General features: G+C 41.9%; 6 protein-coding genes across 8 annotated transcripts; 4 read left to right on the forward strand and 2 right to left on the reverse strand.

The window, feature by feature from the left end:
- Window positions 1-11,710: 11,710 nt before the first annotated feature.
- zic2a (zic family member 2 (odd-paired homolog, Drosophila), a) lies at window positions 11,711-15,714 on the reverse strand (the record flags this gene model as incomplete). The annotated part of the gene is given in 5 exon segments (XM_080498595.1): window positions 11,711-12,641; window positions 12,829-12,992; window positions 14,167-15,146; window positions 15,543-15,610; window positions 15,613-15,714. Coding segments are annotated over 5 exon segments (1,509 nt in total). The 3' UTR covers window positions 11,711-12,446.
- A 4,339-nt stretch (window positions 15,715-20,053) lies between these two features.
- Window positions 20,054-23,034, forward strand: zic5 (zic family member 5 (odd-paired homolog, Drosophila); the record flags this gene model as incomplete). The annotated part of the gene is made up of 2 exons (XM_080498627.1): window positions 20,054-21,101; window positions 22,595-23,034. The coding sequence occupies 2 exons, from the start codon at window positions 20,054-20,056 to the stop codon at window positions 23,032-23,034; spliced, it is 1,488 nt and encodes a 495-aa protein (XP_080354753.1).
- Window positions 23,035-36,829: 13,795 nt separating this feature from the next.
- On the reverse strand, window positions 36,830-103,526 carry clybl (citrate lyase beta like). 3 transcript variants are annotated; one of them, XM_080498646.1, is made up of 9 exons: window positions 103,481-103,519; window positions 101,023-101,109; window positions 63,871-64,078; window positions 51,807-51,995; window positions 46,265-46,366; window positions 44,328-44,421; window positions 43,578-43,745; window positions 39,672-39,796; window positions 36,830-38,619 (listed from the first exon to the last, which is right to left on the reverse strand). In XM_080498646.1, exons 1-9 carry the CDS (start codon window positions 103,510-103,512, stop codon window positions 38,524-38,526), a joined length of 1,101 nt encoding a protein of 366 aa, XP_080354772.1. In that variant the 5' UTR covers window positions 103,513-103,519; the 3' UTR covers window positions 36,830-38,523. The 3 variants fall into 3 exon arrangements, 2 of the variants coding, with proteins under 2 accessions (XP_080354772.1, XP_080354773.1); XR_013936666.1 differs by having other exon boundaries at window positions 38,597-38,619; window positions 39,672-41,284; XM_080498647.1 differs by lacking the exon at window positions 101,023-101,109 and having other exon boundaries at window positions 103,481-103,526.
- Window positions 103,527-118,448: 14,922 nt separating this feature from the next.
- On the forward strand, window positions 118,449-120,186 carry LOC308131721 (G-protein coupled receptor 183; the record flags this gene model as incomplete). Its single annotated transcript, XM_080498551.1, has 3 exons — window positions 118,449-118,797; window positions 119,415-119,929; window positions 120,022-120,186. The coding sequence occupies 3 exons, from the start codon at window positions 118,449-118,451 to the stop codon at window positions 120,184-120,186; spliced, it is 1,029 nt and encodes a 342-aa protein (XP_080354677.1).
- Window positions 120,187-128,046: 7,860 nt separating this feature from the next.
- Window positions 128,047-131,605, forward strand: gpr183a (G protein-coupled receptor 183a). The gene is made up of 2 exons (XM_080498022.1): window positions 128,047-128,174; window positions 129,874-131,605. Exon 2 carries the CDS (start codon window positions 129,897-129,899, stop codon window positions 131,019-131,021), a length of 1,125 nt encoding a protein of 374 aa, XP_080354148.1. The 5' UTR covers window positions 128,047-128,174; window positions 129,874-129,896; the 3' UTR covers window positions 131,022-131,605.
- Window positions 131,606-135,530: 3,925 nt separating this feature from the next.
- On the forward strand, window positions 135,531-137,986 carry gpr18 (G protein-coupled receptor 18). Its single transcript, XM_080498722.1, has 2 exons — window positions 135,531-135,555; window positions 136,864-137,986. The coding sequence occupies exon 2, from the start codon at window positions 136,868-136,870 to the stop codon at window positions 137,882-137,884; it is 1,017 nt and encodes a 338-aa protein (XP_080354848.1). The 5' UTR covers window positions 135,531-135,555; window positions 136,864-136,867; the 3' UTR covers window positions 137,885-137,986.
- The last annotated feature ends 6,193 nt before the right edge of the window (window positions 137,987-144,179 follow it).

Raw genomic sequence — 144,179 nt, forward strand, 5'->3', positions numbered from 1 at the left:
GGGGGGGGGCGTTCCCGCACGGCGCTCCTGCCCCAGAGCAGGAGGGGCAGGTGTGAAGGGTGGGGGTCCAGAGGGGGCAAGCAGAGCCTCAGTTCCCCCGGCTCTGGAGACTCTCGGTGGGAAGTAAACTTGGCCAACACTCCTGAAGCGGGGCGCTGCGCACCCATCAACGCCTCCTTTGCAGGTGAGCGGAGAAAGGCGGGAGGCGGGAGGGATTGTCAGTCTGCAACCGCCGTCTTTAAAAAGAGGAGCGTGTGAGGCGCGTTTTTTGGAGTCATGTTTATATTCATGTTTGGCAAGACAAATATGGATCTTTCAAAACTATATGCGTCAACCTGACACTGAGGAATGTAAAAGAGCCCTGGAAAACGCGTGCTACCCTGACACTTTGTTTCACTGCTGTACAAACATGCAGGCAAACAACAATACTCTCCATCAGTGGGATGCCACTCACAGTCACTGTTTAGTTTCTGGAAAAGATGAGATGACCCAGCAGTTCAAACTTGAATGAATCACAACTCATTTTGCTGGCAGGGAAAGGGAAATATTTGAAAATAAAGCCTGAAATTATTATTATTTTAAATCTATATCGCCTTCCATATACACTAAAAAGTTACTAAACTTAAAGTATGACCAGGAAGTCAGACATGAAAAGACTGAATGATTTGAAAGACTCCATTTGGGGCTGCTCTGGCTCAACTGATGAAGCAGGTTCTCGTCCGATCCCAAGGTTGGTGGTCCGACTCAACATCTCCACCTGTGAATATGCTAAAGTGTCCTTGAGAAAGACACTGAACCCAAAATGTCTCCTGCTGGAGGTCGAGCACCTTGCATGGCAGCTGTCACTGTTGGTGTGAGTGAATGAGCGAACGTGACCTCCAATGTAAATGTAAAAGTCCATTTATCATCGAACAGCAAAACAATAGCAATTAAGAATAAGACTGTAAACCAGGAGACTGACTGAATGGAGGCACATCAAATCTAAAAACAAAATGCTGCTTCGACAGTTTACAATTTCATCTTTGGCGTAGCCCAGTGAGGAACTATTCAGATGAACATTCCAACAGGTATGAAGGTTCGAGGCCGTGTACCAGACCTTTAAATCCATCACAATGGTTTTAACGTCAATCCAAAAAGCTGCAGGCAGCCAGTGAAGATATACAAAAGCTTGAGTGAAAACATTTCTCTTTGTTTTAATTCGCAAAGGCTCCAGTTGAATCCTTTTGCTGTACTTTTGGAGAAGTTCAGCATAAAGTGCAAATGAAGCACAGCAGCACTTCACTGAGGGGGCACAAGTGATCTGATTGGCCAATGATACCGAAACAAAGAAAAACTTTAAAGTCTATACTCAGAGGTTATATTAGCTCTATTTTACCAGTCCAGCCCACTCAAGATGAAATTGAGCTGTATGTGGCCCCTGAAGTAAAACGTGATTGACACCCCAGAATGAAAAGAATAAGAGGCCAGAGAAATATGAGTCATTCCTTTCAAACTACTAACTATAAAAATACTGATTTCCAAGAATGCAAAGAGTTTCGCCCAAAGGACTGCTCAATCTGATCGGCCGCTGCAGGATAAATGAGTTCTGTCAATGGGAAATATACATTAACACTCAGGATCTAATAAGACTTGACTGGACTGGACATTGACATGTCAAGTGCTAACTGACTGCTTGTCAATACACCCACTGACCAGAAAAGTCTCTAACTGTCAGGGGACTCCGAGGTACGACGGAGCGCGTAGGAAGAGGAGGTTGGAGTCAATCAAATTAGCTCCTTCCGGCTCACTAAACTCAAGGAGAAAAGGTAAGCAGGCGCAGCCTCTTTGGAGGAAACTGACAATGTCTACGGGGTGCAATCAGGGCGGCACCCTGCTGTGAACAGGTAGCACTGATGAACCTGGAAGAACCAGTTCCTCAAACCCCCCTCCCCACCACCACCACCACCAAAAAACAAACAAGCAAACATTTTGGCATATGTCAACAAATGCAATCACTATAGAAACCAAATGGGTTTTGTTTTCTTTCATTAATTGAAATGATAAGGGGGGAAAAAAATAGTAGAGGACAGCTGATTTGCATGTGACAAAACCTGCACCGGTGTGTTATTTGTTTGTCTTCTCTGGTGAATGGAACCCTCTGGAGAGACGCAGACAGTGAAAATGTTGTTAAGATCAGAGTGATAATGACTTACTGAATCAGAGTCTGCATCATGGGGACTGCGACTGGTTTGATCCCTGTCCTCTTTCATTTCTGTCTCATTAGATAAACCTGTGGAAGTCAGACAGCCTTTTACCACCGATGTGTTTTAAAACATTAAACATTCAACACAGTCATGTCACAACATATCACAAATTAAATAATCTCAAAGTGAAAGGAAATTTGCTGGGAACAAAAAAATAACAACTCTCCTTGCAGCTCCCCTTTAGATTAGGCTTCATGTCAAGAGCTGTCTTGCAAGATTTGAGGAGGGGGGGGTAAAAAAAAAATCAATAAACAAAATGTGAAGAGATGAGAAAACATACCAGGCAACAGAGGGTGTGTGTGTGTGTGTGTGTGTGTGTGTGTGTGTGTGTGCGTGTGTGTGTGTGTGTGTGTGTGTAGCAGTAGTAGTAGTAGAAGTAGGGGGCATATCCCATTCATTCATGTGTCATGTCATATAAATCTATTTGAATATGAGCAGTGACTTTTGTTTTCTGATCGCTCTTGAATTGGATGTGAGTGACGGCAGTGGGGGGAGGGGGGGGGCTTCAACACCAAGCTCGTCGCGCCTTGTATCATATGAAAAAAAAACTGAAACTTTTCTAATGTGTCAGTGAGTGTTGAAATGGAGAGATCAACCAGGAGAGCTGATTTGCAGCGACTGAGAGATTACATTTTTTCACTGAAGACCTTTGGGTTCCTCGCTGTCACTGTCAGAGGGAACAAATCAAATGCTGGCTTTCACTACGAGCAACTTGAAAAACAAAACTTGTGATTTTGCTCATTTAAGAACTATCATTGCTGTCTGTTTAAATAAAGCTTCCAGGTAACAGTTCAATAATGATCCAGTTTGGCTTCTTGCAATGATCATGTTTTTTTGTTTCGTTTTTTTTTTAATAAAAGAAAGGAAATCTGATGTCACGGTGAAGTATTCATTCTCACCCTCTGTCTCTCAGGTCTTCTTTTACTCCGTTTTATTTTAAGAAATGTGAGTGTGGTTTGTAGGGCTGCCAACGTGGCTAAATGAGCTACGTAAAGCTCAACCGTTGTTCATAACCAGGGGTTTCGAAATCCCTTTAGTTCAGGGGCCGCACAACCAAAATGATCAAATTGGAGCATAATAATCAGAAATAAACAACTTCAAATATTGTTCTTTGTTTTAGTGCAAAGTTGTTCGAGTAAGGGGGGGGGCCACACGGCAGTTTAGTCGTTAGTGGTTGGAGTCCAGTCGGAGGCCTTTCTGTGCAGTTTGGATGATCTCCCAGTGTGTGTGTGGGTTTCTCCCACAGTCCAGAAACGGGCCTTTGAGGTTAACTGGTGTCTTTAAATGGCTGCCTGTGTTTGAAATAAAGACGAACCCTGCATTCACCCAAAGTGAGCTGGGATCCGTTCCAGGTCCGAATTAGATTAAACCGAGTAAAGAAGACGGAGGAGTGAATATGCATGCATTATCAAAAAGTTCAGCAATTTCAACATAAATTATGTTTTATTATAGAACTGACATGTTCTCGCTTCCATTGGCACTTCTAATTACAGTCTATGTCCAAGCAGAACTGGGCGAGACCCAATTGATTGAGATATATATATATATATATATATATTTTTTTTTTTTTTTAAGTGCGAATTGAAAACCCAAGAGGATGTCCACAATTTTGCGTTACGCACCTCCTCCTAGACGAAAATCCCAGAGAGCTGAAATTTGGACAGTATATACATATACACATATTCCTCATGAAAACGTATCAGAATGTTTCTCAAAACTGAAAGCGCGTAGCCATGGCCCGCCAATGAATATATGATGGTTTTCCATGAAACAGGAAGTGATGTGTAACGACCACAACTACAGTACTTGTTCTGCCAGAAGCTTGTCATCAGAATGCGATTCCGAACTTGTCCTACGCTATACAGTCACGGTCATACCGCCACCTTGTGGTGGCAGGACTTTCAACTTTTTTGACACTTTGACGTATTAAGGCCAGTTCATACTTTATAAGAACACGAAAGTTCAGCAGGGACGTATGCTGCCGAACAAAATGACGTCACTTCCACCAGTGGGCTCCTTCTGGAATTCTTGAATTCCGGAAACTTCGGCACTGACGTGTGTTGTGCATGCATGTTCCAGCCCGGTAATCACTATCAGTCATATTTTAATCATATTTAGCTTCTAACAGCTCCGCAGCTCGTTAAAATGCCGTGACAAAATGCCGACAGCTCCTGCAGTTAAAACCGGACAAACATCGTGCTCGTACAAAAACTCTCTCTTTTAAAACTGAAACAGTTCACAGAAATGCATTTCTGAGAGCACAGGAGACGAGAAATAAACTGTGCAGTTGAAAAGTGAAAACGCCGCTTCACAGACATGTGGCTGCTGTGAGGGGGCGTGGCGAGGCGTGGCGTGGCGTGGCGAGGCGTGGCGAGTTCGGCAGTGTCTTGCAGTGTCCTTTTCCTCATTTCCTCCGCGAGAGCGTATCTCGACAACAATTCTTCTTCCTCCTCAGCTTTGAACGTCTGTCTTTCTTCATCCTCTTCCCCTTTCATCAACTCAAAAACTACTCTCTCTGCCATTGCCGCACCCTGTCGCTGTCTCATCCATATGTTTGACTCGTCAAGATGGGCACATGTCGCAAGGGGCGTGGCCTGAGAGTTCGGCAGCGTCTTGTGGGGTATGAACAGTCCTGCAGAACAAACGTTTTTTTTCGACAGCTTGTTGACGTCACTGCCGAACTTTCGTCTTGTTCTTATGGCTTTAAAAAGGGAGGGATGCAGGGACTTTTATTGTCCACCCGTTAGCCCATATTAGAACCAAATGAATGAAGACCTATTGGTAAGAGGATGTTTAAGGAATTATATTTTCACATGCCATGGCCAGCCCCAAGCTGTGTGATATCATCCTTAAGATTAGAAGGGATATGAAGCACATCAGGACACACATAAATGTCATAAACAACCGTACAACAGGAAGTCTGCCATTTGGGTAACAGTGAATTTCTCGTGTTCAACTCCTCCTACAGGGTACAGCCTTGGCTCGATAAAAAGGGTATCAAGATTCTTCTGCAAAAGTCAAAGGTCATGGCCATGGCAGCCTGCCTAAAATCTGATGGTGTGCCATGAAACAGGAAGTGATCAGGAAGTGACTCTCTATGCTGCAATGGGCCTAACAAAAAAAAAAAAAGAAAAAAGGAGTTACTTATATTAAATATTTAAAATGGATGATTTCTTTACAGTTTACACACTTTACAAGACCAACTATGGACTAGATTGGACTCTGTAGCCGGCCACCTTCAGGCCACAGGCCATAGGTTTGATACCCCTGTACTTAACATGTGCCTTTCAAAACTTGCTTTTTAAATTTCAAAAACAAATTATAGCAAGCAGGGATTCAATTGTCTGTCTCTCGTTTTATATAATATCAGTAAGATGGTGGAACACAAAACAACTTATACTAATCCTGTGATTTTTAACCTTAAAATATCTAAATAAGTTACAAATTTGACCGGATTTCTTTTAGGTTTAAAAATATTACCAAAGGCTATTGTTGAGCAGTCGCAAATAATATGGCAAAGTGAATTTAACACTGTCACTACATGGGTGTGCACTAAACAAATGATCAAATATGAAGTCACAATTTTATTATACCAACCAAAATACTGTGGACGGAATGTTAGTTGCCATATGTGCTCACTTACCTGACAAACGGTTACCTGACAAATTCCCATGGCAGACTTTCCCAGCACAAAGTATGAAATGTGTTTAAAAGGAGCCATGAGGTCAGATGTGACGCATGCCAGCATCATTCCTCCACACCGGAGAGCGCATACCACCCAGTCACCCTTTCTGCACGGAGCCCCCCTCAGGGCGCAGGTCTGCCGTGTTTGAAGATCAAAGCAGCCGAGGTAAAACAGCATGTTTACAGGTGTGGGGAAATTGAAAATTTCCGTGGTCGAGTGTGGTTTCAATAGAAGAGGAAGTCTAATGTCGTGTGTGCGTGCGCGTGCGCATTGTTTTGTGCATTGTTAGCAGATACTACACCTGTTCCTGTCCTGGCTGCAAAATAAAGAAGTTGCCTGAAAATCCCTCATATTACCTGCACATTATGGCGGCGAATAAAGAGAAGTTGGCAAAGTGCTGTATAGGAGCCACATTAAGCACCTGGTTGCCCAAGCAAGCGGCAAGGCAGGACGCTGAGTTTGTGAGGGATTAGTAGAATTCTTACACTTTTTTTTTTTTTTAAGGGTTGGTAGACCACAACAATAAGCACACCTCGGTGTAGCTGGAGTATGTCATTTACTCTGCACCTCTCCACTTTGTGCACGCGAGGACCAGCCACGACAAGCTTTCCAGCATGAAAGGGTAGTGTTTAGCTTTTCTTTTTCTTTTCTTTTTTTTTTTTAGGCTATTTGTGCTTCTGACTCTGTAGTGTTTGTGTCCGATGGGAGGCGCCTGCGCCAGCTTCCTTAAAGGAGCAGAGGGAGGGGAGGTGGAGGTGGAAAGAGGGGGGTGGGGTGGGGGGGGGGGGGGGGGGGTAGGGGGTTTGTTTGTTTCTCCGCTGTGCCAGGAGAAGTGACAGCCATTCCGGCTCTTTTCACAGAAACACATTCATCTGTGTGAGAAAAGGCGGCCGCTGAACTCACATGAAAGGCCGCGGGAGCCGCGCTTTGCGCAGGAAGGCAGACTGTACATCGACTTCAGTACAAACACAACACAAGCCATGTCACAGACAGACAGAGGGAGACAGAGGGAGACAGGGCCAGCAATCCACCCGACCAAAGGAAGAAAGGAGAATGGACGGAGAGAGAGAGAGAGAGAGAGAAAAAAAATGTGCTCTTAATTCTCACAAGAATTTTTTTTTTTATCGCAAATATATGGTGAGATTCCACTTTTGTGTGGGAGAGCAGATAACTAAAGCTCTGACACCCTCATTATAAGTGAAACTACAAAAAAAAAAAAAAAACTTGAATGCATGTGGTTATTTCTTACTTCTGGTGTCAAAATGCGGCCTGTGGTACCAAGACTGGCCCACGAGAGAGTTTGATCCGGTGTGCGAGATGACATCACAAAGGGTTAATTTACAAACAAGACATTCAGTGTAATTTTGTTCTATCAAATAAATGTTGTCAATCATTTATTTAGGGAAGATTACATTGTTTTTGTGAGACAATTCAAAGAGCTGATACATCATTGCAGCAGTGAGTCGCACAAGCACCATAAGAGCAAAATGCACATGCATGAAAAATGCTGCAAAAGTTGTTAAAGCATCTATAATATTGATATTGTTCTTATAGTTCAGGCTTTTTTGATTAACTCATTTAGAAAAAAAAGAGTTGAATCAAGTGTCCATCTTTGTACTGAATTAAAGGACAACATTTAAAAATAGTGGCATTAAAAGATGATTTGCTCACTCAAGGTCAAAATGTTGTGGATGTGACCCCAGGACTAAACCCCTACTTTCTGTGGCCCCATCGTTCATTTCTGTACAGCCTTTAAAAAAAAAGTTTTTTATGCCATGAACAAATTTAGATGCATCCATAACTTTTTTCCTCCTTTCCTTACTTACCTCTGAATTATACTGTGTGTTTTATTGAAAGGCGATAGGAAGTTTACTTTCCGTGTTGAGCGTCTGTCAGAGCAGCAACGCCTCCAGTCTTTAGTGGCTCTTGTGTGACTATAAATAACAGCTTTTCATTAGAGCGCACAAAATTCTATTAAAGGATATGACATTTGTTTGAAAAGTTTTCTTTCAAAACACACTCATCGACGAACTCCTATTAGTTCTTCCTTAGTTTTTAAGGAGATAGCATATTTTAAGGAGAAGGCCCATTTCGGGACGTATCACATTGTGAAATGAATTTGTTTTAAAATGAAAGGATTTAAAGAGTGCAACAAACGTTGTTTGTTGAAATATTAAAATCTCAGTTTTTCATAATGAAGCAGGAATTGAGAAAAACGGGCCTGTGAAGAGAAAGACGCACTTTTATTCATTGTATGTAACTTTAATATGAGCAGTAATTTAACACGTTTAAAGTGAATGCAACGTTATAAGTCAAGAAACAAATAAAAACTTATTGTGCAACGTTCATTTTCTGATTGTCCCTTTTTTTATTTGTGACTTCCGCCTTTACTAGACGACACATTTCCTTAAAATAAGAGAAGAAGAGAAAAATAATTAGGCTATTACAATAATTTCAGCGCCTCCTTGTTGTAGTCAAGGTCGTTTAATATTTATTTATTCATTTGTTTATTTATTTATTGCAATTTCCAGCGCTTTGTATAATTACACCCACACAGCACTTTTTATTATTAAGATGTTTAGTCGTTTAAAAGGCCACCATAAGCAGCCTGTTGTTGTTGTTGTTGTTGTTATTCAGCACTGAGCGTTTTGCACTCATCATTATGTTTCATTGTGATGTTTCGCACCCCAAAGTGAAACCAGGTCAATTTTATTTAGCTCCAAACGCACGTCTAATCAGAAAACAGTCAAACAGGCAGGGCTCCATCTGCAGGCTTCATTAAATATTTAAAACCAACAAAAACTTTGACATTGATGCTATTAACAAACATATTAAAATACAAAACAAACAAACAAATGCTGCTTTGGATTCTGGGGAGCAACGAATGACGCCGCGCTGCACCAAGAGGCCCACTGCTGCTTCACTCCAATTCTCCCATTGACCGTTACAAAGCAGGATATTCATGGGAAAACGCAAGTCTTACACAAAAAAAGGCACGATTATACTTTTTTTGTGGCACATCTGCGCAAAAAAATGCATTAATTCACATTTATATATTTGGGATGTTGTTTGTGTGCGTCTTAGCAAGAGAGAGAGAGAGAGAGAGAGAGAGAGAGAGAGAGAGAGCGTGATGAGGGGGGTGTGGCGGGGGGGGGGGGGGGGGGGGGGGGGTGCAAAGAGCATACAAGTTCCCCTGAAATGAGAGATGACTGAATTTCCTAATATGTTACCGCAATCTCAAGGAAAACCGCTTGAAAAGACGCGAACAGGCAGTGGGTCGCGTCACTTGCGTGCGCTGACTTGATTTCATTCCCAGGAGGCCCGCGGTCCAATCCGCGCAGGCTTCACCCTCTCACTCCAAGTTCAACCGTCCCACAATTAACACGCGGAACTACGGAGGATCACACCGTGCAGCAAAGCTTGATTTCGACTAGAATGTCCAAAATATCAAAACTCTCGTGGTTATAAATAAAAGTCCCCCGCAGGCTCTTTATTTCGCTCACAGACAGGATGAAAAAGCCATGATTATTGATGTAGAAAAAAAAAATAGTTGTTGGCAATGAAATGCCTTGAAGGTTATTAGTTAATAGTTAAACATTATATATATATATATATATATATATATATATATATATATATATATATATATATATATATATATATATATATATATTCTATTCGACGAAAACGGTTGAAGATTTTGAGCGCCTCGTGCGTCCGCGTGAAAACCTGTTGTTTCCTTATTGAGCTGCTCTTAATGAATCAAGCGGCCTTACAGGCTGTGATGAGATAAAGAACGCAAACCATCTGGCTTCTCAGGTGCTGCTTGCATCTCCATAGTACAATGATAGTTTTTAAAAAAAAAATGCGTAATTTAAAATCGTGTGCATCAAATGCAAAAATTAAACTGAAATGAGGTTTTAAGGACAAATCCGACTTTAATTATTGTTTTATTGAAGGTGAAAGTTGGTTAGTAATACCTCCCTGCATATTAAATTGAGTAATGCAAATAGTCAATGTTCCCATAAGTAAAAAAAGGAAGACTAAAAAAAAAAAAAAAAAAACTTCAAAGAAGTTAACTTTGACCCGAGTCCAGATAAAAGTAAATCCTACAGGCTGCAGGGTAGTGTTGCAGGCTGGGTTCCTACAGTATATTATCCTTACAGTACAGACACAGCGATGTACAAAGAGCAGTGAGGAGAAAGAAATCCTCCTTCTTCTCTGCGGATCAATATCAGCTCAGCAGGAGCCGAACAGGAACCGACATCGACACACTGTGTGCAGCTGACCTTTCCCACTCCCCACAGGTCAGACCTTCCTCAGCCGAGGAGGTCACCGGGCCGGCCACTGAACAGGCCATTGGGAGGTGACTTCAAGTGCTAAATACTCTGCATAATAAAACTGCATTTTGCATCATCCAAGTCAGGGATAGAGATTCTTTACACCTCTTTTTGTTTAGCCAAAAACAGTTTATCCTCACTGGATTATTTAAACGTGTGAGATCTAAAAAAAAAAAAAAAAGAGAAAACACCTCCAAAACTACATCTTATATGTTGAAAGAAAGACGTTTTTATTAGGTTCTAATAGATTTAACTTGAAATCATCACCTGGTTGTAATCAGCTTGATCCCACCAACCTTTCTTGTTTACATCATCTTTGAGCCAAGCAGTTATAAGGAGGAAAGGTTGCCTGCAGCCTGGCATGTCCACCAGTTGCCAATGGTGGCAACAGCAAACGATCGGCCTGCGATTGACAACAAGTCCCAGCCCATGTCAACCACAACATCCACTGATCACGACTCCTGCAAGCAACACCAACTGCAACTCGTCCACATTGAAGCAATCAGTCCTGCAAAACAAGCTACAAACTGACAAAGTCTTTAAATCTCAGCCCCCCGGCACACAGCCTTGGTTTTGGCCTGCTCCAACTGTAGGAAGTTAAGTCTCACGCAAACATATACAACTTTCCTGCAATAGTCATTGGCCAGTATCTTTAATCACAACACCATTAATGCAGCCAGGGGTGAAGCATTTTTGAAAGCCATCTAATTTAACTGCAACAACACAGAAACACGCCTCTTCTGGCCGATGGAAGATTCTCTCCTCCAGACAAGTGGACTGAGTCAAGTTCAAGTTCACGTCTGCTTCTGGACCAACTCCTGGGCTGTGGAGTGTCCAGCATGCAGGGGGAGGGGCACTCAGCGGATGTATGTCCAGAGATACTCAGTAAGTGACAGGAAGGGAATAAAAAGTGATAAAAATGTGTTATATGGAGGAGAAATGACAGCATAGTATTGATCACACTGAGGGAGCCTTTCTGTTTTAGGTTCTTGAGGTTTAATGTATCGTCAAACACCCACAAGTTCATTTAGTTAGTATTTAGTTTTTTTCTTTATGTGTTTGTCTCATATGGATTCTCAAACTTTGGGCTCATTTTAGCATCACAACAGCCATATTGTTTGGGGCCTTGCAGCATGTTTTTAACACCGACATATTATTTAGCTGTAGGGTAAAAAAAAAAAACGCATGAAGATTTTTTTAGAGTGAGGAGCTGCAGACTTGGTTAAACATTTGAGACATATTAAACTTCTCAGAGAATCTCTGATTAACTCCAAAAGATTAGATGCCAGCCAAGATGCAACTCGTTAAAACTGCACCGGCACAGAACGGGATGAGAAAGGATGAAAAAGCAAAAGATATTTAGCACTTGCAACACCTTTTTATTATATTTGTATGCAGTAAATTTTTTTTTTATCACAATAAGGAAGAAAACACCTCTTAAAACTTCAAACAAAAGCACATAACGAAACAACTGCCCATGTTTAGCTCGTCATTGTACATATTTATAGTAAAGAAACATTCTTTATAAATACTGTTTCATCTGTAGCAAGTAAATACCATAATTTAATTACAAATGGATAAATATGGCAGTTGATATTTACAAAAGGAAGGGCGTAGTTACAGAAAATCGAACGGCACAACGTTTATTTTCCTCACAATCTTCCAGATAGTATTTCACAATTCAAACTTGCAAAGCACAAAACATCACAAGTTAAGCCCAGCAAACTAAAATATACATTCACAAGCATAATATTGTGGTCTGTTTGAGTTAAATGTTAACTTTGGCACTCTTTCCAGTTTATAGATGTTTAGTATAGTACAATCAATTTGCCTTAGGATCACAATATTCAACATTATTGTACAATTTTATTGTAATATGTGCACTAAAAGTCCAGTTAGAGAAATAGCTACCATTGAAGGAACACCTATACACCAAAAGACTGACAAACTATCACAACCAATGGGAAAGTGGGCTTTTTAGTCATTATTTACAATATGAAATACACCTCAAATATTATACATATTTTCCTCTGTTGGTATTCATCGTCTTCCCTGGTGCATCAAAAATAACAAAATAAACAAGTGTTTGTGTGCCTCTTGTGTGCACGTGTCCCATTCTCCTGCTGGAATGGCCCAGTGCTGTGAAACGAGTGTGTGTTGCTTCATTTCAGCTCAGTCCTACACATACCATTCACTGAAATTGGAGGACAGGCCACTGTGGCTGGTGGTGTTGTGCACTGCTGAGGCTGGGGACATGGTTGTGTTGCTTTGGGTCTCGGTGGTGGGAGACACCAGGCCTGGAGGTGTGGAGGATTCATAACCGGAACTGGCTGCTGGTGATGAGTCTGATGCTGGTGGGGAGGATTCGTGGACCTGGGAAATTAAATAAATAAAAAAAGGCGAGTGAGTGTCTCCAATCTGCATGACACCTCATTTGAAGTTGCAAAAATCGAAAAGTAAAATCCGATTTTAAAACACACACACACACACACACACACACACACACACACACACACACACACACACACACACACACACATCTTTGCAGTTGTGTATTTACCTTCATGTGTTTTCGTAGGGAGCTGGGATGTGTGTAGGACTTGTCACACATTTTACACAGATATGGCTTGTCGGACGTGTGGACGTGCATGTGTTTCTTTCGGTCGCTGCTGTTTGCAAACCTTCTGTCGCAGCCCTCAAACTCGCACTGGAATGGTTTCTCTCCTGCAGGGAGAAAAAAAATAAGAAATAGAAATAAACAAGAACAAAATGGTCAGATTTGTTTGGGTTTTTTTTCCCACGAGGAAAACAACGAGCTGTGTGCGTAACAACCAGGAGCTGTGCAAATAGTTCGAGCGTCTCTTCAAATGCAAAAGTTGAGAACAGGAAAGTAGGCATTTGCCTGCTTGAAAAAATCCCAGCCAGGCCTCCATGCATATTCAAAGTTTAAAGTTAAAATGAGTGGGGGGATGCTACGTGTTATCTAGCCTGAATAATGCAAATAGTGGTGTGGAGGAGGGGGGTGGTGGGAGAAGGCGACAAGGCCGTCCTCAGTGGGCCTACAGAAGGCATACCATTTGCTGGGAGACAATAAAAATCTAATTAGCACCTGGCCAATTTCATGGCACGGCACCATAATGTATTTCCCAAGAAAATAAGTCCAAATGTGTAAGCCTGGTAATGGCCCTGTCTAGCACCTCAGCACAAATCAAAAGGGGCGCATGAGAAAACAAAAGGACTCGCTCGTAGCGCGGCAGTGGACCGGCTCGCATTTTGTTTTTAAACATAAGACATAAGAATCCCTTTCCCCCCGTAAGTTAATTCAATAATAAAAGCGGCCGAACTGTGTGGGGGGGGGGGAATCGATAGATATAAAGTGCGTTAAGAAGATGAGTAAAATCTGGAGCTGTAAAAGCGCAGCATCGTATATGATTTTTACTACGAGCTGCTCCACAACACACGCAGCGCGCTCCCACGTCCCCTTTGACCCATTTTTAAAGTTTACCCCGAACAATAAAACACAAAACACACTCGGTCAAATTCTTCTCTAAACGCTGGAATAATCATTTCAACCACTCGAATTGTGTAAAAGTGCTGCAGTGCAATGTGGAAATTAATTATCGCTTTATTCTAAACACGTTTCCTTTCTCTCTCTCTCTCTCTCTCTCTCTTTCTCTCTCTCCTGGACTTGATCCTAAATCTACTTGAACTGCTTCTACAAATACTATCTACTTTAGCAGCCGAAAATACCCGCGACTAATTAGATCCTAATGTGTGTTTGTCTTGGCAAGACACATGTTTACAGCAACGAAATAGGCCTAAAAGCTCACATACGCTTCGGCGACAACAATTACGCGCGGCTTAATAATTTCTAAGTCGAGGAGGACGTTGAAATTACCTGTATGCGTTCTCTTGTGTATCTTCAAGTTTTCCGACCGCGCGAAGACTTTCCCGCAGCCGGGGAAAGGGCAGGGGAAAGGCTTCTCCCCCGTGTGCACCCGAATGTGGTTGACCAGTTTGTATTTCGCCTTGAACGGCTTGCTCTCTCGGGCGCAGTCCTCCCAGAAGCAGATGTGGTTGGTCTGCTCCGGCCCGCCGACGTGCTCCACCGAGACGTGCGTGACCAACTCGTGCATGGTGCTGAAAGTTTTGTTGCAGCACTTCTTGGGGTTGCTCAGCTGCTCGGGGTCGATCCACTTGCAGATGAGCTCCTGCTTGATGCACTGCTGCCTCATGTAGCGGAAAAAGGCACCGGGGTGGTGGTGGGCTGCCATGTTCATCCCCATGTTCATATTCATGGAGCCGTACTGGTTGTGGAGCTGCGCCGCCGAGTACGGGTCTGTCCTCGGGCTGGAGACCTGGTGGTACTGGTCTGAGCGTCCGAAAACTTCTCCCGGTAGTCCGAGTCGCATCTGGCCGTTGAGAACATTGGGGGATCCGTGGGAGCCGTGCTGGTCGTGGATGCCGGGGAACAGAATGTGGCCTTGAGTGTCTGTGTGGGAGTGATGGAGGGATCCCGCCGTGGGGCCAAAAATAGTGTGTTGGCTGCTGGCCGGAGAGGATTCTCCGAACCCGCGACTGCGAAAGAGAAAGTCCCTGGTGGAGTTGAACGGAGAGCTCGCGTACGACGTGACATGGGCTGCGTGCGCCCCTAAAGCCGCCGCGGGGTAACCGGGCGCCTGGGTGCTGAAGGCTGAGCTCTGTCCCGGGGAGAGATCGTGGTTCAGCTTGAACGCACCCATGTGTGCGGAGTCTACAAAGCTATTCTGTGCCAAACTCAAGTCTCTCTCCTGCATATCGCTCGCCGAGTGATGCCTGGCGAACGAGCCCACTCCCAGTCCGGGGAACTGGTGACCAGCATCCAGTAACATTATCTCGGAGAGAGGCGTAATTATCTAAACCAGCGCAGGACCGCACAGCGACAGAATAACTTAAATAAAAAGGGAGAGAGATAAGGGGGGGGGGGGAGAAAAATCAAATGTTGATGCTGGCACGTAAAGAAAAAACTTCCAGCCGTGGAAACACCATATCAGGCGTGATTCAAAGCGCTGATCCGTTCATGAATAATAGCAACCAAAAAAAAAAGAAAGAAAGAAAGAAAAAAGAGAAAAGAAAAATTCAGCTTCTCAAACAGAATTTACTTCTAATTTACTTGCAGCTAAAAAAAAAAATCCAAATGCAACGAAGTGAAGAGTTTCCTCGTGTCCTTTTCCTCTTGACTAGGAACAGTTGGACGCGTTAAAATGCACGCAAAGAATTAAATAATTGTCTTACTGGGTGTCTTCTGCGCGCACCGACCGCGAGTGGGAGCATCTCAAAGCGCGCCGCTCCAAATGGGCATGTATTTATTTCTCTGCCTCGCCTTGTGTTTATCGCGGAGGGTCCCTGTTTCTCCGTGGACTGGCTCTACCTCCTCTTCCGCCCCCTTTAACTGGAGCCTGTTCATTCGTTCCTCGCAGCCTCATTGGCCAGTGCGCCTCATCAATCCCAGGTGTCTGTCCAATGGCAGGTAGCGCTCCGCCGACTTAATAGCGCAACGCCATTTTCCACTAATAATTACCGCCTACTTTTAGGAGAAGATTTGGAGGAGTGAGCAGGCGAAAAGATCACGACAAGAGAACGACGAGAGCGGTTTTGGCTGTTTGTGATCCGCGGGCGCTATGTTACAATATATAGAGATATTTTTTTATTTTTTATTTAAAGAATAGGAGTATATCTTCAATTATATCGTAACTAATAATTATAAATAATAAGAATATGGTGAACATGTAGATTATGCAACAGCCATCCTGTTTTTCTTTTTTTTCTCTCATTTTCAAATCAATAAATATTTCATATTGATTGACTGTACTGCATTAGAAATTATGTAATCATTACTGAGCAAGGATTCCTCTCTTTCATATATATATATATATATATATATATATATATATATATATATATACACACACACACACACATGTGCACACACACAACATTTTAATGCCACTAAAAAAGAAAAAAGAAAAAAGAACATGATCTGCTTTGTTAATTTTTCACAGCTGAAAAAGCATGTGTGCCTCCATATGGAGTCCAGTGGTTTTTCATTGCTTGTACAACCACAACTGGGCCTTTTAGTGGTGCTCCAGTTCTCACACTGGAAACCGCCAGCGGTTCTTTAATGGTTCTGTACGTCGCAGGCTCCGCTTCCTCGGTGGTTCTCACATTCACCACACCAATTAAGTTACATGCTATGGCGGTGAAGTGCGCTAAGATCCATGTTAACCCTTTGTGACCTGTGAGGTCGAAGCTGCAGCAAGTGGGTTCCAATCCTAAAGCTGGATGTGAGAATGGTTTCCTCTCCATTTGTGAGCACTGGTCTGCGCAATGGTTGCGCGGGTGCGATAAATGCTTGTTTTTACCCCCAAAGTAAAGACCTAACCTTTTATTCTGCCTTAAACGATACCAGCATATGGGTATCCCATAAGGACATTAACATAAAGTTGGTCATATGAGTGTAATTTTTTTATAAATGTGATTTCATTTCATCAATATTTCATTGTGCGTTCATATTCCTCCACAAACAGAACTCGGATCGGCACAAACAGGCCACACAACACAAATGCTCATTCACGTGCAAGTCAAAAGAAGTTTACTTACATTTGTCACCATATCACAATCCCACAACCTCAGTCCGTCCGTCACACAACTTATTTCTCAGTCTGCCCAAACTCTCCGGTGCACTCCAGCCGACAAACGGTGCTGACGGTGAAGGAAACGTTTTAAAAAAACTTTTTTTTTTTGGTGTGTGTGTGGAAATTGTGTGTCTCCCAGCTCAGAGTGGGACAGGCTGCGCGTTGTGTGCCATTCTTCCAAGTCTATTTCAACCCGCACCACAGGAAACGCAGGAGCTGATCCAAGTTCAAAGTCACGTCTGCCGACCCCTATAAGAAGTTCTTTATTTCTCTGAGAAAAACCACAAAAACCTTCCCCAGATAGGGGGGGGGGGGGGGGGAAGCAATGGAAAATTAAAAAGAAGAAGAAAAAGAAAAAGAAAAAGAAAGAAATCAATCGGCGAGAGGCGCATGGCTGTGGGTTTCCCTTCTGCCTGGGAAAGAAAGGGGGTCTGGTTTATTGAAAACCCTACAAAGCCCAGCATTTCAACAGGTTCTCGGAGCACCAATACGCACTGAAATATGGCTCACACTTGTGACAAATAAGTCACTTGAAATGCTTCAAAAAATGAGATTTGAAGTAAGAAATGACAAAATTGGGAGCTTCGTCTTTACAGAAGAAGTCTTTGCATAAAACTCTACAAGCCAGCTCGTAAAGGAGCTCTGTCTGTGGATTATAATTTATGCCAAAGGCATATTTCTCCTCTCTGTTATCTGACAGTATCAATATGTTGACACACTGGAAGGTTACTTGTGTGGCTTGTGTGACCTTGTGTTTCATGGATGTTTGACCTCTGACACGTTAAGACCACATATGCTGCCCTCTTGACTCCTTTTGGTAAAATAACCCTGTTTATGACAAAGCGTCTTTGTTTTAGAAAGAGAGAGAGAGAGAGAGCGAGGAAGGGGCGAAGACGCCCCCCTCTTCTGTCGGAGGCATCGACAGCTTTCGGTAATTTGGAAGCAATAAGTCAATAAAACATGCATTCATTCTCTGTTTGCGTCAGGAGGTCCCAATGAAAAATTATCTTATTATATTATTTAATATATTAAAATGATCAGGGTGGAGTGTTTCAACTCAATGATCATGATCCATTTTCATGATATTTTTTATTTTATTTTGTCATGACAATCACACATTGACAATAGGTCCTTATGTTATTATGTCGGTTTATTATCATGTTGCTTTAAATCACGTGTTTTAATGACATGGCCCCTCAAACAAATCATAAACATTGCCCCCACTGACTTTCTCTGCTTTATGGGCTTCCAGGAGCTTTCTTCAAGAGAGCTGTGGATCATTTTATTATTTAGCAACATCCTAAAAAAAAACAAAAAACAAAGGTGCATGTTTTGGTGGCTATTGGTCATTTTTTTAAAGACGATTTTAAATCTGTAATAGAAAAGCGATGATGGCAGGGATTCACTTTGCATGTGCATTTAGTCAGTTGCTGATGATAAACTTAATTACCAATTAATACCATGGCATTTCGTAGATGTTCTGTAATGCTACACCACCCTGCATCTCATTGTCTAAAATATATGGTCGAGGTGATCTTTAAAATTGCAGGGCGCCAAGTTCATATATCAGTTTCAACTGGGGAACAAGTGCAACAGGCCCATCATGTGTGGAGCTCTGCTCCCTTAACGACGAGAATCAATCACAAAACGTGCAGGTTTATGTGCCGGAGAGTGCTGCGCTGCAGGTTCAATATTTCAAATGCAATATATTTTACAGGGATATGCTTCTTTTTTTTTTCAATATTTTTTTTTAATGCTACAATTACTTTGCATAACTCACTGACGTGCTGATTTGCAGTTCGAGGCGAGTTGTAATAATTCGACTGGGAAGGGGAATTAAGACATGTCATCCATAGATAAACGCACTGCTGTCAACAGAGGCGAGACTGTCAGGTCGTAATCTGTCATCTGAAATTAACCTGAATAGAGTTGAACAGTCTGCCAACCGCAGCCAGAGGGGGGGGGGGGGGGGGGGGGGGGGGCGAAATACCATGTTAATATTAATTACATTTTACAATGAGTACGTTTCAAATTCACGAAACTCTAATGAAAAGCATGTTTTAAAATAAAAGTACTAAAATGAAGCTTCAGTGCTGTTGTCTAAGTTAACTGCTGAACGTTTATAACTCATGTACACGTCTACTATCAATAAACTATCGGACATGAATGTACGACTTAGTTTAATCAAACATTTTTTTTAAGCTTGGACTAAAATATCTTTTAAACTTTAATTTTAAAGTGGCAATTCAGGAAAAGCAAAAATCAGTTGAAAGCTTACTGACGTGCAGCAATTCATGCTAATCAATGCACAAAGAAAATCTTAATGTTCATTAATGAAGGGTTAAAGTACCTCATGTTTTTTTAATATTTGATTTATAAATAGAATGCATTTCCATAAGTGCGTTTTCTCATCTTTTATTTTAAAATAAACGTAAGAATACATTTCCAAAAATACTTTATTTGAAACTATCATAAAAATAAATAAATCACCCCTCACACAGCTGTTTTTTTTATTTCACACATATAAACAGTGATGAATTCATTCCACTGACTTGAATCAGCGTTCCTGCTTTTGAGTCATCAGTTGTTGTTTTGTTTTTGTTTTGTTTGTTTGTTTGTTTTTTCCACAGAGAAACATGTGGACAAAGGCAAACCAGGCATAAACGGGGCGACACTTGTCGCATAAACTGATATTTCGGTCATCCACATGCACCCGCACCAGTAAACAGAAAGCTGCACAAAACAGATCTGCTGGTAACTTTGTGAGTACAACTTTTTGGAGTCAGCGGCGATAAAGAGAGTGAGGGGGCGGAACCCTGCTGAGCCCCTGCGCTGAACGACAGCCAATCGCTTCGTTCTCCTAACTGCCAGTCACCGAAATCCGTCCAATACCCGCAGTGCCATTTCTAAACTGTATTCCCCACTGTGTCCTCCAACTGTTGTATGTTCTGCCAATCGCTTGAGGACAGAGTGGGAATAGGAGCAAGCAGAGTTAGAAGCCGGACAAAAGAACTTATAGAACCCTTATATACATATTTTCCTAATGTTTTAGAGAGCGTGGTGAGGTGAAAAGCAGTTGCGGTGAGTGCGGATGGACTTGTCAGTGTAGTTATGGAACCCCCTTTAAGCAAGAGGAATCCGGCGATGAGATTAGCGGATTTGGCAGCGACTCAACCCCTTCCTCATCAGAATATGACAGGCTTCCCGGGGCTAGGGGGGCATCACCCTCTCTCCCACCATGCCCATCTCCACCCTGGGGAGCTGGGCAACGACCCCGGAGTGGCACTCACTCCATTTGGACCAGAGCACATGGCACAGACAAATGCTCTCAAACTTAGCCCATCTCAGCACATTCAGAGCCATCCCGAAGCCCAGACCGCGGCATCTTTCACTTCTGCTCAGACCACAGTTGGTTTCCCCGTGGCTCACCCCCACTCAGGCTACTCAAGCAGCAGGGACTTCATCCTCAGGAGAGAACTCTCAGCCTCTGCTATGCATGCACTTGGCGACCAGCATAGTTCCGCCTCCTCCCCTCATCACCATGGCATGTTCATCTCCCCAACAGGTGCTTATGGGCACGCGGAAAGTGGGGCCCATTCACTTTTTACTGGACTTCACGACCAGGCGTCCCCAGGTGCCCACCACCACCACCATGCCCTCAACGGGCAGATGCGCCTGGGTATACCGGGGGACATCTACGGCAGGCCAGAGCACTTCGGGCACAGGCCGGAGCACTATGGACCGTCTTCTCTCCACAGCTACAACTCCATGAACCTCAATGTGAACATCGCTTCTGCTCCTCACGGAGCCGCGGGGGCGTTTTTAAGATACATGCGGCAGCCCATAAAGCAAGAGTTAATCTGCAAGTGGATTGACCAGGAGCAGAATCAGAAGAAGCCCTGCTCGAAAACTTACAGCACCATGCACGAACTGGTCAACCACGTCACGGTGGAGCACGTCGGGGGACCGGAGCAAAGCTCGCACGTCTGTTTTTGGGAGGAATGTCCACGGGAAGGAAAGGCTTTCAAAGCGAAGTACAAACTGATCAATCACATCCGAGTTCACACGGGAGAGAAGCCCTTTCCGTGTCCTTTCCCCGGTTGTGGAAAAGTGTTCGCGCGATCGGAAAATCTAAAGATTCACAAGAGAACTCACACAGGTCAGTAATTCACATTGTCGGGAGGGGAAAACCCGTGCATATCGCTTCAGAATCGCTACATGGCAGATCGTTATCAATCACCCGAGGCGACCTTGTTTTAGTATTCGCGTCTTAAAAGTAAAAAAAAAAAAAAAACCGGCTGTGCGTAATTACGCGCAGAAGCGAGGGACACGAGTTTTATTCACAATCGCATTCGCACAGCGAGTAGAAGCGTTTCATTTCCTTTCATAAATGTTAACTCTTTTTTTTTTTACGTATTCGCCGAGACGCCTGCAGTGGGCGTCAAAGGATTTAAGGCTTATGATTTGTAAAACGTGCTTACGTACGTACAGAACACGCGCAAAAGTAATTGTCTTCAGGCGTGAGACGTTTACGCAAAAGCACAGTTTATACGATGATGAATCCAAGCAGATGATGGAGCAAAAAAGCAAAAAGAACGTAACACAGGGCGATTCATCAGGTTCAGACGTTGATTTCCGGTCAGTCATTTGAATGAGCCATTTATCTGAAACTCTGCGTAACTATTGAGCTTAATCTTTCAAAAGTGTAACAGATTTTCACTTTGTCAACTGCATTATGAAAACATGTCTGTTAGAAACGCTTGTGGCACAGTTCAAAAGTTCAAAACAACAAGTCACATCAGAGTAACTTATCAGAACGCAAAATAGTCATAATGGTTCTTTCTTGAAGGTGAATTTAGTCTCTTAATTCGACAAACAAAAAGTATGGCTTTGACGTTTTGCCACCTTTTTTTTTTAAAGATAGGCCTCTACATTTTAAGCAATCCTCTAAAATCTCCAGGGAATTAAGTAATGGACCAAATATGAACGCTCACAAAATTCACATTACATCCTCTATTTAGTTAAGAACCTATCATTTGCAGCCCATATTTCTTTTATGCCTCTCTGGAGGACACTTTTGGGGGAGAATTAAAAAAAAAAAAGAAAAGTATTTTCACATGAACGTGTGGGCGTGTGTGTGTACAAACAACTGCCAGCAGATTCGACTATGGCACATAAATGCCTCGTGGTGGTCTCCAGAGTGTCCCCTCTCCAGCCACATGTAAACCAGAAGGCCTCGAGGCATGTTTCACGGGTGCGCACAGAAATATGCTGTGGGCAAGTGGGTGTGGAGCTGTGGACCAATGCTGAGTGAATGAGCTGCGGTGGAGAGGGCGCCCCTGTGGAAAAGTGCAGGCTGTGTCGCTCAGCAGTCAGAAGATCGGTGTGTGTGTGTGTGTGTGTGTGTGTGTGTGTGTGTGTGTGTGTGTGTGTGTGTGTGTGTGTGTGTGTGTGTGTGTGTGTGTGTGTGTGTGTGTGTGTGTGTGTGTGTGTGTGTGTGTGTGTGTGTGTGTGTGTCCTAAAAAGCTGTAGTTTCAGTGTTATAGTGAGCCTTCATGTGCAGCTTTAGTTCTTGTTTGAGAATGCACGTGGTTCTTGTGTACAACTCTGCAACGCATGACTCTGACCGTGTCTGTTTCTCATTTACTGAAGGGGAGAAGCCTTTCAAGTGCGAGTTTGACGGCTGTGATCGAAAATTCGCCAACAGCAGCGACCGGAAGAAGCATTCTCACGTCCACACCAGTGACAAGCCTTACTACTGCAAAGTGCGCGGCTGTGACAAATCCTACACGCACCCGAGCTCGCTGCGGAAACACATGAAAGTGCACTGCAAGTCCCCGCCGCCCCCTTCCACCAACGTCAACTACATTTCTTCCACCAACCCCCTCGGGGATCCTCTCTCCCCGAATCCCGAACCGCACAGGAACCGCTCGGCGAACCTGTCCCCTCAGGTCACCAACCTCAACGAGTGGTACGTGTGCCAGGGGAGCGGGGGGCCCAACCACCTCCACACCCCCTCCAGCGATGTGCCAACGTCAGACTCTGACGACGAGGACTCTTTCAGAAATTCAGACCCAAGGACAATGCTCTGATGCCCCTGTTTACAACCACGTGACTGTCAAAGTTGTCATGGAGTTGACCCATTAAAGGGTGCAGACCCATCAGTGCGCAGGGGATCGGGTTTTTTTTTTTTTTTTTTTTACTGTAGTCATACTAAACGACTGTGCTTAAAAAATAATTTACATTCATCGTGGTTGCAGTGTAAGGATAACTACATCAAGATTAGAAATACTTTGACGTGACCCTGAACTTTTTAACTAAATTATAAGCTGGCAGACTTTAATATGGTCAAAAGCCCCCCCCCCCCCCCCTCCTTATTTGAAACAACCAAGAATCCAAATTTGATCCATATTCAGCCACAACTTTGCAAAAATAAAAAAAAATAAAAAATGAATGTATTTGCAATAACATGCAGGTTTAATTAACTGCATGAGTTGATACTCAACTGGTGTACTGAAATGACACCTTTCATATGACCTCTCATCCTCCAGCAGTTAATAACTGGACTGCAATCAATCACTGTCATATTAGAAGCATTTTATGGGAATAGGGTTACAGCCTGGAACACTACAAGTGGCAACATATAGTTAAAGGACAGAATATATGGGCTAGAGATTAGGCTTTTTTTTTTTATTTCACAATATTTCACAAGATGTGGTACACACTTTGAAATACCAATAAGGAAGAAGAAGACAAAACACGAAGAAACACATATCGGAGTGTCCTAAGGGTTCTCATTTACTTTTCAGATTTATACAATACTTGTGTTTGGATGGAATTTTGTAATATTTAAGATTTATTTAAGACTATATTTTATGCAAAAATACGCAAGTGTATTACTTGTTTAAAAGTCCAGTAAGTCCCATGAGACCCTAAATGTCTACACTGACAGGCTTTGACCCTGTAGGATTTGTATATATGTAATTGTACTGATGCTTGTGAATGTTGTGTAGTTTTAATTACAAAAAAAATGTTGTTTTGTACATTGTAATTTATTTGTTGGTATCAATGTTGTACTGGAATTACAGAAACACCAAAGAATAATAATATCAGTTTTGGTGATGTGTAGTACCCTGCTGATGTTTGTTTTCTCGTTTCTTTCTTTTTTTTTCTTTTTTTTTTTACAATTTACATTTTAACATATTTTGGTTAATTTTTTTATACTGTGCTCTGTAAACGAAGAAAACATTTACTTGAATAGGCTGTGTAATGTGAAAAGTCCCTTTCTCGCATGCCTTTTTGTAGTGATCTGTCTTTCATATTGAGGTGCATGGTGCCATTGGACATAAAGGACGAAAAAAAAAGAGAGAGAGAGCGAGATGAATCAGCTATGACTGTGCAGATCTTTGATGTTCGAGATTTAATTTGCAATATAAAACTCTTCCTAAAATGAATTTAAAAAAAAACCATTCAAGGCTTATACATTAAATAATCCACATGTCATTTTTATGATTTATGAGTGAACTCGAATTATTGAGGTTATGTGGACATGTTTCAAGGTATGAATTGACTGTTTGGCTGCTCTCTGGTGACTGTGAGATATTTCCTTTTTGTTCAAGACTTTTAGAAAGACGCACGTTGGTGGGTCAGAGTCAAGAAAACATCAGTGTCAGCCTCACCTTGAATGGATAAGGTTGCAGCAGCTCTTCACTTTGCTGACATTTCTATAAACTATCCACTGTTCTCGGAAACGGGGCCCATCGGGCCAAGGAGGCTGGTAGAAACTAATCACTGAGCTAATGGGAAAACTTATAGCCCCCTGATGGCGCTACCTCTGAAAGGCGCGACGACACAAAGCGCTCGGTGCATGAATCATTCATGGGAAAAATAAAAGATAAAAAGATATCTGACAATGCGCAAAGCCGTGTATAGAGTGTATAAAACAAGTCCCCCCCCCCCTCCCTCTTATTTCCTCCATTAAAACGCACAATCTCACTTTCAAAGAGTTGCCTGTCCAGTCTATAGAATTAAAATTGACCAACGCCGGTCGTGCACCACTTCAAAGCCTCGCAGCTTCACAGAGGAAGGCTGGCTGCTTTGACAGTCTTCATGGTGCGTTAGGATTTCTATGGCGATTGGGTGGTGAGACGCTCACATTTGAATATGTCCGGTGGAGAAAAGAGAAAAGAAGAAGAAGAAGAAGAAACAGAAACTTGCGCAAAAATAGGTGAAATCAAAGCAGAGGATGCACTCGCTCCAAACAACAACACATAAAGTGCCTCATTGGCAGGTATGATGACGCACGCGCTCCAGGCAGACGCACGTGTACCTTCTGCACAGGGTCAAAACAAATACAAACTTCCCAACCGCTGACAAGTTGTGTTAGAAAAAAGGACAAACTTGGGAATAATTATGGGGCTGCCAACGCTGCGTCAATTCACGCGCACTTGACTTAAGGTCGAGCTGTAGGAGTTTTGGCAATAAAATAATAAAATACATAAATAAATAAAAACCCCACCTAAACAACACTATAGCATAAAATAGCTCAAATATGAACGTTTGTTTTTGTAACAGCCCAAAAGGAGAATTGTTGCAGCTGCACAATGAGCACCTGCAAGTTCCTCTCTCTCTCTCTTTTTTTTTGGTTTTTTACAATTTCTCCAAAAACACTCCATCCACTGCTTCATTCAAACACTTGCAGGCCTCCTCTTGTTATTATTTTTTTTTCCCCCGAGCGTGGACTTTTATGGGGCAAAGGGCCAAAGGAGTCTTACACCCCTCTTGTAGGTTCTGTTTGGAAACAAATGCTCAATGAATGTTACAAAATAAACAGGATGAAAAATAACCTGAGACAGTCCTTTTGGGCATTACAAGGAGGGAGACTTAATAAAAGGAGTGAAGCAGTCACCCTTCAGTGAGAAACGCTTTGAAGTAGAACTTATTATCTGAGAAATACTTTTTGGTTGTCCTAACGACGCCGCTGAATGGGAAAGGCGCTCCTTTGTCAACGATTTGTTCTCCTTTAGTGGGATGTCCGTGGAAATCACTTACATGGGCCACCTTAACATACTGCCTGCAAATCAGTAACCGGCGGAGTCAGACATGCAGACGCCACTTTGGAGAGGACAAAGCGAAAAGTCGCAGCGAGAAACGCCGCTGCTTCTCAATTGCGCCCTTTAAAGGGGTTGAACGATAATTTCTCAGACGAGCGTAGAACCAAAACAAACGCTGTCGTGTCAGACTTTACAAGCATTATCCATCTCCTGAATGCTGCAGGGCACAATGCTCAGGGAAAAAAATAAATAAAAAAAATTGCTCGTGAAGTGATCGTCCTGGGCACAAAAGTTAAGAGTCTCTCTCTGTCAAGAAAACGCGCAGGTCATTTGATCCGAGCACCTGCAGCCCCACAAAGTGCCCGGATTCTTGGCTCACCTTGAACGCAACATCTCACTTAATATAAATAAACACAGAAATAAACATTGCCATGGAGAATAAAAGCGTAATTGGAAAAAACAAGAAGAAAGCAAATGCACTCCTCCAAGTTAACTTGGTTTTTAATTTGGGGTGAAGAAAAAAAAGAAAGCAGGTGTCGACAGACACACACACACACACACACACACACACACACACACACACACACACACACACACACACACACACACACACACACACACACACACACACACACACACACACACACACACACACTTACTTCACCTCCACCCAGAAGTCTCATACAGCAGAACAGCAGCACCTTGTGACAGCTTTGGCCCCTTTTTTTTGCCCAGAAAGAAAGAAAGAAAGAAAGAAAGAAAGAAAGAAAGAAAGAAAGAAAGAAAGAAAGAAAGAAAGAAAGAAAGAAAGAAAGAAATCACACGTCTCTGCTTCATAGATGGGACGAGTGAAAACTAAAAATAGGTGATAAACGGAAGTCAGGACCCCTGCAAACAAGAAACAGGGGTGTTGATAAATCGATTTTACTCGAAAAATTGCTACTTTATTTATGAGAGTATATTTATACTCATTCGATAAAGTTCAAACAATATTTGGGCATTCAACTTAAACAAATGGCCTCAGTCTGCAGGGATTTTAATTTCATAGTGTAATTGATGAAGAAATTAATTAACAGCTTCATTTTGTACTGCGATTTTTTTTCTCATCTTAAGTGGAAGTCACCAAAAAAAAAAAAAAACAGACAATTGAGTGATTGTTTTGTATTGAATTTTGAATAGTGTCTATCTAAACAAGGCTTTACCACAAAACGACAGCTGTTTGTTCAACTTTTTACTGACTCTCTGTGTCATATTTCCATTTGTACAGTACAAGAACAAAAAAAAAATAATTATATTGTCATCGTTCCAGATCTTATAACTTATTGTCTAATATAATAGTTTCCCCGGTGGCTCTTTAGCCTCGCGGTTAAATCCAACTGTGGAGGTTTATTCATTTATTATTATCATAATTTTTATTTTTTACAGTAGATCAAGATGCGCTCCAGCCTGCAGGGGGAAACTTCACACCGAAGTGACTGGAAACTTGTGCGTTGTTTTTTTTTTTTTTTAGGAAAGAGATCTTCCCCCTGATTCACGCCGGGGAGAGTAAAAGAAAATCTTTGTCCGGTTGTGCACCGGGCTTTGCCGGACGTCTGCAGGGGGAAGCGTCGCTCCTCTCCAGCCCAACTTCAGCAGCTGCGGTTTCACCTATTAGCCCCGATGTTATTCTCCAAGGAGTGTGGGAGTTAAACATCTGACAATGCTCACTCCAGGGGGTTGTTCAACTGACCTGTACTTGGTTTTAGTTTAACAGGAACTTCATTAAATCAATTACCCAGTGAGCACATCATAAATTTCTATTCCCCCCCTCTTTTAATAGTAATTTGAAAAGAAACAAACAGTCTTTGCCCTTGAGTGTTGCAGAGCTACCTACACAGACATGATGGCATCTCGCAGGTTTGAAAGCTTTTCTATTAAATATAATCAGCAGCTGAATACTACTCTGTGTGCTGTGAGGAAAATTGTTTTATTCTAGTTCTGACATTTAGACCGTGTCCTTTACCGAAGCTCTGGATAAACTGGCGAAGATTTCCTGCTGCAGATAAAAACAGCTCCTCGTTTAGAGAGTTATAATATTCCCTCATCCAAGCTCAAAGAGAAAGATTACATTTTTTTTCTCCAAAAACACTCAAACAGTAATAATTGATCTATTATGTTTTAGTGTCAAACAAGTGAAGGGCCTCACCATAATGTCAATATATGGAATGTTGTCTTCTCAACATAGAAATATGAAGGCATATTTACAGTCAACATCACATTACATTGATTTATGTCTTTTTGTGTGTATTTGAATAAATGAAAAACAATAAAATGTATAATTTGATGTCAATGTCTATACATGTTGTTTAAAATAATATAATCTTTTTTTAAAAAGAACCATTTATGTGTTTTACGGGTTTCCAATGTGAGTTTTTTTTTTTTTTTATCCATCTGACCAGCACATGAATGCTTTTATTATCGTCATTACTTTCACCGAAACCTTTTTATAAACTCAGTAATTTCACACATTTTCCATGTTGTCACAAGCATCCTGGCTACTTCATGGTTTTTTTTCTTCTTTCCAAATAGCGTGATGCATCACTCAGAAGCTGACATAATATCTAGTGGCTCAGTAACATCTGTGGGGGTAGAGACTTGGTGCTGGTCCAAAGCCCCATCCCAGGACTGGGAGCCACTCCAAGGCAGTAGGTGAGGAGAGCAAGGTCGTCCACGGACAACCGCATGAGCCGGGCTCTGCTACCTGGCCCTCGCATCGCCCACCGGCCAGAAAGTAGAAGCTAAAGTGCAGATAAGCGTGAGCATGCTGCCCCAGTAGTGTCTTATTGAATGACAGGGCTTTCCTAAAAGCCTCTAAATGCAGGATGTAGGCTTCAGCGTACTTGGAAACTGGGGCTGAGAGGGTGGAGGGGAATAGTGAACTCTATACTCCATCAGAGAGAGAACCAGATGGACTTCCACGTGGAAGACACTTTGATTTGTGCCGGGGGACGACAAACTGTTTCATCCCTGGCACGCCAAGAGTGTCATGTATGACTTTTAATTTGTTATGTTTAATTACTTACAAGTGCATTTTATTGTTTATATATGGTCATTTTAAAGGGAAGAAAAACCAGATGAATATTGGCACCAAAACAAACAAGCGGATTTGTCGCCTATAAACAACGAAACTCACATGTGATTGCCTATTGTGTTCGTATACACTCACCAGGGGGCGAATATACATTGAGGCTTTTTATGAGGATTTATTTCATGACCACAATCTCTGTTAATCTAATATAAATCTTTGGATTCTGCTTCATTTCTGACTTAACACATGTTGAAAGTTATCTATGATTGATCATGATGGTTTTCACAAAGCACGCTGCCAAACCAGCCCCTTATACTTCACCTCCATATGTTGGCTTCCTCTTTCGGACCATCACCCTCGCCGTTGTGGGCAAAAGATTGGTATCAGAACCAGATTTGTGCAGAACTATCGTGCCCGCAACATCAGTCCAGTCCTGAACACGTCTGGTTTTAGTGCAGAAAAGGTCAGCATTTAGAGAGGGGGGGGGGGGGGGGGGGGTGACTGGGTCGCAGCTGGGGAGGAGGGAGAAGGAGCATCATTGGAGGCAAGTGTGGAGAAAAGGGAATGGGTTCTGTCCAGATAAGGAGAAGGTGGGACACGAGGAAAGTCAACTCAAAAACACAGTCCAGTTAATAAAAGAAAGACAAGGGGGTGTCTGTGACAACAACAGATAAGGGCACGACTCCTTCTTCCCCCACAAACATCTGACCGTCTCCAGTAGTTGATGTTGATGTGTTCATCATAGGCAAACTGGTGAAGTTGGTTACCAATCATCCCCGGCTTCCAGGCTCACCGTCGGAGCTGTAATCCAACGTGATAAGCCAGTGCAGTAGCAATAAAGTGTCCAATGTGGACGCACCACTGCTACTCAACCATGCAGTGCCAAGACCTCCCTCTGACTTCATGGAGACGTCTGCATGAATCCCACACATCACAAGCTCCGCACTCATTCTCTTTAACAGGCCTGGGTTTGGCAGCGACAGATATGGCTCTGAATGGGCAGAAGAAAATGTGGTGTCTTGATGTTTCCAACTGACCAGGGATAAGCCAGAAAGGAAATATGGCTGGATAGGCAATGAGATTGAGATATGGGGTCTCCATCTGACCCAGGGCTTCAAACGGCTGTGGTTTGGGTCTGCTGAGGCCCCAGATGAGGCTTAAGACATAAAAGATGGAATACCGAGATGACCTATCGTATTAATGGTGTCCAGCAAACAGACTTGACGGCTCCTCGTCTTCTCCAACCAAGTCCTGACGTTGCTTTGTACTGAAGAGTAGATGTTCGTGAAACACAAACAAAATGGGATAAAATATAAAGAAAGTATATGAACACATAAACAGCTCTCTTGGTGGAGTAAGCGCTTTTGCTTGCTGTGGAGATACTGATGACAGCCATAATGTGTCTGCTTGTCCCACAGGACACTGGGCTCTGGACTGTCCCAATCACAAGACTAATTGTATAATTAGGCCAGCTCCATTGGGGACTCGGACCTTTTGGCCCTTCACAGACACTTGCCATGGTAAATGACATTATATCTCACAAACTATCAAAGCTTATCCATCTTAGTGACATATACCTTGAGAGATGGAGATATTTTAATAACATGACTGATTGTTCACTGCACATTTTAAAAACATCACCTGTAATTTGCAAAGGTGGCGTATTCATCACATGTACAAGTCCTATTTTTTTTTCTTTCTACTCGACTTGCATATATGTGGCAGATGTTTGGACGGCAGTGGATCGTAAGAAGACCAGCCACAAGATTATGCATGCGCCGCATGCTGCAGTGGGAGGCTGCAGAGTGATGCTTCGCAATCAGAAGTGAGTCGGTGCTGAGGAGGAATGCATAACCCGCTCATCCCCGAAAAGGCAAGAGTATAGAGCTGATTTCCCTACGACAGCCCCTCCTCCTGATTTTCAGCACCACCGTGCACATCATTATCGTTGTCAAAAAGTTGCACAAAGCAACGTGAACTCTGATGTGGGTCTGCGGCTGGCACTGCCCGGGGGGAGCCGGGAGGGGGGTGGGGGTGGAGGAGGAGGAGAGGGGGGTGACGCGCAGGTGTCTGCGCTTCAATTCTGACCGGGCCACTGCGAGGTTAGGGTACTTCTCCATCCAGGAGGGCCCCATAGGTGCCCTCATTAAGCGGGGCCCCTGTAGCACGGAGCTGCGCGCTCATGAGGAGGAGAGCCGCGACTCTTCGCGCTCAAAGTCCGCCTCTCTCACCTGGCCTCTGTCTGTCTGTCACAGCTCCTATTGAGCCATCTCTCCCTATGAATCATAATAAGCATAATAACGACCCCGCGGTTGAGGGTGGAAACCGAAAGGCTATTGTAAAGGGGCATTATTGCAGTCAGTTAGGCGAGCATCAATTTGACTATACACCTCCGATGTGTCACAAAAACAAGCGTAATAAACTGAGTCATCACTTAGAAAGTAAGCGCTGATCCATGTCGCAGTTTTTTTTCTTCTTCCTGTAAATACAACAGCATCCTTCCATTAAGTATTTAAAAAAAAAAGGTGTGGGGGGGGGGACTTGCATGCACATTAGCGCAATCATTCACCGATCACCTCATTATATTTGATGACGCATGCCTGGAAAGTGTGTTAAACGGATGGAGTTTCTTCAAACTTCCCGGCTGCACACTGTGACCGAGATTCAAAGGGCAAGTGGGGCTTCATTAACCGTATCCACATTTACTTTAGATCCCCCCTGAGTCTCAGAGAGAGCGGATTAATGTCAATTACCTGTCATTTTGCAACACCTACAATATGTTATTCCTGCTCGGGCTTATTAAAACCATGTCACTTTTTTTTCCACCCTCTCCTCTGAAATGCATGCAAGTGCTGCATTGGCAACGACTTGGAAAAAATAAAAACTAATAGGGTCGTGTGTTTAATTTACCTTCAAAAAGTTACTTTTGGGTGTTATTACTCCAAAAGAGCCACACTTGAACTGTTTATCCAAAAAGTTGAGATCCCTTTTGACGCGTAAAAGACTCACACAACAAGCACAGGCCTAATCTACTCAAAGAAACTACAATTCAATTTGTAGAATTGTTTCCCTTATTAGCTGGCATTCTGATTACAATATTAACTCAGCATCTGAATCTATTGGTTTTGTTTCAGTAAAGTACTCCCATGTCGTACAAGCTGCCACCGGCTCAAGTCGGAGTGCTTTCCCTCCAAAGACCTAAATTGAGGAGCTGCTATGCATGATGACCGCACCGAACAAAAAGCAACAATACTCCACAAAGAAAACACCATCCAGCTCGAGGACCAATGAGGGCTTTCTTTCACTTTTCAATCACTTCTAGTCGTGCCCGGGATTAAGAGAGGGCTCTTGACTCTCTCTTTCAACACAAAACCAAGAGTGCTTGTCAGCAACTCGAAGGAAAAAAAGGAAGAGAATAATACGTGAGTCCAGGGTTATCGTGTTTAATTGGATTAAATGGTGTCATGTTGAAGTCGGGAGCATGACAAACAAGAGATACTCGGCAACACGACTGGGATAAATACGGCATTGCGCAACTACAATTCGTTTGGGAATGAAAACCATCAGCAATAAACTGGACTTTAAACTTCTTTATTTTAATTTAGATAGAAAGCGCGTCAATAGGAAGACATCATCTCGTTTTCCTTTTTTTTTTTTAAGTGCGTGTTTTTGTGTCTCTGCATAAGCACGGGAGATGTTTGTGTTGTCGGGATTGTGTTGTCGGCTGCGCTCATCTGTGCGTCAAGCAGCGGAGGCAATAACAAGGTGCGCGCAGCTGTGCGTGCAGGTGCGCGGCCTCCACCTGCTCGACAGCGCAGGGAGGAGGGAGGGAGGGAGGGGTGTGTGGTGGTGGTAGTGGAGGAGGAGGAGGAGGCCTCTGCACACCAGAAAAGCTTGGTTTCTGGTTGCTCAGAAAGAAAAGTGGGAAATTTGCCCCGGATCACCGTGCACGCTTTATTCCGTCCATCAAGTTGAAAATCTAAATAAAATCAGTTGGTAATGGTGAAAAAAGTAAAATTTTGAAACATTAGTGCAGTTTTTACATTTTGAAACTGAATAAAAACTCAATGGATTTATCCACAAGTGTCCTCCCAGGATATTTTGGGAGTTTCAACAATGATTTGGTATTTTGCGCCAAATCGTCATTTGCGATTTATTTTAAAGATTTAATTTTCAGATACTGAATCACCAGAACCAGGTAGAAGCACCAGAACACGCTTCCTCTACACGTAAACCTCTGATATTCATCGGAAAAGTTCTAAATGGTTTCGAAAAATATTCCCGTTTGGGACTTTTGTCCTTAAATTCGATTAACAGCAATTTAAACAAGTTAGAAACAGGTGGACGTTGTGTCGTTTAGCCTCGGATTAGCAGCCTAATTGGCAGCCAGGGGCAGGTGTGAGATCTGATCCGTGTTCTTCGTGTGCAATGGTCACCAACCTCCGCAGACCTGCTCCTTTTATGAGGTGCTGTTGCCTTTTCCTCCCTTAAAACTGTCTGAGTCGGGCCGCGTAAACTTTCTATTGGTCTGCTGCGTCTGGTGCGTTCAGGGACAACAAAGAAAAACAAACAACAATCAGGACCTTTCTCGCTCTCAGCAGTTTCAGCTCCACGATTTACGAGGTTTCCCCCACAAATAATTTCGGTAATATTACACGTGTTTAAAGTTATCCACGGCCAGAATGTGTACACGTAATAAAGCGTGCATGACATGTAAGGATTTTTTTTTCTCCAGTAACTCCAAAAATGCAAAAAAAAAATATTAAACTGCAAAAGAATTAAAATGAGGAGAAATTAATCATTTAAGCGTTCTGATTTCACGAAGTCAACAGCGATGCAGCAAAAAGGGGGGGGACAGTGAAGGTGGTGGAAAATAAGACAGAAAAAGTTGCAGAGACTTTCTGTGCTTCTGTAACGAGTCTCATTACCATGCCACCCTTCCTCCACGTCCTGCTCCTCCTCCTCCTCCTCCTCCCACGACACCCTTCCTCACTCCTGGCAACAGCAGACAAAGCGGGCGGGTTTTAGTGGTCTCCGTTGGGGCGTTCAGCCTTTGATGTGGGCCTGTTAAGACGAGGTGAACCTAAGGGGGGAGTCAGGCCAGGAGCATGGCTGTGCAACAAGGTAAAGTCACCTAGAAATTATTTTACGCACTAATAATAATAATAATAATAAAAAAAAGGTCAGATTTAAATATTGGGTTGAAGTTAATTTAAAATTTAACAACCAATGAGTGCAATGTGTTACCATCATCTAATATCACTGTTAATAAACTATATTATTCTCTGTTGTGCAGTTGGTTTTAACGTGACAAGTAAAAAAACACAGCGGAGGATGAGGAGCTGCAGGACCAGGGTGGGCCCTCAGAGGCCTTCATGCGCAACTCTCATTTAAATAAATATAGACCCTGCATCTCCCCGTCCATCACCTTTAGGAGAAGTTTGGACAAAATCAGGTGCATTGCGGCCTCTGCACACGTATCCCACCTGTGTGTTGACAATTAAACATCCTTCAACATGAAGTGAGGGAGAGGGAGGGGGAGGGAGGGGGGGGGGGGGGGGGGGGGCGACGACGAAAATCAGAGCTACATTTCCTGGAAAAATTTTTTTTAAAATAAATGTTGCAGCGTTGATATAAGGTTTATATGTGGTTTCCAGAGTGTCTGTAACACCAGAATAGGATTTCCATCACGAAATTAAAGTGAAGTGGAAAGTTGTAATTCCTCTCGAAATCTCATTTACTTTTGCGACGCTCAAACAAAAGGTTTTTTGGGGGGGATTTTATTATTTTTTTAAAGAGAAGAGAAGCCTCAAATTAAGTTAGTAATGGTCCAAATGTGCCAGATGACTGGAAAAGTGGTGGATTTTTATGCAAACACGCAGGAAAAAGGAGGCTGAAATAAAACAATCAGGAAAAAAACCCAAACGTCTCCTGTAAACTCACATTAATTAAAGCGCAGAATAAAGTGGTTAGCTGTGTTTTATAATACAACATTTTGTCCAGACTCGTGACATTTATTCATAGCACGATCTAAAAAAGAAAAGAAAAAATCTTAATCAATAGACCTCAATCAGAACTACTATGGCCTGTTTATAAAAGAAATGAAATTGTACTCTGAAATTACAATTTAAGAAAATGTATTTTCTTAAAACAAATTTTTTATTAAATTTCCAAATTCTAAAATGCTTATATGGGTAAAATACAAAATTATAATAATAAAAAATAAACAGCTTATTTCGTTTTGAATCGACACATTTTATTGTGCCATTTATTCAATGACTATTAATCAAAGAAAACAAACAAAATAAACACACACAAAAACCCCCAAACCATTAGTTGTGTGAGGGTATTAATATGTTGGATATTAGGGAGGATAAAAGTTGTGTTTCTCTGAAGAACCGGTTAAAGTCACTCTGAGCACGCTGTAATTTATTTGAGCATTATTCCTAAATATTGAAACAGAGTTAATTATCTTCAACTAAACGTGTTCTGCTGATCAGCTGTGTACATGTTGTATTTTAAGCCCCCTTTTTTGGGGGGGAGATAATAGCTTTACACTTCTCTAACTGTGCAGCAGCCACAATAACGAGATGTTTTATTGCTTTAGAATAATCTTTTGCCGCAATTAGTTTGTCATATATTGTCATTAGAAGTCTATTAAAACATCAAGTCATTATTTGGGCATCCCCGGGCGGGGAATTAGAAGAAAACTATCTTTGCCACACGGGTCCCATTTAGATTAATGGAAAAATATGTAAAACATTTCGTTTTAATTTTCCTCTGACAGTGTTTTGCATACATGCATTTTCCCCGCCTGTGCTGTCCCTCATTATTTATGAAAGCAATCTCGACCAACACATTACCGGGCTATGAAATACTGCTCGCAGCCTAATTGATTCCCGTCACAATTTTGTGAGGTTATAATCGTGTTAATTGTAATTTAATCTCTCAGGGAATACCGGCGAGATGTATTTAAATAAAAGTGCCGTGCGAAGTGAGAGGATTTTATCAGTTCCACACATAATAGAAATGTCATGTAGAATTACACAGCCGAGGCAGACAGGGATGCATTCCTCTAATCTACAGAGATGTCACTGAAACCGGGTCTTTTTTTCTTCTTCTCTCTTTTACCCTCCAGTTGCAAATGTTAGAGAGTTGCTAAGCCGTTGAGGTGCAAAGAAAGCTGGGGGGAAAAAAAGGGAGCTCCACGCAGGATCAGACATAGTTTCCTTCACCTTTCATCAAAAGAAAGAGGGAGGGGGGTGAAAACGTGTGGCAGTAGGTGGAAATACCTCATAAGAACAGGATTACTGGGTGGAATGAAAACGCGTGTGTATAAGTGGTGTAGAGACCCTGGCAGGATGTTGTGCTCTGCTATAACGTAAACTGTCCAAATAATATCCCCGATGCTCCTTAGAAGAGCTGCTTTTTTTTCTGGCTTCCGCTCTGCAGGATGCAGAGAGCGGCTTCCTCTGCTCTGAGATCTTCCTTCCTGTGTGTGGGGACACCTGTTGGTGCAGAGAAGAGCCAAGACGTCCCATCACACTCACCTCTCCTTCGCCACTAAAGTCCCTTCCTCTTCCTCTCATCAAGGCTTTGTGCTGTCGAGTGTCTGCCTTCGCCCCAAAGTTATTTTATTATTGAAAATTCTTTACAGTGAAGCAACCCCCCCCCCCCCCCCAAAAAAAAAAACCCAAACCCAAATTCATCCATGTGCAGCTTCCATGAATAAATGTGCAGCTTGTTCAACATTAAATGAAATTGCAGTGCGAATTCGAAACAATTTTATTCCTGAAACCTTTCATCTCTTGTAACAAATGAATACAAGTTAAAAAGTCACAGTTCAATAGAAAAGATCCTCATAATTAACACATCTTGCAAGTTTAACATTAAACATTTCAAATAGAATCCCATTGTTTCTACTTCAAGCACACAATAGTGTTGATCTGCAAAGCTTTTCTTTTCTTTATTTTAAACCTGTAGCCGGATGATAATTTAGAATTTATTTAATGGATGTCTCACATAATAGCAGTTTTGTCCACCAACCTCGGCGTATAATAGCAGAACGGGTGAAAACAAACAAACAAGCCGAATGTGTATTCAGGACAGAAAAAAAAAAAAAAAAGTGAACCAGGGGTGGGAGAAATATGTGGCCAAATGCCAGAGAGACGGCTTACTGTTGGGGTCTGTGGCTGGACGCAGGAGTGGTTTCGATCTTTTTGTCTGGCCTGGCCCTGGCACAGACACCAGCCCTGCCCCAGACACAATGGATCATACAGTATGAGAGAGAGAGAGAGAGAGGAAGAGGGAGAGATGAGTGGATGAGGTGGGGTAGAGGAGGTATGGCGCCTTTCATTACCATGGTCACCAATGGCACTATTAACCATTCAACACCCCCCCAATTATCCTCCCGACCACAGTCACAGAGACAAAGCCTCAGTCCTGGTCTGCTGGAGCAACATGGCCACTAATCTGTCTCATTCTAACATCACACCCACTTCACTGTCTCTGCAAGTCAGACATGGACAAGTGCTCCACAAAGCCCCTTTGTGCCTCCATTTGTGACAAGACAACAAACTTCTTTACTGGACTCATTAAGGAGTTCATTTTTAAGTTTTATCGCCGGGCAGATTAATTAGTTTCTGATGAGGTTGATGTAAAAGCAGCTCACTTTGAACCGGTGTTAAACGAGTTAAAGAGCACCGCCGCCGCTCGTGTATGTATGCAGGTTTTGTTTTGTTTTGTTTTTTTTTCTTTCCAGCGCAGGTCGTGGCGGTTTGTGATGCCACGTGCCTCCTCCATCAACGCGCCGCCGACCGCAGGTCAGCTGCATGCCTTTACTAAAGAGAATGACACAAAACAGCTAAATTGTGCATTTACGCATTTCCATCTGTGAGCTTTTTCTTCTTCTTCTCTCTGTTTTTTTTTTTTTTTCTCCTTCCCCTTCTTTATAAGCGAGCAGGACTTTGATGTGTAGGAGTCAGGACCCGGGCAGGGGGCTGAGGCCTGACTGCAAGACTGGGGCCTGCTGAATGGATCCTCAACAGTGGCTTGTTGTGTTTGTTTACCCTTTCCCTCAGCTGCCTGGACCGTGGAGATTGGGGAGCATTCATCATGACCCAGGAGAGACCGGCGACATACTGCAGGGCATGCCAAGAAAAAAAGGCCGACAGGGCCGTAATGTACACAAGAGGCAAATGCACTCGGCGTATACAGCGTTCGCAGCAGCACAAATCGTCTCAAATGAAATCGAATCATTATTATATTGTCAAGCAACATGAAAATAAAAACCATCGCATTTGTACACCAGGCAAAGTGACGTTGACTGAAAAGTTTCTGAAGTGATATTTTTGTCACGAGACCTGCAAAACATTGGCAGTTTTTGTTTTTTTTCCCTTTGGCCTCTGCTGTCAGGGTGCAGTGGCGGGTGATTCCTCCGATGTGTCTCCTGAGCAGCCGTGTCACTTCTCTGGCACGGCGGCAGCGAGCGTTATGATGTTTTGAGCCTGCTTCAGCGAGGGCATGTCAATCATGCTGCCGCGGAAGGTGAACGCACCCTGAGCAGGTTTGCAACACAAGCGAGAGCAGAAGGAGAAACATGAGATAAACAACAGAAGAAAAAAAATGTATACATATATATATGTCATTCAATTCACATTATATGAATCGAATCTTCCTGGTAACCTGGTCTCTTATAGTGTCAACAGCTTGTGTATTTGTATAAAAAAAAAAAAAAAAATGGACAGGAACCACTATCTAAAATGCTGCCAATGATTTGAGGCAAGAATTATGAAAAGCAAGCACCTGGTACGCTGTAAGACAAAGGGACTAACCCTGCTCACCATTCAAGCCATCACACACACACACACACACACGCGCACACACATACACACATACAGATGCACTCGTCGGCAAAGAGATGGGCAGAATATGAATCCCTCGGGCGATGCTTAGTAGGAACAGGCCTGGCAGGGAGAGAGGTGTGGGCAGATTGTGTATTACCTCAGCAGATAGCCCACAGAGCTCAACACACAGGATCCAACCATGCACTAAATTAGGAACAATAATATTGTACACTTAATTGGCCCTGCCCCCCCCCCCCTCCTTGTTCTCCTATGTTGTCTCTGAGAGTCACCCAGGGGTGTACAGTATGTATTCTCTGGAACTACGGAGGTGTGTGAGAAGATACACAAAGGATCAGTCTGAGCGTCAGAGCAGAGCGGGACCCCTGACACACACACACACACACACACACACACACACACACACACACACACACACACACACACACACACACACACACACACACACACACACACACACACACACACACACACACACACACACACACACACACACACACACACACACACACACACACACACACACACACTTTGAAATTATTGTACTAATGAAGCTAAATTGTGGAGAAACTTTTTTTTTTGTGTGTGGAAATTTTGGGAACATCTTAAATTAATTGTACTTTTCTGATGGAAAAGACAATCTTGAAATTTCGGAATGAGACAACAGCGAGCCGTTTTAGACCAAAACACCCTCATGATGAAGTAATTTAGATCGTGTTCAAAGCTTTGAAATAACGCGCTTTTACCTTTCCCTCCTTTTGATGTTGTTCAAAGGCGGCAATGAGCTCTCCGGCCCACTGGACCCTCTCCGGACTGGGGGAGAACTCCTCCTGCACAGCCTGGATCTGGCCTGGGTGGATAACCTGCTTACCTGTCAAACACACATACAATTCACAGTGTGGATCACTAAAGCCGTGACTGCAAAATAAAAAAAAAAACACACAAAAAACCCCCAACTTAAACATATATGTGTTTGAAAAAAATTGCATTCAATGCCTACAATACAAAGAGTATAGAAGGGGTGAAATAATATTGGCAGGCATTGCAGTTGGCACTGAAGAGGCAATAAGAGAGGAGGAAGAGGAAATTCAGACAACTGAATTGCGTATGCATCAGTGTGTCCTTTGGCATCGAGGTGAGTCAGAAGGTCAGCGGAGGACCAGAGGATGCTGTGCATCATGACAGAAATGAAGTGCCTGCTGATATGCAAAACCTAAACGCATGAGTAGACTTATCACGCCACTGAAGTCGACCCGAAGAGCGCTGAACGATTTATGAGACCTCGACAGAGCCTCAGCAGACAAACACGGTTCGGTAAATTGTTTAAAATTGACAATTTACCCCCGCATAATAAGACAACAGGACTTTATATTTACAACTCGCATTAAAGCAGAGAAATCCTCTTTTCTGAACTATATTCCGGGGTTCAGACTCCCATCTGCCACACTCCCAAATAAACCTTCCTTCTCGCGCTCCCTCCCACTTAAATGTGGGCGAATGCCACAGACATAATCCCGTGTACATTTGCAGATCAAACTTGTAGTGATAAGTTAAGGTTATGAATCGTCTGGTAGGAACGGACGGCTCAGCTGCAGCCAGCAGGACCTCGACACTTTAGGGCTTAGCTCTGTCGCCAACAACAAATCCTTCAAGGTGGCCGAGCAGGCGGGCTGCACGGGCAGAATTTCTTTCTTTCTTTTTTTTTTTTTTTTAGCCCAGGAGAGGAGAAGAGGAGACACAAGGAGGGAAATGGGGGAGAAGTTGAGGGCAAGAGAGGAAAACGGCCAAAAACCCCGGCGAAGACAAACAATCAACTAATAAAACTATTCAAACATTGGTTGTGAGACTCAGTCTGTAAGAAACGAATACCTCCGGGGGAAAGTACTCTCTCCAGGAAGAAACATGTGCGAGCTACCATTAAACTGCTGATGTGCGTGTATGAACGAGTGATCGCATGAACTTATAGTCCTGTTTATTTGGTTAACACATATCCCGAACTGTCCAAACTGTAAAAGGTTCTGAACACCAAGTGAATATGATTTAAAGTGAGCGGTGTGTTTCCCCTCCATCAGCAGTACAGTTATCTGTTCACTGTTTCCACACCGGGTTTCATACACTGTGTGAGGGTGTGTATACGTGTTCAGGACGACAGAAGAATGACAGGGCGAAGAAACAGACTGGGTGACTCAGGTGCCCTCAGTTACAACCCATTGGTTGTCCTAAAATACATCATTCATGCCCTGCAGCCAATCCCGGCCTGCCATGTGGTGCTGGCATCTCATTGGAGGATTGCTATTTAGCAAAGTGCTCTCAGGCGAATGATGGGCAGGGTCCTGGGGATGGAAGTGACACGTGGTCCCTGAAGAAAAAAAAAAAAAAAAAAGGGGTGGGTGGGGGTATTTGTGGAAACGTTTTCTACCTCTGGGAGTCATACTTTTATTTCTGTATTCTAACAGCGACATCCAGTTTATAGCACAAGAATTCAAGAGCATATGGAGTAAAACATTTAAAAAAAAATTAAAATCAAATCCCAAATTGCTTATTTTCCCCAACGTATCTCGTATTTGTCAAAGTGTAGGTTTTCTTTCCCCCAAACTATTCGGTTTAGCAGTGAAGTGCACAGGCCGTCTGTGCTCTGTGCTAATGGGTGTTGTACACGGCTTAGATAGTGCCAAGGTCAATTACTGCACAGGTAGAGGCTTTTGGCTGCACCCTATTATTGCTTAAGCACTCGGGCCAGTAATAGCTACTAACCAAGATTATACAGAGTGCCCACGGCCTGTGAGCCACTAATCCAGTGCTTTGAATTGTTCTGTTCCATATCAAATCAAACCATTTATTTCATCAACCAGCTGTTTCTCTTCATTAACTTTTATACCTTTTACTGCGTGTAAATCACAGTTTGAGCTACCTTGATGGATTTCTATTTTCGAAGAGAGATAAGTTCCAAATCGGTCTGATTCAAACAAGTACAAACAATTAAAAACGCCATATTATGTTCACGATATTTGCATAAATCTGAGGAACCCTTGTGTGACACATAATGTTTAATCTGGGGGTGACGGGGAGTAATTCTGATCCAAACACAAAGGCGGGCACATACAAATATTCGCGCTCACACAAGCCTGCAGCAGCACACCGTAGAGGTGGCAAATGAGGTCAGCTGGAAGGGTTTCTGTACCAGACAGGAAAAAAGCTCAGCCTGCAAATTGAATTGATGATGTGAAGTGTAGGTAACATGTGAAGCCAATGCAGCAGGATCACTTTTTTTTGGAACACAGTATTACTGGTAGTATCATGCGCATTTGCACATTGACAAGAGATAAAGTACAACAACAAACATCACAGTTATCTATATTTTTGATTCCGATTTGGAAGAGTGTGTCCTATCCACTGTGGTCTGTTGCTTGCACTCTGCAGGGCACACGTGCACAAAGCTAATCAGAAAGTGTACAGACACACAAAGTGAATGAACATTTTTCTCAAATCCGCCCTTGGACACTCATGGACATTTGCATATGAGCAAGTATGCTTCCATCCATGGTGGCACCGGAGTGCAAACAGAGGCTGCAGTGTCGCTCGCTGACTTCATTGGTATCGACGGCACTCAAAAAGAGTAACAGGCCTTCTGAAAACACACACAGTGATCAATTACCAGGTGAGATCTTCATTACAAAAGATTAATGTGAATATCAACTACAAACCAGGAGGATTTCCATCATCTCCCACAGGCTGTTAAGACACATTTTTAGGTATTTATCAGTGAGCTCCTTCTCCATTCATCTTTGAAATATGACTGAAGCAAAAAGTTGAAGTAAGTAAATAAATGTAGTGCTGATTTAACCTTCTATTAACAACATTTGGTAACTTTGACAACACTTCGCTTCCCTCTGAACTAATGGAAACTTGGAATAGTTTCCATTAGCTTAGCATCTTAAATTATCAGTGCACCCAATTGATGCTTTTATTTTATAAAAATGTGGAAAAATGGTGAAAAACTGTGGTTCAACATGAGCAAATCCACAGAAACCTACCGCAAAGGACAGTATTAAAGTATTACAGTATAAAGACCTATTTTTAACATAAACCCAATACGTATTGTAAATAACAGATTTATTGTAGCATAACTAAAAATGATGATTATGTGTCAGCTTCGGTAGCAGATTTGATTTTATAATCGGATCGTAATGGGGTGTATTCTCATAGCTTTAAAGTCTTCGTGTTCAAATGACACCCTAGGATTAAACTGTTTAATAGTACATATTTTAGTGAGTGCCATTGAAACTGTAAAAGAGATGATTGTTACTAAAACCCATGAGCTATAACAACACTGCAGAAAAAAGTGGCGTTTCTGATCAACCTATTGTGTCACATTTAAAATATGACGTAATGAAATTAAAAGAAAATACTTGTAATATGTGTTAAAAACACGCAGATAGACCAAGAGAGGCTCATAACGGGAAACAAAGTTAATATTTCTCAATGAACATGATCTGTAGACCTGCGATGAGATATTTTACAAGGAAATGTATAAACAACACTGATTAAGTAATACACAAAGCAAGAGGTTCTTCATAAGGAAAGACATGTTGTCTCAAGTCAGGATGTGGAAAGACAATGTGGAATTTGAGATGTAGGAACACAAAGTTTACCTGTGAAGCCCATGAGAGCTCCTTCTCTGGCCTGCTGCCTCAGTCCCTCCACATCTTTGTAGTCGATGTAGACCAGGTCGATAGCCTGCAGGCCAAAAGCTTTGGTGGTCACAACTACCTTCTGTCTTGCGTAAAGCAGCTCCCTGGCATCCTTAGTCCTTGTGGCACCTAAAAAAGGAATATGGGAACACACACACACAGTGCGTACAGCAGGCCAGATGTCAGTCAAGACCTCAAAGCGAGGCAAGCTGATGTGCCAAGGAACAGAAAAAAAAAACAAAAAAAACAAAACAACCACCAAAAAAAAAAAGGTACGGAGCTGTGAACTGCAGGTACCCTGAGGTCAATTGCTTTCATTTCTTTGTTGGTCGAATGTTCAAAACCCCACAACTGCCACATAATGTGGTATTTAAATAAAAGTGTGTGCATCAAACACAGAGCTAAATACCAGTTTAACCTCTCTTTAATGTGTGTTGTGAGCAAAATCTGTGTTCTACTTTCACCAAGTGCACAGAAACTAAAGTAGCCATCCAGTCTGATGGAGGAAATTTGAAGCTTGAAGGTATGAATAGATCTCATCTTTATCGATCAGGACTCTTCATCTTCAGTAGATTATACTATATTTGCATGCGTGTTCCTTGAACTTGTCTGAACTCTTGTATATTTTCATACTTAGTCACAGATCTTTAGCTTAAAAATAGAAAATAGAGCATTTCTTGGAGAATTAAGCAGAAAGTTCAACATAGCTACCGATGCTGGCACAGAAGTCGTCAGAGCCAAACACGACGCCGTCATGGTGAAGACCCGCCTTGGGTGCAAGGCTACGGATTTCCTCACACACTGCCTGTAGAAAATAAATAAAGTAAAGACAATCACATACAAGCAAGGCCGGAAATGTGGAGTACAGCTTTTAAAACAATATCCCCATAAAGAGAAATAAACACTTCCGTGACTACATATTTGCTTTTTTTAATAATTTTTTTTTTTTGAAGGGAAATTGACTTTTACACGTGTAGTGCATTTTAAGATCACATTTACATGAAATAACGACACTTCTTTGACTTCTGGCAGATACATAAAACTAATCCAAAAGCAGGTCACTAACAATACATCACCACAGCAACATGAGGATATACAAAAGCATTGCTAAAAGGCCATGGTGATCAGAGGAAGTGTATGTGCAACAATTTCAGGAGGTCACTGGATGGTCACTGCAGAGGGAACAAGTTCTTTCCTACCACTTCAGCCTCAACGCCATTTCACACCATCAGTTACACACAGGCTCCAATGTGAAGTGCTGAACTTCTAACATCTGGTTACATCCGCTCATAAAAAAAAAAAAAAAAAAAAAGTTCAATGATAACAATGGAGAAAAAGAAAACCCAACCCAAAAACAACTGCTATTTATTTATACACCGGCCTACATTTAGATTAAAAAAACCAACACAAGCCACCACTGAGGTAGTGAAACATATTTTCACTGTCAAAAACTTTTTGGAAGCAGTTTTTCTGATGAAGCGAAGAGGTTCAGACTTGTGAAACACTAAAAAAAGTGCAAATGACCTTGTTTTGTTGAGCCTCAATTATTTCTGACACAATAGGCTCCTATTTGGATATTTTTTTATTTGCTTTAGGAAAATCTGCCCACATGCATTTCCTTCCATCCAGATGTCCATTTAGCAACCCATCTGATTCAAGTAGTTTTGTTTTTAATATATTCTGGTCAATTGTGGTCCCCAAACTGCATTTTGAGAAAATCTGACAATAATTAATGATGCTTGGTGAAATTTGTTAATTTTGTCAAATGCAGGAAAAAAAAAAGTATTTGAAGGCAATCCAGTTGATATTTCTCAAATGCTGGCACTGGAGTATAAACAAGGAATTGCACTCCTGCCAAAAAGTGTCAAAGAAGACGACTGGTGGCAATTATAACAAAGGCAAGTATAACAGTTAAAAAAAAAACGAGTGTGGTGAAGAGCGTAAAAACAATGAGACTGTGTTTGGCGCGTTTGTTGGCCTCGAAATTAATTTCACCACTAGCTGTGTCGCAGCAAGTTTTTTTTTTTTCCATGCTTGTAACCTGGGGTTCAGTCTGGGCAAAAAAAAAAAAAAAAGAAATACAGGGTGTTCTCAAGAAAGCACACAGAAGCACCCCCTGCCATCCGAACACACAGGCACACACTCACAGTCGCAGAGTTAAGAGCGAGGAACTAAAAGAAAAATCAAAAGGAGGAATGACAGCTGGTTTCTCCCCAAATGCCCCAAACCATGCCCTTTTCCCCGTGTAGCTGAAGGTCATGCTGTAATATAACTGAAGGCGCTTTGATTCTCGCCAAAATATCATTAAGAACTTCTCCACTGTGATGATATTAGAACACTTCTAATTAAAAAATGTCAGCGTGTCTGAAGAGGGATGGAGAAAGAAGCATGCAGACAGAGAAAAAAAGAAAAAGAAACAAAACAAAACCACAAAAAAAAAAAAAAAAAAGCCTCAAAAGGCTCATTTTCAGAGACAGTCCGAGAGCTTTGAATCCCTTTTATTTTGGACATGTGGAGTTCTCTGTTCGCTGATGCAGTCTTTAATCTAAAGTGAACAATGGACCAACAGCAAAATGTCTTACGCGTGCAGTTTTTTTGGGGGGAGGCATTTATGTATGTGTGTGTGTGTGTGTGTGTTTGTAATTTACCTTAAAACTGAGCAGGCCCACAGCGGTTTCCACAAAGGTGACCAGGCGAATGGGCTCTGTCAGTGCCCGTCCTTTCAAGTTGTGCTGAAACCTGTCAACAAACTAAGCACACAGGGACCATCTCATGCACAACTCATTAATAAAACCCACGGTTTCTGGGAAGAGACAGCAAAGGAAGAAAACCAAAAAAACCAAAACAAATAAAGAGCTCTCACTACTTTGTAAATCCTTGTCACACGATCACGTTCATCACGTTTTTTGCAGTCGTTGTTTAAGTGATAAAATCTCTTGTATTTGATCACTTTGAACCAGCAGCGATCGTGTGTAAAGCTTATAAAAGATCCAGAGGAAGGTATCGTGTTTTGCTTTAAATGGATTTCACCTGAACTTCCTGTTCTTCTGAACAATGCGTGACAAATTGCTGCCCCCACCCCGACTCAACTTATCAATTATGACTCCAACGAATGTACAAAAAAGAAAGAAAGGAAAAGAAGAAGCATACAACTTCAGAGAAAGAAGACCAAGATGCTGAGTTACTGTGTGAGATTGAATATAAAACTAAATATATATTCAGCACTAACAATTGTAAATGACTTGACACATCCTTCAAAAAGCCACTGTGGGGTGGGACAGGCAGAGAGGAGGAAAATAGGAAACCCTAATGTGTAAAAACTCACTTTTGATACAAGACTTGACACCTTTATTACCTGCACGGTTCCCATTTCAGCTCTTATTCAGAGACACATCTGTGAGGGTTCAAATAGTGCGGGGAGCAAGCGCGGGAGAGCGGCAACAAAAGCGAGAGAAATGAAGTATTTTACATTATCTCCAGGGTTCCCCCTTCGTCTGAAGTCTTCTGCTCTACCTTCTTTCAGAGGCTCCGCACCACTACAGCGTGCGCTCCCACGAGAGTGTGTGCACACACATGTAAATGCACACACACACAGTGAGAGGAAGAAGAAGAAGAAGAAAAAACAAAATATCCCCCCCCAAAAAAGGGGCAGGGGGGGGGGGAGAAGAAACAAGATTTGGGATGTCTTTGAGTGTGTTTTACCGCTACATTATTCTGTTTTGCGTGCCTCCTCCATGGCAGGGAACTGGGAGACTGGAGCAACAATCAGAGTGTGATGTGACACTTTGCTGAGGCCTTTATTCTGCACGACTCCTGCTAATATGCAAGCTCACCTAAGTAGGGCTTTAAAACCAAGTTTAATTCTTTGAAGACCAAAGCATTCCAATTTTTTCCAACAGACCAGTTCACAGCTAGCCCTGGACTGCCAGTGGGGTAGCCCAAATTCCTAAATCTATCATCTGGAAACACACAAAAGCCCCCTCCGTCAGATATTTCCTTTCAAAGCTTGACAAAAAAAAAAAAAAGAAAAAGAAAAAGAAGAAGCGAGGGAAAGGGTGCAGAAGCTCGGAGTAGAAATGTCTACCTCCATGCCCCCCCTCCCCTTCCACCTCTCTTTCCTCCGTTTTTTTGACACACCAAGGAAAAAAAAACAAAAAAACGATGGTTATAAATAACCTCAGGTACGGTGCTACTATTTCTCTAAATGAAGAGCAAAAAAACCCCCGTGCTCACACTCACCACTCTTGTCCTCAAAACTGAAAGAGAGGGCCTCCATTGAAGGATTTCAAAAATAGGGGCAATTTTAATCATCTCTCCATTCAATCTCAGTTGGATAAATCATATCTGAGAGATTTGCATAAATACAAACCATCAAAGACTTTTCATCTTCAAAGAGGTTTTCAAGACCCAATAGGCTTTGTACTGTAATCATCTGAGGTCACAACCCTGTGGGAGCAAGGCTGCTATGGCAACATAAAAACTAACGCTGGGGGCTTAGCATAATATCCCCCCCCCCCCCTTTGCAAACACAGGAAGGGGCGGGGGGGTGGTGTCCGAGAGGGAGTGTGAAAAGAGGGTGTAGATAAACCTATTTCTGTGACAGAGCAGACTAGATAGATATGGCCTGTTGTGGGGAAACCTAGCTGATATTACAAGCAGAGATTACCAGCCATACACGGCGCCACGCAAAACCCTGACAAGGCTGCGGTGAGCCCGGCGGGCTGTTTAGATTCCAAGCAAAAGAAAACAAATGAGAGCTCCTGTAGCACCGCTGGCAAAAAAAAAAAGAAAAAAAAGAAGAGAAAAAAAAGCCTCCAAACCTCTCCGATTATATGTTTCTGTCCCTGCGCTGTATTCTCCTCTTCAGCTATTATACACTTTGAGGGTCTGATTTACACGGCATAAGAGGCACTGTAGTGCTTGCTCATTGTTCCTCCGACGCATGCAGCAGCCATTAGTCGTCAATGGCTCTCAAAACTGGGACCCTTTAGGATGTTATTCACTACCAAATTGTAAAAAATAAAAGAAATGTATGAAGGAGAAATAACACCTCTTCTTGCCATTCAGAGCCACGCAACAAACAAGCCCTCTGACAATTTCACCTCCCAATCATGAAAAGAGAAGGAGGGAGAGACGGAGCTGCAGAAAGGAGGCTATAGTGGGACAAGTTTCAATTAATTTTCTTCAAAAGGGGGCCAGATTAAATGTTTCCGGCCTGCTGAAGTGTTCATTTCACAGAGGGGAAGCGGAGAAAGGGACGAAGGGGAGGGGACAGGAGGAGGAGTAGAGGAGGAGGAGCGGGACAGGGTGCGATTCTTTCGCTCCCAGTGCACGCCAAATAGTGTGGTGGGCAAAGAATGCACACGGCTCCGAATCTGTGTGAGAATTGTCCTCAAACAAAGGAGGGAGTTACGCCTGTTATAGCCCAATAAGGCCTGTCAGTCACACAAGGGCTGGAGGAGAGTGGAGAGACAGAGCAAAAGATTTCCACACAAAGAGAAACAAGCAAGCCCATCTTTTAGCGACAAATCAGTCTGGAGGTTCCTGTGTTAATATCAATTAAAAAAAAAAAAGAAAAGAAAAAAAAAAGTGAGGAAAATAAACAAGTGAGGGATTTACTGCGCTGCTTTAAAAGACTGGGCGAAATCAAACATGCTTACAACGCCGATGAATGAGTACGCACAAACACACGCACACAAGCAGGAAATCCTCTATCAAATATAAAAAGCTTCAAAAGTTGGGGTGAGGTGGTGGCAAATATCAGCTTAGGCCAGCATGCATGGCTGAATCCTCCAACTTGACCTCGTCTCAGGCACACTACTTGCACCTGCTGACGCAATACGTACGGGACAAATAAATCCAATGTGAAAACAGTTTTACAGTGCACTTATAAGCATTTCTCCAGAAAACCAACTATACCGGTGTGAAAGCTGACATAAATAGACTGCAAGTGCTTTTTACTACAACGCACTGGCATTACAAAATGAAAAACAGGCGGCAGTAACCTGCATTTTACAGCTTTCAATGTGATGCCTGTGATTTTCAGCATAATAGGAATAATAGCAGTGGATGGGTAAAAAAGAAAATGCGGAACAAAAATGACTTCTATTTTTTTTTTAAGTGAGGAATAGTAGGAGCAGGGGGAGAAAAGAGCTGAGAAAAAGAATTAGTGAACACCTGTCAGCAATTATGCTTGGAAGAAAGAAAAGGGCAGCAGGAAATAGACGTGTTCTAATTAAAACCACTAGTTAAAAACTTCCTGCTTCTGCCCCAAGACCACATATGAGTATAACTGTGTGTGTGTGTGTGTGTGTGTGTGTGTGTGTGTGTGTGTGTGTGTGTGTGTGTAATCCTGACGTTGAAAGCCAGACCGGACACTTTTCACTACATCATTCATTCCCTCCCAATGTTCGGGTTCAATGTTCCGCATGTGCCTCAGTTCAGAACATTTCTGTATAGTTTTTGACAGACTACCAGAATCAAGCCATTTTAACAGAGGAAAAACTCAAAGGATATGGAGTTGCAAGTACTTTTAAACTCCATGAATGACCTTTGAAGAACAAGGTGGACTGACAGTAGTCAGAAGTCAATCATACAGAGGTGATCAGAAAGGCTGACATTAATGATGTTACCGTCTTCTGAACGTTTGGGACTTGACAGGACCCTTTTATGGAAAACCAGACAGATCTCCACGGCCTGACATCACCAAATTATCGCCTCAGTTCCCTTACGGGCAATACTTTTATACCAACTACAGAAAATGATTGGAAACAGTGAACTTTTCTCTCATTTATTTCTATATTAAACAGGAAGTGTTGATTCATGAACTGAGACAAACTGTAAATGAGCCATGAGCTATGTTGCTACATAAAACAAAACCTTTGGGCAAATGAAAATATGTGGTAACTTCCAACAATTCATACAAATCAATATCTTGTAAGAGACAACAATCACATAAAAATGAGCGAATAGATTTGCTGAACATCAAGATGGGTGCTGCTATAATGTTTTGGCCCATTGCCTTTGGTAGAGCATGACTTCCTCCCGGTCAGTGCATCTGATTCACAAATAAAAATAATAAATGCATGCTTTAGATGCATATAAAAACTCACAGTGAGGATTACTTTCTCAAGTAGTGGCAGGAGAGTGGTGTACAATTCTCTACAGCCAGTCTTTTACAGAAACCCAGTCCAAAATGGAGATGGTATTTAAGGAAATTATATGCAAAGAACAGTGAATTCTATGTCATTTTGGCCAGTTTGTGGTATTTCCAACACATGTTATCCATATAAATGGGACAAAAGGCCATTTATGTCAACTTTAATAGTACTATGGAATTCAAATGTTCCTTTTCCAAGTATTTTGATAAGTGCTCATTCATATCTTGCATTAGATTCTGATGTTTTATGACCATAAAGTTTGAAAGAATTTCTTTGTATATTTATTCAAAATGATGGGAACTGTTCAATGCCAGTGTACCTTAAATTCAATAAAGAATACCAGAGGGGCTATTAAAAGGCACATAGGGCAGACGGGGCAGCTGCACAACAAAACAAATAGGATTAAGAAGAATAAAGATTTGGCTACGAGACAAGGCAGATGCATGTTTTGAATGACGAGTTTTAGTCTATAAGACAATTTTATGGCAATTTAAGTCAAAAGATATGTATGAGAAAGAGTGTTTAATAGTGGAGAAGTATGAGGAAGCGAGTTTGCAGCCACGACCTGACTCCATTCATTCAGCCTCTGGTGACTTCAGCAGTGGCAGAAGGCACCATTGTGTTGTTACAGAAAGCTATCGGGCTTCTGAGGCTAATCCGAAGAAATGTCATCTGCTTCTTGAGCAGCGGCCAAGAACAACACTCCGTCTGTCCGTGACAGTCTTGACACCGGGATCGATTCCCCTTTTCCTCCCCCCCCCCCTTCTTTTTTTTTTTTGAACTGGGAAATGAAAAAAAAGTTTGCTATGACTGCTTTGAAGTTTCCAGAGGTTTCTTCTTACTTCATGAGTTTATGCAAGAGCACCACTGTGTTATTTCAAAAAGAAACCCAGAGGTCAAAGATAGTAGCACCAACGGTATTTTTTTTTTTTTCTTGAGCTTTTTGTTTGTTTGCTTTGATTTCCACATTGGACTCTGAATCCCACAAGAAGCTCATTTTTATCTAAAACGACGGCGATCCATTACTCACCCACTGCACTTCTTGGACGTCTTCAACTTTTGGTAGCATGACGGCGGGAGGAAGAACTTTAGCCTGCAAAATGACCTGCAGGTCAGCGTCAGCTAAACCACTGGACACCGAGTTCACCCGCACGCATTTCTCTGTGCGGCCCAGGTCCAGTTCCTCCAACATCCTGGGAATCGTCTCTCTGGCTTCTGTCTGCAACATAAAAAGTATGTCGAACCCTGAGCATACAGACACATTAAAGAAGTCACTTTACAGTTTGGCACAACCAATAACACGAAAACAAATGAATACGGTGAATGCAATATAGATCCTGTCAGATCAGGTTACCAAAAAGGTCTGTTCAAGTCGGAGACAAAGCAAGCAGTTGGAGACTGGATGACTCACACTGGATTTAATCAGCAAGGACAAAGATAGTGCAGGGTTGCAAAGAACTTCAATTCCTCAAATTATATTTGAAAAATTGGAAGAGAATCTAATGAAAGTGCAATTTCCTTTGAGCCCCCCCCCCCACCACCACCATAATTGACATCAGCCATTACATACGCACATAAAAATAAACCTTACAATCTCAAAACTCTATGAGCTCAAACTGAGCAACGGACAAACAGCATTCAAACCTAGAATAAATAAAGAAACACTAACATGTTCGGGGGTGAAAATACAAAATGAAACACCACTCATGTGCCTCGCCTGTTGTGCAGGTATAGACAGTGGCACAAATCAGCCAAACAGAGGCTGCACACTCAACTTTGTTCTTGCAATGCAGACGTTGTGCGAGTTGAGCAGGAAGAAAAATGAGGAGGATGGAAAAAAAAAAAAAAGAAAAAAAAAAAAATCAAAGAGTGGCCTAAGCTTCCAACTTCTATCAGTAACACAGTAGCACACGCCGCTATATTCAAACCAGATGCTGGGCTGCAGGAATGGAGCGAAATGAGGACGGAATGGGGAAAGAAGTCAGGGTAGGAGAGAGGAGAGAGGCTCTGTGGGAGAAATGTGGTCCGAGTTAAGCAGCATGAGGAAACGGTGGCTTACGAGTTGTCAGCTCAGATCAGAGGCCAGAGTCTTTGAGTGCTTGAGTGCATGTGTAGTAGGCTCGTGATGCACACATTTCTCTATTTTGTTGTTCAGGCTGACATTTCTGCAAATCAAAAAGTGCCCCGGAGATGAACATTTTGAAAGTGGTGCAAATTGTGCGGATACTTTTTATGCCAATTCTAACATACATGAATTAGTGATTAAACCTCAGCTTGATGGCACATTGAAGGTAGAATGCCTGAAATCAGTTACTATTTCTTTTCTACTCAATGCATTGTAATGCAAGTGTGAGCATGAAAGAGAACATGGACAGATACAAGGTGAAGAGCCCATATATCACCGTCTCTTGTAAAAACGTAAGTAGTCCAGAGTCAACGTCGGTTCAGTCGTACGAGGGTTTCGGGGGAGCCTCAAGGGTCACAGGACTAAACAGCCCTCGCTCTGAACTCCTGGAATGCAGAACTGTATTTGATATTGTGAAGGCCCTTCCAGTATCAATAAAAGACGGTATCAAAGTACATATCAAAGATTTGCTCAAATTTAATAGGGGTCATGAGCAGGCTGGACTGCTGTGTGTCATCTGTGTCTCCCTTTTGCCTCACTGAATGAGGCAAGAGGGATTGTTACACCATTTGATGAGTGCACTGTGATCTTTGACTCGTGCTCAAGTTTTGCTCTCGCTCTCCTCCTCACCGCCGCTCTCATAAGCCCAGGCAGACCTGTAACAGTATCGTGGTAACTTAAAACGGATGGAGCGATTTACGCAGCCATAACTCAGTCTTCATAAACCTGCTACTTGGTGGATAAAATTCTGTCTGTCCCTCCGATGAGCAGGGCAACCGGGGGAAAATGGATCTGTGAGAACTTGGTGGTTGTTTCATGTGGCTGGAGTCACATTGATCCCTGACCAAACTAAATAAACAGACATCCAGAAATGATCAAAAAGTGTGGTTTAGAACATATACAGGTCAAACAGACAGGAAAAGTCCAACCTTTCACTCCAGACTTGGCCTGGTATACGGCCAACCCGCTGTACAGAATCATTTTAATGTAACACTCGCTACATCATTGCAAGGATTGTTTCCTGCAATTTTCTCCTTTTGCAACAGTATTTCTGAATCCATGCTACCGAGAATGGTTAAGGAGATAGCCAGGTCACTATGCACAAGGCTTTCTTTTATCTCTCTTTCTACCTAAAGTGAGCGAGAGATTATTCTGTTAGACACCTTGACCCCTATGGGCTCCGCTACTCTGAGCTTGAATAAAGCCCTTTGAAAAGGAGATATTTTACATTAATGGACAGCCATCCAACAAGTTGCTTCAAAGCTCCCTCCCCAATCACCTGGTATCCCACGGAGAGCTTGCCCCGACGTCAGCTCCATCTTTTCTTTGATTCCCTCCATCATCCTCATCATTAGAGGCTGACACACAGGCAGGCAAGCTTGCGAGCAGTCAGCTGGGCAAGCAGGGCCGTCCAACGCACAGATGCACACGAGAAGCTTTTCAAGTGCAGAGACGCTGACCTTCCAGGAGAGCGAGGGCAGCTTCTTAACACACAGCCTGAGCCTTGACGCTCAGGATCCTACAGAGTGGTGTGTGTATGCGACACAGCATGGCAGCTGCCTTGTAGACACCACATCAGACTGAAGCGTCCAAACTGATGTGTATACAGTCCACAGCGGGGCCGACTTCCTCTCCAGCATCAGATCACGCATGTCCAGCGCCTCCGTCATGCCGCTTGGAACAAGCAACGTCAAACATCACCTCTGGACACACTCTCGTGTAAACATACCCTGTCCCTTCATTCAAAACATAGTATGCACTGACAAATAAGAGGAGAATATATATATATATATATATATACACAGACATACATATATATATATACATACACACATATATATATATATACACACACACATATACATATATACATACACACACACATAATATCATGAGTATACAGCAATAAAAGGTCATAAACTGTATAATTTACAAAATTAATAGCTGCCAACAGTTGTGTTTCTGCATTTCAAAATAATATTGTGTGTACATTGTACCGCTTGCTACTAGCATGGTGCATTCAAACAGCAGAGAGCTGTACCTTTATTCTCAGAGTGTGTATATATATATATATGGTTGTATGTAAAAAGAGCAGGAGATATGAGTCACAATGAATGTGGTTGTTTTTTCCTTCTTCTTCTTCTTTTTTTTTTTTTACCTTTTAAGAGCTGGCGTTTTGCACCCCACTGTGAATCTCGCAATGCCATTTAAGATGAGCAGTACACTCGTGCAGGTGAAGGCTGCCTGCCTGAAGTGTGAGTGCACATGCATTTGTTCGTCTGTCTTTGCCAGTGAGCGTGTGTGTGTGTGTGTGTGTGTGTGCGTGTGTGTGTGTGTTAGTAGGCTTCAAGTCATTGTGGATGAGTTTTGACAAGTGACATGCTGCACTCTACAAAGCTGGAGTGAGATGACTGACTAATTCAGGCTATGCTGATAACTGAGACGTAGCAGAAGGAGATTCGGGCCTTCACTCTGTCAGATGGAGGCACACTGTGTTATCTGTTATCCTGTCAGGGCAGACAACAAGACGTTACTTGGAGCCCGGAGAAGGAGAAAATTTGTAAATCATGAAACCTGCTTGTCATAGTTGGTCAGAACTGACAGCCTGAGGTGGAAAACAGCTAGTTATTACACACTTTTTGTTCACTTTAATTAGCCATGAAAGGATCTCATTACGGCTCTTTGGTTACAGTTCATTAAAAGCTGCATTTGTTTTGGGGAAATGAGGAGCTGCGCATCAAGAGTGGCTGAAGCTTTTACATTATGTAAATTACCTATATTCTATTCTTTGTATAAATACAATTGACATTTTGTTTATCAAAGATGTTTTTCCTGATAATTTTCCATCTCATTTGCGGCTTCGTACTCATCTGTCCGCTTGAAACACTGCAGAAAGTCGACATGTTCACAATGATGATGACATGAAACCTGCTTGTCTTGACATTTCTGGAGTGAACTCCTGTTAATTAACCCAAAACCTTCATCCTGTCTGTCACTGCATGAAGGCTTTCATTCATCCACCTTTCAAACTAGCTTCATCCAACAGAGCTTGGTGAGGAAACGCAGGCAATGGACAAGTTGCAAGTTATCATGAATAAACACGTGTATAGAACATGCAAACTCCACACAAAAGCGCCTTGAACCCAGATTCTTATTATTGTTGTCACCTCACTGTGAGGTGATAACAATGCTACTGTGCAACCCTGCAGCAACCAATAACATAAAAACTGCCAGTAACATCATTATTTTGGCCATTTTAAATATAATAAGACCAATAACATAATAATTTGCCAGTAATGCAATAAAAACAGGCTTTTTTTAATGCTACATCCTCAAGAATTGGTATGTTTACTATGTAAACACCAAGCCTATATTTGATAAGAAAAAACAGGGAAAAAAATCTTTAATTTCCAAGAAATGCAGTGGCATTTATGCAATATCAAAACAGTCGAAATAATATACATTTTGAAAAGTTTTTTGTTTTTCTTAACGCACTTCTCCTTAATATAACAACGTATTAGATTATTGGCTAAATGTTATTACGACAATGGCTTCAATATACTATTACACTATTGGCAAGTTATTATGTTATGGTCTTCATTAAATTAAAAACGTCCAAATTTATGGCTGTAACAAGCCCTCCCAGCAAAATGTAAAATATTATACTTTACGTCATACTTGGTAATAAAATGTTCTGCTTGACGGCTCAGTCTCCCTCCTCCTCTCCTATACAAAGTGAGGATTGAGATCTTGGAGGAGACCAACCATCTATAACTTGAATAAGCATTAAGTACAGCAGCATAACCACATTGCCAGCAACTACTCAGAACTAACCTTTCCACAGCCGCTTTTAGCACTTGATTTGATCCCACTTGCTATTTGATGCACACTTGTGTTCTCGTCATGTGCAAAGTGCCTCTGAGTACCTGAGGTTTTCATTTCATAGTTATTTGAATTAACGACAGTAAATGCACCACAATTGGAAACCTAATTCTAACTCCTGCACGTCATAAAGATTTGGTCATAATTTTATTAGAAAACGGTCAGTATTATGTTGTCAAATGTACATCAGGCAAAACACTATCAAGGCCTAAAACAAAGCAAAACAAAGAACACTGGATTACTCAAGGTTAAAAAAAAGAAACATTTTAACTACAATAATTCAGGTTTCGCTTTTAATACATCTCATCTTATCTGCTTTGCAACTTAGACACGTCTTCAACGTGAATTTACACATGTTCCTTATAAATATAGACTTTTAAAGAGGCTTTTCAATAGCTGGTGGAATTGTGGATTTCTTTTTTTTTTAACATGAATGTGCCCTTCAATTTGGGAAGAAAAAAAGAAAAAAGTTGACTGAATTTCTTACAAAACAAAATATAGAGGCCTGCACAGTTTTGCTTATCATGAGCTCACATCTGCTTCATTCTTCCCCTGCTCCCATTCTTTGATGTTTTCCTCTCCATCATCACTCCTCCTACTGGGGTTACTCTCCAAGTGTTGGGTGGGTTGCTCAGCCCACGTAGCACCGAGCGGTGCAGGCCGCTGCCGCTGCCAGAGAAAACACGAGGGTGTAACAGGATAATGAGGGAGAGGAGGGAGAGAGGACCTCTCTGTTCTCTGCCTCAGCATTTTTCGGAGGCCTTGCGTGGCCTCAATCATCCTCCTCAAGCTGTGCTATTTGCAGTCACGACACATACTGTACGCCAGGGCGGTTCTACAGGCGATCAATAGGTGGGGGAAAAACCTCAAAAAGTAATACTTGAAATCGAACATTTAATTTGACATTCACATATTGTTCACAACTTCTTCAAGTCTCTTCACATTCCAAAGCAATGGATGCACTGTCATCACTCTCCTTTGCACCCTGACCTCTTCTTCTCCCATGGCACCCTCCCACAGGACTCCAATCAATACAGTACCTGACACATGACACTGAAAACACACACTATGACAGACGGTACGGTTTGGACTAAGGTCTTTCTGATGTGGCCTGGACGGGCTCTATTTTCTGGCTGAGCGGCTCACATCCCACTTGTGAGTCTTGGCAGCCTGACTGAGCTTCTCTCAAGTCTCTGGGGTCCCCTGAGGTGTTGAGCACACAAGCAGACACCCAAGCACATGTAGATACAGTGATGTAAATACACGCACATGCACACTAAACATTCAACATTCATAATTCAGCCGGCTATTTCCCAGGTGCACTTGCTGTCAAGAGTTTATTCATTTGAATCCACTTAAAACGAGAGCAGATCTTTCGGTGTCCTCTGGACGAACACAGTGAGCATTGAACTGAGGTCATGTATCAGTTGACAGTTGGCTGCATAATTTATGTTAAGTTGAAAATCTCTGGTGTCTGACACAGTTCATGCATAGACCAGAGCTCATATATAATGACTGACAAAGACAGACTAAGGTAATAGACTGTAATAATGTCATCCACTCCACAATGTGTCATTTCCCCCCTCAGCTCCCACTGAAAGGTCTGTGTTCAGACCACTGGTTCATAGTGTTACCAGTGAGGTGGAAGGAATGAAGGAAATGGACCCTATTTTTAACTGGGCACATTCAAATAGCATTCATACATCAGCCAAAATATTATGACCACCTGCTTCATACATCTAATTATTGCTGTCAAAACAGTCCAGACCTGTTGAGGCATAGACTCCTCTCGATAAGACCTGTGCTGTCTGGTACCAACCCTGGGCCCTCCAAGAGATCATGCACCATTGAGTTTTGGCTCGCCAGGATCCTGGTCCGTGGTTTTCTATTGACTACTGAAAACTGGTAACACCATTCATGAGCTGCACTGTGGAGACATTCTGATGCAGCTGCCAAGCAGTCAAAATTTGTCAATTTCTGTGCTTGCAAACACACGTGTGGATCCCTGAGCAAGGCCTTTGACCCCCACCAGTTTTCTGGGCATCCTACTCCGGCAGCACACCGCTCCTTGCATGTGTCCTTAAGGTTAACTATGAATGAGATGAGGTAAATACAGAGACGCAATTTCCCCAAGAAGGATCAATTAAAGGTACTCCCCAGCCAGTAGCATGATCCATGACAAACATATGATCAGTGGAATTTGCTCCACCTGATAGTAGTGATCATGTTATGGCTGATCAGTGTATTATATGTTGACAGTGATAAAGTCAGTAGGACACTCTACACAATCACCAGCACCAGTGTTCAACTGCAAGTGAACCAAGAACCACATTATCAAGCAAAGCAGAGTTCACTTGTTTGGTCCGTATCAGATTCCAGATGAGCTTTAACTGCTTCCACAACCAAAGTAGACTACCTGTGGTGTGCTTGAACACTGGTTTGACCAGTCTGAACTCAGTTTGCATGATCCTTCAAATTCATCCATTCACACACTCGCACATCAATGGCAACTGGGATTTTGTGGTCAACCCAAAGATATTTTAACATATCGTCAGGGAAAGGAGGAAAGATTGTGCCCCAATATTGTAATGGACCATACCATATCATATCATACCATATTTCTTTATAAAGTGCTTTCGCACAACCATGGTTGAAATAAAGTGCTGTAAAATTGTGTTTCTGCACCTATTTTTTCTGTACACAATGGAGCAGCTCGATTAAGAAAGTTATGTGGAATTACATGTCACAATAGGCAAAATAGTTAACACTTTAATAACCACGTAGGAAATAAAATATCCTAAAGTACTGTACGCAAATTGCATTATTTGAATTGAAAAACTGCAACAAGACACAAACTCCAAACTTTGTCGTGTGTAATCACATTCAGGTCCCCACTGGACCCTTTAAAGCGGCAATGACTGTTTTCTGGCTTCCACACGGGGCCAGTAAAATCTGCAGAGGCGGGGATAATGAATATGAACAGACGTTACACTAAGTGGTAGAAATTTACTTTCAGATAAATAAATAAACGGATTTAATCCAGTTTGAGTTCGAGCTCGAGGTTCTGCCTCTGTAAGAGCCAGAAGGAACCACCGGACACTGGTCCTCTGGTTTTATTTGACAGACATACAGCGGTGCTACCAACTGTAACAATCCGCGCGTGTGTGTGTGTGAGTGTGTGTGTGTGCTTAGCCTCTCTCGTGTGTGTTTGTGTGCAAATGTCAGCTTGTGTCTACACACGCTTGTGTGCATGTTTGTATTCTGCATGTCTTGTGTGGATTTGCAGGCGCGTGCTGGTGTGCAGGAGGCGCTCCCCGTTGTGTCGGCCGCGCCACTATGCCATCTGGAGAGGAAATCGAGTGTGAAGTACAGTATAGTTTGGGACCAAGCTCCGTGGCAGCGGCTCAGCAGTTAGTTCATTAGTTCCAAACTTCCAGGGATTAGGAGAGAATCTCTGCGGCAGGGAGGCAGGGGGGAGTCATGGAGGATGGAGGGACCCATGTGGGGAAAAGAGAAGGAGAGAGAAGCACCGGGAGGAATACTGGACCAAAGGGCACTAAGAGACAGAGACAGAACATGGGGGAGAGAGAGAGAGAGAGAGAGAGAGAGAGAGATAAACAATCTTAACCCCGAGGACCCCGGAGAGGGGAGCTGGGAGTGGGAGAGGGGGACAGTGAAAGAACAAGACGGTGAGGAGGAGAGAGGACAGGTGTAGCCGTCAGTTCCGCTCCGGGGTTTCAACTTGCCCTCCCTCTTCCTCCACCCCACTGATCATACAGATATGATGATATGTGTAAGAGTGTTAGAGCAGTCAGCCTTGTCTTCCCTCCCCTCTCTCCTCCCCGTCCTCCTCTCCCCTCTGGGTCCATGGCGACAGTTAGAAATCTCTGGGGTGGCAGCGACCCTTAACTCCCCCCCCCCCTTTTTTTTTTTTTTATCTCCTCACTGCCTAAGCAGCTACTGCCAAGATGGAGTGCGGACATTTCTGGAGTCAAAGTGGCAGGCAATTAAAGCGCACGCTTCCAAATTTCAATTTTCACGCAGAGAAGGCGAAGTGACCTCCATCACGTACCTTTTTGTCATGAACGCCCTTCAGTGTTTTTAGGTGAAGGTGAGATGATGATGAAAAGAATACGTTAACCAACATGCAATAGGTGAGCAGTTGCCCCGCTCAAGGCCGAGTCATGCAAACCCCGTCACTAACCTCACTTCTCACCCCGCACCCTGCCGTCACAAAAGCGGCGGTTCGGGGTGGCATTTAGCAAGCTCATTCTTTGCTTTACTCCCATTAAACATGCATTACAGAACTCTGAGACATTGTTGAGGCCTGGCATGTCTTGGCAAACCCACAGTGCGGTTGTCATGGTGAATATAATCGCCGCTAGGGTGTACACTGTTGAAATTGTCAGCACTCTCACAACGTAATGGCCAACGTCTCTTATTCATTTCTAGCTTAGTCCCAGAGCAGCTCTTAACCTTGGCTTAATAAAGAGTCAAGTTCGGTGTAATATTTTTGATAAGACGCTGGGGTATGTTTACAAAGCTTCATGCAAATTACAGTCAGGGGACAAAATTGCAGTCATCCTTTTTTTTTTTTTTTACCTGGACATTAACAATTATGATACAATGCAAGTGCGTATGGCAACATCCGTATCTAACAGGCATTAAAAGCAACAAGCCAGCAACTTTACATTCCACTTGTCTGGCTGATTCTTTGAACGAAGAGGCATATACAGCACAACAAATGCACTAAAAGTCAAAGGCATGAAAACCCACGTAGATCTACAATTGATTTACTATTTAAAGTGAGAAAAAGACAACATATGTGCTGTGAGCATTTTCTCCCGAGAAGGAAAACTACCTATAAGGAGCAGAATGAGGAGAGAATAAAGAATTAGGCCCTACGGAGCTCCTGTGAAGTGATCCAATATTCTTTACTGGAGCTTACATTTTCTGAGCTGATACTAAAGAGGGAATGCAGTTGGCTCGACACCCATTCATCACTTTGACCAAGCAATACCGTCTCTCCCTCTGAGTTCAATAACACTTGTGTGTTTACACCTCATACAATGTCAACACGGGTGGTTGTAGTGAAAACTGTACATTATCAGCTTTGGAGCAGCAGCTTCAAACCTCCATCCATGTACCAGGCTGCAACCATGCACAGGGCTCTGTAGATACACACAATGACAAACCATGGCACTTATTTAAGTACATCTAAAGGAGCCTGCTCTCCGTCTCCAAATAGCAAATAATTGTACATTATGACACATAATCCTGTGGCAGCTGTCTCAGTACTAAGCGAAGCACATATTCTTACAAAATAACAAAGGTTGATAAAAAACAACAACTCCACAAGTATGTATGGTTTATAAAAAAAGAATACAAAATTGCTAAAAACTTTAGCATTTAAAATTAATGAATTCATTACTTCAATAAAAACACGGGGAATAAATGGGGGGGGGGGGGACTTACTAAAGGAAATTAAACCGATGAAAAATGAAACCAAAACAATCAAAACAAAACATTATGAATTAAACAAAGTATTTTCAGAAAACCACAAATACAGATACCCACCAGTAGTGCTGTTTATCCATCAGGAATATAAAAAAAAAAAAAAATACTGTCTTAAGAGAAGGTACAAATACACATCAACCCCCATGGATTTCCAATTGCCAGAGTGGAGAAAGACACCGAGAGTGTGGGAAGTGAAGAAAGGGTACCAGTGGGGAAGGTGCATTTTGTTATTGAGTAAATAACTAATTTCTATATTACACAGCACGACCGAACCAACACATAATAGGGTACGAGAATTTCAGCACTCAGTGTTGGAAGCTAACATGTCAAAAAAGTGGCTGAAATGTGCTTCAGGCTTTCTTTTGTACAATACAGCACCGATCTAACTGAAGCCGGAATGTTGAAAGCAATACAACCCATACAGGTGCAATTCTATATCCCAGAATTTATTGTTGGTATTTTTACTGTGCATTTGTGAGTGTTTCACGAGAGGAAGACAAAGTGGTAAGCCTGCTGAGGGGTATTATTCTGCATGTTACAGGAATGGAACTACCCTGCAGGTAATATAATTTTTCTGTCCAATTTTAACAGCATATACTTTCAAGTGGTGGGCGCTGGATAATTGCAAAGAGAGGAAAGACATTTTAAAAGGTGGGAAAAAAGAAAAAAAAAAAAGCATTTTTGTTCTATTCAAAATTCTGCATTGTTTCCTGCAAAATTACTAACCTGTAAAGAGAACAATATCTAATGATTTACGCGATATGAGGTTAGATATCGTTAGATATATCGTTAGAGGTCGATTGAAGAAAATAGGTTGATGGAAGCCAAAAACCTTTGATTAAATACATGTAATACAATAACGGTATGGACCTCTGACGCGCTGACAAACAGGAAAAAAAAACCAGCGTCTGAATTCTTCTCAAGTCTGAATGGCTTCCCCAGTGCTGCATTCCTCTCCACATTTCTCCTTTAACACATAATAAAGACAGAAGCTCTGACATCCACCAACACCAGTGCAGGGTCACAGTTTCAGGCTGTCAGTCACACAGGCCATCACCTTATCGTCTTTGTCTTCTACAGGAACAGCCTCCAGCCATATCAATCATCTTTATTATCATGACTTAAAAACCTTTGTTGGTTAACTTTTTGCCGGGGCCCCTTCTTTATTCCGCTCCCCAATCACAATTTCATGGGCAGTTCAGGAGGACCAATGGGGAGGATGTGTGGGCAGGAGGAGAATGCTTTTAACCTGCTGCATCTGGTGCTTTCCCACTGCTCACCCAGTGGGACATGGTCACCTTGTTTTAAATGACTCTGGGGGGGGGGGGGGGGGGGGGGGGGGGGCTGTCTTTATACCATCATAATGGGGAGAAATGTGCTTGTTTTAAACATCTCACTTTGGTAGTTTTCCTTTCAGTGTTTAAGACCCAACACCTGTCCAAAGGAGGGAGATGGGATTAAAAGCCTTTCGGGGTCACACCGATATGCATCTGGTCAAGTCTTCCATCCTAATTTGTTCACACAATAGCACATTTAAGGTCTGCATGTGCCTATATATGCATTTCCGTACCTTCTTGCTGAGGGCGACGCCATCCTCACAGTCCAACACGGCACAGTCAACGTCCAGCGAGGCGAGTTTCCTCAGTTTTCGCTCATCATTGCCGGGGCAGTAGAGAACCGCCCTGCGGGGTATGTAGCGCAGCGCGGCGCCTGCAGAGTGGTGGTGATGACGCCATGCTCCTTTATAGCAGCCTGCGGGCAGGAGCCAACTGCTATCCCTGTCAACAGCAACGTATACATGCATAAGCACACAGTGCAAAGAGGACATAAACACGTATTTGTGTATTGCACAAACATACACAACCTTCACACACACAACATATGCACACATGGCTGCATATATTACTTATGAGCACCCACAGTATCAATAAAGGGCTGAGGGCGATGAATATCTAAAGGTTGTTGCTGCATTCATAATATCACATATGAAGATCCAGGCCGAGGCCACCTCCTCCAGACTGGAGTGAAAGTCTGGAAGCATTTCATTTTGGGAGCTCTGTTTGCCCTTCAGCTGTTCATTGAAGTGAATGTGAGATGCTGACCTGTGCTTTGGCACTCTTTGTTGAGCGCAAACTCACCCAAACACTGAGCCACTCATATGCTAATGTTGCCACACGGCTGAATTTCGAGGCAGGGCAGAAAGTGAATGAGCCTGGGTAAAAGTAGCCGTTAGGAGCAGAGTCATGGAAAGTTACACTGACACATATGTTGTTGTTGTTTTGTTTTTTTTGACTTGATAAAAAGTACCTTCTTTTCTGCCACCTTTAAATGTGTTGCTTTGTCTTCTGCACTTTTCAAAACCCCTTCCAAATAAGCCAGAGTTGGAATGTCAAAGTACCAATAATCATGTTTATCTTCACAACGTCATCAATCTGCCATTAAAGTCCAACATACAAGGAGCATGAACTGGTTTGGATAAGCTGTGAAACACACTCATAAATAGTGTTAACTCTACTGACAGCAACTTTTGTCTTGGAGGGGAGGTGTGGTCGACCCCGTTGCTACACACGATGCAGTCTGCTGTGATTGGCTGTTAGAGAGACAGAAAATAGCCTCTGTGCTGCGAGTAATGAATGGAGAGTAAAATGAACCCATCAAATATCTTGGTCTGGATTAAAAATGTGTAAACTTACCTCATTCACGTACTGATTATTATATTGATTTGACTATTGTTATCTTTTCTGTCCATCCTTGTTATTTTTACCACTTAATGCATTTGGTATTAATGGTGGACGCAGCCGTCACCAATTCCTGTGATTTACCACCAGTGTGGGTCTGCGAAAGAAGACTAATCACTCTGTCGACACTGCTGCTGCTTCCCTGTAGCCACGTACTGCAATGTTGTGATCGACTTCATCTCGGGTGTTATTGCGTTGCTTTGCTGTGGGAGAAGTAAGCTCATCCGTGATGAGGTCGACGAGAAACATTATCCCCCCACGATCGAGCCGGTAGCGTGTAATTAATCGTTGTCGTTAAACAAATGGAGAACATGTGTCCTTTCTCTTTCTCTTCCCATCATCTGACCTGTTTAAAAAACTTTTAGGCTTCTTACAATTCTTCCTCACTGGTTTTCCACCATAGGAGCTCTCTTTGGGCTTAAGATGCGAAGTGAATGACTTTTTATCTTAGTGAGGGAATATTCTTAGAAAAATCGTACATTTTGAGGAAGATTTTTTTTTTTTTTAAGAGCGACTTTAAGTCTTAGGATGCTTATGAATAAGGACACAGGCCTTTAGTGGGGGTGTAATGCAACCACAGGAAGACAGAAATACACCCAAAACCAAGAAAAAAAAAGACACGAAGCATAGACATGCAACCCAAAACACATGGCGGCAAAAAATGGAATCAAAACACAAGTATCTGCTTTACGAACCGATGTCAAAAGTAGAACTTTGAGTCACACTGAATTATAAAACCAACAATTTGAGTGTGTGAGCATTTTGCTTTAAAAGTCATGCAATTCAATAGTTTCTGACAGCAGCTTGAACACAACCCTGTAATCTGCCACTGCCACTGTCACTGCACGCAGGCTCGGAGCGATACGGGGGGATGAGAGAGACAGAGACGCTGGGAGAGGTTTTTCAGAGTTATACACTCTGGAGGAAGGTTTCAAAAATGTGCATTTTTGAATGTCACCAATGCAGGATGGAGCGCCAATCAGATTTTTTTTTTTTAAACCTATATGATATGCTCCATCTGGAAATGGGCCCAAGTGTATTTATTTCCTCATCTTGCTTTTTGCTAATTATGTTATTTCTTTCTCTTTATAAAGAGCATGTACTTTATACGATGTTCTACTCTCTACACCACTCTGGCACCATTAATACTAGGTTGCTCTCTTCGGAGCTACTTCTTTGGAGTGGTTTATGAACTATCTGACAAAATCCAGAGAAGTTTCAGGGTTGCAAATACAACAGCTCATCGTTGTGAATTTGTCACCTTGATTTTATTTTTACAGTTAGAGAACACAACAGATCATGTCAAAGTGGACCCAATAGGGTTATTGTGAGTTCTGCATGATCACACCGTAGCACGCACGTACGCACACGCATTAATTTTATCCTGTGTGCTGCTTCCCATACAACCACACCACTGTTGGATAATTTCAATAATCTAACTTCTGAAACAATTGGTCCTCATAAAAAGCTTTTTGTTTAAGATCGGATTTAACTAATTACAGTGGCAAAAAGCTCCTCCTACCACTAAAGCTCCTTGGGAATCAATAGTCCTTTGAGGTAACCTGTTGGTAGATAGTGTCCTTATTTGCTTGAGGAAAGTTCGAAAGGGGATATCCCTTTTGTTAGAAGAGAGGGCTGAGTTTTTTCTCTTTTCTTGTCTTCTGCTCTATAAAAGGAGCTAAAGTGACTTCAATAGCCTCTTAATCTCGTCAACTACGCTTCTACAAGCCCTCCAGTCCCAGGAAGGTCTAATCTACACTGAGATGTTACAGTTGTTGGAGGCAGTTAAAGCAGATGTGGAATGCCAAAAGGGAAGAAGATTTCACAAGCTTTAAAAGACAGTGAATTGTGCAGTGGTTTTAATAAATAAAGTAATGCTAAATGGTGTGAATATGGAATTGTTTTTTTTTTTTTTTATATATTATTTAACTTAGGTGGTCTAGCCCAAAAAGTAGAACAATTTAACACTCTTCCAAAAGGTGAGAGCAGGTCGTGAATGGCCTTGTTAATCCAGGACAATGTCAGTGAGGCAAAGCGAGAGAAGTCGCGGGTGAGCAATGGATAAGTGTGTGAAAAGAAGTACGACTGAGAAGATCCCTGGACAAGCCTCTGATGAAAGCCCCAGAATAAATGGCGGTCAGAGGAAGAAACAAAAAACCCCATTGTGAGCACAAGGTTACATTTCCTTTGGATCTACATTTACTGACGAAAGAATCCTCAGTTATGCTGGGTGAGCAGAGAACGTTCAAACTGAGCACCCTTCACTGGAAAACAATAAGTTCAATGATTTGTAAAAAAGTAAAATAAAATAAGAAACTCATCAGGTTTAAGAAAAACGGCAACGATGAATGAAAAAGCTCTTAAGGATAGCTAATAATTGGCTGAAACGCTCAATCAATCAAAAGAGCGACGCACAGTGGAAGAGATGTTTCTATCTGCCTGCAAAACCCTGGTACATATGCTGTTCGGACCCGACGTGGTAAGTGAAGTAGTTAGAGGCTCTCTGCGATAAAAGAACGGCCCATTGAAACTCAAGCTCTTGAAAAGCTATGGATCGGGGGGGGGGGGGGGGGGGGAAACATCAGATCCTCTAAACGTATTGAGAGTGGCTTCCTACCATCAGCACCAGTACTGGTATTGGCAGGTTACTGGCAGGTTACGAGCTAATAAAACTAGTTGACAGTCCAGGTGTGTATCAGTGAAAGTGAGCGGGTTTTATCCTACCGAGATGTTTCTTCAGGTGAGACGTCGAGTTCCTGGATGTTCACAGCACTTTCACGGCTGGGAGGCATCATTAGCATTGTACAGAGAGGTTAAGAGACTTCTCCCACTTTAAAACATAGTGATGAGCTGCAGTATCCATGGCAACGCGTCAGTTTCCGGCCAGCCTGAAAGCGTCGGGAAGTGTCGCAATGTCAGCAGACGACACCTGCGACAGCTGCATTTCTAGTTTATTCCATCTGATTTTCTATTGTAATCCTGCTCAGTAATCAGTTTTTTTCCGAATGTACCTGTAACGAGATTACACATTTCTTTATGTACTGTAACGAATTACATTCAAAACATTTTTGTATCCTAATTATGTAATGCCGTTACAAGTAATCTGTTACTACCCAACCCTGGCTTTTAGTGGACAGACATGCCATCGGAGACATACTTGTATTTTTCAAGGCGTACACCAAAGGTTCTCGAAGGTTCAGGATGTTATTGATGCGCACTGTTTTTTTCCGTCTTTGTGTGAGGAACTGGCAGTGGAGCTTAATATCACACTGCTCTATATCGAAGTCCACTGGGCGTTGCACGGCAACATGGTTGTGTATGAGCTGCAGGTGGAACTCAAAGTGTTTTACAAATGACAAGTACAATGACGCAAAGTTGCTGGCGAGCGAGTAGTGCTGTGCAAGGCTTGCTATATTTCAACATCTGAATGGACAGAATTTGTGAATGTAAAGCCGAAATAAAAATCTCCTCTGGAGCAAAGACAAAATAAAAAGCTCTTGCAGCAGCATGTGGAAATGTCTAACTTGTAAATGTTCCCACTCACTGTGAGACAATAGGTTAACATTTGAAGACTCTTGAACAGAAGTTGTGGTTTTATCTCACCTGAGCCGATACCGACTGCCATCACTGGGTTATGGATACACAACAGTTATCAGCAGTTGTGAAAGGGACTTTGCAACAACAAGAGGAAATAAACAACCCTCCTGATCTGACTTTAAACTTAAAGTTTACCTATCTTTGGACAGTTTTTGGTTAACTGCCCTCAATTGCAAACTCGCATTGTATTTTAACATTGGTCAAATGTTAAACAACATATTTACAGTAGATGTGAGCTGAGCTCTTCAAGCATGACTTTATGAACTTCAAATTTTTTTTTTTAAATTAAGAAATTAAGATGGAGCAGTTGAGAATTAACTTTGTGTGTGTTTTTCTTGAATCCCTGTAAGGAGATCAAATTTGTGACCACGTAAAGAGGCCCAAGTCTCATACTGAGTGAAAATCATTAAAACCAGAGACTATAGCATAATTAAAGTAACTATCAGACAACAGAGTATCATTAAAGAACTTTTTAGGTAAAAAAAAAAAAAAAAGTGCCTTGGTGCAAAAACGGTTGAAAAACGTGGACATAATTTATGAATCCTAAAATGATAAAGATTGTTATAGGAGCCCCCCAAAAAATAAAAAAAATAATAATGGAGAGGATGTCAAAGAAAATCTATGTACGATAATAACACAGAAAATAGTAGTTGAGAGGATAAAAGTAGGAATGTCAAGTGTTTTAGGTACTGCTGTCACCTGAATGAAATCAGCCTATTCTGCACTTACCGCTTTGGGGGGGAGAATTATAAAAAGCCATACTAAGTGCCCACTTAAAAGGCAAATATATTATAATGATTTAAGTACAAAAAGATGATTGTAATTTAAAGGGGCTACCATTATGAAGTGGGAAAAAGATACAAAGGAAAGGAAAGAAAGGAGCCTTGATGTTGGTAAGAAACAGAAGCAAAGGTCAGTAACCAAGACCAAAATCAGCATTTCTCCTTTACCGTCCTCCTTCTTTCCACCTCCTAATAGTCCCTGCAAGGTCTTGCTTTACACTGAACTATTAACCAAGGAACGGAACAGATACTCAGCTTCCATTCATGCCACGATGAGGGAAAAAAAACAAGGATGGAGTGATAAAAGAAATCTTCTGCCTTCCCAGAAAAATTAACAAAGACAATATACTGGCCATCAAACAACAAAAGACCACATCCCAGGAACAGTATATCACAAGGCTATGACATAACGACTGTTTGGATTTAATGCTCCATATCGCATCTCTTCTTTGAAGATGCTCAGTCCAATATGAGTTAAAAGAAAACTGCAAGACCGAACTGTGGCTCCCACAACTACAAACATAAAATCATCTATTAATATCAAATGTAAAAAGTAAAAACATTTTAAAAAGATTCTATAATCATCTGGATGGTAAAGACTTAAGGTGAACATCATGACATTATTCTGTGAGACAGAAAAGATCCTCCAAAAAGAGTTTTCTCAATGAGGTTGATAATCTTTTAGGCTTTTACACATATCAAGTAGCCTTTGTGATAAATGACATATTCCTAACATCAGGTGGGCATGCAGTGTGCGATTTGGACATGTTCCAGGCAATCATGGCAAAATATATCGTCTTGGACTGCCTGAAACTGTTGCTTTACGCCGTATGCTGAGAGAGTGAAATGTCACAGCTTCCGATAAAAGATAAGTTGAAATAATTGTTCACCAGTTTCAGAAATTTTGAGATTACCATCCCACTCTACGTCACAGTGTGACTGCAGCTACAACCTGCAGCTACTTACACAACCCATAGAACTGCAATGGAAGATGGTGCAACAGTCATCAGCGCTGCACACAAACAATACTTGGAATCCTCCCAGTAAAGTAAGACCATGTAAAGCTGCTGACTGTAGTGGATAGCTGACTGGCTGTTATTAAAAACAATTAAATAATAACAAATAATAAGCCTAAAAGCACAATTTGTATGATAAACTTTAAGCATAATTCATGCAGTGATTTCAAACGGAAGACAAAAAAAGTCATTCGGATATTTCCGTTTGCACCATACTGCACCTGGTTGACATTTTCCCCATTAGATCAATATACACTTGCGTTATACATATTTAACCAGTCCGTAAAGTGCCACATGCACCCATGTTATTATTTCCTCCTCTCCCTTTTCGTCGCTTTCTGTTTTTTACATGAAAGGTTACGATAACACGAGTCTGTGCAGGCGTACAGCAGCTGTAAAGTGGGTGGACTTGGCCACAGTAACAACGTTTACTGGTCTGAGATCAGAGGTAAGTATGTGTTAGTGGGGTTATATGGTGCTAGATGGGTCTGGTTCTTATTAGCGGGCCGGCTGCAGCCTGGTGGCGCTGAAAGAGGATGTGGTGATGCAATGTGGCGAGAAGGTGGCAAGCTGCTCTGTGTTAGACTACACATGGCGCTGCCTGAGCCAGCAGCACAGTATGTTACACTTGGGCCTGCAATCGAACAAGTAATGATTGCGAGGAGCCGAAAAACATTTATCTTAACAAGTTTGGGGTTTGTTTTGTTTAACAAGGCACTTCTCTCGGCTTGGTTAGTGGTACTTTTACTTTTGCGTGCAGATTTGCGTGCGTCTTCCTCAAATAGCAGAGCGTCTTGGACAAAGCGGTTCACAAGTACAGAGACAACAACTGATCTTCAATCCAACCGAATAGGCTGTGATGATCTGACACTCACCGCTAGATGCCTCTGTGCCGTCTAACTACAATAAATCCACCTTGAACCACACATCCTTGAAATACACATCTCATCTTCGCTACTCTCAGACAACTATGTAACTAACATGGCTGATCGTATTAATCTTATCTATGAAATCCTCTTATTTAATCCAGACAGGTGCATCGTGATGTCTCACAAGGTATCAGGCCGGATCACGTCACCGAGAATATTTACGTCTGTGCAGAGTGATGTGTGTATGTTGGATTAAATGTCAAGCAGTTGATCAGTCATTGAACATTTGAGAGTTAAAAAGAGAGCCATTCACATATTTTTTCCACTTTATAAATTGATAACCTTTGCTTATTATCAAGGATGATGCAAGATGGGAATCCCCATATCCCATATAAATGGGAAAAGAGCTTCCTTTGGAAGCCATTGCCTGTTGAATTCCTTCTGGCAACTGTGGGAAATTTACCTCTTAATCAAATCTAAAGTAGGAGATCAGGATTTGGTCATACTCCCTGGTTTAGTTTGAGTCAAATAAAAACTCAAGGTATTCAGGTGCACTAAATGGTGGCCTTGTGATTAGAGAAGTGTGCTGGCAGGTTATTACTGTGGGTTGTAGAGCAAGGTCTTGACCCCCAGTCACTGCAAATGTAGTGAAGGGTAACTATGAATAGGATGAGTTAAAGGCAGAGAAATAATTAATCCAAAGGGATCAATAAATTACACCCCCTACAAAAAAAAGAATAAACAAAAAGATGTCATTGAACCTGCCAGAACCTCACCAGAAACTGACTGATCGACAACTGTTCCAATGATCTATTTTCTTTTACAAAATATTTGTTACATTCTGCGCTCTCACTAAACATTATTTTCTTCTTATTTTCTGTTTTGAATGGGGTGATATACTCATAATGCTACTAACAACAACAAACTTTATTTATAAAGTAACTTTCATTTAATGCAATTCAGAAGTTCTACAAGCACACAGTAAAACTACATTAGTAGGACTCCTTCATCATTAAAAAAAAAAAAACCCAGATTCCAGGCTTGGGGTCATTTCTTTACGGAGTCAGAATGTTCGCTTTCACAGTGCAATGGGGGCTTTTCTTGGTATTCCAGTTTCCTCCATCAATTCAAAAGCATGCATTCCAGGTTCATTGATCAGGCTAAAAAGGACACAGGTGTAAATGGATGTCTTGTGAGATTTCTCTGAGTTTGCCCTGTTATGGACCTTTTGTCCATTGATGCTTGAATCAGCGCGGCCAACCCATGGAAGAAGATGGATGATGGATTCTGATGTGGTTGATACTGGAAGAGAATAACCTTATTTTATAGCTATAAAGGTTCCCAACCTGAAGTCCAGGACCCCCTTTGAAAATCAGCAATCATGAGAAGGCTTGGTATGTTCTCAGATGATCAAAAATAGATTTGCACGTGACAAAAGGAAACCATCACAATAGACCTTTTAGAATTTAGAGCATAGTTGGGGAAAATGCCCTTCACTTTTATCTTTATGGCTCGAGTTCTGAGAGTGGGTGACTCCACAAGCAGAACAGTACAAGTGAAGATAAAGATTGAAGAGCTTGTCCAGATAATTTATTTAAGTCCATCTAGAACTCAATCTGGAGTGGCTGCATAAAGATTATCTGTCAGACTTCAGAAACAGGTTTCAGTGGTGTCTTTGGTATTGTATTCTTGCCAGTCAAATGCTCCACCTGTACAATATTGTAGATCCCAACAAAGAATAAATTCAAGATGAGATATGCGATATACAATACAGTTTCAAAGAAAGGATGATTGCAGTCTCGCCGTCAATATTGAATTATGAAAAGCCTGTAGTAATTGCTTCATTATCATGGCATGATCATTGCTATTTCTTGTAACTCTACTGGCCTCCACATGGCAAGATAATAGCCTAATTCAGGTGGTAATATTCATCCTACCACATGAATTACAGCAGATAACAAGAGGCCCACTCCAAAACAGACCCCGATGACGGCCACCCTCTCAATATGTAGATTTTTACAATCATCTCCTGCAATGTGGCGCAGGCAGACGCTGTGTCTAAAATGCACAAAATTAAAGATCGGTGTTCCTGCCCCACAATAATCAGCCACTTCTTAATATGCAAACTACATTCGGTGGTCTGTGGTGCTTAAGATTCCAGATTAAATTTGCTGAAAATAAAGATGAATAAAGAGTAGGGAGGAAATCGATGGCGCTGAAGCATCAACAAACCAGCCGTCTGCCGAAAGCTGTCTGCGGGTGGGAAATAAAATGGTCAAAAAGTCATCAATATTTACCTAGCTTCTTGTCCACCTGCCTGTCTGACACTTTTTTTTGTTTTTCAGAATGAAAAACAGAGGTGAAGCATTCCCTGCACACGGTTCTCCTCCCAGCGTGATGCTGTATGTGTTTTTTTTCACACTGCCTCAGGACTGAGGACACAACTGGATGGCAGAGGGATGTTGAAAAATTAACCAGAGACACCCAAGACAGGGAGAGGAAAGAATCAAACACTTTTCTTCTACTTTTCTGCCCCCTGCTTTGTTTGCCTGCCCTCCAGCAAGTTGGAGCTCAGGATGAGCAATCCGTTCCCCACCAGATTAAATCAGTTGGGGGCTGCAGATTCTAGCCTCTCTTTTACCAGTAGGAACAGGATAGACAATCACACACTGAACGTACTGGCACTTGTTTGGTAATGTCTGTATTGACTGCACTGTGTTAGAAAACCCCCAAAAAACAGAAATGAAGAATTTGCAATCATTTCATTTGTGAAACCGACACCCCTCAGTAGCGACACGAGAAAGCAGAAAATATTAAACACCCTTCAACTACATGCAGAACAGACCAAAACACTCCTGTTCAACTCAAGCCTTTGGCCACTGAAATGAAGTTAGTTATTTAGGTTTACAGTAAAAATGGAAAAAATCTCAATATTTCAGATTGTACGTTTTTTTTTTCCCTTCTCATATAGTTAAGATGCTGACCATCACCAAAAAGCCCTTACTCATCATCCTGTCCATGCCTACGCCCCTTTCCATTCTCATTAGTTTGGGTTTTATGCCTTAAGCTACACAATGAAGATGAAGTCATGGCAGTCATCTTCGGCAGCCAATGTCTGCCTACCTGTAATCCTTCTCAAAGTCCCAAGCTTTCTTCCAGCTCACAAATCGGCACGCAATGCTTTCATGCACGGCCTCTGCCGTACGGCTCTGAGACGATGGCCACCCCCCCCCCTCCTCCCCCCTTTTTCTTTCCATCCCTCCATATGAAACTACTTGAATCCACCTCCTTAAGAGAACACAGACATCTTAATCTAGGTTTTGGGACAAGGAAAAGTCAGATTGTAAAGGACAGAGTGCTGACATTGACAGTTTTGGGTTATCTGTGCACAGGAACACGGCTCTCCTTTCGTCAGAGAGCTTGGTGAATCAGGTCAGCAGGCCCGTGCTGTATGTACAGGATAGTTTGAATGGGAGTCGGGTAAATGAATGACAAAAGTAAAGTTAAAATGACAGCTGAAAAAAAAAGAAGAAAATCAATGAATTTATCATTAAAAGTTAATTGAGAGAGAAGCTTAAAAGGGTCATGCAAGTCACTCCATCTGAGGAGGGCATAAGGGGGTTAGCTTTTAACTTAGCATTTTTATTGACTCTACCAAAACAAAATGAGCGGGCTCTGTAGGATTGTGCATTCCGCATTGGTCATTCAGGCCTTCAGAGGCCCATTGTAGTACTTTGAAGAGAATGAAAGGAAACCCCACTGGTGGAAATGCAGTGGAACAGGCCCACAACAGGCCACAACTGTTCCCTTATGCATGAAAGGCAGGGATATAAAAGACAAGATGGACTTCTGAGGTAGGGCCAAAAACAAAGGCAACAAAAGTGCTGATCACGAGGGGATGACACGACTCGTCTCGGCAGAAGGAGCAGGGAGAAAAGGGGCAGGGGACAATGGCACTCCCAGCCAAATGACATGTTGAAGAATTGAAAAATCCACACATGAAGTGTCTTCTCAATTCACAAAACCCACAAGAGCTGGGTGACTGTCGGCTGGACTCTGGTCAGCCTGAGGAGCGGGAGGGTGGACTGAAACTGCCCACACTTCTTTCCTGTCCAACTTTCTTCCAAATCTTTCCCCCGTTTTGGCAAACAACTTGGCAAGGGCAGAGACAGACTGGGGTGATGGCTTTAGTCTGCGCACACCAAAACCAAACCAAACCTAATCAAAGCATGGCGGGTTCCGCTCCCGCAGCTTCCGTTTTGATCTGCTGGCTGTCTGTGTGTCTGATCTGTTTCTGTCCTAAACACAATTATGCTACTGCCTAACCTCCATGGAAACAGTCAGATGAACAAAAACATGTTTGCTCTCATTCAAACAACATCCTTGTTTTCAGTGACATCGTGGTTTGGCTGCTGGTATTCGAGCCAACGTTTCATGAGTCGTATTAAATAATGCTTCCTTAATACAAACGCATCCTGACTATTTGCTTTCCCTGAGGGCTATGGAAACAACTGAGAAGTTTTTGCTTTCTCAGTGTGTGAAACCGGAAAAAAAAAAAAAAAACCCAACAACACATGATAAAGCCCACCCGGGCTATGTTTTGATGTTTCAGTATATACTGTATATATGACACGGTAAATTAATAATGATGCTGATTATAAAATACAGCAATTAGTAGAAACTAATGGGAAGACTTATTTTTCTATAAATATACATTTTATTATGGTGGACTGTATAAGAAGAAAAAAGTGTGTTGTTATGAATTGTGCCTCTTCTTAAGCATCACTATAGGCTAGAACTAGTCATTAAGCCAAACTCTCACCATGCGCTCTACAGGTGAAGGCCCTCCTCCGCGATAGCCTGAGGCCTCTCCCACAATTCTTCACACATACCCATGGGCCCTTTCACTGGCCATCACCCTGTCTGATTAATGGATCAATGTGGTAATTGATTAGTGGAGAGGAGTTGGGAATAGTAACATAGGTCAAACGTCAATAATGTCCCCCTGACAAAAGGTGGAAGACGTAAAATGTACCAGTGATAGCCTGCAGCCAGACCTCTGCCCATCAAAGCTCTGGTAGGGCCAACATAAAGGGCCCGGCACATTCTCCAGCCTGCTCTGCCCTCCCTCCTCACGGCTCCTTTTCTCTTGGTAATGCTGTCTGTTAAAGTGGCAGGAACCATTCTGGGAGCTGCTTGTCAGCTCACCTTCATAAAACAAGCCGTAAAGCAGCAAATAACAGGCTTATATGGCTTCATTATGCTGGCTATGCAGGATCACAGCCCTGGGCTGAGGGCTGAGGGGTGAGGGGCTTGTGCTGGTTGTGGAGAGGCGGGGAGAGTGTCGGCGGGGACAGCACGGTTCTCGTGGAGATTTGTTGTCCCATCGGCTGTCACCACGTCCCTGTTTGCTCAGGATGGAGGATCACTTGACCCTTTTCAACCCTGCATTGCCCAGAATCCCAGGCAGACGAGGAGGCATATGACTCAATTTGGAAACGCTGTGACAGCTCAAAGCAATGACATTCATTTAATGTCATTTTCTTCCTCATACTTAAATCTCACGTTAACAAAAACCGAGAGCAACTTGAATCTCTGAAATAATATCCTTAAATGAACATGGGCCACGTTGCTGAATGCGAACAGCTAGACTGGAGATGAGGAGAACAGGGCCAGATGGAGCATGCATCTGTGACAGTAAACCTTTGGCCGCAGCAGGGCTGGACATGGGCGATATTCTCATTTATTTAATGCAAATATCTTTGGGCTCAAACACACCCTGACAATGGGGGCTGCAACATGGTCAGTATCTCGGGTTTTGTCTCCAAAACAATTCCACTCTTTTTCCAGAGTCACCGATGGGTGCCTGGCTAAGAAGTGCAAATCAGTGGCAGCAGCAGAGGATGAGCGCACTGGTGGGCTTATCAGTTTGTGGGCATAAACAAGGCCAGAGCTTGTTCATTTAGCACACCTCTTGCTATTTCCCCACTGGTTTGTTTTAAATATAAATTCAGAGGTTGTTTTTTTTTTTTTTTTAGGGTTAAAAGCTTAAGTCTTATTTTCAAAGAGCAATATTTAACGAGAACAGTCATCTTATGTATATACAGTGCCCTATCTGATGTCTCATCATTATCACACATATAAAATGATGAGGGCTCTATTAAGGTTCAAAGCTTCAAAGAATTATAAATAGTCTGCTGATTAGCAAGTCAAATATGCAGCACGGAAGGCTTGCAGAACATCTGGTAGGCAAGCTTACACAATATTCACCAAAGCAACTATCCCTTTATGTGCTTATCTGTCATCTGCCCAGTCCCAGTCGTGTTAAGATCAGTTACTTATCTCTTTAGCGAGGCTGTAAGGCAGCAGTACAAGCGGCATCACTGTGATCATTGTATAGTTAATTGTCACCTCCGTGAACATTAGCACTCTCGAACATGCTAACCAGAGGGGGAAAAGAAGGGGGGGAGCAGACTGCACACTCTATTCTGAGACTGACACTTGTTCTCCGAGGGGCGGTTTTTGGTGTCAGGATTACAGTGCACGAGAGAATAGAGGCGTAGGAGAGGTGGGGAGCTTTCTTCACAACTCATGTCACTGGGCCCGCGTGCCATGGCAGGAGTGGAGGGGGATGGGGGGATGGGGGGGGGGGGGGGGGGGGGGGGTGAGACTGGGAGCCAAGAAGGATTGACTGGCATTTACTTTTAAGCGGCCTCACAACTGATGGCAAACCAAAGCGACGAGTATGCAGATTTCTCCAGGGGTCAATACACAGCGTTCCTCACCAGTTCTGGCTCCGTGACACAAACTGCAACCGTATGATCATGAACCGATGAAAAGAGGTACACATATGGTGAGAAAGGAATCAGCACAATTCCAGTCTCTCTCTCGCACACACACACACACACAGACAGACACACACACACACACCATGTATTCCACATAGTTGGAAAAAGGCCAGAAGGACTCAAATGTGTCACCACTGAACCATATGGACCCACATATCTGAGCCTAATCTAACAAACATAGCGGCACACAGACACATATTTTCGCCCGCACACGGACACACATATCCGGACTGCTAAACAGCATTGCCATCTTGAGCCCCCCGGATCACCGGAGCCATCTGACACTGTGGAGCCTGAATGCATTACGACTGGCAAGGTGGCTGCTCTTTCCATCCCAGCTCGCGCTGTTACATAACCCTCCATGATATGAATGCATTAACAGTATTAGTTCTGCAGGTGAGAACACTTCTCACTGCACACAAATGGCACAGACACACATTTACATAATAGATGCTGCAAAATGTCAGAGCAGCTTGCATCAAGTTAAGTTAAAACAACTGCCGATTCGGTCTCAAAGCCGACTGCCAAGGGAGGATGTGAAATGAGAACGAACGAACAGGAATTTGCTTATTTTTCAAACTTATACCACGTAGCCCCAAAGCATGATTCACAAAGTTTGAAGTTAAAGAGAAGATAATGCCAGGTTGACTCCACAGGTGTCAACAGTAATTGTGGGATGAAAAAACTAACTTTGTGGATGAAAGATAAATCATTACTTAGACCTGACTGGAAACCCCCCCCCCCCCCCCCCCCCCCCCCAAAAAAAACAAAAACCAGATGATCACAGGGGGGAAAAAAAAAAACAGACATTTGGTTGGATGAGCCTAAAAATGGGGCTTATAAGATGTACTACATGACAGTCTGGGATGAGATGTGCCCGGCTGAGCCCTGGATATTGATATGACTGGGACAGTAGATCAGAAGGCAGATCAGACTGTAAGGATATTTGGCCTGCGATGTGATATGTCCTGCTTCTGGTCCCATGCCCCCACCCCTTCACCCGCCCCGGGCCCAGACACAAACATACACCCCACCACCACCCCTTCTCGGACTTCAGAAAAAAAACAAAAAACAAAAAAACCCTCTGACAGATGGATGTACTGGAAAGATCCACTCAGGAGACCAAAACATACGAAGGCGTTGTCTGTCTGACGTTTGGATTTGGAGGGAAACTAGAACCGGAGATAAACAGGGCAAAGAAGAAAAGGGACATCTGTGGCATTTGTCTTATTTTTTTCTCTTGTGAGGCATGATGTGTTATGTGCGAGTATAGAGTCTTTTGGATCATATTCCATTTAATTAATGAACACCCCCCTTTAAAGCTCTCTCTCACACACACACACACACACACACCCCTCTCACAACATTCACACCCAAACTCCTCACTGTCTTCCTCCCGTGTAAGTTGCCTGTGCCCCCAAGTGGTTAAAAATGATAACTGCATATGCTTTATGACTGCATCTGTTTTTAACACGTACGATAAACCGCCTCAGTGTTCAGCACCGTTGAAAAACCCACTCATTCAGGTGTAACATTTACTTTGAGATTAAGCCTCTTCTGCTCTTGTTCTATTTAAAAAGCACTCGGAAAGTGGCTGCAAATGAGCACGAGGGTCTACGATGGCGCTCGACTGAAGCGCTTTTCTCGCAGACTGAAACATCTTTACATAATTCAAGTATAAAAATACTGCGAGCCAAGTTGAACGGTGAACACTGCTCTTCTCTCATGGTCTAATGCGCAGGATCAAGCCTGCCTCGTCATAATGCATGTATGAATGTAAATACCCCTGAATGCATAAAAATGAGCTCAAACTGTCAATTTGTGAGTGACAAGACTGCAGAAGACTATTAGCGTACCATTTCCACTACAACCTTTTGTACGACCAGACTGGCACTGGGGTTTTTTTTCTGTTCTCTTCTTGTGGAGAAGGCTATAGATAAATCATTATGTGTCAGCCTGAATGGTCAGACTTTTTAAGGAGGAATTTTAAGTAATAAAGCTGATGCTCCCCATAGTGTTGTAATGACAGACGCTTCATTCTTTTAACCAACAGGGATGCCTTTTGCCCTCAACTTCTGCCCAGCCCCAAGCCTTTAATTAAGACTGGCTTAGGCTTGATTGATCCTGACACACCAGGAAGTTTCTTGAAAATCTGACTGCCAAAACCATGGAAGTATTATATAGGCCACAGCCCCCCGGAGCAGCCTGCAGCCCCTCCCTACATCCCACATAAAAACAGGATTGTAAGCTGAAAGCCCCTCCAGTTTGCAGTAAGGTAAGCCCATACAGTTGGAATTAAACCCTGATAACTACATCTGGATTCTCTCCCATTACAATTGAAAATTACATCTCTTGGCATTGGCTATAAAAGTGACAGAAAGACAATTAGGGGTCGGAAATACACTTTCAGCTGGGTTTCTGTTTCTTTAGTATGATTTGTAGACACATGCTTCATTTGCTCTTCAAACCGCAGACGAGAATGTTTCAGTCACACAGGGCAGGCAGTATTATCAGGACATCGTTTGTTTGTTATAGCGAGGTGAACTCCAACAGTTTCCCCAACAGCAACGGTCGTACATGCCGCCACATAATTAAACCAACAACACATTTCCTGTAACGAAAAGCTGTGATGCAAATAGGAAACTGGGATTGTGCGATTGTCAGAGCGCTGTGTTCTGCGGGTGTTGCGAACCACATGGGGAGAAGTCTTGTACCAGATTTCACCGCAACACAGCCACCGATGAGTCAGGGAGCCCCGAGAAAGTGCAAAGAGCTCCACGAGCACGACCAATCCCTCATGGTGTTTCTGAATTACCCTCAAGACCAGAGTTGTTTGATGACATAAATGCTACAAACACAGCTAATTATATGCAAACAGGGAACTTAACATGTGTGACAAGGCTCATTATTTTAACAGCAAACAAAAGGCAGGAACAATGAGGGTTAATTTAGTCAGCAAAACCAACCACATCCTGAGTATTTTTAAGTGCCGCCAGCGAGTGCATGTTTTTCCGGTTTGATTAAAAACTAACACCAAGCATCCAGTGCCTTCAGGAGCCAGCCATATGTTCACACTATAAAGTCTGACATGACAAAAGCGTTGACCTCTTCTTGCCGACTCTGCTTTTATTTTCCAAAGTAACTACCAGCTGTATGTATACATGTAGGCCTATACATTCCATATGTTCTTTTCCTGGACTTGATTAAACCACAGGACACCTCACTTTTCATCACACTTCCCGATCAATACATTTTTACAAGAAAAAACAAAAACATGAATGCCTCAGCGTGACTTGGACATAACTCCATACCGTCACTCAGCACCAGCACTCCGAAATGTACAAATAAAGGCTTCAGCCTTCACATTAGTGCTCATCTGTAGCAGCAGCTTACCTGCTCACCTCAACACCTTTTTTCAAACGCAAATGCTATGGCTCGCTGTCATACACCGTATGCCAGGAGGGAATATTCCAGGTATTCTGACATACAAGGCCAAACTGAAAAAAGGCTCAGAATTAAGAACAGTGTTTGAACAGTGTCATAATCACAAGCTGTGACAGTCCAGCCGACTTGTCAAGCTCAGGATCCAGATGCCTCACGAGGAGGGTTTGTGATGAATACAACTTCAAGTCTAACAGGTTTATGTCTGTGTGCTTGGGCATTTCAATATGCCATCTCTTTCCCCCTAAATCCCGCCTGTGTTCGACGTAGTGTTTTTGCTCCCTTTGGCTTTCTCCTTCGCAGATGTCTGCAGCTTCCACTGGCATTCTGGTCAATTTTGTGATTTTGACATCTGCCCCGTGGCCAACAGGTATGAAATAATTAGCGCTGCCAATCATTGTTAATTTGCATTATTAGTGCTTTTCTTTCATATTCAATTTGCATCAGCAAAACATGAACGCACCGTGCATAGAAACATGATCACAGTCATTTGCAATACAGGTTTCCTTTTAACTTCAAATCTGAATTTCTGCCAACAAAATGATCATTGGTACACCGCAGCTCAAATGTAGAAATACTTGGGTATGGTACTTATTTTTCATTCATGAACGAGCTTCAGAACTGAAAAAAAAAAAAATCCACATGAACAAGTTAAGAGTGTTTGATTTTCTATGGAGGGGCCTTTCAAATAACGTAATTGACTTGAGTGACAAAGTGCACCTTGCTTTATACAGTGCAGGTGAAGACTGACAGATACATCTTTCACTTATGTGCCATAGCTGTTTGCACTCACTGAGTAAATTGTTGAGTGCTGCAGACATACAGGCCTATGTACTTGACACAAGTGATGCTGACACCAGCTGTCCTCATCACTTGCTGCACGTTCTGAACTGCTGCTTATAAATCAAGAAACAGCAACCCGACGGCTCGGGAGCTTTGGAGCTCATTAAAGAAAAGCATGTATCAGACTGTACACTCAGTACTTTTCAGCCTGTGAACATTAGGTTTGATTCCTGCTGACAGTGCAACTTTCAGAGCCTGTTAGAGTTAATAATTGTTTTTTTTTTTTCCATTGTTGCCAACCTGATAGTAGATTGTTTTTACTGATATACATATAAAGGAGTGAAGGTTTCTTCATTTTGAGTACGGCCCCGTTTACACGGCAAAGTTTCACCTGACAACAAGTAATCCGTTAAAAAAAAAGAATAGTGCGTTTACGCTGAAGCAGCAGCCATACTGACAATGATGTAGTTAGTATATCGGACCCCGGGGGCTGTTGCTTGGTTTTGTAAAGAAACCACACACACGTATGTGTAGAGAACAATACGCTATAAATGTGAAGAAAATGGAGAGAACCCGACATCCGTATGGATTGATGACGCATCGGATGCAATCAGGGGTGAGTCTCAACTATAAAACTACTGACATGGAGGGTAACACTAGAATACTGACCACGAGTCATACCGCTATGGGTCCGCTATGTTTGTTTACAAGTGCATGAGAAGAAGGAACTAATTTCAACGGAAAGGGAGGGAGGGGGGGGGGGGGGAGATAAGCATGCGCAGTAACAATGCTCTGTCGCCCCTGGCAGTCTCCGTAGGTGGGAACCGCGACCGTGAAAGAATCTTTCCACCTCTGGGAGCCGCTATAAAAACTTTGCAGATACAGTGGACCTGACCACCGGTATCGTGTACACGGACCCCCCCCCCTCGGAACGAGGTCTAAGATTACATACAGAAACACGGTTCTCACAACAGATTCAGCACATTGGACGTCCGACAGCTCTACGCTGCCAACATATCAATGTTTATAGGGTGACTGAGGAGCAGTTAGCACTGACGACTCACCGTAGAAATATTCCTGGTCGGTTTTATGTGATCATGGCGTAATATAGAAGAAGGTATGGAAAATAAACAGATGGTTTGTGCTGAAGCATGCATGATATAAAGCACATGCATACAAGTCTGTGTGCACTAAGCATTGATTTATCATCATGTCACAGGTATAAGAGGGTCTTGTAAAACAGTTCTATGTTGACATATTCAAAGCCAATCTATAGTCTAACGTACAAATGTTCCTAAATGAAATGACTTTATGTTTGATCAGTATCTTCTTAATAGATGAGGAAATTAGCCGGACAGATCAGTCACTTTAGGCCACTTCCCAAGAAATTCACATACGCATCGACACATGCAGCTTTTTCTTCATTTTGGCTGTCAAGCAACACAACTTTTAATCAAACAAACCACCATTGTTTCCAAAAACAAATAAGAAAATAAACCATACAACTGTGTCCGAGTTGAGAAAGAACAGATGTGAACTACGACTGTGTTGCTCTGTCAGACCCGCTGTAGAAGCTAATAAAGCAAACCTACTGGTAGCAAGTGAATACATGAATCATTCAGAAACGTAAACACAGAAGCGTCCACAATGTGGAAAGTAACAGGGAAAGTGCAAGACCTGGGCATGGCCTCTTTCTCCACTGAGGGCGCGGTGTGGGTGGGGGCATGCAATAAACCAGGCCCCTTCCTTCCCTTACTGGGAGGATCATGGAAACAACACCCCGACTCAATTTTTCAATTTGTTTGGCACCAACTTACCTCAGAACAAGACGGAAAACATGCATCTTAGCACCCACTATATTTAAACTGAGCTGGCAGTCTAGACATTTCAGTGTTAAAAAAAAAAGGTGTTAACTAAGCTGATTGCAGCTGATAATATGAGAGTACTATGTAGGCTGTTGTTGATTTAATCTAATTGTTTCTGCAAAGAATGATTTTATTCATGAAAAAAAAAACTGACATTGACTGCTCAGAGCAAGAATGATTGTGAGGTGAAGTACCATGTTTATCGTTCTCTCTCCTGTCAAATGTTGGCTCTTCCTCCGTCTTTTATTTGAATGTACAGTGCTATGAAGGGGCTGCATTGTAATGAGCACTTCATAAATTAAACTACATTGAATTTGAGAAGTATCTCTCCATAGTATGGTAAAGCAATAACCTACTCTTAAACCTCATCAATGCAGGTCTTTCAGATGTACATACGCTGTAAATATGTTTTCTTCATTGTCCAACAAGAATATATTACCATGTGGGGGGTGTCGGAACAGTTTTGGTATAAAAGCTACAACAAAATAAAAGACAAAGTGAAATGTGATAACACAATAGTGAACCAATATTAAAGAAAATAGCTTGTCATAAATTGTTCAGACGATATTTACCCCTTTAGTATAAAAGGTACAAATTATTGAGTCAAATAGTTGTTTTAAATCACAACTACCACGAACTTTCCAAATAAACATATCGTATACACCCTTTCAACAAATCTCATCCGAGCATTAGCAAAATTTAACACATGGCACCAAGCAACAATTTCCTATTAATAATGCCAAAATACATAAAAATCCTTCCCAAAGTCTATATAGGCATATCTTGTTTAATTCTACTCAGATTAATACTGTGTGTCTTTGAACACAAAGCAGAGGATATCACACTTTTATGAATGAAACAAGATGTTTGTGTTATATTTGCAATGTATGGAGAATGGAGGTTCGAACATGGCAAGGACATTAACAGCAGTGATTCCTAAAAACAACACAAATGTTATGTGTGAAGGTCAAAAGTCTGGCGCTCAGTCGAAATGATGCATAGCTGCGACCCAAACATTGATAGCAGGCATCAGGTACAGGAAGTCATTAAAAATGTTCCATTTGGAGCGAGCAAAAGATTTCCTGGGCAGAATGGGTGTTGGCATACTGGAAAGGTCTGCTGATTGACACGGGGCATGACGACTGACGGACTGTTTTGACTGGAGCCCAGCCTAATGACCATCGTGCTACTGAAGCGTCACAATAGAGAAATTTCCTTTGAATACGCATCGATATACGATCATTTCATTAGTTTGGGTTAAAAGGTTTGGAATGCTATTGTGTTTTCAGCGTGGGACAATGAGCAAAGAAAAAGAAAGAAAAACTTATGGGAGGATAACCAAACCTTGTATTAAAAGGTATCAAAGCACATGCGCAGGACATAGGAAAGTTTTGTTTTAAAAATCTAATTTCAAATGCTTAACCCCCCTAAGAATTATAAAAATGTAGCCTGTCTTGTGAAAATAAACATACTAAAGAGTTTGGTATTGGTTGTGTATATTGAATTGCTCAAGAACATTGTGACATATGGGCTGTTGGGAGACAACAGATGAATAATTTTCGACCTTAAGCTGACCCCCTCCAGTTTTCTGTGATAAGAACAAACATAACTCATTGAAAAGGCTGTGACTAATGACCAACTGTGGATAAAGCACCTGCTCTAGGAAACCTGAAACAGCATTCAGTCAATCACAACCAAATAAACAAGCAATGAATGGCCTTTTCATGACATTGACATAGAAAATGTCCAAAGCACCAGGTTTTTTTTTGGTAGTTCATTTTTAACCTTTTCTTTTTTCCACCTATAGATATACGGATGGATAGCTTGGTTTTCCATAAGTAATAAAGACATCTCGATGACTTAAACCTTCCATCCAACTTTTAAACTTCATCACTTCTTCAACATTCAGATTTAGAAATACTTCACAATACTTGTCAGACATAACATCGCAGCTCAGCAACATAAAGAGAGCTGGAGGACTTTCCTTTGGAGTGAAGCTGCTCGCTCCCGTCCCTCTCTTCATGTGCTGTACTGAAGCTGAACTTCAAAAAGCGCCTTATCACCGTCACATTCTGTCCGGGAAGCGAGCGCTGTAATGGAGACCTGATGCCTGGGCTTACGCCAGGTTGGGCGCACACCAGAAGAGGAGAGAAGAAACGCTTTGAATGTCGCCTTGTAAACGGAAGAGCTCCGGTACAGGCCTCCCGACCTTCCCATTCCACTTCCTTCCTTCCTGAGAAGTAAAGGAATGCTGTGTCAGGTTTTATGAATTGGTAGCAATGTGGATTTTAGCGTTCTTTCTGCCTTTTATCTCAGCAAACGGCAAAGAGAAGCTTGGAATTAATGACATTATCCGATGTCATGAAAGCGGGTGGAACAAATCGTCAAATATAGGTCACAAGGTTAGGTTGTGGCTTAAAAGAATTGTGGTGTAAAAGCTGGTGCAAAGTGTTTTCACTACCAAACTGCAGCAGTGTAAAATTCTGTAAAAGATACCAACATAATGCAATAGCTTTTAGACGCAGCATGACAGCTACCCTTCAAACAAGCTTTCAAGAGAATAGAAAAGCTTTGCTGTTTAACAAATTCTCAAACACCCCATCACATGGCAAGAGATTAGATGAAAGAGAAACTGCGTTTTGTTTTTTTCACCAGTGGGTATATCAGTCGGTTTTCTGTCAATATCAGTAATAATTAGATTCATTTTGTAGCGTTTACCAAAATCAGCACTGTTACGAGGCAGACATAAAGGTGGAGAAAGCAACACTGCTTATACATTCCCACAAATAAATCATTAAAGAAGCCTAAAAATAAATCAATAAAGATTATAAGAGGGCCTTACGATAAAAGTGAATTTTCAGGAGCAACTTAAAAGAAGAAACGTACTCATATTCTCCGGCAGGTCGTTCCATGAAAGTGGAGCCTCAAGAGAAAAAGCTCTGTGATCAATGATACGAGTTTTGTACGATGCTCTGCAGTAAACAGCGGAGGACTTTATCTCATTAAAATGTCTCCCTGATCGTGGATTTATTGCAAAACAAAAAAAATCTTAAATCATTGATCAAAAAGCACAGTGTATCTTTCTTGAATGTAGAGCGAACAAATATGGCACTGGTTTCAATCTGGAGTTGAGTAAAAATGTCACTTTTATGGAGGCCACCTCAGCAGGTATTTGCCACTTGACTTGACTGGTTTTCATGCGAGATGTCTTTTCTGCAAGACCCGGGACTTTGAATCCACGTCTGCCTGACGCAGAGTCAAGATTTAACAATGTAGTCTCATCGTATAATCCTTTGGCAATATACATTATGTCAAACAGTCTTTATTACCTTCTTTTTGTTTTTACGGAATATTGTGGGGGAAGAATTGGTGGGGGGGGGACTCTAAATCTATTCCACACAACAGCACAAAAGTCTATAAGTTGAAATTTACTCCACCAATGTAGTAAAAATAAAAAACATTATAGCCTGCAGTACTGCCTCTTTTTAAAATATGTCAACACCTCACATTTGACATGTATGCATACAAATCTGATTTGAGTGTAATAAAGAGAATTTACATGAAGCCAATGAAATCTGGGATTTAGAATGTTCGATATGTCTCTGTCAAAGTCATGCTCACTGAATTTAGTTTTTGCCATCATTGGTTTTCCAAACACTTCCTTGGAGCCCACCCCAGATTGCTTTGTAGACAAGCTGTGGACCCCCGACCCCAAGCTCTGATTTAGACAATGAGTACAGTGAAGCCAAACGACGGTGAGACCACCCACATGCACCAACATACAAAAAGCAGAAACTTGAGGGATGTCTCATCACAACTTTGGGTTCTTCATCCTGATCTGATTATTTTTAGAGGCTGGTATGTGTCGATCAAGATATTTACATTTGCTTGGGATATTGACCTGTAAGCTGCTTTCATTATATGCAGATGACATGAACCTGTTCTTTGTTTATTCTGTAATTCTATAAGTGAATAAATATGAAACTGGCAACACTGCTCAATTTAACTGAAAAGTGTTGGAATTAATCCAATGACTATAATGTAAATATACCGACATACTGCAGATCCAACCGCTTGAAAAGATGACCAAAACCTTGAGATTCTACGTCGGAGGTGGGCTGCTTGTCCAATGTGATAAATTTAGCCACCTTCTCGGTAATGCCTCACCATTTTACTCTCTCGAGGACATTTATCATTTTAAAAGTCCAGAGTTTGTTGTTTTTGTGAACAGCCGCTGTGTTACTAATGCTGCTGTGGTGGGGTGGTTACAAGATCACGGAGGTCAGCTTATGGTGATTATTTTGAAAACATTTCCGAGTTAGAGCTCAATTTGAAGATCAATGAAAAATCACTATTATCTGCCTGGATGATGATGGCATTAGGAAATCCCATCGAAGGAACTTCAAAAACTTAAAGCGATGGATGCTTTTCCAAGTCAATGTCACAAGTAGAAATCAAATGTTGTCAACCTCAGGCCAGGCAAAGCCCCAAGACTCCCCTGTCATGTCTGACACCCACCCTGGAGAAGGTTCTGGACCCCTGGTTGGAAAGCAATACCCCAAGACAGATTGACATCTACTCAAACAGCAGCTAAGAGAATTTAAGTCCGAAGATTTCAACAAAGCTCAGGAAAAATATTCAAACATGACCTGAACTGGAAAAATGAGAGAAGATTTGTTTTGGTGGGGTGGTTACAGTATTTGTATTAGCCACATTTTAGTGAGGTTCTCCCACTTCAACAAGCACTGTGGTTTCACTTTTGCACTCTAGACCATATTGCACCATTATATAACACAGTTTCTCATTGGTTTATTCATTTTTTCACATTATGGGGGAAACTGTCACTCCTGAATCATTTTTGGAAAACCTGCTTGGATTTTCTTGCATGCACTGGATCTTTTGACTTCATAGTGTACTAAAAAAAATTGGGTATTCAATTCTTCCTTCTTGTTCAATGTGGCTAACTCGGTCTAACACAAAGGTCCCCACTTTGACTGTGGCTTCATCCTGTATTTTCCAATTATCACCTTTTAAAGGCCAGCTGGGTGCATTCCACCCCATCAGGGGGCAATTCCATTTGCATTGCTCCGAGACAAAGTCATGCCCAAGTACTTTCATGCTTAAGTTCATAACAAACAGTCTAAAATATCATTAGAGCTGCGAGAATGCACTTTAGTGGAAAACCTTTAGTCCAAGATCACACATCCGACAAATAGAGGTGTGTTTTTTTTTCTTTCTTTTCTTTTGTATCGCCTCAACGTAAAGGTTCAAGAAAGTGTAAAGTTGAGAATCTGTCAGTATGGAGGTAAATTGGACAACAGTGTTAAAACTTCTGAAACACAGCAAGAATCTTCTCTTAACTTTCTTATTTCAGACTGATCAATGCAGCTCTCTTGTGAGAGAGGCTCTGTTTACTATTTCAGATCATTATGCTGATTTTATTCTTTTTCATTAACTTGATTTTTATGCAGCTCAAGAAGTGTTTTACATCTGTTTTACTAAGGTCCATTTTTTTTTTTAAACATGCCTAAAATCCCTGCAATCAAACAGATCTTCCCTCGTCTGAAATGGCCGTTGCATGTCTGTGTGCGTGTCTTTCTATGTACACAAGTCAGAGGGTGTGTTGTCTGCTGGTAGGGGGAGTAAGTGTTTCATTTGCTTTGCACATTAATGAACACTACTTTCTGTGCCTGCCTTAAGGCTCTCTTTCTTAATTCTGGAGCTTTTCACTAGTGTAAACCTGTGTTTGATTTCCCCTCTTCCCTCCCCTCTCCGACTGCATATAGTAGCATTTAGCTGTGAATTAATTTTCATGTTTGGATATATCCTGCTGAGGTGTGATGCCAGTGGTGCATAATCAAAATCTGCAACACTACATATGGGATAGATCGGCCTTGTGGGTATTTTCACAGTGCAGATCTGCGATTGGGATGGGGAATCTAAAAGGATGGAGAAGGGTCAGTGGACAGCAGACACAAGAGAAGTCAGTAATAGGACAATAGGCATTTAATGCAATTGAGAAAATCTGCCGTTTTGCAGGCGGGTAAGGGACCAAGCGATAACTTTTGCGGTGTGGTGGGCAGCTGCGCGTGCATCTGTGTGATAATGCACATGTCTCTGGCCATGAGACAAGACAGGCACCCAAAGCCACCGCTCAAACACCAGCAGCCCTTAACACGGTGTGTCTAATGCTCCTATTTAGTGTTTGGGGTGCAGTGGCGCGTGGCCTGAGGTTTTTGGGAGGGGAGCACGGATAGCACCTAGCCTGACAGCTGTGCCCCAAACTGAAGACAAAAGGCTGAGGAAGTACCGCATCAGCGAAGATAGGACTAAAAGGCATGGCAATTTGCTCACGGTCTGTCCTATAGTGCCATCTGAGTCAGTGCATCGTTCACTACTCATGCTAAATAAGGTCCTCCTGAAAAAAGGAACAAAAAAAAAAAATGAAAATAAGAAAAAGCAAACCCACTTAGTTCGCATCGTTTTGGAGATTTAAAACAAAAGCAACAAAGAAATACTACAAATATCGAACACTTTCTTTCGAACACACAAAAAAGACAAAAGACATATGCCACCATTTTGTGCATCAGTCTCTTCACTGGAGTTTATTTGTAATCCTTTGATAGGAGGGAGTCTCTTTGTCAGCCGGTGTAGATCAAAGATGAGCTAACCTACCATGCTGCTTGTGTTTGTGTGTCTGTGGGAGCGGGTCTGCGGACAAGTATTTAACATCACACAGCAAGGAAAGTTTCTAATCTGTTGATTTAATAGGTTTGGGTAGCAGGTCGTTGGCTAATTATAAACGAGCCAGCCGTGAGCATATAGGCAAAATATCTTAGGTAGTACACCCTGGTTTGTGTTTGATGAATGCCTCACAGAACACATACTACCTCTCAGTAAAGGAAACCAATTACATTTAATGAAGCTGCATGAACTGAAATTCTAACGAATGTCTAAAAAAAAGACATTTTGATGCAGTCAAATCTGCAGGAACACACTCAAGAAAAATCAGACCCAAACTTGTCAGATGGGAAGGAGTTATGTAAAAATAAAATGAAAGTGTTTGACACATTTAGCACCACAGGGATTGATTTCCATAAACACAAACCTGTTTATTGCCATGCAAAGAGGCACCTTCATTTGTCGGTTGGGCTAACAGTAGCAAAAGAGATAATAATTACTTGTTTGTTGTCACATCAGCTATTAGGTGATAATTAAACCCGAGTGAGAATTTCCACTCTTTTAAATGGTTTGATTTGAACATGTGTTCCCAGATGGAAGCCTGAGGATCCTGCATTCATTATTATTGCAAATTAAATGATAATCAAGTTTGGTCATAACTCAATCAAAATTCAGTTTTCACACACGACTGAAAAGAAGCATTACAAATATGACACTTAGATTATACATCTTACTGCATCATCCATCTAAAGATGGCTAGTGTACATGAATATTGAATTGCGACATCTAAACTGTAGCTCAAAAGGTACTTACAAAAGGGTGGTGCAACCATTTGTGGTTTCCATATCAATGACTCCTTTTGAAATAAAATGGAAAACTAAATATTTAGAATTAGATCCGAACATCAAAACAGGAAAGCTATCCCTCGCATAAAGGAACTACTTTTATTATGCCCTTGTGTCCACACACACACACACACGGCTCAAAAATATCCACTGTTTTAAATTAGACCATCAAACAGCCCGCTCCTGATTTGTTTCCTGTGTGTGTGTGTGTGTGTGTGTGTGTGTGTGTGTGTGTGTGTGTGTGTGTGTGTGTGTGTGTGTGTGTGTGTGTGTGTGTGTGTGTGTGTGTGTGTGTGTGTGTGTGTGTGTGTGTGTGTGTGTGTGTGTGTGCAGTGGCTGGACGGTGAGCTGAGAAAGGACAGAGTACTTTTCTGATGGTCCAAAAGGTTTTAAAGAGAGTCCAACACAGTTGTTTCATCCGGACATTGGGCTTCACACAGAAAGTGACACACAAGATAAAGTCTATTGAGTTTTTAACATGTTCCTATCTTGTTCTTCAGTTTGTTTGTTAGTTTGGTATCTTTCGCTCTTCTCAGATGGTTGAGAAAATGTTAAAAAAGTGGTCAAAAACAGCTGTATTAAACAAGAAAAAAATCCAATAAAAGCATTGTCAGTTCACAAATGGACCAATACAATGAAATGGAAGGTTTAAATTTGAAAAGCACTAAAATATCACATATTCCAACTAATTTGTTGAAAAAAAATATGCTAAATGTGTTCAAGAAATTATGAAATGTGTATAGCAACAGTCAATCAATTTATGCCAGATAAAACCAAGTGCAAGTTCATCAGATCAGAACTGGACGACGAACTGAAGGAACCAGAGGATTTCTAAAGTGTGATAAGAAGACCTTCAACCCCATTGACCGCCCCACAGCCCCCACACGACTCTCGGGATATATTTGTTGAATGCTGGACGTCTTCATGATTTTCACATGGTAAGAAATTCTTGTTAACAGCTGTAGGAAATTGATTTTCTCTTAAAAAGGCTCAATGATATGATAAATTGTCTAAAAATGTATTTTCAGAAAAATTAAGGGTTTTACCTCCCATTTATTTCTATTACATCCACGTTGTTTCTGCTGAGGAGTCCTTCAGCTGACAACGCCATGTTTTACAGACAAATATAATCAGCCAAGAAATCCTGTCAATTCATTTTATTGAATCTGCCGCTAATAGAGATGTGGAATTCACCCAAAGACTGAGGCAGTGAGGGAGTTTAGAGTTAATCACTTGAGTTTCAATGTGTATTTTCAAAACATATCTCACGAAACAAAGTATGATCAGTTTCATTTCTTTGCGGGGCTCATGCTTCTAACCGTGTTTGGTGAGAGTGCATGGTAAAGTCCAGCTGTGATGCATCTGAATTACACAAATTCAGCAAACAGCCTCAACCTGATATAAAATCAACCGACTTCTACTACTTATCCATGTGTGGGCGGCGACGAGGTGAAAATGTATGATACGGGAGATTCGGATAGAACCAGAATTGGTGCATTGCAAGATAATACGATGTCAGAACACGAGAAAACACCATAGATCAGAATATTTAAACAACTTGTCGTTGCGTGCGGAAAGGCCTAAACACAACCTCAGGCATGCTGCCTGTGTGTTGATGGGGATTAACGGCACTTGGCTGAGATTACAGTGTGACCGCTCACTGACTTCCAAAGTAGAGAAAACACCATTACACTTAGATAACAATTTAATAGGTATAATTGTATGTCGAACTTCCTGCAATGAGTCTTTAATAAGTCCCTTGGTCCTTCCGTTCACACCGTCGGACTTTAATTTGTCCGACTTGATTGAGATATTCAGAGATGGTTTGATGCAACAATAATAGAATATCACAGTATGTTTATCCTGCGGCCATTCCATTAAAAAATCATCAGGGAAATGGCAGAAAAAAACAGCTGTTTCGGAAGTAACTACACTTTAATATATCTATCTATCTATAAATCAATAAAAAAAAAACAGGGAAATGGTTTAAAAAAAAAAAATCCAAGCTTTTCCAACTGTTTTATATTAATATATGAAAAATCTTTTCAATAGTTCATCTTATTTTTGATTTCATCAAGCGTTTTATGATGAATAAAAGAGTCATTAAAGTTTAGTGTCACTAAACCCACTTACATCTTTGAGGACGAGATGTTGCTGATGAAAGCCTGTCACAAGGCAAACCCAGCCTGCCTTCCTCCTGCAGCTCCAACCACGAATCTCTTCTTGCTGCAAAGAGTTTGACATGATGGAAAAGAGCAGACCCTCCTATACGAGAGTGGCTGTGTCCTTAGAGGGCATTAGTGCGGGCATTATCTTGTTGTGCCAGACAGTTGGGTAGTAAACACCCTGGCAACGGGCCTCGTAGTAAACTCGGGTGGAGCTGCGCAGTGGAGTCGCAGAGTTGCAGCCGTCCTGGCACGGAGATATGGGTCATGCTAGGCTGTCCTCTCCCTCACCCCAGCACCACAGCCCAAACCCTGATGAGATTAGCCGGCCAGCCAGGCGCTCAGTGGTGGTAAAACACAAACACCACTGATTACGTGAACATTAAAGTCAGATCCCCTCACACTTCGGCTCGGATCCCCTTGTGCAGGGTCACATGAGGGTTAGCGTAATGACGGTGCCACCGTTTCTTAAACATGCAGTAGATGGCAGCTCTACCTCGAAAACCGACAAAGGCCTAATAAATCGCAAACAAAATACACCATTACCCTGTAATGTCATGTGAGGTGAGAGCGCTCGCTTCCTGTAAGACAGTAACACTGGTGGTCTCCCCAATGTTGGCTTCGTCTGATGAAATGCGTTTGCTTGAGCAATTTATTTGTCAGTACTTCACAGACTTACAAAGTGGTTTGACATTTCCCTTTCAGCGGCGGGTTTTTCGCGAGGTGGGCCGGTGAATGCAGCGCTTTGGCCACTGCAACTCCCTTTTAAATCAGTGTTAGAAATGGGATTAGGCAGGTTGGAATGCCAGGGTAATCACTCATTCAGCAGCAGCCAGGAGAAAAGGCCTCCTTAAGGAGAAGGGGTGGGTTTTATATAGCTGAGAGCTTTGATTACTGCCCCGTCTTAAAACCGCATCCGATGAGTAAAGACGTGCACTGGTCCTCCCCCACATTTACTGGGCGAGTTGCCCTCCTGGGTTCCTGTAAATAAGTGATGTCACAGCGCCTAATGATGCCCAGACTAGACTCAGTGAGGTCCTGAAGGAAACTAAACAAATAAATAAATAAACAACACTACAAGCTTCATCACTACTGCGAGCACGATGCCTTCCCGTCATGTCGACAGTGCATTACTTTTGCCCACTGCGTCCCATTTCTCTGTGGGGCCGCTGACGACCCAAGTGTTTCCCTCTCTCCTTCCACGAGGCCGATGAAGTTCGCCCTCTGGGAAGAGGGAGAAACCTCGTCCGCGGCAGACGGCCGGCGGCGAAGATTGTCGCGATGGCGAGGAAGAAAGGAGACACTTTCTCTCGGGCCTTCTCCGGTTCTACCCGCCGCAGACTGGTAGTGACAGTTGTTTCCAGTTGCTACATATAAAAGGGCCCATCATAAAGCCTGGCTAGAGGAAACAGGATAAGCGCTTGAGCCAAGGCTGTAAAAAGCTCTCTGGGAACTTGAAAGCCACACAAATGAAGTCTGCGTCTGCCATCTGGAAACAATAAACAAACAAAACCCAGCAGCCAAACAAACACCGCGAATGGTTTGGGGGGGGGGGGGGGGGGGCGGTAAAGACACGGCGAGAGCAAGCGAGTGAGGGCTGACAGGGAAAAAGACATGGAAGCCGAGTTTGGGAGTCGGAGGAGGGTGTCAATGTTAAAAAAAATGTGTGCGGCATGCATCATTAGCAGGCGCTGATGGGGAGACAGACACAGAGACAAACTCTTTGTGTGAAATATCCTTTGATGCGAGGGAGATGGCCCCGCTGTTTGAATGTGTGTGGTACAAGTGAAACCTGGTTCTAATGAAGTGTAGCGCTAACAGGAGGCTCCCTGTCTGCAACCGGTGCCGGTGCCAGCCATGGGATGGGAACCCGTACGCCACATCCAAAATTTAGAAAGCAAAAAAAAAAGGAAAGAAGAATCAGCCAACACTTCGTTCCATGTCCAGATGTAACAGAAATCTAATTTTTAACTAAAGAAGAAGAAGAAAAAAAAAAAAGAATTCTAGAAAGTAAAGTCTTTTTTCCACCACTGCATGGTTCTGTGTTTACAATCATACAACCCTTGAGTACAGGTTTTCCAGCTGCACAAAAGCGGTGGTATCAGTGGAGAAGTGTAGTGATTATTCACCTCAAATAACCTCAACATCTGGAATATCAATTATGTGAATGATGGGCAGAACTAGAACAGCTATTTTAAAATACAGCCAAGAAAAAAAAAAAACAGATCTATTTATATTAACTACAGCATGTGCATGGTGTTTGTTATTTGGGGCAGTGGTGGCTTAGAGGTTAGGAGAGCAAGCAACCAGACGTCCACTGCTTCAAATCCTTCAGCTGTGAGCCCCCGAGCAAGGCCCTTCTCACCCAACTGCTCAGTTACTCCTACACTCATTGTGAGAAACTGTTGCTATAGTGTCTTGGCCTCCTATGACATAAAGCTTTTTGACACCAATGGGACTGGCAGCTCAAAAACATGTTCATACGCACATATGTACACAACAACTTCCCTCCCCCACCAGCTGAAAGACACAATTTAATAAAAAAAAAGTGTCAATCTGATTCAGGATTGTCACAACAATCTCTCCATGTCTTTTCTCTTTGTCTTTCAGAAGCCAACCTACTTGTACAGGTCATCAACAGATATTCAATGTTATGCAGCTTTGAATTAAGCCCAAACCATTAAGAGCTGCAGCAGACGAATACCAATTCGTCAAGTGTGGAAAATGTCAGAAGTGACAGAAGCCCATCACAAATGCCCACGCCTGTGCAGTATCTTATAATTAATCTGCTGCCGGAAAACTCAAATGTTTCATTTACAGCGTGGAGACATAAAGTAGAGGGGAAAAACTGCATCGTGTAACCTAATCACAGTGAATTATAAAATGTTAAAGCCAAGATAATACACGAGTTATCTTAAAATTCCCCTAAATTTACATCAAAGTTGAATATTAAGAATCACTTAATAATAAATAACAGTACAGTTGTTATAATATATATGGCACAACACATCTCCATTATGTCTTTGCAAACTTATTTTTATGCAGTACTGCTGAGATGATCTCAAGTTTAAGTAGCATTAATATCACACATGGGATATGGCCATGAGGTACAGTCAGTGATATTTTCTGGACATGCACTCACTGACAGTGTAGGACTATTTAATGAGGGAAATTTATGAGATAAAAGACTCACTTGATTTAAAAAAAAAAAAAAAAAGGCTGCTTCTCCGAGAATTCAGCACAAGGCACACTGTCTACACTGACACCGAGGGGTTAAACCGAGAACTGCAGCCTCTGCCACAGCATGGATCCCATGTACACACACACACACACACACACACACACACACACACACACACACACACACACACACACACACACACACACACACACACACACACACACACACACACACACACACACACACACACACACACACCTGCTGCGCCTGGTTAACAAACACTCTGCTATAAAAGCAGGCCTCTTACTCATTAGGGTGCTGTGTATCAGACAGGAAATGCTGGGTAAATTACACCTCATCGCCCTGGAACTAGCCAACCATCACCATGGCAATGAGCCAACCTCGGTGCTGTGAGAAGACTAAAAAAAAACCACCACCTTGGCTGATGAAGAGGGGACAGGACAAGATACATTTCCTTTCAAATTGCTACGGGATCACCGATTCCAGAGATACAAAAAAAAAATAGGCACCTACAGGTGTCCCAGTTGTATACACAATGCAAACTTGTACGTATTTATTAGCCAAAACAAACTCTACGGTCTTGTGACAGAGGAGCGGACTCCAAAAACCTGGAAGCAATATCCTGCCCACACACAACTTTGCTACCCAATTAATGTTACATGGGCTAAACTGCACCAGCCAAACACACATTTTATTAGTAATTCTTAGTCATGCCTCCAGTAAAGCCTTGAGTACAGTTCAATAAGCAGTGGGGAGGTGACAACTAGTAATAGCAGTGAGCAAAAACATCATTTTATAAAACACGTGTTCAATTTAATAATCAAGAGCATCTTCAGCGTACTACCAAAACCGGGGATGAAGCACAAATGATTTTCAACATCAATATATTTTCAGAGATTATTAAAATAATAAAAAAAATCGGACTTGTGAAACTGTAGTAGTGTTAGAATTGACGATGGATCAGTACACATCTGTGAAAAGCCCAAAACACAAGCTTCCCCCACTTGTGTTGTCATTAAAAACACAAGCCTATTTCCTCAGCTTTTCATTCAGTCCCACCACCGAGCTCAAAGCCGCAACCACATAAACCACCCGTTGGCCACGTCCACCCCGTGTTTCTGGGACCAAATTCTTTTGTTACATTGTTCACACATTCCTCCCCGGACATGTTTATACAGATGCAATTCCATGTGCGCTCTGGGGTCTTAAGAGGTCCACCTCTGAAGCCTGAGATGTTCTGTTGATCAAAGGTTTCAGTGCCAGAGTGGAGGCACTTGTTTTGGTTGCCTCGTCCCCCCCCCCCCCCCCTCCCCACACACACACTTTGGGGATACAGGTTAACGTATCCATCTGTTGGCCGTATGGATCCACCTTGGTCGGAGCGAGGACAAGTGTAGGCCTCTTTCCTCTGCCACTCTGCCTCCCTGAACCCTGTTTACTCAGCTGGTCCCCACGCCGGTCGCCAGAGCTTTGTTTTCACACAGCAACATGTGTTAACTTAATGCTCTGTAACAGATTTCAAAGGCCAGCTTAGCTGAGTCAACAACAGGTAATAGAGCGATTTATTGATTGCGTGGCTGATTCCTTGGCGACGCTGGCCAGCGCTTAGTGAATGCAGGGCCTGACGTGTGGTGCAGATTTCGGCAGCGTATTTTGGGATTGAAATTTAATTCAACTTTACTCTCCTCTTTGACTGCGAGATGAAATGTCTCATACGTAACTTGAGGGGGAAAAAAAAGAAGACATGATATTAAATATTGAATTGGTGGTTTTTCAAAACAATCCAAGAAAAAGTTCCACAATTCTTGATACTGTGATGCAATGGCCAAGAATGTGTCTTATAGCAGACTAGATAAACCATCAAATGGTGGAAGCAGCAGAGGGTTCGGGGGTCCCCTGGCCAACCTGCCGGCCCTCCTATAGCTGGAGAATTTGGTTACACAGTCCCTGTGGTTGTTTTCTTGCTTGATTGGATTATGGCCACACACCTCAAGCTCGGCTTCCACCACCAATCAATGAGGAAATGAGGTGTCAACACGCTGGTGTTTGTTCAACACTCATTTATTTTTCTACCGGAAGCCAAGGAAAGCTCGGCCTGCAGAGGACACCAGATGAGCAAACGGATCCTTGCTGAAGATTTGGAAATGGGGCCCCACTCCTAAATCATTACAAACAAAGATTTATGGCATTTCATTTAATTGCAAATTCATTTGATAATATATAGTTTAGAATTAAATTACCTAATTAACTATAAAACCACAAAAGAAAAAAAATGCATGCATAGCTACACACTGTAGTAATACATATTACACATGTATATTAAAATCCTGTCTTGTTTCTCATCTCTTTTATGACTGAGAAGACGGGGCTTTTTAAACTCCTGGCTGTGTGTCCATATGAGCAAGCTGAAAGAACTGGTAATGGGAAGACACCAGGAAGTCTGTAATGCTTCCAGTCAGCATGAAGTGCCATCAAAACAAAATTCTGCACAGTAGCTGCTGCTTAAAACAACTGGGGCAATTGAAAATTCCCCTGCCAATTTATGCCAAATGCCACTTTATAAACATTCTAGCATGACTGCCAAGTGTCTGCACTGCTTTATGCCCCCTTCTCTTAATTGAAAACGTTATAGGGGTGCATTACACTTAGGGTTTTTATAAGCTGTGCTATAAAGCCCTAGCAGGCCCTGTGAGGGGAAACTGCCCATTAACTTATAAGGTCCAGGCCTTGGCTCTCCTAATTGACAACCTCTAGGCTACTTTCATCACTTGTCGACTTCATAGCGGCAGTCAATGCTTCCTCCAGGATGCTGTTGCATCTTTGACACGAGGGTGTTTGTGACAAAGAGCAGTCTGCCGCCAATGCCAGGGCGAGGGCTCTAGGCTGTCCATAAAACAAGCACAAACATTCCTCTCCTGGTCCCCGCCATCTGAGAGAGCTGCGTTTAACCATTAATGTACCGCTTCGCAGAAACAGCACTCAAAATTTAAGACGAATCCCAGCAGGAACGGCAACTCTTTTTTTTTTTTTGTGCCTATGTGCAAATTATACACATTTTGAAAAAAATAGACACTGCAAGAAAATTCTACATTTAAAATTTAGTTTTGTTGTATTTGTTCTGGGTATGCCCAGGAGTACAAGCCACATGCTCTGACACACACACACACACACACACACACACACACACACACACACACACACACACACACACACACACACACACACACACACACACACACACACACACACACACACACACACACACACACACACACACACACACACACACACACACACACACACACACACACACACACACCAGTGTGGCGTGACAGTCACTTCACACTCTAATTTGGCAGGATCATCAGCTTTGTGCCTCTGGAAATTCATGCGCCTCGAATTAGAGCCACATGTCACAATGTTGTTGACCAGACACATCACTGGAATATTAAACCCACTTAAGTGGAAGTAACGTTCAAACTGTTTAAAGTTTTTTTTTTTTTTTCTCCCCTTCCACATTATACCTCCAATGAGATTTGTGTGAAAAGTTACAAAACGGTAGAAAAGCAGAGCATGCGGATATGTTGACTGCTAACCATCTGTCACCGACGCTTATGATCTCATCTCAGAGAGCCGCACCAACACGCACGCTTGGAGCTCTTTAGTAATTTAATGTTTCAAGTCTATAAACTTCAGGTACTTTAAGGAAAGACATTTTAAAAACAAACCGAGCAGAAGACTGTATAAAATTGCCCATCATAAGAGACTATGTCATACCTTTGAAACTATCCCATAATATTTTCGTTTTTATTGTGAAATGTGTGTGGTCTCACCATAATACCGTAAGTTATTTGGCTGGTCATCTTGTATTTGAAGCAACCCATACATACCATCTGCGGCCACTAGATGTCCCTGTATGGCAACAGAATGGCGCTACAGTGACGCCGACAAAAATATCCCTTTCCACCGTGTTTGCCCTATAATGAAAGCAAAACCATTACCGAAAGAAGCTACACAGCAAAATTGAAACAAGCAAGCAAGCAAGCAAATAAATAAATAAATAAATAAATAAATAAACAAACAAACAAATAAAAAAATTAATAAAAAAATAAAAAAATACAGCTTAGACATTGGTAAAGACCAAACAAAAAAGCTTGAAAATGTGGCTCCCGATTAACTTACAAGTGAGCTCTGGTGCAGTTCATTTACTGTGAAATGCCAGCAGAGTCAATACAGGAAGTGAAACTTGAGTTTCCGAAAGAGCTGTCCTGAAATCGCATGAAACTCACTGGTAGAGTGTTTATTTTCCAGTACAAGACAGCAATTGAAGCACTTGCAATTTCACATGAAGAAATATCCAACTGTTTCCATAGAAACTTTTGTTTTATTTGTTGTGCATACAGAACAGGACCAATCACAGCCCTCGTCGTCGGCATCGCTGCGACGTGCAGCTACACAGTTTTCGAGGTGCATGTCGGGCAACACAGAGGCTCTGCCGGAGTTGGTTCACGGCAATGCAGAGGTATAGCATCGCGATGACGTCAATGTGATGCGCTGTCATAAATCGGTCTTACAATTCAAACAACAACTTGCCAATACACATGCATGGTGAGCAAGGAGCATAAAAAAAAACTTACTTAAAAGTCATGCCATTTAGACAGAAGAAGATGGCAGCGCTCTAATGAGCAGCTATTCTCTTGGACAATCATAATCATTCCCCGCTGACCTGGATTTTACAACAATTGCATCACACCTGACACCTCAACTGTTTTCCATTCTCAAATAGGTTATACTGTATTTTTTTATGTCGGAATGAACTCTGAATATGACTATTATTACTTTGCACCAGATGTTGCACCTCAATTCCTTTGTACCATACCAAATATAAAGTCATTAAAGGCAAAGCCGGCACGACTGTTCAAAGCAATATTTAAAAAGTCTCTTTAGTCCCTTGAAGACACCCACTAGTGTTAATGCTCCAAAACATGTGTTCTGCAGGACAACAGCTGCAGTCAATGACAAACCACTAGGGGAAATAAAGTTCATTTTGACCCTGGTTTGAACTCCTGCATGCACACCATTTAGTCACTGCTTTTATTTTTCCATTTTCATTTCTTTTTCTTGTAATTGTCAGTCACTCATAATCAGCCTTCTCGCTCTAACAATGATGATGAATGACTGCATATCGCTGAAAATTGTTATATAATCCTGATGCCATCAACAAAAATACTATTTGAATACAGGCTTATCGTAAAAGTCAAGTTAAAATTAGCCCACACAGTTACATGATCTCAGCATTTAAAGTGAAATATTCCATCGATTAATCCCCCCCCCAAAAAAAGCTTCATTTCAACCAAAAAATCTTGTGTCTAAGGTGTTACTTTTTACTTGTCCCTGTGTCTTCTTTCCTTCATCTGACCCTAACCTTAACCCATCGCAAGTGAATATATAGAAATAGAATAAATAAACATCAGTTTTACACATGGCTTCCCAGACTTCTTACAATCTGCAACTGAAATATTTCATCGAGAATATCATAAAATGAATAATTTTCCTCATTTTACCTGCATCACTAATTCCTTTTGTGTCATAATTGTACATCCCTTTGTCTTAAATGTGTTTGTGGTATAAATAATAATCTTCTTGTTATCCAAACTCACAGGAGACTTAAGTGCACCACAGCAGAGTGGATCTTGCAAAGCCATTTCAAGTGTTTCAGTGTTCTGAGCGCACAACAGAAAATGTGTTCCATCTTGGTTCCCTCTACAAAAATACTATATTATAAGATTGTAAATTATTTCCGAAATACTTCATGGGATGGCATTACAAATGCTAAATCTCAGTTCACATCACAGGTGCAGGACATCAGCAAACTACAAAAGCAGATGTTCTGAAATGTGCAACTGATAAAATTGCAACTTTCTACTCATTTAGTACCTAAAAAACTCTTTCCTAAGAAGTCCTCTTGCACCTAGATTAAGTGTGTTTATGGTAAATGGCATTGAAGTGCACCGCATTTTTGCAGATCTTCTGCAGGCATATCACAGGTCTTTCACCAGATTGAGCACAAATTACAATCTGTCCAGTTCTCGTCACGGTATCAGCTATATTTGATGAAATATTGATAAATCTTGAGCAGACGACAGGCGACTGCATAACTGACAACCTTGTTGTAAAGTGTTGTGCTTCGAAACAGCTAAACAAACAAGTGGCAACAGCTGAAAGCGGCGCGTGAAAACAAACCCCATTATTCGCATGCAGTAGATGCATGTGTGTGTTTTTTTCTCTCCACGGGAGACAGAGGAAGCTGAACATTAAGAAAGATGAAGGAAACACCAGCTGACTTACTGTGGGACAAGACGCTGCACAGCTCGGATCATGCGCGCAGCCATGTTTCCCAGTGACGTCACACAGCCGCCAGCCGCGATTCGACGAAAGACGAGTCATCGCGTGCAGCTTGATTCTTGTGATTGGCCCAATGGATGAAAAGGGGCGGGCTCTGAACTGTCATCAGCACATGTGAAGGATGAATGCTTCATAAACGCCGTAGGTTGTTTACGTCACAATTTTATAATATTTTCAAATTATACTTAAAAAAAACAAATGCAATGCTTCTGTGCAGGTGTCATGTTCTGTGAGACAGGAGAAAGTTAGTAGCTGGTAAAAAAGGAATTACTGGAGAAGTAAAAGGAAAGAGATTTGAGCACATGCCACCCCAGGAGTTGTCTCTCACAGCAGTGGTGAATTACCAGCACTACCATCAGCCAGGTCCAAGTGTGGTGCACAAATGACATGCAGTATTTTCCATGATTAAGTCAGCAGGGGATTTGCTCCAAATGTCAGCATTCAGAGGGCAGCTATTGGGCCAAGCACGTATTTAAATGGGAACGTGCTGCTGGTCTCCATACTTTATGATAGCTGCAGACACAAAAGTATTTGGTGGTAAACCTGGGGAGAAATACAGGGAAGGTTTTATGTCCACCAGTTATTTTTTTCACTATTGTCTCAGAGGAGGGAAAAAAACCAACTTGTCTGGTTCTTACAGATCATTCCAAGCTTAAAAATATAACAAAACAAAACAAAACAAAAAACATGTTACTAACACCATCGAGAACAGATGTTTTCCTGGATACACATAAGAAAGAAAATGTATTTATAGGGTAAGTACAAGTGACTTCACTGGATAAATATAAAATTGACCTTTGAGGATTTTCTTAGGTTCTTTTTATATCTAATTTATCCAGTCTTGTCACTTGTTCCAAATACTTTAAAAGACCATTATTAATACTAATTTACATTCACAGACACTCAGTGTCTTTGTACGCTTGCAATTCGATCTGATGTAATCCAATATACTTGAGAGAAAGTTACACTCTCTTAGAAGTTGTAGTTTGCTATTCTATTGAGTTGGAACACAAAATCTTGAGAATGCCTTTTTTATTTTCCCACCTGTCTTATGTGTGTTTATGTGGTGGCCAGAATATTAAAAAGAATTCTAGCTATAACACAGCCAAGCTTAATCCTTTAAAAATATGCAAATAATTAGTTTTTGTGCCCTTTCCCCCCAGATAACTTTAACTAATACTCGGCAGTTCTCCAGAATTGCTTTGATTGTAAAAGCTGAAGTGGGACGCCCTAGTGAAACCTGTCTGTGATTTTGGCGTCTCACTGAGGAAGTCCTGGGAGCCACTTTAATATCGAATACTTGCATGCAAACCCCTACTTCTCTGCATGACTGGTAGTTTTCAAATGTCCTAGATTTTATGACCTGCCTGAGAGTTAAAGATATGAGAAACATGCATGGTACATCTTGGACAGGAATGAAAGGGTTAACCATGTTGAACTCTATAACAGTTCAATTACACATTGGGATGGTACTGCTTTTCTGTTTGACCCCTTTGCCTTTATTAAAGCATAACTTCCTCAGAGTCAGTGCACCTGGTTGATACATTTCTAGGGAGGTGAACTAGAAATATGAACTGTATCATACAATTCATTCAAGCGTCCCTTTTTAGAAATAGAACTGAAATAAGTCACATTTTGGGTTATTTTACATGTAAATACATTACTGTGTTATTAAAGAGTGTGTAACCATCAATAAACATCCGTCCTGTATTTTTTTGTTTTACTGTAGGAACGGTGAATCGTGTGTCATTTTCAACAGACCTGATTTTCATAAATGATACACATAGGTGTTTATTCACACTCTAAAGTGTCGAAATATCCGTCAAGGACACTTTGGGATGAGGAATTTCAATTTCCAAATATTCTGATGAGCAAAGAGTTGATGACTGGATACCATAAACAATGAAAAATATATAGCAAACAATGGAATTTAGAAGATTTGTCTTTATCCCAAAGGGTTAAAACACATTTTGTTAAAAGACACAAATTTTGCCTCATGGATCCTGAGGCTGCACGCTTTGTTTTAGTCATTCATGCTTTTAAAAAGTGAATATGAAATAAATCTCAATTTTGAAAAGGGTTTTTTAAACAAAGGGAGGTTATGTGCACATCCAATCTCAAGAGAAATGAAAAATGCAGTGGAGTTAGAAAAATTCCATTCACGGGTTACTTGGAAACTACTTCTTTTCCTCCCCCCGTCTGTTCATCGAACACAATTGTTGTCTACTAATCCAGTTTTGATAGCATTTGGCACACTTTCTTTGGATCACAGCAAGATGCTCAACTTCCATTCTGGTCTCCCCTAGGAACCTCTGAGCTCCAGAAAGCAGCCGACACCGGGTCGCGCCAGAGCAGGGGGGTTCTCTGTGTCCTCATGGAGCACAGAAAATTATTTTTTGATTTAAGTCACCCCTTACCCCCCACACACACACACACGCACACACACACACACACACACACACACACACACACACACACACACCCACACACACACGCTCATCAATCTGGTATTAATTCCAGATATATGCTGAATATGCGTATATTCTTGTCAATCTGTTATGTTGTTGATTGTTGCGATCACCTAATGACCCCCTGTAAGGCAACAGAATATAAAATATTATGTCAAAGGAGTAAGCATTTTGCCTTTGTCCCCCCTCTGCTCTCCCCTATCCAAATGGACAATGCATCACTAGGCCTTGATGCCTCAGAAGTCTGGGTTCATTAAAATCTTGAACGAGTGCCAAAGCTGTAGTCATAGATAAAAGGAATATGAAAGGATAACAAAATTTATGGATGGCAAGTCACCACCTCACCCTGGCATTTATAATAAACAAATGGTTTCTGTTTCCAATTTAAATTTCTCATTATACTGTGACTTTTGGAAAATGTGTTTTGATTTACCAACATTTTATCTGAAAAACTGTATAATTGATTAGATTTACATGGCTCTGATTTTAATGCTGATCGCCTGCCTTCCAGAGCAGCCCCTACCCCCAGCCCAACACTCACCAAAAAAAAAAAAAAAAAAAGAACGATCTGAACAGATCCTGAGGCACATTAACATCATATAAAACAAACCTACATATCAAACAGGTTTTTTTTTCTGATGAAATAATTGGTTTAAACCAGCACAGAATCCGATTCATTGCTTTGAAAGAAACCTCTGTGAGGGCACAGGAGAAAAACCGGTGAGATAGACTTCACAGCCAAAGTGAGATGGACATCAATGCAGTGTGCCAGCAATGGCTGTATTAACCCATGGCTAAATCCCATCACACAAATGTCAGTGTATCCGTTATGAAACCATGACATTTAGATCCAAGGTCTCCATTGTGGTTTTAGAGGGAGCTGATGTTTGTCCATTCTTTGCATCCATCAAACCCGCACACTGACTCACAGCCAACTGTACTCCAAACATAGAAAGGTTAAAGATCACAAGGGTGTGTGTGTCTAATTTTATTGCATAATGCAGAGTTATTGTTTTTTTTTTTTAAGACAGTGTATTGATTTTCATTATTGGGAGGAAGATAAAAGACAAAAAACTGAAATGGCAAAATCAGACAAAACACAGCATTTTGATGATCTCTTTCATTAATCATTTAATTCTGAAAACAATATGTTAATGATAAGAGTTCAGTTTAGAGCCAAGGCACAGTTTGGCAAACAAAATTCAATTTACTTGTTAAAAAAAAGGAATACGTTTAACATATTGCTAATATTATATTGAGTAAGAATATTTTTGTGGGGGGTGGCGGGGTGGGGCAGCCTTATTGTGATTTGAAATATTATTGTATATTACTAAATTCATTGTCTTAAAAAAAATACAATATCCTGTTGTAACTGATGTACTCAGGAGCTATTACATTTGTCAGACCTGGCACTATTTGACTAACTTTGACTAATTTGCTTGACTAAACCTCTTCAAACGTCACCGCCATCGCCAAAACCCACCAGGACGGGCCCAATCTGACACCCCACCACCACCTCATAATCCGTGTGTGCAATGAGGAGTCCGGGCAACGTTCAAGAACTGGACAATGTGTCATGAAGCGCTCATGTTAAGAGTGCAACACCTATAAGCCACTTGGCCACAGATCGTGGGATGTTTAATTATTGCCTCCTCACATTAAGTTAGATTTCGGCGCCTCGGGCGTCAGTTTGCGGCTGGGACTGTTGGGCTGGTGAGGCAGAACACAAACCGAGACTGGTGGAGACGGTGAGGAGGAATAAAACCCTTTCATTACCGGATCTGTCACCCTCATTCTTTCTCTCTCTTACAAACGGCAGTCCAGATCAGAAATTACAAATGATATCATGACAATTTTTCATGCTCTTCAAACCAGTGATGTTTTACCGACTCATTTACTATGATACCTTGTTACGGATCCAGCTGTGAATCAGGGACGTGTCATGGGGCTAGAAGCCCACCTCCTGCTGAGCCTGGCCAATGACCTGGAAGGCAATAGGGGATGCCAGTGCCTGCAGCATGTGCTGCACTGACAAAGCAGCAGGGCACCGTCAAAAACCCTCTCATACAAACTTTGCAGATCACTCCGTTTTTAACAGATGAGTAAGCACTGGTGTTGACTTTTTTTTTCTTCTTCCCCCTCCGCCCCGAACACAAGGTTTTATGGATTCCCCTTTCGCGAGCGTGTGGCTCGGGTTGACGCATGGCAAAATCCTTGCCCACAAGGGGACTAGTGTAGCGGTGGATCTTGGGTAGAATGGTGCAGATAGCATGTGGCAGGGTCACTGCGCAGGTTAAGCAACAATTCAGCTGAGTGCCCGTAAAGGAAGTGGAGTGTGGTTGGAAAAGACCAGCTCACCAGCCACAGAGGCCACGCCACTCTCAGATTAAACTTTCGCCTTTGAACTGAAATGGCAACAACCCCGAAACTCATTCACAAATGTATGTACAGTACATGCCGTTTAACTGCAGCGGATGTTTTTGGATACCTTCAACTAATTTCTGCAAAAACGCCATCGATCCCTTGCCGCTCGGTGTAATTCAGTTAGACACAGTACCAACTTTACCCATTCATTAGCTTTTATGTTCATCAACAGGAATTCGGTGAGGTTAAGGTTGTTTGGGTTTCCAGATGAGAGCCCTCACGCAATCCAAGGCCCCGATGACTTCTGCATTACTAAAATGATGCTGCCAGGACTGATGGAGCTGAGAGTGTCAGGAGGAATTAGCCTTCACAGCCCAAAGCTGGTGGACAAACCCAGACTGCGCCCCCTGACCCAGTCCACCTTACTGACCCAGTAATCATGAGCAAAACAGGGATCGAAAGAGATAGATAGATAGAGAGAGAGAGAGAGAGAGAGAGAGAGAGAGAGAGAGAGAGAGAGAGAAGCAAATAATTATTCAAATGAAAAATGTTTTGCAAAACCAAGATGACCATTGCATGATAAATATGAGAAATTGGAGATACACATAAATGGAGCCTTAAATTTCATCCTCGTGCTATCTAAATAACAGGAAATGGCTTTCGGGGCTTTTTTCCTGTTCGGTTCACTCTGATTCTGCCCCTCTCACTTCATTTAACTAAATTAATGAGCAGGTCCAGCCAGACCTCGGAATATTAACTTGCTGGGCATTTTGACCAGTAATTAAGCTTTCGTGTTTCACTGGTTATGCAGATAAAATTGCTTCTGAATGAAACCAATCTTAAGAAGGTTATTTATAAGGCAAATCAGGGGAAAAGATGAATATCTCAGCATTGCTAAATCTTACTTACAGACATTACTGTGGTCCGTTTCTCCACATGGAACTAAATGGGATTGCAACATGACGCTGGTGAAGTGAGAAACACCTACAGGAGAGAGAACCTAAACGTTGTGTTCTCACGGTTCACCTGAGGACAGACCTGCTCGCAGCACATTGTCAATACTTGACTCCCCGTGTGCACTCCATCAAATGCACCTCTGTGAGAGTACAGTGTGCAACGTTTTCATGGCACGCTGCCACATCACGCAGGTTACAGCATTGTCACTGTAGCAGGGTTTTATTTAACAGAAAAACCCAGAGGAAAGAATATGCATGCCCATTTCCATATGCTGTACATCCCATCCCATTTATGAAATGAGTTCATTCATTATTCATATTGGTGGTAGAGTTATTACCATTTCCCCCATCAGGCTTGCCACTGACACCATATTATTATGAAATCACAGTTCGCCCAAGGCGTTGTGGCTGCTGTGAAAAGTGGTCACAATTGACTAGTTAGCATAAGCATGCACAAAACTGGAGACAAGCACTAAATGCCATACAAGTGACCCGTGAATTTTTAATACTAGCAAAGTGGCGACAATAAGACAAGTGACAAGAAAGAAATATGGACTGTGGAGCTGAATATCACTGAGGCATGAGCTACTTAAAACTCTGCTCCGAGTCGTGTTGATTCTCAACTCTCCACAGCGTAACGGCTGCAGCGCTTCAGGGATGAACTCAAACTCAACGTAGTGCAGACCTCGACTCCACTGGAGCCTCACCACAACCCAACATGGGGTCAGGAGGTGGATTATTTGTGGATGTCCTACTTTCATAACGCTTAATTCCTTTAAAATGAGGGAGGATTTCATGCCAAAGCAGAGTTAGGTGTGAGCTAATTTGTCACAGGGCTATCATGGTATATTCATCACTGATAATGACCAGAATGAGCTACAGGATAGCCCCCCTTTTGTCCCCCTCTTTTCTCCCCCCAGCCATGGTCAGCCTGTAAAACCAGGATGTGTTGGCACCTTGATGATATAAATACTCGCACACCCTGGGCATAAAAAAAGCTGTCAACAGAACATTTGTTTTCCATTTTTCACCACCCAAAGCCCTCAATGTGAGTAGGAAAAAAGGAGACAAGGCGTTAAAAATGTACCGCAACACTAAGTATTTTGCCCTTTGGTGAAGTTTGGTGCTCAAACAGATGGGGCTTGAATTGGTTCCCTTTTTTATTTAGTGCAACAGGGTTGTGTGAATTTCCATCCAACGAGCTCTCACCTCCACACATGCTTGGTTACGGTTGGCACATGTGGATTAAAGGCGTAAACACACATGCAGAACATTTGCACGGGGGTGATTATGTGTGCTGAGACAGGCGCACACACACACACACACACACACACACACACACACACACACACACACACACACACACACACACACACACACACACACACACACACACACACACACACACACACACACACAAGCGCGGGGCAGCTGCCATCGCTGTTCTCTTTTAATGCCCATTCATCACTAAACTTTTGGCTGATTGAAAAACACAAGTGCATGTCAAGTGAACTGAAAGACAAGGGATGTCAGAGCTTCATGATTTGACCCATGCATGGAAGTAAGCTGTTATGACCCCTCCCCACCACCACTCCCTCGTCCATCCCACCATAAATAGATCAAAGCACATCTGTTTCTGTGTCCAGCAGCCACACATCTATAATTGCAAACGGCCTTTAATGGCTTAAAGCAACCCATCAGATGCTAAGCAGTTTGGACACAGGAGATACTAAAGCATATGAGCATAGTGCGACCATCGGTAATCACCGGACAGGGAATTCTCTGGAGCCACAGTGGCGGCTGTCTGGTCTGTAGTGGACTGAAATAGATATCACAACTTCAGCTCAGGGTAGGAGGCCCCGAGGGGCTGAAACTGACCACACATCTGGGATTTAGGATCAGGGGTTGACCAGTGGTCAGACACGGGGATGTCACAGGGATCGAGATTTAAACCAGATCAGGTATTGATCTGACTTATTCCGCCATTGTTGCAGACACCTTACCTAACCTTCAGGGGTGCCGTCTTAGGCAAAAAAAAAGAGAGAAGCCAAAACGGTTAATGGTTTCAAATTAGGTGCGCGAGAGTCCGAGCTGGTCTTGGCTGAATGGAATAAGTACTAAGTGACGAGAGAAGCCTCAAGTTGGCCAGTTGTCACAGTGTGACACTGATTCAGCCTAATGAGCGTAGTGCTGTCACCACACATCTGCCTCTCATTCACTTGTAGAATCTGGCAGACTCAAAACCTGCTGGAGTCGCTGTTAGATGCTGGAACTCTCAGACATCGCCACCTCACTAGTTGCCAGATTACAAGAAAACCATCGGAAACTAACTTGTACTTTAACCAAAGAATTCAAAGACTACAAACACACACAAGCTCCGAGGCGTGCCTCAACTTCTTAACTGAACTGAACCTGAATGAACTCAACTAACAAGCAGTGAAACGTTTCAATGTCCAAACAAGAAAATATAAACCTTTCTTGAAGCATACTGTTTGACCTCCTGAATTCTTGTTCTGATAAAACATTTTTCACATTTGATGCACATTCCCTTGCATGTACAAATCCTTTTATCTCTTATTATAGCATAAATGTGAACACATTTATCAAGGAATCGCTCAATTGATGAATGTCTAGTGGATATCAGTTATTTTCTGTTCATCAGGGATAACAATAGGACAGACTGTATATCTTTAAGGTGATAATGATGATTAGGTTGTGGTGTCTCTAATCTGCAGCCCTCCCTTCTGTCCTGACCGAACGCATCTCTTCAGACCAAGCAGCTACCCACAAATTCCTCGTGGGCACCCTCCTGGAAAATAACACAAAGGTTTACTAAACATCATTGTGGCGGTGGCACCAATTATTGTTAATATACATCAAATAGCCGCAGCCGAAGTCCGAGAAACAGACTGATCACTTCAATGATGGCAACTGTCAGTCTGCTCCCCAATGAAGAGAGCTGTTGGAATAATGAGTCCATGCCTTGTGAATTAAACAATAATACAACAGCCAAAATGACATCCAAAATATGCACGTCGCCTCAGATGACCTGAAAAACCTGCCGCTGTCAGACGAGGGCACATCTTTAAACACTGACCACGGGCCTGAATGCAGGCTTTGTTTAGGCGTTGTCCGCATATGTTGGTGCAACATCAGTGAGGAGGGAACAGTTACCAAAGTATCATTAAAGGGAACATGTCCGGTCTGATCTCGTGTCCACAGGTTCTACTGGAACCACAAAGTGAGTTTTTAAAGATTTCCATCCATTTAAGCTTCTGCTCTTGATGTCTATCCACCTTCTAAACTGTCTCGTTTATTCTAAAAGACTTTAAAATGAATTCTACACGTACTTCCAAAAGCATTTAGCACACCTATTGATTCCATACTTTTCAACTAAAATATTGCCAAATAGTAAATTCCATCATTATTGTTTTATTGAATGATGAAAAATCTACTGGAAATGAGTACGAGTAAAGGTCAGAGTTCAAGTTTTGTTGCTTCAGTACAAGTCCTGAAGATGGTCCTGCTCACTTCCATGTCTCATCATACAGATTCTGCTTTAGCAGGTGAAAGATGTTTTGAAATATTAGATTGCAGAAAAAATATCAGTTTGAAAATAGTCTCTTTACAAATTTTGTGTTGAGTTCATTTGTAAATAAATAGAGAGGTGATTTATTACTGCTTGTGTAAAGCGGTCAGGCAAATGACAAAATGGCTTTTTCCACCCCACAATTTTAGTTTTTACACATTTTCTGCAAGATTCAAGTACCCAGTGGAGTTTAGACACATACAACATAACTGTGTGACTTTTGTCTCATTTAGAGATTTTTCTTTAAATGTAATTTTGAAAAAAGTTATCATTTATGTCAGTCTTTTATTTTAGAAAGGAATTTACTTGACACAAATGGCATTTTTTGTTGTTTACGTATTTAAAAATCAAGATATAACTCATCGCCTTCAACCCAGGAATATCCTATAATAGGGTGTTGAAGGGTTTTGTATTTATTATTGGCCTTTGATTAACCCTTCAAATCTTGATTTGTACTTCATGATTCTACACAGTTTTTGTTTGAGCCTTCAAAAAAAAACACCTTTTTCTGTTCCAGTACATTTTCTTTCCTTTAAAATGTCTAAGCCGTTAGATGCTGTGTCTGCACGTGTCCAGCCTTATGAGTTCATCTACTATTCATCAGTGAATATTGGGGGGGAAAAGTGATCTTCACAGCATGCTTGTGGGTGTGAGGTCATGGCCAGTTTAAAAGGGCAGGAGACACAATGAGTTGATGTGTAGTTTTAACAACCAGCTGTACTGTCAACGCTGTGACACGCTAGATTAGGAGAAGCTCCAGATAAAACGAGTATTGGAGTTGTTCTTTGAGAAGCCATCCAGACACCTGCATCCCCTCTTTTATTCTTCCTTCATCTTACTCTTGTTTGACCCTGTCGCACCAAAAAGAGGCATGTGGAATGCTTGTTTCAATGAAGTGATGGAGGTGGAAGGGGGGGGGGGGGGTTGCTTCAGTGAAAAACAACAAACAGCCTCATCAGTGGTAAAGGTGACAAACATGAAGCAAAGTGTGAACGGAGAGTCTTCACGCGAGCACGGCGGAGTTAGAGACAGACCCTGAGAGGGTCAAGCGGCGGCTGATGCGTGGGGGGGTGGGGGGGGGTGGGGGGGGGGTGCTGGGGGGGGTTGTGGTGATGATGAGAACAGACACAAGCCACATGAGGCCCCCCTGACAACACAGGAGTCCCCTGCGGTATGTCCAGCAGTCTACTTACGCACGCACACCCATTCATTCATATACACACACACACACACACACACACACACACACACACACACACACACACACACACACACACACACACACACACACACACACACACACACAAAATGTCAAAAGAAAATATGAACATGCAAATGCAATATATTCAGTTATAAAATGTAAAATATATAAATAAATGAAACCTTTTTTAAAACATTTATTTAGCTTTTTGCCATAAGCTACAGAGGGACTTTGCTTCTGATTTGTAGTGATTGCCCTCCCTCTAGTGGTGATTGTGTATATAGCAATTACCTAAAAAAAATACTTTCATAGTCTTCAAAGTGAATTTTTGCGCGTTTTTATATGAAAATGTAGTTTTTTTCCCCCCAACAGAAGTTGACCAGAATGGACTTTGTACACCTGCACTGTGACTTAACAGCAGCACAATGGCAGTGGGATTCACAAACTTGGCCTAAATTTGAAATGTGTGGGGGAAGTTTCATACGCAATTCCTTTTGGCAGGAAAAAACAGCCCAAATTTGGTTCGGCACTGTTTGTGGAACCACGCTGGCTATTCCGCACATGCCGTAGACAAAAGAAGTCATTCCCAGTTTGCCTCACTAACACACCACTGGCTCCCCTCCACCATGAGGGTGCCTTTAAAACGATATGCCTTCTGGGGTGTTCTTTTATGGGCTGCGGTTGCACCAGTGCACCATTGACTATTGTATAATTCTCTTCAAATCAGTTTGTTCCCCTCCCCTCCTCCCCCCCTTTGCAGCCCACCCCTGACTTAACAACCAGAAAAAGGTCACATTTCTGAGGAGTGACTTCCATGCGTGTTCCATGCTGGGTCGTCACTTTCAATTTCCTAAGACCTTTCATGTCATACACCCGTCAACCCAGAACACAGCAAACACACGATGTCACGTGCAACTTTTCATGGTGCTTGTGCAAGGCACGCTCACGTTCGCAAAGATAATAACGTTTTGGCAACGACTGCATGACACTGTGAGGAATATTTGTCACATTGAGCATTGACATACAGAACGTTACAATATTGGAAACACCTTCCAAAAAAACTGCAGTCCATCTCAACACCGCTCCAAAATACATTGTGAAAAAGTCAAGCTTCGAAATAAGGAAAAGAGAATATTATTACCTGAGCAAAGGTAGAATATAGCTGTTAAGTTGAACTATACTACTTCTGATCATGTTTTAAATCTGACTTCAAAGCAATTGCAGTCTACAAATCCAATACACCTTTCATCTCATGGTATCATTTACAAAGTCCGTGATGTTCCTTCCTTTAATGTCTTTAAAGGAAGGAACATCACGGTTATACACTGTTGAAGCAGATTAAGTGCAGTTGGTGGATGAGCGGAGATGACCATCTCCTTCTTTCCACGTCTTCTCCAGCTCCGGCAGTATATTGAACACTCGCAGACCCTCGGGACACCCAGCGAGCGCTCCACAAACGACTGTCTCTTCCTTTCGCAGCCCAACGTTCAGATGGTATGAGATGTTTAACACTGCCTACAAAATTAATGGAGCATGAAATGCAGGCCTGAAGTGCAGCAGGCTCCTAACCTGCAGGTGATATTTTCTACATGAAGCTTTTATTTTGACCTAAGTGAGCTGTATTATAACCACATTTGACTGGTGACAATTAGTGACCTTTTTGCCGATCCAGCAGCCATCCGTTTCAATTACACCAACCCAGAAAGCTCTATGTGGACGACCAAGCTGAGATAAAGCACGTTTACTGTTAGTCTGGTTATTGAGATATAAAATTTAAAAAAACATGAGGATAATCCTGGGAAGAATTGCTTACTTATCAGGTAAGTTATATGTTGGTTTAATTGATATGTTAGCATCAAACTTTTGCCCGTATTTATCCATCCATCCATATCAACCTTATAATATCTCCATTGATTGGCTTATATTTAGTTATTAGAAACATTTTTGCATAAATCTGGTGTGAAAAGTCACATGCACAATATGCATACAAATGTAATCTTCACTCTACTTCTGCATACAGTGAAATCAATAGAATTAAATGCAGCGATGGGTTAATTCAGCATGTTTAAACTTGGCCCAGAGCTTGATTTTAATGGAAGATCATCAGTACAACAGCTTCAATATGTGATGTAAAATACACATGAACCCACTGAACACGTAGAAAACACACATCGGTACAAACGATATGTGACCTGTAGCATAAAATGTTACTGCGCAATTTCGTGAGTCTCATTAGAGCTGGTAAAAATGGTGTAAAAGTCACTGTTGCAGGGGAACTATCAAGCTATTGCAACTTCATTTACATATACATTTAAACATGAGGCCTTTTTCCCCTCCAACTTTTTCTCAGAATTTAACACCACAACTTTTCAGTTTGCTGTTTGTTTTTGATATATATATACACTTGTGAAATTCTTACTTCATTCACACATCATACGGTTGTGATTGTGGGTTTGTGTGTGCACATATTTGTGTGTGTGTGTGTGTGTGTCTCAGCAACGCTGCAGCTTCTTTCTGAATCTTCCATCAGAGCCGCCTCAGGCCTGCTTGCCTTCATCTCAAGGCACAAATTTGCTAAACCTCAGTGTCAGGTATGTGGCATAAAACCTCACACTCTATCACTCCATCTAACCTTTCTCAAGACATGCTGCATACGCAGTTTGTCAAGCTCACAGACACAACTGCTGCTTTTTTTTTTTTTTTTTTTTTGTGCAAAGCGGCATGTGCTCGCACGCAGAGGGAGTACTAGTTAACGGAGTGAACGTGATTAATTTACATGTATATCTGTAAGTGGAATCTTAATGTTTAGGGCTTTTTTCCCCTCACAAAGATAGCAGAGCCTCTCATAATAATGAAAGATGTCCATAACTCATTCAGGATTAGCAACAGACTTGTTTAAGTGGTCAAACTTTTTAATTGTCTTTTAAGATAATTTTAGAACAATATTTTTCCAGTGTGATATCTATTCTTGCTCACAGAAACCTTAAACTAAAAGTAACAACAGCCTGACTGAATGAAGTAAAAAGTTAATAGTGACACAAGGCTCCAGATGACGTCAGTATATTAGTCAATCTTCAGGAGCTTTAACCAAGTTAGGGTCACAAGAGTGAGAAGAGTCCAGGGGGAATCCTCGACAGCTCTGCAGTCTATTACAGAGGCAACAGCAAGAGGAAGGAGCAAACAATCACATCAGCATAACAGTTATGGCCATTTCAGTGTCGAAAATAAAATTGAGAGGGCTCGTGTTGGCTGGGGACTTTGAGGGTCACGTGATCTAGGTGACTGTAAATGATGCGTGAAGTACAGCTGCTCTGCTTTTAAAATTGGCAACTTTATTATTATTGTGTTTCTTATGCAAGTGGTTCATGCTGGGCATCACTTAAAATACCTTCACTGGGTTTGTGGACATAGTGAAGGTTGTGACTGTGAAACAAACAACTCAAAGACAAACAAGAATTTGACACAAAGTGGGAACAGAAGCTGATTAAAATCATGTACCGTAACGGGTTTCAAACCGAGTTGAACTTTTGTTCGCTCCCACAGTGGCCCGAGTTTTTAAAAGGGCCCCATTGGAAAAATAAAATAGTTCTCCACCTCTGCTCAAGGCCATCACTTCCCAGAAATACCCCAGCTGGGAAGCAAATCTGGTTCTTTGCAATGTGAAGAAAGAATATTAACCACTATACAATGATTGTTTGTATCCTTTGAGAAACACGGGTCAACAGTGAGTTTCTATGAAGCCATTAATCTTCTGTCAGAGTAGAACTATCGGAACTTCAGGCTTCAGCTGACAGTGGGTGAAAGGACACACTCATGGTACATCTGGTGTCGTGGTTATCACTCATGGCGGTCAGAGTATTCTGGGTTTGACTCTGGGCTCGAGGCGGTTCTGTCAGGAAAGTTCTCCCTGCATGTAGTCATGCTTTCTCCAATACTCTGGTACCGCGGTACTCAAACGTGCATTTGAGGTTAATGGGTCATTTATCTGATATACAGTATATGAAGTTAAAGTTGAGGGAACTACAAGATACACGTTTTATAGAATCGCTTGTGTGCATTGTCACAGTTCACCAGCTACCTTTAAGTGTGACAGGAGTGATGTCAGACAGAAGAGGTGGGATTGGGTGTGCTTCATACCCTTTTTGAAGGGTGTTTAAAGCTTTGCTGCTCAAACACAAGGCGCAGACCCAGCAGCATTAACAGCACATTGCCTTGACTTCTCCGGTTGTTATTGTGAGTATGTACTCCTCACTATGATGGTCTGCATCAATGGTGTGACACGATAACTCCTGCTTATTTACATTGTGATACTTTTCTTACAACAGGGCGACACATGGCTGAGGAGAATTTCACCCAGGAGGCGGGTGGAAGCTCTCCGAACCAGAGCAACTGTGATGTGTTCGTTTACCAGAGAGCTGCAGTGGTCCTCTTCCCAGTTTTCTACTCGGTGGTCTTCATCATCAGTGCGTGCGGCAACAGTTTGGTGCTGTACGTCATCTGCCAGAGGAAGCAAAAGTTCAACTCCACGTCCATCTACCTGGTCAACCTGGCATTATCTGACACCCTGTTCACACTGGCGCTGCCTGGCAGAATCACCTACTACGTCCGTCACTTCGACTGGCCTTTCGGCGACCTTCTATGCAAAGTGACCACACTTCTCTTCTTCGCGAATACATATGCAGGTATTATGACTCTTTTTATCTGATGTTATTTTCAGCTGGGTGTGTTTGCATGTGCGTGCAGTCATATCAGTTTATGCCATCAAACTCATTTCCATGTTTGAAACGGTGTAAAAAAAAAATAAAAAAAAGTCAGCATGTGAGCTTTCTACGATATGAAAGGCTTTATTTACGATTACATAAAAGTTGTGAAAATGGAAAAAAAAAAAAAAAAAGAAAGAAAGTAAACAAGTACATTGAAAATTGACACCACGTGGAAAAGGTTATTAAATAACACTGCTCAGATATGAGCTGTGAAAATGAAGGTAATAGATTCAGCAGTGCTCTCTCTGGTTTGGAGTGTTTTGTCTCTTGTTCAGTAATCTGCCTTCTCAACTCATTATATACTCCTCAAGAGTTGCATGTTGGATGGAGTCAATCCTGGCTGATAATATATGAACACATCCATATATGGACACATCCTGGACGTGACTAACACAGAAAGACAGATACATTCACTCTATGAAATAACTTTCTTCTGTGAAATCAAATTATATATATATATAAAACCCTAATTTGATTTCTGAATATATAGATATAGATCTGAATAGAATCTGAATGCATGGCTCTAATCCCACCAGGTATCGGCTTCATGACCTGCATCAGCCTGGACAGATACCTGGTGATGGTGCATCCACACCGGATGCAGTGTTTGAGGAGCGTGAAGGTGGTCCGCAGGGTCTGCTGTCTGGTGTGGGCTCTAGTGTCTCTGCAGATAGCGCCTCTCTTGTTCCACAGCATGCTTCACGAGCAGCAGGGGAAGAGGACCTGTATGGAGTACTTCAACTTCGAGGGCTCCCGCTTCACCCCTTACCTCCTGCTCCTGGCTTGCGCCGTCTCCTTCTGCGCTCCGCTCACCGTCATTATGGGCTGCTACGCCAAGATCAACCTGAAACTGAAAGCGGCGGCCAAGCGAAACTCTGCGACTGGCCGCTCGAAGAGAAATCATAGAGCCAACACCATTATCCTACTCATCCTCCTGACCTTTATCCTATGCTTCGGCCCTTACCACGTCAATATTATGCAGTTTATGTCCCGGAAGATTCACCACCAGTCGACCTGCGAAGAGCTGAAGGCCTTCAAAGTGTCCTTACAGGTAACACTGACGATCTTCTTTTTCTTTTTTAAATCGTTACCAACAGCCACTGTCACGTTTCCCCTTCACAATCCCTCATTCGTTCCCTACAGATCACGGTGTCGCTGATGAACGTCAACTGCTGCTTGGACCCAGTCATCTACTTCTTCGCCATTAAGACCTACAAAAAGCGAGTGATGAGCCTGTTTAAAGACTACCTCTATACTTCCACCGCCTCCTCCAAAATGACAGCTGAGAACAGCAGCAGCAACACCTGAGAGGAACCACAGCTCAGCTTCTGGGTCACACATCCACAGAAATATGAACACGGCAGACCTGCTTCTCCATGGCGAACTCAAAACAGTCTTGGTTTTAACCTCTTGTGTTGATGGAAACGATTCGTAAGCACATCCTTAGCGCATGATGCTGTTTTTGTATGGAATGAATAGCTCAGAAATGCTATTCTAGGGCAAAGAGCTGTTAGTGTTTGTATTTGTTGAATTAATAATTCATTGCAAATATCTTCTTAAGTGATGCTTTATAGGCTTTGCTTGTTAAAATGTATAAAACCTGCAGTGAAATGATGCCATAAAGTAGTGAATGGACTCGTAGGATTAGATATTTGTGCAAGCAGAAGGAAATATCTTAACTCTTCCAACTCTCTTAATATTATAATTTTTTTTTTTTAATTGTCCCTGTGCAATGCAAGAGCAACTTTCACTTCCTTTTCGTTGAGAAACACGGTGAGGCAGTGGCGGTAGTTGTAATCTGCTGTTGCCTATGTTATGGAGCCTGCATATAAAAGTGTAACGTGTGGTCTTCCTTTCTCTGAAAATAGATGCCGTCCCTGAAGTGTCACGCGTTTCACAACATGCAAGATCTTTTAAGAACGCCAAAATTGAGAACATGCCACATTTGCTTTCTTTCAGGCCCACATCTGAGTTGTGAGTGGGAGTGCATAGATAAAAATCACCACTTCCTCACCCACCTTTCCTGCTCCCCCTCACGGGCCTCAATCCTGCTGACTTCCACATGTTGTGCTGCGGCTGCAGAGTTGCCTTGCACGCTCCGGCAGGTGCGCTGTGTCTGTTTATAGTGCCAGAGTTGCACGCTTCAATTAAACCTTTCACATTTCCGGATGGTTTTTTTTGGGGGGGGGAAAGCTGTACAATGATTGCTGTAGTGTAAAAATTGTTTCGCGAGAAAAGATTAAAAAGATTTGAACAAAATAGGAGAAGCTGTGTTTTGACTTGGTTACTCACAAACTGCACCAATAAATCATTTTTCTTTTCAACTGAAAGACACTGAAAGTGAACAATGTGCCTTAAAAGTGGAAGCAGAGGAAATCAATCGCCACTGATCAATGAATTCGCGGTGAATGGTCGTGGCTGTGAGCTCTTTTATACGACCTGCAACTGATTTCTGCATCGCCTCAGATGTTCCACCTGGAATAAAGTCAAAGCGTCGCCATCAGGACAAAGTTCAAACACCTCTTCAGTTTCCTGCCTTTTATAGTGACACTCATCGTCCAGTGGTCGCGCCAGGGTTTCAGTGGTTAATGCTCTGGTCTCTCACAGTCAATAAACATGCATTTGAGGTTAAGTGGCCACCATAAATTGCCCGTAGGTGTGAATATGAGTGTGTGACCTGCCCAGGGTTTGACCTGCCATCACTCATGAAGACTTCAACATCTTGCACAAAACCAATAAGGTGTAAAGTGAGTCGTTGATAGGAAAACGTCCATATATATGAGAGGATTTCTTGAGTTCTCTCTCTCCAGTCATCTGTATGTACGTGAGCGGCTTTTGGGCTCCAGAATGGTCAGAGGAGGCGGGGCTTTGTCGTGGTTTCACCAATGACTGATCAACAATATAAGTGACTGACATAAAATTAAACCAGTCAGAATCATTTGGTGTCCGAGACTTGGGGCGACTTTTAACTCGCCCATCGCAGGACCTGCTCAGTGATTGGCTCAAAGTCAGTACTGGATTGCTCTCGTGTGTTTCTACAAGATGCCGCCATGAACATAACGAGCATCTTATGAATTCTGTTTCAGCTTTTTTAAATTTACTCGTTTGAAAGAAGAAATTTGGCTGAAGAGCTTCAGAACAGGTTCAACTTTCTTCAGTAGTTATTTTGAAATGACCAAAAAAACAGAACTGTGTTGAGAATTTTGCAAATGTGTCCAGGTTTGTTGATGTTTCTAAATGTTTAGACATGCTGATATTTATTAATGACTGAAAATCTAAGAGTGTATAAACAAGCGGTTTATTTCCCAAGTGTTTTTTGAGGTACAATTCTAAAATGCTTTGTAAGATGGATTGATGTGTTGTGTGAGAATATACCTGATATACCTTTAGTTTTTCCTAAACTCAGACAGTCATTTCAACAAACCAGCCCCAAGACAAATTCAATGTCTAAAAGATTTGTTTGCAATCTAAGGCAAGATTGTTGTAATGTGGTTTATAAACGCTCTGTAATAAAATGAAGTTAATATGGGCAGAAATGGATTAACAATGAAGAGCCCCACCTTGGAAATTTATCACCCGCAGTCACTCAGCTTCACCTCCTGAAGTTGAATATAGACCAATAAAACTCTATGATTTATGCCAAGAAGAGAACTGCTGAAAGATCATCATCATCATCATCATCATCATCATCATCATCATCATCACCATCGTCATTATCATCATCTATTGACAAGAATTTACAAGCATTACATGAAGCATTACAAAAATTAAAATGTTTCACATCAAAGCTTCACCACAATCCACTGCGTGATTAAAGAAGCATATAAGGTCAAAGTGCAGAATAATTCAAGCATATTCTAATAATCCTGACACCAACAGAAGAGTTCACAAATGTTGTTTGTGTTCATACATCGGCCTTGTTTTCTCGTGCAGTACAATGGCAAAACACAGACGAAGTCAAACTAAACAGGACCTTAACTGAAAGCTCTACAGGGACTGACAAGAAGACAAATGTACCGCAGGACAGTTTCACAGTCTCACACCCACCTCCCAAAAAAAAACAAACCCATTCTGTTTCAGGATCATTAATATCGCAGTTACATTAGGCACACATTTAAACCGTTTGTCTGAGTGCCTGGCAGCCCACTGCTGCAGAGCTGGCATGAGACACACAGAGATCCTCGCCACGTAAATAAGTATGAATCTTTTCCATGCTTTGGAGAAGTGAGACGTGTCGTAGTTTCATTTAGGATGTTGGCTGCTTGGTTTGCTCACATTCTATCTCAATGGAAACAAGAAAACACAGCTAATCTCAAGTGTTATGGATGAATCAAAGAATGTCTAATTAAACAAGAAGAAGACACATTTATTCATCTACTTAATGTTAGTCTTATTAAACAAATACTTAAATATTCTGCATCAGTGTAAACTTACACATATGACAGCTTTAACTTCAAAGTTGGTCACAAGGTCTTGTTAGAGCCTGATATGTGACCACAACTCGAATTGTTATAAAATTTCATGCAATCAAACCTGAAATGTAGTAACTGATCGATAATGTAACAGAATTTTAAAATCTAATAAAACCTAAAATGTAACAAGTGGTCAATAATGTAAATAGACCCAGAGTCAAAAACTTTAATAATATTGTAATCATTTTATCACGTCATAAAGTGAGTCAATGATTTATGTTTTGGAATTGAACCGTTTCAATTTGAATAATAGTGAAAGAATGAGTTCGAAAATTTTGGACTACTTGTATATATTGCATTATATTTCATAACATCTTGTTATATTTTGGGTCGTTGTTGACATGAAAACCTTCGATCAATACAATTTTAGAATCAAAAATAGCTCTAAATATTTCAATTGTTATTTTAACATTAAAGTGTCGGCCCAGAAATGATATTACACCATATCAGAATCCTTCAATACAAGCTTTAGTATTTTTTTTTATGCTTTAAATCGTATTGCATTCTTATATGTGACACTTTGGTCAAACTTTAACCAAACCTTTTGTAGGAGAGGATCAATTTCTCATATTGTTGTTTGCAGTTCGTTTTGAACAGGAAACAGGATCTCTGCGGTTTATTAGCAATACCTTGACATGATTCACCAGGTGTTTGCCCGGTGCACATCAAAGAAAGACATCCACTTTTATATAGGACACATTTGCTTCATCACATAAAGCATTCAGAATCACATAAAAAAATGAAAATTACAACAGTACTGAGTTTATGTCGTAAACTTAACCAAAGAAGATGCCATCTTGTTTTTGGTGGTGTTTTTTTAAAATGTTATAGTTCTTCAGTCCTTTATTAGGACTGAAACTGTGCAGGAGGAATCTTCTGTCTTCTTCTGTGTCAATGAATCATTTTGAGAAAGCTCGTTGCTATCGTCAGTCCCAGTCAAACAACACGGCGATGTCTTTAGACATGGTTGTTGTTCGGGGAACATGAATGAGGGCAGATACACAGACAACTGACTCCATCCTTTCTCCTGTGGTTTCTTTAGCATGCCAAAGAGACACGCATTGAACGCACATTCAAATAAAATGAGTAAATAACTTGGTGCTTTCCAATTGACACCAAAATGTATTAGTTTTGCCGTAGTGTTTAATTTCATAGGCAAAATCGTGATGAAGTAGAAATAGGTTAATAAAACTGGTAGAAATATCACGTGTTGCTCAAATAAAAAGTGTAAAGCTTATTGTCTTTCATTTAAATATTTGTAACCAGTTGTGTCTGGAAAGACTATTGTCATGCTACCTGGCTGAAATAAACTGAGGCTCAGAAGTGGTAAGTACTTTATTTTGTTGTTAGAGAAGCTTTGCACTTTTTAACCACATATATTGTGTTTTTGTACATCCAGGTGTAACTACTAAGCATTGTTTCTAATTATTATTATTATTATTATTATTCTATTCCATTAAGTTCTATTATGTCCTATTCTATTCTGAATTATTCATACCTCTACAGGCTGAATGATGATGTGTTGGATTGTCTCTTTAACTACGCAAATCTTCAAATAAAATTCAGTGATTGACTTTGGTTCTGGCCTGGGAGGGTCTTTACATGCGCCAGTGAACGAAACGCCTTTATGAATTAACTTTTGATTTAGCAGGAAACATTTTGCAAACCACTGCGTCACTGCCAGCCTGTGACTTCTGAAGAGCAATCCTTGTATGTTGTAAACTGTGAGCAATATGTGGGCACAGGCATTTGACTGATACTGAGCATTTCCCCCAAATATGTGAGGAGCCTCAACCTGAAGAGTTGCAGTACATCTTAATCACCAGGAGATGGCACTGTCTGTCTAAAATCAGCTCCATTAAAATGTCCCGTCTTCTCCGCAGCGAAAACTTGATACTCGTGTTATTATATATTTACTGAATGTATGGACCCGAAAGAAAATACCGTTTTAGTGAACGTGTCAGAAAGACATACTTACACACACACACGCACGCACGCACAAACAATTTGCGTGCCATTATTACTTTGTTCAAAATTACCCACATCCGTTTTTGGGGATTTTTGAAACATTGTTTTGCTGAAACTCAAAGGATGATTTCATCTGTAAAAAAAAGAAAAACAAAAACAAAAACCAAAAACATGATTATTAGCAAAAAAAATAAAATCTATTATGTGTATCTCCGTCCTGTACTTTCTTGTTGATGGCATAAATGTTGAAAGCGAATTGCAGACACTTTTATATCTTCTGTGTAGAAATAAACATTAAATTCTCATTTTCAAATATTTTCCCCGACATTGGAATTTCCGTAACATTTGTTTGACAGTCATGGAACAAAATTCAACCTTCAGACATCATTAAAACATGGTAAAATGTGTTTGTGTGGTTCCAAGTTTGTTACTCAACTGATGTTTTTGGTGTTTTGTTTTGTTTTTTCTTTCCACTTTTGAGAAGTGGCATGAGCCACCGCAAAAGTTTCTGTGCTGTTGCAATCTTGTCTGCTACATGTGTTCAGAAACCGGTTATTGGATTATTATCATTTATCAGACAATCGCCACAGTTCATTTTCAAGTTCAACAATTTTGGTAAAAAAACAGAATACATGAATATCATATTCAAAGAATTGCTGTATCACATTTTGAGTAAAAAAAACAAAACAAAAAAAAAAGCCAGGTAATGAAAAGACGAGTTACAGCTTTGAAAAGTGCAATGTGTAAAATATGGACCATAATATGCAGATTAAATTTAAGTACCAGAGACAAGTGGCTCTGTTTAAATTTCCTGCAGAAAACAGTCACAAAGTCAAGAAACTAAAAACCTGTATGTGGTTTTGTTTTTGTTTTTGTTGAAGTGATTGTTAATAGTTTCTCCAGACAGATGAATTAGCGTGTCACTGAGCACTTATTTCATTATCAGACATGCAATGTTCACTCAGGCCACATAATAGCATGCTTCATCACCTACTGCTCAAGAGGAAATCCCTTTTTTTTTTCTCCCTTTTTTTTTAAAGTTTCTGCTTGAAAACTTCCTTCATCACACACAGGATGTACAAATGATTGATCACAACCAAATGCTCTGAACTTACAGACATTATTTATTCACAGTCCAGTCAACTGTGTCCAGCTCATGCGTCTGCTTTTTTTTTTTTTTAATTATCACCCCGTTCATATCTCAGTCGAATCCAAACACATACAAGAACCGAATTGTAAAGCCATGGGAGATGTGAATTGAGGCCCATTGTATTCTATGAATAGCACTGGCACCAAACCACGTCTGGTGTGTATCAGTGCTGGGTGTGATCTGGCTGTCTGCAGCCAGTGATTCAGACCCACAAGGCCGGGACATGAGGAAGTTAAATGTCTTCCTCTGCCTCACCACCGGACTTGTTTTGAACCAACGAAGGTTGGGTTCAATTAAAGAGAGAAAGAGAGAGAAAAAAAAAGACAACAACACAATATTCTTGTTGCCAATTTGTATTTGTGTTTGGCAGCTTTTAAGCAGATGTCCAAAGCAACATTTTCATGACTGCTGCCAGTGAACAGTTTCCCAATAGCGTCACATGCTTTCCTCTGAGTCTATCTCAACCGTCCCCGGGGGACGCCATTTCTTTTAGCCTGACAAATAAAGACAAATTGTCTAAGTTCTTCTTCCTTCTGCTGTCAGGCTGCTGAACCCGATTTTTTGCTTGTGCTCAGTAAAATAATGGGCATTATTAAAGTGTCCAAGGCGAGTAGAGTAGAGTGCACAGCAACAGCTGATTTTAACCGTCATTTCTGAAAAGTCAAGCAATGGTGTGACTTGGAGAATGAAGAAAAAAGGTGCAGAAACATGTGAGCGCGCTCGGGGATACAGGTGCCACCGTTATACCCACTTTGCAGCTGAAGAAGACGATGTTTCAGAAGGAAGCAGTGCTCAAAAGGGCGGGTGAGATTTAAAGGTGTTAAAACCACAAGGAAACTTATTGCACAAAACCTAGGCACACGTCTAACAATGATTCATTTAAAATGCTTGCTTCAACGTTGGGCAATTTAATATACCGAATAGTTGTGCACATGTATTGTATTGTAACCACCTGAAGGAATGAAAAAGCAGCAGAATTAATCAGAGGAGGGGATTTCTATCATTTAGTTTTTGGGATGTAAAACCTAAGAAGAAGAAGAAGAAGAAGAAGAAGAAGAAGAAAGCTCCACTGAAACTTGTCAGAAATGAGCAGCAGTTATGAAATATCTGTGATGATTATCATTAAAACAGATAGAGGTTGAGCAACAAGAAAAAAAAAAAAAAGAAAAGAAACAAAAACTCCAGGGTCAGTTTCATCTGTGAAACAACTTCCTCCCATGAGTACACACACGACATGACAACGTGTGCGAAACCAATATTTTACTAAAATACAGATGTTTCAAAACCGTCACAACTGGATTGATCACAAAACCACATGCTACCACCGGTGGACTGTTATGTGTCACATGATGACATTATGTTCAAAGGGACTTGTTTTGGGGAAACTTGAAGGGAGTTTGATCCGTAGAAGAAGAAGAAGAGAGACAGAGACAGAGAGGGAGGGAGAGAGAGCGAGAGCGAGAGAGAGAGAGCAAGAGAGAGAGAGAGCGAGCTCCAACAGGATATTTTGTCACTATGGTTGCTGGCGGACGGCCTTGATTGCTGCATGTCATGCTGCTTTCACCCGAAGCGTGGTAACGGTGGCGCCTTCAGAGCAGCTCCTCCTATTGTGATCAACTCTGTCAAAGAAATTCTCAGATCCTCTGGATTCATGTAACTGCAGCAAACTTGTAGCAAAAAAGAAAAGAAGCATTTTCCCCTCGGAGGTAAGTGTTTTTGTTTTTTTGTTTATTTTGTTTGTTTGTTTCAGTCGTTATAGTTCTTAGGTGGTTAATTCATCATGAGGAATGACTGCGTTAGTTCCTCTGATATTGTGAAAATGTCTTGTTCTTTGGAATATTTCCCGCTACTTGCAGAAGTCTGGCAAAATTGTAACAAACTAAATATCAGCATGCCATTTTGACTCACCGCTGTAATTAAAAAAAAAAAGTTCTGTGGTTTATATCTTAGATTTTGATTAGAAATTGGTCTTTTAATAGGACGAGTCAGTGTATCAGTACCAGTTGAAACATTAAAAGATTTGAAGAAAACCAGTTTAAAGGCTATTTAAAACTACGCAAAAACAACATTTTAAACATTTACGAATTTGGTGTGATCATGTTCAGTGTTCTCAGATATTTGCCCCAAATGCAATTTCACTTGTTAATTGACCAGGAAACGTGCTTTCTCCCCTGCACCATGTGTACAGGCAGATAGAGGCAAGTATCATTTTGGCTCAAACAATATGACTTTCCAACTGCCCACCATTTTAAGGCAGAGCACCCTGGGGAAGTTGACTTCCTCATAGACAAGGCCATCTCTTAACACCATGTTTTTCTCTTTTCCCCCCCGCTGTAATGTGAATGTGAGGGTGGTGCAGCTGCATTGAGAGTTATTGTTCACAGACTTCCTCAAAACATTATGAAAGCACAGCGAGATCCAGTGAGTCAAATATGTAAAACTGCGGGTATGAGTAGTTTTTTTTTTTTTTTTTTCAACCTTCATCCGACTTTCTCCTGATATGTACATCGATCGTCATGTGTAAATATAGAGTCCCCCAAAATGATCAAATTCGTGATCAAATATTAGCTATAAACACAATGAACCTTCTTTATATATCTGTTCCGAATCACTCTCTAATTTCTTTTTTAAATCTTAAAATCTACTTTTCTCAACTGCAACAGCTGCAAAATCTTAATTTATGAAACCAAGAAAAGGGTTAAAAAAAAAAAAAAAAGTTTGATTTTTGCTTGGATTTGCAAAAATAAAAATACCACAAGATGGCAGTGCACACCCAAAAAAAACCCAACTCCATTGCAAATTGGTGAATCATTCAGCAACTAATCCTACACAAACAAGCAAACACATAAGCCCCCCCATAAATCCTGATGAACTTTATACATTTTAACAAAAGACTGTTTCAAGCCACATTAGCAGGAAATAACTGAATAAATTGATAAAAAAAATGTACATGTTGGAAACAGTTTGGTACAGCCTCACAGGAAGTGTAGCCGGTGGGGTTCCAGGCCCTTCTCGGTGGAATTTGCATGTTTTCCCATTGCATGCATTATGTTTTAATTGGATACTCTTAGTTTCTCCCATAGTCAGATATTATAAAAGCTGTATTGCAAAGGAGTGATGGACAAGGTAACATACAACCTCCATACAGAAAGGCCAAAGTTCAACAACAATCTCATAATGAAGTGTGAATGCTCGCCACTAAATCACTGAGGACCAAATGAGGAATCATGCAAATCATTTTCCTTTGGATTTTAAGAATGGTAAGGACTGAAATGAGCAAACAGGTCTCATTTCAAGGGAAGTCTTTTAGACTGGTTTTATTTCCTCAGTCTGGTTTCATAATAAAATGAAGAAAAATCAAAATCTGTGTTTCACCACAGCTTTCACTGTCCTTTCCTTTTGTAGAAACGGCTTCCGAAGACATCAAAATGGGCTCAACTACCGCTCCTGTGACCTTCACCATTTCACCAACCAGCGGCGACTTGAATAAATCCAGCTGTGACACCCTCTACTCCCACAGGAACTACGCCAGAATCTTCATGCCTTTGGTCTACTGCGTTGTCTTTGTTGTGGGGCTCTCTGGTAACTGCCTTGCTCTCCATGTCATCCGCCCCAATTTGAAGAAGATCAACTCCACCACCTTGTACTCACTGAACCTGGTCATGTCAGACATCCTCTTCACGCTCTCGCTTCCCGTGAGAATCGCCTACTATGCCATGGGCTTCCACTGGCCTCTGGGCGAGGTGCTGTGCAAGATCTCGGGCTTCATCTTCTACATCAACACCTACGCAGGAGTCAACTTCATGACCTGCCTCAGCGTGGACCGGTTTGTGGCCGTGGTTTTGCCCCTGCGCTTCGCCCGGGTCAGGAAAGTCAGCAACGTGCGCTACATTTGCGTGGGAGTGTGGCTGCTGGTTCTGACACAGACCCTGCCTCTTCTCGGGATGCGCATGACCAAGATAGAGCCCGACGGCTTCATCACCTGTATGGAATACCCCAACTTTGACACGGTGGACCATATCGCCTCCATACTGATCGGCGGCGTCTTCCTCGGTTACGTGGTCCCCGTGGTCACCATTCTGGTGTGTTACTCAATCCTGTGCCTCAAACTCCACGCCACAGCCAAGGCCAACCATTTGACTGAAAAGTCCGGCCGGAGCCGCAAGGCCATCGGCGTGATCTGCTGCGTGTCGCTGGTGTTCGTCGTCTGTTTCAGCCCCTACCACATTGACCTCCTGCAGTACATGATCCGCAAACTGGTGTGGAACCCGGACTGCGCCGACCTCACGGCCTTTCAGGTGTCGCTGCACATCACGGTGTGTCTCATGAACCTCAACTCCTGCTTGGATCCCTTCATCTACTTCTTCGCATGCAAGGGTTACAAGAGGAAGATCCTGAAGCTCCTGAAGCTGCAGGTCAGCCTGTCGTTCTCCAGCGCGGTGAGGATGTCGCCCGAAGGCTCCTCCAAGGACTTCATCGATGGCAACAAGATCCAACTCAACAGCACGGTCAGCGAGCGACTCACAGAACGGAGATTTAACCGGCACGAATGAAGTGAAGAACTGAGACACGGGATGAGGAGTTCGGTCACATCTCAGTGGAGCTGCTTCGACCTGAACAGCGTCTCCAATAAGCTGGTTTTGAACTTTGGAATGGACGAAGCCATGTCGTGATGCATGTGAGGCAGCTCCTGAGGCACCTGGTTCCAAGGAAGGATTTCAGTGGCTTATTTATCGCAAATGAAGAATGATTGGTGATCTCAAAATAGAAGAAACGCATTGCTATGCACACAACTATTTAACTGGTGTCATTGAATTGTTTTGAAACATGCTGGCGTCCTGCTTGTAGTACAGAGTGTAAGATGCTTGAGGGATACGTCTGGATATCTACCAGCTGAAAAACATGCCAATACTCAGATGTTACATCTTTAGACTTGAAGAAGAAAAAAAAAGAAGAAAGTTCAGTACCTCCAACATTAGGCGATATGCTCAAAGCCGTGACACACAGATATTGTAAATGCACAATGACCTCATATCTGAACCCAATGTGACGTGTGTATAAATCAAATCTGCAGTCTCATGTATGTTTCCTGTTGGTTGTGTTATTTTTTGTTTTGTTTTGTTTGTTATCCTGTCAGTTTCAGGGCAGCTCACAATTAAAACCTCTTCAGAAACTTGATCATGTTCACAGCTGTTTATCCAGATGAGTAATTCCACATGGTTGGAAAAGCACTCTTCTTTATCACAAATGTATTTCCTTTCACTCTTTCGATTACACTTAACATTATGACCTCGTATGTTATAGGCTGTTGTAAAACAGCCCTCACCGTATAGATGAGCGTGTGTTGACAATGATGAAATGCTCGATTTGGTTTTCACATGTCAAAAATTACGTGACATTTAAATATTGAGAATTCTGCATCCACCAGTATTGTACAGTGCTCACAAAGTTCTGAAGCCGTTTCCTCCACCCGCTTGCCGCGTTTCATCTGTGACTCTTTGAATTGACCACATGAGTCGACACATCCTGAACTTCCGTCTTAAGTTTAAGTGTATATATTGTAATGTTTGAAAAACCTATTGAATTTCTCTTTATCTGATGTGTTTTGGAAATTAGATTTTTGCAGGATGCAATTTAAATGTGAAAACATGAAGTCAGACTGAAATGAAATAGTAAAAATGGTTGTTTTGATCAATTCGAAAGTATGAACATCAGCTATTCAGCTTATTTTCACCACTTCAGCAGTCAAAAAAAGAAAAGAAAAATTTAACACTGGCATGCAAGGTGTTTAGCTCGAGGACAACAGATGAGTCGCTCCACCAGCTGATTCACAGACACCACGGTGTGTAACTTGTTCCATTTTTCCACTTGTCCTACTTCTATTTCCAGAAAACAGAATTCAGAGCTAGAAATTCATTTGAAAAAAATTGGTTCTTCATCAATCGCGTGGATAACAATGATCGAGTAATGATTTATTATTAATGTTGCACATTCTGAAATGTTGGGCTTTCCTTTGTGTGACAGTGGCTGGGTGTTGGGAGTTTGAGTGTGAACAGGAAAACCTCACAATGACCCCTCATTCTGCTGCTGTTGTTCTGTGTAGGTGTGCCCTCAACATCAGAAATATTTCCACACGTTGGTGAACCTTTGCTGCCTTTAACTTTCTTGACAAACTATTCCGGTTGGCAGATTAATACATTACCCCCCTGAGACACACTATTCATAGCAGTGAAGTTTCCCACTATATAGTGTATAATCATATATCTATTAACCTCTTGACCTCTTCATATGCTTTACCTCATACTTTCACTTCTTCCCATTTGGCGTCACTGAAACGTGTCCCTTGTTGATAGTCGAGGTACTTTGTTTGCAGTAAACACTGTATTCACACATATAATTGCCATCTGCTTTATCACGTCTTTTTTTTTCCCCATCACCTGACATCTTTGGGGATTACAGAAATGTGTTTGTTTCAGAGGGATGAGCTGGAAGAGAGAAGAACAAAAGGCATTGAAGCAGAGTTTCTCGGAGGGAAATACCAGTTAAGAACATTTGAAGCCAATTAATCCAGAGGAAAGTTTATTTGAACTTTGAAGATGTTTACATATGGGGAAGAGAAAAAGTCCACCGTGTTTTGGTATGCAGTTGACTCACATTCACATCCTACAGGAATTTAGTCACACATGCTCTGAATGCAGTGGAAGCAAAGCCAAGGCGTCAAACCCAGAGCCGTCCCCCACTGCACCACCGTGGAAATATAAACATGCTCAGCATGGGAAACCTCTCAACAGTGGATGCAGGGAATCAGTGTGTGTAATATGAAGTACTACAATCAATGCTACATAAGTCTCTGGAATAGAATCATAGTCTTACTGGACACATACGTCAATAACAATATGGAATAACGTTTTGACTGCTGTACAAAAATCAAGCTTTAACACAAATATTTATTCCTGTGTTTTATTTTAACGTTAACTAAAAATTGGATTTCACTTATAGCTCTTTTTTTCTCCCCGCTTGAACAGTCCCCCAAGCACTTTACATTGTTCATCACATTCACCCATTCACACAGCAATGGAGGCGGCTTCAACACAAAGAACAGAAAGTCCACCCACTGGGAGCAGTTTGGGGTTCAGTGTCTTGCTCAAGGACACTTCAACCAACTGACAAAGCCTCACAGAGACTCTATTCTTTAATTCGGTCACACTTCCCGTTTCTTAGAGTAACGCGTTTGTGGTAAATGGCCTGGATACGATTTTGAACATATAGTTTCACTCAAAATATGGATCTTGAGTCAAAGATATCGTCAAATCTATCATTTGCATACAAGGTCGGTCGTTCTGAACCCAAATTACTGACATTAAAATTTTTTTTTAAAAATGAACCAGCACTTGTTCCACTCCACATGAAAACCTGATTATTGAGCCGAGTTGTTATGTTGTTATGCGTTTTGTTGCTGCTACTTCTTGCAGTCGTAAAGATCCTTCAGCTGAGCTTGGTCAACGTGTCACAGTAGCAATACAATGATACAGCTATCTACACAGTATTTACACATTCTTACAGATAGGATATTAAGTAACACATAGGACAAGTTATTTTGAGGAACAAGGATAGTAACTCCTCAACGCTTTCTGTTTTGGGGCAGTCTTTCAGATTTGTAGTGTTTCCTCATAGCCTGCAGAGGACAGTATAAAACTGAGTGACGAGGCCATAATAAACCAAGTAAGACGAGCTTCACATCCTGGTTCACTTCTAAATCTTAAGCCACAAGGTCCGTTTTTCTTTGTTAAAAATGTGCTTTTACGCAATTCACTTTTGAATAACTGGCAAAGTATAAATTGAGTTAAAAGGAAGGAAATAAAATACACTTAACTTGAAGATATAACTAAAGCTTCAGTTATATATACACACATATTGCTCATTGTATAGATAACTAATAAGAAATGTCTTTTGGAGTGATTTTCTCATGGAGGCAGCCACATGACAAGTATCAAAGAGAGGAAAACATCACACAGACTGTTGTCATAACAACATATTGCAATGAACACAAAGTACCATCTGGTATGAGATTTTTAAGACACATCAAGAGGATAAGCCGATAGATAATTATAACCATGGAATAAGAATCAGAGCTTCTTCAGCATAATATGCCTGAAACACAAGACACACAAAAAGAAGTTTACATCAAAGTTGACAACTTAATCAAAATCAAATATCTGGCAGTAGATGTAACCTCTGGTCGGGGTCAGTTCAAGTGGTAAACTGGTAGTGGGGGGAAAGCGTGCAATGCGTGTGCGCCGGGGAGGAAAAGTGAAGCAGTTTGGCGATCAATGAGGGAAGTTTTGATTGCACAATGTTCTTTGAGCCAAATGTCCTAATTCATAGTTGTTACACACACACACACACACACACAGAGAGACGCGAGCACATTAATCACACACATTAATCTGTATTCAATCCCGGTCCAGACTGACCTTGAGCGTTTCACCTGAGGTATGCGCTTTGCATCCATTAAGTCGATGTGGTGTAAAACCATCTCACAGCATCAGCGTGAAGTGTCTATTACCACCGTCTTATTTCCTGTTTATATGGCAACTGCCTCAACATCCTGTTTTTAATTACTTCTCTCCAGCAGCAGATGCTTCTCACAGCAACCTGCTGTGGATTACTCCCCTGAGAACTAATGTGCTGTGACAGACCCCACTTTTCCAATCAATAACTCGCCCTAAATCTGCCATCTCTCTGCCTGCCAAACACACTCCCACTTCTAATGGCACATCATTTTCTTTAAGGGGGTGTAATTGCAGACTGTGGAAAGCTGTAGCCCTTTGTGTTCCAACTATGTAGCTACTGTAAAGAAATCTAAAGTACAGAAACTACAGCTCACACACACAAACAGACACAGGAAGCGATGGGGGGGGGGGGCTTTACACTGCGCACTGTCTCACCACCATTTCCATCACATTACCATTCACTTCCCTGTTTTGGCTGTTCGAAGCCGAGTGTTCAGATAAATCTTCATGAACTCACTTTCACTTCATAAACCTGTTGGTGTGAGCTTATCGAGATGTTTGTTTGATTTCTGTGGTAAGTGCAGACTTTTATTCTGTGGGAAAAGCTGGTTTGGGGGGGGGGCTTTTCTATTGCTGCGTATTTTGGTGGTAATTTCCACTACAAACTGATATTTATTCGGTCTGCTACTTTACTGTAATTGTTTTCACTGATGTGCCAGTGTTGGCAAGACATACAGAAGACAGCATAGTCAAGCAGAAATGAATGCAGGGGTCACATGACTTCTTATCAGACATGTGATTCTCACAGACTAAGTAAAATCTTTATCTAACCCCCAACAGAAAATTATATTTACTCCAAATCATTTTTTGTTACCATTCTTGTTTGATGAACTTTGATCATAAAAAGGAACATAGAAGCAGATGCGATCTGAGTTTCTGTTTCACATTGCTTTTAAAAATAAGCATTCAAATGATCAACACTGCAGGTTCTGCAAATTGTGAAACACAGATGCATCCTTATTTGGAAGAGTCTTTTTTCAGCCACTGTTTTCTCAGAGAACTTTTTCAATTTCAATTTTTGACTGACTTCTGAAATGTAGATAATCCATAATTATCCATGTCTATATGTATTTTCTCCGTCATGATGTGACATCAAACACGTTATGATGAGATGGTTCCAAATTCAAACATTCCACCTATGCATATGTTTTCTTCCCGGTTTCCTCTCACACACACAGATGGATGTTAGTTTTTCTATTTGTGACCATGGTCTGATTTAAGTGGATGAGTGTTAAATGTGATGCAGAAATGAGGAACTTGTTAAATCTTAGACATAATCTGTGGAGAAATAACATTTTATAACATGAAGTGCAAAGTGTACAAAGTATACCCAGACAGTTAACTCTTTAATTCCATTATACGGTTTCTTTTAATATTGTCTTTAAATGAAAATGTGTTCATGTGTGAGGTTCGTTCTGTTTTTATTCACTTATAAAGGCAGATTCATGTTGTAGCGAAAAGAATAAGCATGCTTATTCTTTTCGCTACAACATGAATCTGCTTTTGTTTCATCTCTGCTGATTATTAAACAATGTGCTACACTAATAAAGCTGACATGTTATATTTAGTAACATTATGAGTGGTTCCTCCTCTTCAGGAAACTCTTTTAGAGAAAAGCAGAAAGCACTCAGCCTCGTTTTCTTCATCAGGATTCACAGAGACTAAAATATTGAATAAAGTATCTCTTTTCTCATATTAGAGCTCTGAGTGAAGCGCGAAGTGAAATCATCACGAGATCATTAAATCATGGAAGCCTGGTTCTTGAAGGTTAAAGAGTTACAGGTAAATTGAGATAATGATTTCTGTATTCTGTCCCTTTCAGCACGATGGTGAATTTCAACTCCTCCAACTTGTCTGTGGAGTCGGGCGCGATGAAGCCGGAGCTGGGACCGGAGGAGTACCGCCTGGCGTCTGTTATTTTTTACTGCTTTGTCTTCATCGTAGGAGTTATTGTTAATCTTACTGCTTTATGGGTGTTTGCCCTGACCACCAAGAAGAGGAACTCAGTCACTGTCTACATGATAAATGTGGCATTGGTGGACCTCACCTACATCCTGCTGCTTCCCTTCAGGATGGTTTACTACCATCAGGATTACTGGCCTTTTGGAGACGTATTCTGCCGGATCAACGCGGCCCTCACCATCTTCTACCCCTGCATGGCTCTGTGGCTGTTTGCCCTCATCAGTTCCGACCGCTACATGGCTATCGTCCAGCCGAAGCAAGGGAAGGAGTTGAGGAACGTCCCAAAGACGGTGATAGGCAGTCTGGGAGTGTGGCTCATGACTCTGGGCAGCGCCGTCCCTCTACTCGTCTCTCAGGACGATCCCGATCGCATCTCTAACTTCACCACCTGCATCAAGATGCAGGACATCATCTACATGCGTCATAACAACCTCGTCAACTTTGTCCGACTCATCTTCTTCTTCCTGGTTCCCATATGCATCATGATTGGCTGCTACATTGTCATTGTAGATAATCTAATTCACGGCCGCACCTCAAAGCTCAAGCCTAAAGTGAAGCAGAAGTCCATCCGTATTATAGTCACGCTCATAATCCAGGTGTTGGTCTGCTTTGTGCCTTTTCACGTGAGTTTAGTGCTGCGCTTATTGGGAAACAGCGAAGACGAGGGATTCAGCACGTGGGCGGTCTTCACCACGTTCCTGATGAACCTGAGCACCGTGTTGGACATCATCCTTTACTACATTGTCTCAAAGCAGTTTCAGGACAGGGTGATCAGCGTGATTCTGTACAGGAACTATCTGCGCAGCGTTAGAAGGAAGAGCAGGCGCACAAACACAGGCAGCATCAGATCAATGAGCAACTTGACCAGTGCAATGATCTAAACCCCACATGAGGCTCCTCCCCAAAATTCTCGCTCATGTACATACTTCTTCACGCTTTTGGCACAGTGTAACACTGAACGCATCGCTGTGTCCATGGTTCATTATCAGAAGGATCAAAACTTGCAATTAATTTTCAAGGTGTGATTTACACTCACAGTATGGGAGTGCTGCTGTTGTGGCAAAAACATCTGTGTTCAGAGCTGATTGACTCGCCCCTGAGACTGGAGATGTTTTCCGTGCGTCTTTGCTGCGGTAGACAAAAGCACGAGTGTCTGTGGCTCAGGTGTAACGCATGCAGATGAAAATAAAGCTCATAGTCATTTAAAAGGTGCCCTGGCAGTCCCCTGTTTGTCATGCATAAACACTGAAACTCTTCTTAAACTCCCCACTACGTCAGCCAAGGACTATAACAAGCTGACAGCCTCCGCAGGAGGGAAACCTACAGGAAACCATTTTTTTTTTTTTTTAAAGGTTGCTTTTTTTTATATATATGGCCCCCGCAGTGTTACTGTAACTCAGCCTCTGCAGCAGCTCAGTTTTACAGAGGTGGAAGTGGGCAGACATAACCATCACTGCTGTGCTGCGTCACGTGACTGAATAAAGCTTGTTTGACTTTTGCGATTTTATGTTTGTCCACATTACAGAGCAGCCACGTGGGATTCGGTGTGGTGTCTGCATGTTCTTCATGTGAATATTTTATTGTTTCCTTCCACAGTCCAGAAACATACATGTCAAGCTGACTGTGTTTGCTATGCGATGGACTGGAGACCTGCTCGGCGTGTGCTCCCACCTCCGTCCGCTGGTCTGAAGCCCTGTAACCCTGCTGGATGAAGCAGCTTGGAAGATGGATGGATTTCCTATTTGTTGAGTCCGGGTTAAAGAGCAGCCACTTGCCATTTGACACAATCCCATCACACTGCAGGGTGGTGCAGTGGTTGGCAACGCTTGCCTCAGACGGAGAGTATCTTTGCTTTTGAGACTAAAAACATGTGTTTCAGGCTAATTGGTGACCTTAAATGGCTCATGTTTGTAAATGTGAGTGTGTTTGACTGCCTGTGATTGACTGGTCACCTGCTCAGAGCGTCCCTCCCCTGCTGTGGTCTTCGGTTGTGTGAAGCAGTGCAGAGAACAGATCAATGAGGACCGAAAGTTTCCTGAAAACTGCTGTAAAATCACTGACCAGTTGATGGCAGCATGGCACAGCGAGATCCTATCTACCCGGCAGAGCACAGACACCTTGCTTTCTTCACTTTTTGCAAAGTGGATTGTGTTAACTATTTCCTTCTTAACTTTAAGAATATTTTAACCATTTGTGTTGTTCCATTTGATTTACTTCAATTTTCTCTGCAACTGCAGGTATTCTTTTTCCTTCTCCCTCCTCATTACAGAGAAGTTGTTACCAGTCCACACGGCTTCTCCGGGCAGGAATCAGACTAAAGTGTGTTTATGGTGCAATGTGAATAGTATTGATTGGATGTTAAATGATTCAGTCGCTTGGAGTGCATTTACAGTAACATGCTCAAGAGATGACAGCGAGGCTATTTACTAGATTTAGAGCAACCTTAACCTTAAGAGAGAAAACCTTTTTTCTGCGTGGAGATACTTTGGTGTCAGGTCTGCTGCGAGTGTCACATTGCAGTGTGTGTCTGATATTTATTCCTTAAATGATTTGCAAGTAGTGATTTGCGACCGACTGCGTGACAATCCTGTGTTGTTTGAGTGTGATGGTTTTGATAAGAGTCCTGCACGCACGCACGCACGCACGCACACACGCACACACGCACACACGCACACACACACACACACACACACACACACACACACACACACACACACACACGTCACCCATGCTGCAGATTGATTTGGTGTTGCCAATAGTTAAAATAATTGAGTTACTGTGCCTGTCGCAGCGACACAGTTTAAACTGCATTAGACAGTAAGTCAGTGTGGAGGGGTAACTACGCAGTGTCTCTTTCAATTAGACAGTCAAGGCGCCCTGTGGTGTAACCACATGTACCAAAGCAATTCTCAGAGCTGTTATCATATGGCTGATCAATTGCAAACACAGCTAAATAAACCACATTGCGATTCCTAAAAATAAAAAATAAATTAAAAAAAATGAAATTATTCAGACTGTGGAAACGTTTTCCTCCCTCCTCCCAGCATGCAATGGGCACCCTTCTGTGTTTTAAAGATGGATTTCACTCAGTTCATCCTCACTGGGGTAAGGCAGAGAGATGATGCACAGGACTGGGAGCCCATATGGTGTTTGGTTGATTTGAGAAGAAGGAGCAGTTCTGCATAATCGAGAGGAGGTAGACATACAGGGTGCTAAATAAGAAGAGGCAGGAATCAAAAAAATCCTTCTAATGTGGAATTCTGGGAAGTGCAGTCCATCATTTGTTGATAGGTTTATTGGCCGGTGGGCTACAAGTGGATTTATAACCGGGAGGTCAAAGGTCAAATGAAACATCAGAGGGTCGTCTATCTGTCCCACCTGTTAGACATCAAAGAAAAACCAGCTACACTGCTCACAGCAACTGGCATTTAAAACAATTAAGTTTCCTGTCAAGTCCCTGTGATGAATTATCCGGAAGCTTTACCCGCTGTAATTCTAAATCTTCCCAACAAGTGCCTTTGTTGTAGAGAAATTAATGAAAACAAGATTGTCTTTCATAGGAGCTGATCTAACAGCGCGACAGCCAGCTGCTCTTCTTTGGGAATAAAAACAGTCAGCATTAAACACAGCTCGCACAAAATACTTTCTTTTTTTTTCTTTCTTTTTTTTCCCACCACTCGTGTGGAAAACAAATCAGGCGGCGGGCGCAGTGGCCATCTGTTTTGTTATTTGATATGTGTGAATACATGTTGTAATGACTTTGTTTGTGAATCACTCTGCGCGGCAGAACACACGAGAGCTCTCGAAGTGCTGGAGTGTTCAAAGCTAATCATATAATTGGACACAATAGTCGATGACAAATGGAGACGCTTGGAGCCAGCCAGCTGGGGAAGTGAATATGTAATCATTGTAAAATCATATCATTTTTGCATATTTGAAGACAGCTTAATAGAGTTTGCGTGTCAGCACACCATCAAATGATGATCAGAGACAGTCGTGCTGTATTTGTTTTCCAAATCGTGTATTGTTGGGTGCTTTTCCCCGAGCGTGATTAAAAGTATTCTTCAAGAGTTTCAGCCTTATAGCTTCATCCGTGTTCCATTATGTGATGAACACTGCAGCAGATTTGGGACAAATGACCGCTCTGAATTAAAAATGAGAACAATACAGAAGTAAACAGCCTACAGCCATGCGTCTCGACCAGGAGTCCTTCTACTGGAGGAAGTACATCTGCAGTTGCCCGGGGGGCCTTTAACAGTACATGGAAAGACGGTGGAGGAGCTCATCTAATTTCAGACGTGAAAAAAAAAAAAAAAAAATAGCAATTAAACAAGGATGTAGTTCCACAGATTGATGAAACATGTCACTGGTGTGTTTTGCATTGGAGAAGGTGCGGAAAACAAGTAATCAAAAAAAGAATAATAACATTTTTTATTCATAAGCACCTTTCAAGTCACTAAAGGTCATCATACTAATAAAAAAAATAGCAATAATATGAAGACATTTAAGAGTTTGCGACAAACCAATGACATTCAGCATGAGCGAGCCTGTTTAAATCTGGTTTCAGGTGCCATTTGTGAGCATATAGGGATTCAATGTTTCAGATGTCATGTGAGAGGGAGTTGTGGAGGCGACGAGTGGCAAGTGGCCGAAGAAGGACCCGACGGTGGTCAGACTGGCTGGAGGGGCCGTGAGGCTGAGACAGGCGGCAGATACATATGACCGGGTGAGTTGATGCGGAGGTTATTGGCGTGAGAAGAAGAGTTTCCAAGAGGATGGAAACCAGGGGCTGTTTTGATGGACACGTGTTATGTGAAGGACGTATGGACAGTGTTGTGTTGACGAGCCTCATCTTGACCTGGTTGAAGTTTAAAGGGGGAGGGAATTGCAAAAATAATGATCTATCGACAAATATTTGCACTTAAAGTGGTGAAATTACATATTACACGTTGAAAATTACAACACCACGTCAAACACTGACAGTAAATGTGCAAATTGTGGATATCAACAGTGTTAAATAAATTCACATTTCACTTCAAATAAGAATCTGAAACAACAGCACGAGTCGAATATGCTTCAGTTTGGTTTGAAGCTCCGCTCCCTACACTTTAACTATACCATTAGTCTTCATATTGTTCCCATTAGAGAGCACAAGGACATGAAAGAGAGCCTATAACGTTATATAGATACTGTACACATCCAGCCTCAGCTGGGCCTCCTCGTCTACTGTATGGCATTAGCAGCAAGCAGCTGCCTGCATTTACATCATTTAGCGTTTCTCTCAGGGCACTTTAATACACTGAACCTCTCCCCTGGTAAACTTTACAATAGGATGTTGAAGGATACTTCTGGACTGCCATAGGAAATGAGAGGCACATGTGTGTGGATGTAGCAGTGCAACAGTGGGTTCCCCCCTGTGATGCTGAGCTTAAGGGCTGCACAATGAGACTAATGGATTCCTTTTGTGGACAAAAACTAGGTTAAGCACACGAGCCATTGTTTTAATCTGCGGTTGATGTACAATGATATCTTATGTACAGTCGGAACGGTGTGAGGTATCCTTTCACTGCACACATTTAGCAACAGTGTCTCATTCGGAGGTAATCTTTTCCTCTGGCAACCGCAATCTACTTCGACATTGTCTTTCGTCTCCATTAAAAGGAGATAATCTACTGCAAGACTTTCAAATGCTACTAAAGTGACTCCAATTGACCCTGTATTTAGCATGGAACAGGAGAGGGAGAGGAAATGTATGGCCCTGATTACAGCTGTGTGTCTATTTTAGCAGATTGTTGTATTGCTGATTCACACACACAGCCAGCCACCATTAGCACGTATAAATAATGTAAGCCTCTCATCTCTCACTGTGTGTGTGTGCATGTGTGTGTGCGTGTGTGTTTTTTTTCCCCAACTCTCTTCTTTGCTAAGTGCCTGTATGGAAACCTTGGCCTCCTGCTTGTCAAGTTCTCCATAGATCAGTATAAGATTTATTTTAGGTGTGCATAGCAGCATGTTCTTGACAGTGTGCCACTGCGCATGTGGGAATGTTTTTAATTGTATCATGTGAAGTGGAATCGAGGCTCCGGTGGGGACTGTGTCAGGTTGTGTTAATATTTAATCCGGTCTCACTTCAGTTTCCTCATGATCCATGGCATTGTGGGCGCAGAATGAGATAGAAACATTACAAGCAGGATAAAGAGACACGTATAAAGACGCCGTCGCTCCAGGACGTGGCCTCACTCAGCATGTTGCGTGGTGAAAAGCTTGTGAAGACCCTATTATGAGACTCCACTTGTCTCTCTCCCTTCCCTTCCGAGGCCCGGGTCACAGTGCAGCGCTCCCTGAACAGCGAGAGACACCCAGGCAACTAATGCTTATGCACTTATGAGAGCTGATGTGTATCGAAAGAGAGCTGACAAACAAATTTAATGTACAAACAGGTTGAGGGAAAGAGAGAGAAAATAAGATGTGTGGGGTGGGGGGGTGGGGGTGGGGGTGGGGGTGGGGGTGCTTCGAATGAATGAGGGATGCAAAGTGGAAAGAGGAGAGAAGAAGGGATGGGAGGAAACGCGAGAGAGGCCTTTTTACTTCCTCTGTGTGCACATCACGTCTCCTCTCCCTGAGCTCAATTACAGGATTGATACTCAGAGAGGAAACTTCATCATGTCGTACAGATGTCTTCACTGGGAAAAAGAGGGAGACGATGCATGTTGTCATTTAGTGTGACATGGTCTGCGCCCATTCAAAACAAACAGAATGAGAAACAGTTGGACTATAGATTTCATTATAGGTTAATAACATATACGGAGCTGAAACTCGAGCAAGAGACACAGGAGACTTTCTTTTTTTCCCCCTTTTTTTGAGCAGGAGAATGAATTGGAGGTCGACATGCCTGCTGGGTAAAGAATTTAACAGTTCTGCTGAGTAAATTAATCTAAAACAATAACTTGTAAACAATAATACTCTTTCAGTGAGCCATTCCGCTCCATCATAGTAAACATTTTTTATAACCCAGACAGCTCTATAAAGGGCTTTAGGCATCATTGGGCACCACCGTCATTAGTCAGTGCCTGTGTGTAAATCTGAATAAAGCCACTGTGCTGGTGATGCTGCGCAGACACAATCCCATATCTATTTTACACTGTTTCATTTCAAACGTGACACAGGCAGAGAACA

The sequence above is a fragment of the Blennius ocellaris genome (genome assembly GCF_963422515.1).
Source record: "Blennius ocellaris genome assembly, chromosome: 6".
Lineage (NCBI taxonomy): Eukaryota > Metazoa > Chordata > Actinopteri > Blenniiformes > Blenniidae > Blennius > Blennius ocellaris.

Excerpts from the sequence above, each read along its gene's own strand:
- clybl (XM_080498646.1), bottom strand. The coding sequence starts at position 103,512 with ATGATCCGAGCTGTGCAGCGTCTTGTCCCACA. Across the intron at positions 43,746-44,327 it reads CGACTTCTGTGCCAGCATCG|GTGCCACAAGGACTAAGGAT; the intron begins GTAGCTATGTTG and ends TTCCTTTTTTAG. Across the intron at positions 38,620-39,671 it reads AACATCAAAAGGAGGGAAAG|GGTGCGTTCACCTTCCGCGG; the intron begins GTAAAAGCGCGT and ends AAACCTGCTCAG.
- gpr183a (XM_080498022.1), top strand. The coding sequence starts at position 129,897 with ATGGGCTCAACTACCGCTCCTGTGACCTTCACCATTTCACCAACCAGC.
- gpr18 (XM_080498722.1), top strand. The coding sequence starts at position 136,868 with ATGGTGAATTTCAACTCCTCCAACTTGTCTGTGGAGTCGGGCGCGATG.